The sequence below is a fragment of the Lipophrys pholis genome (genome assembly GCF_963383615.2).
Source record: "Lipophrys pholis genome assembly, chromosome: 20".
In the NCBI taxonomy this organism is placed as follows: domain Eukaryota; kingdom Metazoa; phylum Chordata; class Actinopteri; order Blenniiformes; family Blenniidae; genus Lipophrys; species Lipophrys pholis.
Window position 1 is genome coordinate 11,952,134 of NC_137648.1, and position 121,896 is coordinate 12,074,029.

The 121,896-nt window shown below is 41.0% G+C and overlaps 5 protein-coding genes across 11 annotated transcripts; 3 read left to right on the top strand and 2 right to left on the bottom strand.

The window, feature by feature from the left end:
- Nucleotides 1–24,525: 24,525 nt before the first annotated feature.
- insig1 (insulin induced gene 1) lies at nt 24,526–32,937 on the top strand. Its single transcript, XM_080489312.1, has 7 exons — nt 24,526–24,623; nt 24,821–25,169; nt 25,248–25,601; nt 26,794–26,918; nt 27,708–27,874; nt 28,676–28,775; nt 30,698–32,937. Exons 2-7 carry the CDS (start codon nt 25,118–25,120, stop codon nt 30,725–30,727), a joined length of 828 nt encoding a protein of 275 aa, XP_080345438.1. The 5' UTR covers nt 24,526–24,623; nt 24,821–25,117; the 3' UTR covers nt 30,728–32,937.
- Nucleotides 32,938–40,684: 7,747 nt separating this feature from the next.
- Nucleotides 40,685–72,140, bottom strand: LOC308125500 (uncharacterized protein). 5 transcript variants are annotated; one of them, XM_080489317.1, is made up of 7 exons: nt 71,869–72,140; nt 71,202–71,265; nt 69,276–69,333; nt 68,582–68,650; nt 54,607–54,679; nt 54,327–54,500; nt 40,685–41,225 (listed from the first exon to the last, which is right to left on the bottom strand). In XM_080489317.1, exons 1-4 carry the CDS (start codon nt 72,056–72,058, stop codon nt 68,612–68,614), a joined length of 351 nt encoding a protein of 116 aa, XP_080345443.1. In that variant the 5' UTR covers nt 72,059–72,140; the 3' UTR covers nt 40,685–41,225; nt 54,327–54,500; nt 54,607–54,679; nt 68,582–68,611. The 5 variants fall into 5 exon arrangements, with proteins under 5 accessions (XP_080345443.1, XP_080345441.1, XP_080345440.1 ...); XM_080489315.1 differs by lacking the exon at nt 69,276–69,333 and adding an exon at nt 43,955–44,041 and having other exon boundaries at nt 40,690–41,225; XM_080489318.1 differs by lacking the exon at nt 40,685–41,225 and adding an exon at nt 50,643–51,083.
- On the top strand, nt 45,736–48,488 carry en2a (engrailed homeobox 2a; the record flags this gene model as incomplete). The annotated part of the gene is made up of 2 exons (XM_080489313.1): nt 45,736–46,222; nt 48,169–48,488. The coding sequence occupies 2 exons, from the start codon at nt 45,736–45,738 to the stop codon at nt 48,486–48,488; spliced, it is 807 nt and encodes a 268-aa protein (XP_080345439.1).
- Nucleotides 72,141–79,493: 7,353 nt separating the features above from the next.
- rbm33a (RNA binding motif protein 33a) lies at nt 79,494–107,202 on the top strand. 3 transcript variants are annotated; one of them, XM_080489302.1, is made up of 19 exons: nt 79,494–79,677; nt 83,714–83,789; nt 85,427–85,475; nt 85,840–85,913; nt 86,049–86,346; nt 88,173–88,313; nt 88,515–88,680; nt 88,788–89,017; nt 90,249–90,567; nt 92,041–92,102; nt 95,577–95,706; nt 96,213–96,583; nt 96,946–97,209; nt 97,409–97,714; nt 97,976–98,770; nt 100,456–100,632; nt 101,484–101,669; nt 101,972–102,060; nt 106,987–107,202. In XM_080489302.1, the coding sequence occupies exons 1-19, from the start codon at nt 79,659–79,661 to the stop codon at nt 107,048–107,050; spliced, it is 3,816 nt and encodes a 1,271-aa protein (XP_080345428.1). In that variant the 5' UTR covers nt 79,494–79,658; the 3' UTR covers nt 107,051–107,202. The 3 variants fall into 3 exon arrangements, with proteins under 3 accessions (XP_080345428.1, XP_080345429.1, XP_080345430.1); XM_080489303.1 differs by having other exon boundaries at nt 96,213–96,571; XM_080489304.1 differs by lacking the exon at nt 106,987–107,202 and adding an exon at nt 102,225–104,279.
- A 3,920-nt stretch (nt 107,203–111,122) lies between these two features.
- On the bottom strand, nt 111,123–118,711 carry shha (sonic hedgehog signaling molecule a). Its single transcript, XM_080489308.1, has 3 exons — nt 118,142–118,711; nt 113,964–114,225; nt 111,123–111,864 (listed from the first exon to the last, which is right to left on the bottom strand). Exons 1-3 carry the CDS (start codon nt 118,439–118,441, stop codon nt 111,179–111,181), a joined length of 1,248 nt encoding a protein of 415 aa, XP_080345434.1. The 5' UTR covers nt 118,442–118,711; the 3' UTR covers nt 111,123–111,178.
- Between the last annotated feature and the right edge of the window lie 3,185 nt (nt 118,712–121,896).

The following is a 121,896-nucleotide window of genomic DNA, read 5'->3' on the forward strand; positions in this document are numbered from 1 at the left end:
GGGTAAACTTCAGGAATTTTTCAATACAAATGACAGGAGTGTATGTGCGTGTGTGTGTGTTCAGTGTGTGTGTTCAGTTGTTCGCGTGTGTGTGCGCGCACACACACACACACGAACAACTGTCCGGCTGTGATTGTGAGTCATCTGTCATCATCAAGACAGAAAAGAGGTGCCAGACAGAGGCCAATCAAACCTTCATCACAGCCCTGTGATTCACAGGAAATGTATGCACAAGGCAACAAAGCGTACACAAGCACACGGTAATCTTCAAAGCGGAGTAATCATCATCAGTCACCTTGCTTTGTGTGTATTAACAAAGGTGTGTGAGACCAGATCCTGCCATGTGCAGGGACTCGAGAGAACCATATGCAGAACCTCTAAGTACACGTACCTCATTACTTTACCACAATATCTGCATCTGGTACTTGTGAATATATGATATAAGCAACATAAAGAGGACACTCATTATTCACCAGATATATAGTACTGATTCGTTGAACATTGGTTTCTTGCACCAAAATTAATTATGTTTATATAAAGAAGATATCTGAAAGAAAGAAATAGTTAGCTTCCTGTGCATTTTTGCCTCCGTCTGATTGGCTGTGGTGAAATCCAACCAGTAAACCCTCATTTTCCATGTTTTTGCTACTCCTTAACAAGCTGCTCAGTATGTAGACATATGAAAGCCATTCCTAGATGTCTGCCCTTGGTGTATAGGTGATAATTTAGCTATCCTCATGAGACCATCAACATAAAAGCAAGAATCTTCAAACGCTTGTTCCCCTACCATGCTGCCATGTTCCGATAGCCTCCACTGGGAAAGAGTGCACCTCGCTGACCAAGTTGCTTTTAATCTGTTGCTGCGAAAAGTATACATTTCAGAGGCCACATGCAACCACCCACACTAATGTCATACCCTGAGAGGTTCAAAAAGTGTAACAGGATGAGCTGCTTGACTAAAAACCCCCTCCTGTGTCGCTTAATTGAGATTCACGATGCAATTTAGGGCACCATATGTGGATTCATATGTACGTCCCCAGAGTCTGCAGCACGATCAGTCAAAGTCATCTATCTGCGTGTGCCTATGCCTGTGTATCAGCATGTCATCGTCATTATTATAGATAGATAGATAGATAGATAGATAGATAGATAGATAGATAGATAGATAGATAGATAGATAGATAGATAGATAGATAGATAGATAGATAGATAGATAGATAGATAGATAGATAGATAGATAGATAGATAGATAGATAGATAGATAGATACTCTGAAGAAAATTGTCATGTCTCTTAGGCCATATTCTGGGTTGATCCACCTCACTTCACTAACAAATAATGGTTCCCTCATTGCCGCCGCCTCTGTACCCAGCTATCTTAATTAGCATCCTAGCGCTTCCTGTCTAAGCCAATAAATTCCGCTTAAACCCAGCTCTCTATCTCATCTGTTACCATGCTGCTTGCTGCCATGTGAAAATGAATTAGAAAATGAGTTTTGATTGTTGGTGCCAATTCATTTTATGGAGTATATGGAATACAAATGTATTAAGGTGAAATACTGGCCATATGGAATCAGCTATATCACTATTGAGCCATAAGATGATCAGTGTTATAAATGACACGGTAAGAAGTAGTGCCACTACTTTTAACACTAATGGTCAAGTAACTGATTGCAATCATTTTGCACTTCTAATCAGCATGACTTCCATACAACAGCTGCACTCATGCTAGTTATTGGTCCTTAGTGATAATAAAAAAAAACTCAAAAATCAAAACTATTTATTTCATCATCAGTTTTATCTCCACAAATCCAAACAGTGCCACGTCTTGATTGTTGGTACCCACATATACTGTATGTATATGTTATTGCTCCTTTAAATCATGCACCTTTATTTGTTTTGGAGGTTGTTGTTTTTTAACGCCTTTGCAAACAGAGAATAAAACTCAAGGCGAGGACTTCCACGCAAAGGGAGAACATGCAAAGTCAGGACATCGAGAATTTTAAATTTGTAAATATATCTTGTTTTCCCTGTTTTTCAAGGATTAAGCACATAATACTATGGTTCTTTGTTGCAAGTGACGAAATGCCCAAGAGACAATTTTTGTGTGGCTCTATTACACTCACAAAGATAGCAGACATCAAAGCAGAATTGTTTTTAATCCACCCTAATTTTTGGTTGTTTCCATCTATTATATTGAGAAAATAACAGTTAAATATTTTGTTGCTCAATTAAAAAAAAAAAAAAAAGAATGAAATTATTCAGGCATTTCTTTTAATATTTCTTATTGTAAATTGCCCAGTACTACTTTAAGAAGAAAGTGATGATTTTATTACTATGTTTTGATTTTCTATACAAAAGAGGCTTTATTTTCATTTCATTCCAGAGTTATTAGAAGCTAAAATGTGACGAAAGACGTGGACATTAATCAGATGAACCACGACACGGCAAGTAAACAGACAGACCTTCTGCATCTATCCAGGCAGACGAGTCATACTTCAAGAAATCTTTAAACATACATCTTGAGCCTGTGTCTTCCTCTTTGGGATTCAGAATGTAGTCACAGCAATAGTAGGTCTCTTGTACAATCAAATTCTTCTGTTGGGAACGTTAAATAACTAATGTTAGAATTTCCGTGAGCTTGGCACATTTGTTGTACAAGAAAACAAATGTGAAGCTGCTATTTCTCTCTGTCCTGCTCCTGGCCGTTAGCTTTAGCATTAATCAAACTTTTTGCCTTTACATTTCCCAGAATGCATTGAGAGCAATGAATGAGGGACCGTCAGGAGAAAAATAAAGTTGTGGTAAGTCGACAAGAAATGTCCTCTCTATACATGAGCAGAAGTATTTAACCGCAGAGAGAGGATGTTGGAGGTCCTACAGTTGGACGTTACTAAAAATAATTTAAAACACAATGGACTATTGTGTAGTACCAGTTGGCAACAGCTAAATTGAGCTGATAAGCAATTAGTGACGGTGGTGGAGCAGAGCTGCTGAGCTGCTGAGAGTTTGTGTGTGGGAAGGCATGAGCCCGTTTCCTTGAAATAAGACAGGGAGACAAAGAAACCTTAAGCAATCAAAGAGAAAAGGAAATAAACTAAATGATTGACAATTGAATCTGAAAACTTAGATTCTTAAGATTGTTCTTATTGGCCTAACTGGATGAGAAAATGTGAAAGGTTCAGGATTGTTGTTGGACTGAATGAAAGAACGACACCAACTAAAGTCATTATTTTACACAATGGGAGATAAAGTAGACATTTTTTGAGCGCACTGGGCTTGGATGAACAAGACAAAAAGAAGCACAGTAAAGAATGCATTTTAGAAATTCTTCATCTGCGAGCACAATTTGATTTACAAATTGTTTTTTGTTTTATTAAACGGGATGTCAAGAGTCAGGCGGAATCCATCTCAGCAGTGTATATGTTTACTCTAGCAGTATGGCGTCTTGCAAGCAGAGATGATAAGAAACAGGTTGGTTTTAGGTAGACAACATATACAAGATATAAAGGTTTGCTGAAAAAGAATTGCAAAACAACATTTAAAAAAAAACAAAAAAACAGCAACACACTGCATAAAGCAACTAGTACAGACCCAAAAGAAGAAAATGTGGACATGATAAAATTGAAGAAAAAACAATTCATGGACATAATCAGCCAGGAAAAAGGGGCTCAAAGTAAAGGTCAAAGGGCACTGCCTTAACAACTGTGCTCCATGTGACGCTGAGTGCAGACAATGCTGTAAAAGAGGCCATTTTGCAGCCCTCTGCAGATGTTTAGACAATCCGGGAACAAGATGTACTAGCAGATTTCCTTTTAGACATGTCCACTGCCTAAGTCTCAAATGTACAGTAAAAAAATAAATAAATAAATAAAATACTGATGTTGAATGAATTACATTTAAATATGAAGCAGGAACAGAAGCGACAGTCTAGCTGCTTCCTATTCAGAAACAAAATGCCTTTTACGGGGCAGTTTGTTGGAGTCATCCAATACAAAAATCAACCAACAATGCAAGTAGTGTTTGCTATACAAAGGTAGGAACTCCCCTGCTTCGCCTACCTGCACTCAACGCTTTGTCATTTCTTTACCCAGCTACACACAGATACAAACAAAGCTGTTTGTTGCAGACCTGGAATCGCTTTGAGAAGTGAGGAAGAGAACAAAATGAAGCAAAAGGAGGAAGCCAAGCCAAATATCACTGCCATAGTGTCATATATTGACAAAGTTAAAGAGGAACTCAAGCGACCTGAGGAAATTGCTCTCATCCAAAAGAGCAGAATGATATGTGGGATAGTTGTGGCACCAGTACGATGGGGCCAAATCTGAAATTGTGGGAAAAGATGGCAGGCCCTCACCATGTAGGGGAGGATCACCTGAGCCAGGTGGAGGAGTTTAAGCATCTTGGGTCTTATTCACGAATCTCGGAGGAGGGATCATGAGATCGGCCTCATGTTTGGACAGGTGGTGGCAGTAATGTGGCCACTGTACCGGACCGTGGTGGTGGAGAGCGAGCTGAGCAGTAAAGCAAAGCTCTCTTACTGGTCAGTCGGCGTCTCCACTCTCACCTCTGACCATGAACTCTGGGTCACGAACCGAAAGAATGAGATCAACAATACAAGCAGCTCAAATGAGTTTTCTCTGCAGGGTGGCGAGCGTCACCCTTTGTTATAAAGTGAGGAGCTCAGCGAAGTCCCGGTAGGTACTCCTCCACATTGAGTGGAGCCAGTTGAGGTGATTCAGGTATCTGATTGGGATGCCCCCTGGTTGCGTCGCAAATGAAGTTCAACAGGCACATTGAACTGGGAGGAGGCCCCAAGGTCGGCTCAGGACTTGCTGGAGAGAATTTATTTCTGGTTTGGTGTGGGAGTGGCTTGAGTTCCCCAGGAGATCAGAAAGAAGTTATGGTGGACAGAGATATCTGGGCTCCTTTGCTCTCGATACTACCACTGCCACCGAAGACTAACTAAGCAGGAAAGAAGATGCATGAGATGTATTTTCTTGTTTTTTTTTTCTTTTTTTGTCATTTCTAAATACAGCTTTAATAAATCCACTATGCCTCACCCATGAGACACTAAAAAAAACTAAAAGATAGCTTCCTAATGAGTATTTTGCTGCCTTATTCTGTGCTTGTGACTTGGTGGTGAGGAGACTGAATTATTAGTGTTGTTTGTCCTACTTGTATTGGGTGGGTTAATGGTAACCTTCCTGCTGTCAGTCAACTCAGTAGACTATTTAGTCAAATGTACACATTATAGAGATTCCAGACTATCTTCATGATCATAATACAGTTTGAAACTGAATTCTACGTAAGTCAACTGCAAAGAGGATATTAATGACTGCACTACTCGTTATATTTATTGTGCCCATCAGATGAAAGATAAAAGCAATATATACCGTGCATATGTTATTAATATCAAACCACATAACTTTGGAAATCAATCACAATTTCATGTTTTATTCTTTGTGTAAAATGCAACGCTTGGCAGCAGGGATCTATTATAGCTTTTTTTCCCAAGCTAATAGTCTCCAACTCGCTGTAACCAAATGTGATTTATTGAAAGGGGATCTGTGTGTGATAACAATATCTTTTATACAATACTCAAGTCAGAGTTGTCAGATGTGTGGAGCAGCTTCTGATGCCACACAATTATTTTCCTGGTACAGGTTTTGTAACCCTCTGCTGAAGCGCCACAGATTTGTTCAGTCAGAGTACATGGCTTATGCATTGTCCTTTCTAGATTTCCTTTCCCAGCTAATGTCCTTTTGGACAAATAGAACAAATATCAAAGTAACTTTTTATTTAAATCAAAATATACTGTTAATGGCAATAATGAGTGAACGGGTTTCCTGTGTGACAGTAAATGTACCAAATGTTCTTCTGTATCAGAACAGGGAGAGGAGAAGCCGTTTTGCCTCAAACCCTGGAGCTTTTTAGGACGAGTATATTCACAGAGGATAGAATGGGTCATAAAGGGACTTTACAGGGATGGAAGAACAGCAGATACACCCTTTCAACAGAGAGAAGCAACCTCTCTGTGAAGAAATTGAATTTCCCTTTCTTCTTGTTCATTTCATTTATATAAATAATAATCTGTTGAATGTTTTATAATGCAATCTGAAACACTATCACGGTGCTCTGGTTAACATCTGCCATTGTCTGGCTGTTTCATTCCAAATTGTGTAAACACAGAAAGAAGAAATCACAGATCCTGAACGTAACCCCAGACATATCTTTGTTCTGCACTTTCAGAAACAAAGATAGGAACTGAAAAAAATTCATGCTGATGGGTTTTTTTTTTCTGTCTCTGTTCACGGAGCAAGGTCTTTTATGTGGCTCCACGAAGGGGCTTTTTCCTTCGCTGCATATGGTCTGAGAATAGTAAGCAGAAAAGATAGAAAGACTGCAATGTTTTGACCACTTAAACAATTGGATATGCAAGTAAATAGTTAAAATTATACACGCCGACTTTCTTTCAGTATACCAAAACATGCAGTGACATATTGATGGTACCATAAAAAAGATCTGGATCCGGAGAGATTAAAGATGCAAGAAACTCCCTCCAAAGCAAAGCCAATATCTGTGCCAGCCTTAATGAGGTTGTTTGATGTGATTAACTGCAGGGCAATTATTGATCTTGACTGGAAACTGGAAATGATAATGATATGGCAACTTCATGTCTGTGATGACGAGCCACTCTGCTATACATTTCCATAAAGGCCCTTTTGGAGGCTAACTCACAACAGCACATCACATAAAGATAACCTGTTGTTACAAAACTAATTTTACAGATTGAATCATATCAAAGCTTGAACATGCTGTGTTTGAAATTGTTATGCGGCATTCAATAGTGTAGGATTGTGAACATTCTGCAGGCAGTGAGGATTAAAATAAAAATCCCAGCTATTGTACTGTAACTTCTGGGCTGATGCTCTGACTCGGGGGCAATACACAAAAACATGCATACTGGCATCCTTCCCCGCTGCCATCAGCGCAAACTCACGCAGACACAAACGATAAAGCAGAGACCAAGTCACTACCCTCTGTGCATGTTTGGCCCTCCTCCGTTCTGGCTGCTCCTGTACATTCGAAGAAGAAATTTCAGAAAAGACATTATTCAAAAGTTGAGTTACTGTGTCCTGGTCTCAATTGACAGAAAAGACCCAAATCTAACGAGCATATTGAAACTGAATTTTAAAAATTAGTACTAGAGGTCACTTACATTCTGGATTGATCTCAACACATCCACCAAAAGCCAATATTCCTTCACTGAACCTTAAATTCTGTGCACAGTGGCATCGTGAAGCAATGGTGAGCAGCATCATCCCACCCGTGACAAGGAGTTTACATGTTCTTCCTGTGTTGAATGAATTTACTCTGGGTGCTTTGGTGCTGAATTTGCTATAGGTGAGCGCATGCATGCGTGCTTGATGGATTTCCCATCTGAAGAGGCTATACCATGCCTTTGTGCCTTGTGTTGCCCTTTGTGACACTATTTTGACTGCGTAGCTGAACTGCAATGGTGGATGACTGGGTATATTCTGTGTTTGAAACAAATGACAAAAGTTGTTTGTAAGCAAACGTAAAAATATTCAAACCAGGAAGTTACAATTGTATCCTAATAGCCTGAAAGAGCAACGTTTTTTTTTAACATTAATGTGTTGAATCATGCTGGCCGTGTCCAGCTGTTCGCTTATTAAAAGAAGCAATTTCTTGGAATGTTTACGACCCTTTCATTTTCACACTCTGGTGCAGCTTTGCTTAGAAATACCTACACAAACAGCTATTTTTAATTCTCACAAAGCATTTCTTTGTACGAGCGGGTGTGGGTGTACCCTGCTTGGTACAATAATGCCGCGGCTGTCTGCTCTCCACCACAAAAACCTGAAAATACAATAAAAAAAACCATGCAATGGATGAGCTTAAATAGAGGGATTCCACAGTGAAACAGCAAATGAATCAAAGGCAAAGAGCCTGAGATATAGAAAAGCTCTCAGTGGAGAGATCAAAAGTGGAGCGTTTCTGCACCTGCCGGTGACTGTGTGATGCGTGTCGGGGCTGCATGGCTCTCCAAGGGAAAAAGGACCACATATCTCCTCTTATGAAGGCGACCAAACACAAACACAGCAAGACTGACGACTCTGTGCACACACACAAGGTTGACTTGTCAGGATTTTGTTTGTAAGCATCTTGTTTTCTGGTTCGAGAGGCGGCACGGCATGGGAAGGACAACTTGTTTTATTTGGCGAGGTGATGCGTGGACGTGTTTCATTCAAAGAGTGTGATGTCTGCCATCCTCAGCACACAATCATGGGAGTGCAAATAAAAAGTGTCATTTCTCGTGAACTCTGATGCGACACCCGAACCTGTTGGTGGCCGGAGATCGCAGGTACAAATGTCAAAATTCTGATGCGTACTGTGGAAACTTATTGACACTTGAATGAATTATTAAAGAAACGACGCCTGCATACTAACAAACTTCTGGATGTCTCGTTAAAATTCCTCTGGGATATTTCCTGTATGTCTTTAATAAATGTGAAGATGAACCTGGGTTGTTTATCTTGATAATAATTTAAAATGCTTTACACTGCGCGGATCAAATGAGCCTTAATTGAAAGTTCTGCACACGTTGAAACAGCCGTACAGTGGTTTTCACTTTGGCTTGATTGGACAGAGACTCTGCAAGACATACTCAATTTCCATTTGGTTAGTGGAACACTCTGAGGGACTGAGACATCATTAATGTTATTAATTAACTCTTCTCCTCCCCAACACACAAGTCAAAATGTCTATTGTCCGTGAGAGATGTCTCTTGAGGTATAATTGCTGCTTAAAATAGGTGTAAAACCTTAAAATAACTGAAATTGCACTGTCAATCAAGGCATTAGTTTACAGCAGGGCGATCAAACATATGGTCCACAGGCCAAAAGCAGGCCACCAGGATCTGGCCAGTGGAATGACCTCATGGAGAGTAAAGTTTTAAAGAAATTACATTCAAAAAAGAAAATAAATCATTTCCACAGTGTTCCTGTAGGAACACATCCCCTATAGTAATGCAGCAGTGAGAGCTTGCTGCCTTATTGCAAGATTAATGCCATTAGCACAGAAGTCATACTGTGAAGGTGAGTACACAAAAGTACGTCGACTGAAGTCTGCAGAAACTGTGTGACCAAGAAGGCATGAGGCTGCTATTTACATCAGTCTGGATGGAAACAAACTATTTGTTGTTTTCCGATTTTCTTTAAAAAAATCATATTGTTCATTTTCGAACAATCTAGGAAAAATCTGAGTTTTCACTATTTCACTATAATATAGATATTCTACTGTCTTTCTGGCTGCACAGAGTTGTAGTAGTATCCTCAGTTCCAGCCCAGGCTTGAGAGGCTTAGTTTTCACTGTGTGTGGGATGTACAGGTACTCCAGCTTCCTCCCACAGTCCAAAAATACATGTATCCTGACCTTTCTTTTCCCATAGTCACCTGGGGATGGCTCCAGTAGTATACAAGATCAATAGATGGACAAATATTGTTTTATTTTAGAGTTCTGGCCCACATGACCTCAGAAATACGAGGCTGTGAGACTGATCACGGTTGACATACCTGGGCCATAGCAGTACATTGAGGGAAGCATCCATACACATCAGTATTATAGGATTCCATGAATGACACAAAGCTGCTGAATTAATTTTTTTTTTTTAAATGTGTTTATTTTTAAGTTTTTAAGTCAATCCAAACACACAATATCACAAAGTAAGCTTGTGCAGTGATGACACAAGCAGGCCTACAGAGGGTACATGTGCAAACACTCATTACTCAGGGTCTTTGTGTTCCTCCCACTCTGCCAACAAGAACTGCACCTATTTATATCATACTGCAAATACAACTATGAGCTAACAACAATGAATATTATATCCAATCTTATTTGTACCAGAAGCAGCACAATTGTTTTTAAAAAAAAAAAAAAATCTGACATATCTGTGTCTTCACACAGAGATTAGGGTCAATTAGGGATCATCAGTGAATAAACACGTGTGGGGGGTAGATTACTACATGGGGGCTTTTATATAGAATTCCGGTCTTGCAGCTCTCAGCACCCTGGTGTTGTACATACTTGCTCACTGCCATGCCTTACTGGACCACTTAAATGGAACAAAGCCTTTGTCAGTGTCATTAGTTACACCTGTGCTTTCCTTCCCCGGGATGCAGCTGCCGATGTTTCCTCCTGAGCTCAGTGCAGCGAACAGCTGTCATGCAGAGAGGAGCCTGCGAAGATTTTTACCGCATTCTATGAATGCATTCATACAAAAAAAAAATTGAAATGCTCGTGTCAAAATAACACACATGCACAGCCTCCAACCTTCGACTGCATGCAACAAATTATACATGGCAGGTGAGAGAGAGAAGGAACGCAGTAGGTATGTGAATGGGAAGGAGGTTGATGAAACAGTGTGGAAATGGGGGAGTCAAGGTAGAAACGAGGCGGCAGTTTAAATACTTAAGGTCAACTGTGCAAAGCAGAGAAAAGAGTGGAAGAGAGGTGAAGGACGGAGTGCAGGCAGCATGGACTGGATGGAGATGAGTGTCTACAATACTGTGGTGAGAACAGCTATGAGATTGTGAAACAGTCCAAAATACAACAGGATGAACTGGAGGCAGTGGAGTTGAGGATGTGTGGGTCTTTTCATAGGGATTGAACAGACCGGGTAAAGAATGGGTATATTAGATGGAGAGCTCATCTTGGTCAGTCTGGTGGTGGAAGTGAGAGAGATGTATCGTGGAGATGGTTTGGTCATGCAGGTAGGAGAAATGATGTATCGTAGGGGGAAAGGGTGCTGAGGAAAGAGCTGCCAGAGAAGAAGGAAGGCCAGTGAGGAGATTGATGGATCCAGGGATTGAGGACGTGCGTGAGATTGGTGTGAGGAAGGAGAAGACAGGGTGTTAGAAGATGATTTACTATGGTAAGCCCCAAAGGGAAGATATTAAGAAGATTTAATCACGAATGCTGTGATTGTCTTTAAACCACTCATTGTTAGTTTTGAAGTAACAGAGAAAATGTTGAGGTGACCAGTTATTGTCATTTTCCCGGTGAAGGGTTCAAATATTGCATCTCATTGAGTAAGAGCATCAGACTGTGCTCGTCAAACTTTAGCGAAGGAGGTCTATCTACATCCTGCAGGAACTGACCTCCTTGGCACTGATAGACACACTCCGGCTGCGAAACAACACCACGCACTTCTTTGAGGCGAGACAATTGAAATGTGGAAGCAATACAGCAGCTCGCCAAACCTTTGACTGAAAGACTCCACTTTTAATTAGCAGGGAATGAGATTCTCACAGGACTTCATTTTCAATTTTCCAATGACTGTTCTTAGCACGCGTAATCTCCTTCGATCTGTTAATAACCTCTGAGTTGATTAAAGAACATAATCATCTTCATTCTGTTTTAATCTATTGCTATCACTTTCTGTTTTTTTCTTCAACTTTCCTCAGTCTCAAGGACTTTGGCATGTGTTCTTATTTGTGGCGCCACTGATATTTCTCAGCTCAGTCTTTCTTTCTTTCTTTTTTTTACAGGGTGTAGATGATTAATGACAGACTCCTCACATTCATAATGTAACGACCCCTGTGAGCCCGGGCTTGTGCATGTCTCCTCGTGTACATCCTGACGCTTCAAGTTGGCGTTAAGCGTAACACATCTGAGCCACTATTTGACTTTATGGATGCGGTTCTACCTTCAGGGCCGTACAGAGCAAAAACAGATCCTCCTCGGCTCGACTCACAGGCACTTGGGCGTTGATGAAAGTCGGGCCCCTCGCAGCGTCTCCGCCGCATGTGTGGCTGCAAGAGGCTGAGCTGGCTTATCAATGGAATATAAAGAAAAATGTGGTGCTCACGGGTATCAAATGCTTCACTTTTTTCCCTGCATGAAGATGTAAATGAGTTATTTGTAGCAGTTTGAAGGCTCACCAGACATCAATCTTACAGCCTTCGGTCAGTGAGAGCGTGGTGACGTCAAGCAGACCCACTTGACAGTCAGAGTAGGCTTTTTGATATGTATATTCACTGAAATTATCCCCCTTGTATCACTATCTCGCCATCTCATTATCTGCAATTAAAGGACGAGAACTTTTCTAGTAATTGCCTGCGATTACAGGAGAGGCGGCTTCCATTAGCATTGAGCTTGTTTCATGATTTCAATTACCCCGTAAACCTTCAACCGTGAGGCACGATCAGTTTGAAAGGATGGATGACAATGATGGACTAAAGTAGAAAACAATTGTGCCTCTGTATCCTGAAGAGCATGGATCTAATTTTGTCAATATGATGCAGCACAGATTCATGTAGGAGGGGGAACATAAAGGGAAATTACCTTGGAAAAGCTGATGATTTGGTCCTTTTTCCTCCAACATTTCATTGTGTCCCGTCGAAAAACGTGTAAAGGAAAATATTTATGTTTTCACAATAAGCATCCACCTGAAAACATGTTGTTCCTTTTGAGTGAGGTTCAATCACAGGTAATATACAGTCAGTAGCCAGGACGGCAAGAGAGTCTCCTTTTCTCTGACCCCATTGGTCCCCAGATGATCTGTTATCGACAAACATGTCAGTCACCTCAGTGGACCCGGCTGGAATCTATAAAATGAGCCTGGAACAAGGCTTGGCTCCAAACTTACACTTCCACTTACTGTGAAGTTAAAAAGGCAACTTTGGGACAATGTGTGTCCTCAAGTGACTGTCTTAGCTTTGTATTTCACAGCGGGAGCGCTTTACAACTGAAGCAAGCGTGCCATTTTTAATTAGCTTATGTAGTAGATGCCCGTGAGTCTCAGGAACATCCTAAGGAAAGTTTACCATATTTTATATTTCCTCCATTAAACCTAAAGCAAACTAAGGTTGAATGGACATTTTGTCCTGCTGTTGTGGTAACGTGTGTATTGTGGAAATGTCTGACGATTGAGTAAAAGTGAAGAAAATCATGAAGTAAAAGTCGTTTTAAATGTCAAATTGGACACGTTTTCTTTGAGACACAGTCTTGTGAAAGAGCACATGTGTGATATTACAGCTTAAAACGATAAAAACACTGAAGCCACAACATAAACAAGCGAGTGAAAGGTTGTTTAATTATTATCTGTTATATGGGTGCCATCTGCTGGTTACTTGTATACCGAAAAATACTGTGTTAAACCCTGATCTACCACTAGGAGGACACTGCCTCCACTCTGGAGCTCCTCCTGCCAGCAAAACTTCATGAAACGGCTCATTCTGCAGGGAGGGGACGTCTCATTTCTTGATGAAGGCTTGTGTTTTGTCTCTGCTATCTGACAGATAATATAAATCATGCTTTAGCACCACCAGAGTCCAGAATTATGTAAGCTGTCTGCCTCTGATCCAAAGTAATCCCGCAATGAGTGCAGCTCTCTATCAGTGATACAGACTATAAAACATCATGCAGGAATGGATAAGAGCAGGGCATATTCGTCAAAGTGTAATACAAAGTCCACCATGAATAGTTTGCTTGTTGTGCGTTAATAAATCAACTCCTGAGAATGAGATTGAAGCCACGTGTCAGTCTTCTGGTATAAACAAAGCAGGGTTGGTCTTTCACCAAGTTGGTATAATGCCAGATTTCCTCATGTTCTTTTTTGTTGCTGTTGTTTGTTTTGTTTTATTCATTCTGTAATTCTTGATCATTTCTGTTTGGATCTACAGACAATTCAAAAAAAAAAAAAAACATTACTTTTTCTTCTGCTAGATGCACTGAATTCGAAATATGTGGTAAATCACATCAATAATATAATCATTTCTGTAAATGTGCATTTTAATGGAGTAATAACTGGCTGTATCATCAATTTATTTCTTCTAATTATGATTCCATATTGAAAAAACAAGGGGTAAATAATATTGTTTTGAAAAGGCTTCTCCCTGACCCCCAGATGTTTCCTGCTGCTGTACCCAGCTGGAGTTTTCAGGAACGTCAGGAAAACAGTTTGGATTTCCCCAAGTAGAAGGAGATTGAGGGTGCACAGTGTTGCAGTGTTTAATCCTCTAATGGTAAGAATTCCCCAGTTGGACTGGGGTTTTTTTTTTCAGGTTTTCTACGTGGATTTTGCATGTTCTTCACGTGCATGCGAGGGTTTCCTCCGACAAAAACATGCATTTGAGGCTAATGCATGGTTAAATAATTGCTTGTTGGTTTGAATGTGATGCCAGCTTCTCTGTTTGCCTTGTGATGGACTGGTGACCTGTGCAGGGTGTACACTGCCTTCACGCATAGTCACCTGGGAGGGATGTAGAAAATGTTCCCCCATTCACATTTTCTGTCATTCATCCAGCTATACATCCTTGATACTGCTGTGGGCAGGTGATTAGTCATTTCAGAGACGACAGTCAATCACCAATGCAAGTATTTATATCTACAACCACAGAAGACTTACAAGCAGCCCTTCAGACAAGACAAGAAAAGGAATTGGTGCAATCCTGCGGTCTATGCAGTCACAGAGGGAACTTCAAACAAAAAGGCCCAAAATTTAGCCTTTTATGCCAAAGGTCACAAATTGCAACCAGAACACTACAATACCATCCCACCTCCACATATTATTTTGGACAGACATGGAATATGTTGTGAATATTCTTGAGATGTATTTAAGGAATAAAAATAAATAGACAAGCTTAATTTATGACCGAATAAAAACCTGTTTGTTGGGAACGTATACTTGTAATGCAGTGCTGCTCAAAGTTTCTTCCGTGACAAACTGTCAACAAGGAGGTGGAAGCAGAAGCGTCTGAGACACGCTGTTCAAATCATTTCCCAATCCTGTGACTCTCATGATCACATGATGCCAGTGAGAGGCAGGAGTTGTCATAAGTTGGTTAATCAGACAGGGACGTCAAGGTTTTGACCCATGAAACATCAGGAGACCAGATATCAGACACTCATTGCCTGAGCTCATCATTCATATTTATTTCTGACTTAATCCAGTTTGTATTTCAATAAATCTTTTATTTACCATTTAATTTGACCTGATAAACCGGTTTTGATATTTTTTTTTTTATTCATGCTTACATTGGTTATAATTTAGTCTACCTAATTACCATCACATTTTTGTCAAAACACCAACATGAGAACTCCCACCTTTTCAGAAGTAGGTCACGTCTCCGCTGAATAATTGTGAAAGGCATTTTTTTCCCCCCTTTATTGCTGAGAGTCATGTGCAAACTGCTTGAGAACAGTAAACAAGGTGGGTTTACTTTTTAACCTTTCCGTGTTTTTCATATTACTTTTCGCACACGAATCCTCTTTGGCAACAAGTTGTTCAGCTCTTCCCCTGGTAATGAGGCCACGACAGACGGTTAAACATTAAACTGCAGCCAAACAGCTCACAGAAAGGTTGCTTCGGGTTAGGAGTGGCACATCTGACAATGAGGAGGTTGTTGTTTTTTTCCAGCCGGCAAATCAACTTCATCAGAAGGCTCTCGACTATAGATATAACAAAAGAGATTAACTAAAGCTTTATGTAGAAGTTAAACAGATCAGGATCTGGTGGTTTTAGACTCACCAGTCGTAAGGTTAACATGCAGACACAGAATAGCATTTTACTTATTGATAGTAATTAGATACTCAAATATATTTGGAATGTATTTACAGGTGTATTCATGTGATATTTGTTGTGTTTTCGATCGATTAACCACTTGGATATTATCATATATTATCTCATGTAGAGTAAACCCATCTCGATGAGCATTTTGTGGTGTATTCTGAATTACTTTTTTGATCAATCATACTGTTTTAATTCACCCCAGATTGGAATGTAGCTCAAAATGATGCAAGTTGTATGCAAATAAGTCCTTTCATTAAATGTTTTAAAAAACTGGTTGATTTTGGATCATTGCCATTTGTAAATATTGAAACTTAGAATTAAGAAGAATGATGAGTACTTTAAGATTCATTACATAACTCTTGTTTACTAAAAGCTGCGTCTAATCTCGTGGTATCTTTGCAATACTGGTGTTGCTTAAGTCAGCAGGTCATTACTTTAGCTTTTAAATTAAATTGTATTTTATCTTATTCTTTATGTCATGGCCGACAATAATTCAGTTTAATGTCTATTTGCACCGTCAAATGAATTTAAAAAAACAAACTATTAATTAATTAAACATGGAATCAATTCATAAGCCAAAATACAAACATAACAGCTGAACACATTCATGACATTCTTTCTTCATTGGAAACCAAATATTCTTCAGAAAGTTCTCCCCAACTGTTGCAGAAGATTCCATAAATGTCTGCCACTTTCAGGCTGCTTTGGTTTCTCTCTTCTGTCTGGTTCATCCCAAACCAGCTCGATGGGGTTAAAGTCTGGAGACTGTGCTGGACTCTCCATGTTGTTCCTTCTTCCTGATGTAGTACTGGCAGAGCCACGACTGATGTTTTGGGTCATTATCTTGCAGGAGGAAGAACTCCTGACCAACTGGGCACATACCAGAGGGTACTACATTGCGCCGCAGAACGCGGTAGTAGTGGTTCATGGTGCCTCTCACTCACCGACCCTGGATCCATTAAAACAGCCTCAGACAATCACAGTTCCTCCTCCATGTTGGACAGTTGATGTCTCACATAGGGACCATCCGTTCGCCTTCTCAATGGCGTACAAAGGTCCTGCATGATGACACAAAGAGTTTAAATTGAGATTCATCAGTCCATAATACCTTCTTCCAGTCTTTAGTCCAATGGCGGTGTTTCATGGCCCCAGCAAGCCTCTTTGTCCTAATCTGACATCTTAGCAATGACTTTCTCGTCCTGTCAAAACCTGAAACTCCAAGTCTTCTCTTCACAAAACAAGACTTTCTTACTACTACCACTATTTAGCTGTGCTTGACGCTGCTGTAAACTCTCAGAAACTTCTGATTCTGTTGTTGCTGCCAGATGTTGAAGGAAACTGGAATCACTGACACCTTGATTTTCTTATCAATTTATCTGCTGGAAAGACTGACATTTTTAATTGTTATGATGGTCCTTCTCTACCCCATGGTTTATTGTCCTTTTTCTCACCATTTTTTGTAAAGAAAAATTATTTCTTTATATTAAATCATACATTGTCATTTAATAATCAAAGTTGAACATTCAAAGGCTTATGCAGCCTCGCCCAGCACTTTTGCCTAAAACGATGGCAAACATAGTGAAGGGCAAGCTATTGTGGGTTTGGATGGATTGATCGCTTGCTGTCATCAGGCCTTGACGTAAAACTAATATCAATTTTCTTATCCCTTGCAGGTTTCCTCTTACGAGCATACGATAAGCATGTTTGATTTGTCGCTAATCTTGGATCAGATGTCCGTGTCCTGACACGACCTGCGAGTCACCCACAGTGGTGACCCTTTGTCGATTGAATCCAAGCCAGTAAACTTCTGGTTACAGGCTTGCTTCCGCCATGTCATCACATTTTCAAAAATTTGTCAATTCATCAAAATCAAAGAGAATATGTGTAAACTGTGGACATTGGTCATTATGAGAAATGTCAATATTATCGCTGTTGAGTAATTTCAGTTTGCTGATACAATATACAGTATTTCTGGGTATCTGGAGGTGTTGAGAGTTTACAGTATACACTGAAATTAAGTTTAGGATCTTGGGGAAGGTTGTGTGGGCGGATGTGAAACAGCATCTTCACACCAATGCTTAATATTGTTAGACTTAGCACCAGTTGGGAAACATAACACTCGTTAGGCAAAAAAAAAAATAAAGATTATGAATTTATGTATTTTTTAAGAGCACCATAAATGTTAACTGCACACAGAAAAACATGGCTGAAAAGTCTCATGAACAAAGATGAAAGACTAAATTAGTGTTTTTGGATGTAAGTCCACTTCCTCGTAAAACATTCTGAGTTAATGTGTTATTCACTCCTCCATAATTTGCCTTTTGTTAAAATCACCACTTAATGCTCTCGCTTTGCTGTTTAGCTTGTAAGGAAACTATTTATTCAAAGTAACATTTAAACCCTTTTAAAGGCACTCTTTCAAATGCTTGAAAGTCAACATAATCAACACCAGGGTGGTATGTAAGGATATTCTCAGACTTTTACCTTTTAAACTCTCATTTAATTTATTGATAATAAAAGTTGAAAAACATACACGACTTGGAGCTTTAACATATCTAACTGAAATGCATTTTTCTGTGTTTCTGTCACATGTTCTGAAATGATATTATATTATTTTAAATCCTTTTTAGAACTACTAATCAACATTATTTATACAGTATAGTGTGTTTTAGAAAGGGAAACAGAGTACCCAAACAACAGTTAGGCCTGCTAAATGTTTCTGTCTTGCATTCATTTTGTGTACAAAGTGCTTATTCAAGCATTGTGTCACAGGTTTCCTTTGTTTTTCAATTCAAAAACATTAATCAGCTGCACTAATGAATTAATTGTATATAAGAGATGCAAAGACAGGAGGAAAAAAAATCAACATTATACTAGTTATTATGAAAATTGTAAAGCAGGGTGCTTGTACATTTCTTTATTATCATTAAATCTATGAATGCCACACAAAAAACACATTTGACACTGGGTACAACAATATTATATAATTACAAACAATTTGACCAAAGCTATACTAAAAATCATGACTTGGTCTATGGATGGTTAAAATCAAGGTGAATACCCTCATTTTCTATCTCTTACTCTCTCTCAAATACACATGAATGCACTTACTCGAGTGTATCTGTGATTGGTGGAAAATGACACCTGAGTGGACAGCTGGGGAAAATCCCGGATGCTTATTGGCTGTTGGGTCTGTGCCGCGAGTGGGCACGTCCTCGGTCGCTGGCTTGAATAGAGCTTTTGTGTAAACATGCCACATGTGCAGAAATGGAGGGGTATCACAAATACCTGTATTATAGTCTGAAGCACGTCGAAGAGCCCAGCTGCTACAAAAAGAATTAAACTGTATTTATAGTGACACAGGTGTCAGTTTACTGAACTGTACTTGGGGTGTGTGGACCTTTGGGGGAAAAGCTCCAGCGTGGTTCCCGTCCCAAAACCCACACACCCCAAAGAGCTGAACCACTTCAGTCCAGTAGTCTTGACACCTCACCTGATGAAGACAACAGAGAGGATTATCCTGAAACACCTCAGACGCCTGGTGAGCCCGGTAATGGACCCCCTGCAGTTTGTCTGGAGAGCAAGCTTCTTATTTTTCACATCAGTGTGCAATGGGAGCTCCTGTGATGACTGAGTATCCCCGTGTGGGATGAATAAAGTGCTATCTTATCTTATGCGTTTTGAGACTTGACGGTTGAGCCATCTGTTTACTGCACAAGTATAAAGGATTTCCGCGCTGCAGTAGATATGACTCTTATCACTTTTTGTGCAATTTCTTTGAAAGAAACGTAGCAAACGGAGGAGTTTCGTTATGAAGCTGAAAGGGGTCTAAAAGGTCAACGACAGCACTGGGCGGTTTGTCATAACACAGTTAGGAAATATCATAAAGAGCAATGCAAAAGTTTTATGACCAATAATTCAAGTGCAGATTCTCTCCTCTTCTATAACACAATCATACAACTTGGTAAAACTTGTGCGGACCAGCTCGGAAAACCGCCAACACATCTGTCCATTAAATATGGAACGTAGCCAGCAGCAGCTCAATTTATCTTAGCATGAAAAGAGAAGTGAGGAAGACAGCTCGCTCTTTTCTTGGGTACCAAATTACGCCTACCCTCACCTGCACACTCTGTCTTTTTTTTTTTTTTTAATCCCTTAAAAAATAGCAAACCAACAGAGACACACTTGCTGTTTTCTTCATGTTTCCAGTGTTTATCCTTACCTAAACTACGGCTGCCAGCTACATATTCATTGCACAAACATGACAGTGGCATCACTTCCTTCAACTCTTGGCAAGAAAACCAAATAAACGCGTTTCCTGTAATGTCAACCTGCTTGTTTTGGTTGTTTTTTTTAAGCAGTGCAGATGCAAGTCACTGTCTCAAAACTCCCCCCTGAATAACAGAGTTGGTTGGAATGAGGATGTTTTTATAAACCAAACATACCCCCTCTGTTTTTGGCATAATACGAAAAAAAAAAAAATGAAAAAAAAAATGCACTGTACAGGAAAGTGTGGAGGATTTGGCTATGAGCCGCTCCGAAACGATTTCAGAGCTGAGCACTGAAGAACAAAGGGGCAAGGAGATGGGATCCTGGTGCCACGCCCTCGGGCTGTAGAGTCGGGGCCTTTATGGCAACCTTTGTTAAGCTGGCTGATACACTCTGTATCCCAGAATCCCCTTTCATCTTCCATGACACAGTGAGAGAGAAAGAGAGCTGCTGAAAAGGTTGGATATCCTGAAGAGTGCTCAGAATGCACGGGAGCAAAGGAAGATCTGGTTGGAGGATCCAAGGAAAGTGTGGATTATTAATCTCGTGATGAAAATGGATGGCCGTTTCAAATAGCAACGATGCATTCATATGAGAATTTCTTTGAAAATCTTGATCGACTGCTGAAAGGTTTTAAATGCTGTCTGCTGTGTGTACCAGCTTTTTTTGTGGCCAAATATATGCGATGTTTTTTTTTGATACCTGAACTAAGAAATAAACAGGATAACAGTGGAACCAGTTTTCGTCTTAATCAGCCATCCAAGAAGCCGGATTAGGATGTTTCCCTGCGTAATTCCACACAGGATGGAGAGAGAAAAAAAAAGTGTCAAACCTGAGGTTGATAGATCAATTTGCCAGCTGTTCCAGCAGGCTTTTCCTTTAGCTATAATAAAAAAAAATAAAAAAAATCCCTCTCAGTCTAACAGCATAATCTATGACACGCTTGATCTGTTATTCATTTGAAGTGTTGTGGCATCCTGCTTTATCTCCTCACGTGGTGGAGAACTCCTCGGCAGCACCGATACCATTGGATGCTGGGGGTTATTTGCTATACACAAAGTCATTTTTATGGTTATTATGGCTTCATATTAGCGAACGTGATTGATTTCAGCCTGCACATTAATGTGCACGTTACAGTCACTAAAAGCACTCAAAGCAATTTATACTCCCACAGTGTCTTTCTGATCAAACTTGCTCCCTTTTTTGAATATTACAACATTTTTATATCTTCTAGTGTGTAAAAGTCATCTCAGGTCACACATATCCAGAACTTTTTTTTTTTTTTTTTCTTTTTCCTATTAGATGACACACACATACCTACTCAGAAGAAAACTCCGATTCACACACTGACGCCCACGCACACTCACTCTCTCACTGCTGTAGGCTTTTATCCTCAGGCACCTGGATGGCTGAGAAATACACACAGAAAAAGTAATAATTTGGGGGAAGGTACATATTCCCCTTCTCTAAGACAGACAAGGCTTTTGTCTGGAGGCAGTGAGGAGTACTATTGTTGGAATACCGAGGTGGTGTGGTAGTTTCGAGTCCTTGGGGAGTCCTCTGTTGGTGCGCCCTCTCTCTCTTTTCCCCCCTTACCACCCTCCATTTGTGAAACCATGAGGCGCTGGTGATTTATCAGCGTTAGCCACATGGGCCAGTGAAATTAGAATAGAGAAAATTGTCTGATGTCATTATCTGTGGAGCGCGGCAGAGTGAATGTCTCTAAATGTCATTTTAGAACTGCGACAGCGTGTTTGTAGAGAGGTCATGAGCGATGATCTATGACATTATGACCAAGCGTCTTTTAAGAAGGCTATAAAATAAGTGGGAAAGAAAAAATAAACTCTCTCTGGTTGGGGGGAAAAAAACGGAAGAATTATAATGTCTAACAGCCTTTTCATCCTGTAGGACATGCTGTGTGTGTCAATGCCCTCTGCATACACCAACACAGACCCAAGCATCCAGAAATAAAACCAGGGAGACAAATGCAAACTTTTCAACCCTCAATATACTTTCATGCTTGATTTATTTGGCTACAAATAGTGAAACAGCTCCAGTGCGGCGCATCTGTGACATTTATATTTAAGCATTCGCTTATCGCTGCCACTTTAGAAATGGCTTTTCTCATTCTATTCAAGAGAAACTGAGTTAAACTCGACCCGTTTGAATGTTCAGTCTGGACACGGAAACGTCTGCAATAATGACTCATACATATGTAATACTACTATTTAAAATCCTCATTCTGAGGTGGCTTCAGTGGGAGTGAAAAGGCTCGGTTATCTCTTGAATGGCATGATGACATGGTTAACAGACACAGTAAGTAGCTTCTTCTTCACTGCATTTGTCATCATTTCAGGCACAAGTGTAACTGTGGCCATGTGAGGCTGGACTTAGACACATTCAGACTTTAAACGTTAGGCCTAGAATAAGTTGTTGATCTTGCAACCTGGACTCTTTCAACCAGACCAAGAGTGAGCCTTCCATCCATCCTTCCATCCATCCATCCATCCTTCCATCCATCCATCCATCCATCCATCCATCCGTGAAGGCTGAAGCTGGAGGTGAATATGGACGAATCCAGGGTTTTCCCTGGACAGGTCACCAGTGAGAATCAAGGTAAATAAAGAGAAACAAACATGCACAAGCACATTCACACATACGGGCAATTCAGAGGCACCAACTAGCCTCCAAAGCATGTCCTCTGGACTGTGGGAAGACACCGGAGTGGAAAACCCATGCAAACTCTGCACTGAAAGCCCCATAAGCCCAAACTCACACTGGGGATATTCTTGCCATGAGGTAAGCTTGCTAACCAAGACTCCGCCGAGTGGCTCAAAAGACCACTCATATTGAGACTATTTAGACCAGACTTGGACACTGAGGCAACAAACTTGGAGTGATTTCTGTTGGGGAGTTTGTGTGGTATGAGAGAGTTTATGTTAGAAAAGATCTTTTCTGACATTGCACATCATTGTTGTATGATGACCTATATGTATACCCTAGCTCTAGGAATGCATGAACTGTTTATATAAGTGTGTGTATATGTACATCTGTTAAAACAAACTGCTATGATCTACATATCTGAAATGGATTTTCATCATATTCAACCCTGAACTCTAAGTGGGAATATTTTTGCAGTGAGATAGGAGCGCGAACCACTCCACCTCCACGCCGCCCTTGATTTTTAAGGTCATCGTCATAATCATTTTTGGCTTATTTTTTAATTCTTGTGTTTAAATTGCAGTGTTGTTTATTGTGAGAATGCTATGCTCACATGCACAAGTGATAAAGTGGGTACAAAAGGAAGTGTCGGGGGGGACCATGACAGTCTCTCCACTTATCTATTTCTTCCATGGATTGTATAAACACAAACTGTGTGCCAGATTATTAAAATGATGCTAATACACATTTAACTGGATAAGAGAACAATTTTGACCTACTTGTGATGATAGAGTAAAAGTCATTATGACTTGCCCTACTTTGGAGACAATGAATGCTTTCACAAAATTTCATGCCAATCCATCCAAAGCGGTGGACAAACCCATCCCCTCAAACCAAATCTTTGGAATGGCTTAAGAGTCAGTTGTGTGCCTGCAGAGTCTCCACGTCTTAGAAAAAAAAAGTTGTTTTTTTTTTTTAACAAAAATAATTAAAAAAAAAAAAACTGAGAAATGGGGCATTGTTTTCATTCACATGGCACCTCAAATCAGCCTTAACCAGAAGAGATAAATTTAGCAGTTGGGTCAAAACTTTGAAGCTGAACAATGGGTGACAACCATAAACCAGGCCTCACGTCACACCCTCATTTTTTTGGGAGCAAATCTCATTTTCAGTTTTGCATTTAAGCTGGGTGTAATTGCCAAAAAAAAAACAAATGACTATAATACCCTGGGACATCAATAGCACAGTTAATTACACCAAATGAGAATCTTAATTAAAGCTAATTGAAAAGAAATGCTATCTGATTGATACGCTTTCAGTTTCTGTTTGCCAAATGTGCTGTAGGTCATGAAGCATCACTAAATTTTCCAAGGGAATTTGCATGTTTGGAAAAGATTAATCCATGGTACTGCTTTCTACAAAATGCCAGAGGCTGATATGAGGTTGTTGTTTTTTATGTTTGTTGTGTTTTTGGTTTTTTTTTTGGTTTTTTTACAGTTAATGTGAAAATGACTGTCTCCTTGGATAAACAACTCAGAATCACTTGATGACTGACTTTGCATTTACATGTGGGTTTGCAGGTGTGGTTGAGTTATGTTCCACGTACCCTCGGGCACAGACAGCACCAAACCATGCAGGGCCTTTTTGTTTTTGTGCTGCACTTATGCAATGGCCCAGCCAGGAGCTTACGATCAGGCTGTCCTCTGGCCGGCCTGGTGGCTGGGTCAAACGCATTCTTGCAAAACATGTTTCCATGTTGTTGTCAGTCCATGAAAGACTGTGTCATCGGAGCATTGAACCTTTCTTCATTGACATTATCGCTGGCTGACGTGCAGTGACTGTACATGCCTTCCAGAGCCTCCTTCCTAACCACACCTCCACCAAACTGTGGCAAGAGTTCAAATTCTGCAAAAACATCAGGTGGGGAAAAAAAAGGTTGTGCCACTAACCCCATTTCTCAGCTGTCTATATAAGAGCACCGGCGCAGGTGGAAAGAGTTGGCTCGTGAATGTGTGACCTGCAGGTGTATATTGAAAGAGAAAAACTGTGGAGTTTAACTTCCAAGAGAGAACCAGTCTGGTGAATAACATTTTTAAGGTAAGCAACTATCTGCCTGAGAGTTTAAAGTGACTTTGTGCCCATGCTTGCTCCTCTACCAGCCCACCCCTGCCTGAGTCTTATAACATCCTGCATGAATGCAGGTTTAATTTTAGCCTTCCAGAAGCTCCTCGTACTAAAACTTGCATATGTTTCCTGCCATTTAAAGCAGTTCTCTGTTTCCACTTTCACTTCAGCTCCTCTACAGCCTCCTGGTTGGCGCGTCAGTCCCGGACGAGGGGGCGGTCGCGTGGCCGTCACGTCATATCGGCCGCCGCGCTCTCATTGGCTGCTGAGCCTCACCCGACACAGCTGTGATTGTTTTCCGCAGAGGAAGCCGCGGACCTGGCTGATATGAGCCCTGCGCGCGCGGTGCAAGCAGTGTGTGTGTGTGTGTGTGTGAGTGTGTCAAACCATGAGGTGAACCAACAACGTGATCGCGGCGCGTGTGTTACAGAGAAAGAAAAAGAAAACAAGGAGGTGGGATCACTTGGATGAGGAGAGCTTTCTGTCTGCACCAGACACCGAAGACGTCTGGAGATCAAGGTGAGGATTAGGATTTACAACCTCCTCGCTCATTCAGACCCGCTGCATGTGTGTAAATGGCTCGTTTCCTCCCTCCAGCCACAAAGTGCCAAATGTCTCGGCTAGACGACCACTGCTGGAGCTGCTCCTGTTCATCATCCCAGGCTGAGACCAAGCACTCTTCCTCCGGAGCGACCTGGCTGGCGTCCAAAGCCGAGGAGATGATGTCCATCCTCGCCTCGGTGCTCGGCAATGCCTACGGCTCGCTGCACGACGTCCGGACGGCCAACCTGATCCGCCGGGGTCTGGTCCTCTTCGCGGTGGGGGTCTTCCTCGCCCTGGTGCTCAACCTGCTGCAGATCCAGAGACACGTCACCCTGTTTCCAGAGGAGGTCATGACTACTTTGTTTTCGTCCGCCTGGTGGATCCCGCCGTGTTGTGGAACCGGGGCCGGTGAGTGGTCGATCGACCTCAGTGAAACGCGGTGTTGTGGGGAGTTTTGTTTTTGTGCAGTTTGATGCAGGTTTTCACGAGTTTGCGGGTCATGTTTTGGGGACAAAGGCATGCAGAGTGGGGAGGGGTTAAACCGCTGCAGCAGCCTTCTTTCTTATAAAGTGATCCTGTCAAATAAAGCTGTTAAAATAAGAAATCTGACATTGATAGACCCACAGATACAAAGTCAGCACCAAAATAATGCAGTTTCAGAGCAGCATTGAAACTTTTTTTTATAAATGCTAATTTGTATGATCAACAGGCCATAGATCATCACTTGACTTTCTTTTTGTAGCTCTTATGTAAGCTTTCCTCTCAGGATAAACAAGTCCTGATGGTTTTGTCTGGTTATTAAAGAAAAACAAACTCATTTGATATGGCTGGTAATGTTTCTCGCGCTCTGATTGGCCGCAACAGCCGGATTCGAGTTTAGCTGTGCTCTGATTGGCTGATGTCATAACGGGTGAGCTGAGGGGGCGGTGCCATTAAGGCCAAGAACCCGGAAGTGAGTAAGAGGCGAGGAAAGGGGGGGGCTGCATTAGGATTCGCCCTCATGGACTGCAGGGCAGGAAAACAAAACAGAAACCGAACAGAAACGTCTTTATTTCACTCAAGACCGCTCAATGCCAGCACTATGTTACTAGTTTACTTTGTGATCATGGAAACTGCATGCATTTATTACCTAGAACAATTTAATTAACTGAAATGTGCAGAACACACTTTTTGATTGACAGGTCTTTATGAGACACGTTTTTTCTTGTCAGAACTTTTATTTTTTAAATATAGATTGAAATACTAGTGTATCATGACTTTACAAACTAATCTGAACTCTTCTCATCACACAAAAGACCGGCTGTAGCCAAAAGCAACTGATGAAAAAGAAGGAAAAGTGATGAATATTTAGTTTATGAAAACCAGACATTAAAACCAAAACCCAATGGTTCAACGGCTCAACACACTCTGGACATATTGGTATCAATTATGTTGTTTTACCAAGAGATTTGAGCATGTTGTAAGTGTATAAATGAGTCACTACCGCTGGAAATGCATTTTCAGCAAAAAGTTTGTCAGAGCAGCTGTATGACCGGAGCTTTTTCCCACTGTGTGTCTGCTTATCTTGTATAATTGAGTCCCGTTTGTTTCTCTTTTGCAGCGGTGGTCGGTTTGCTGTATCCTTGCCTCGACAGCCATTTGGGAGAGCCGCACAAATTCAAGAGGGAGTGGGCCAGCGTCATGAGGTGTATCGCAGTGTTCGTCGGCATCAACCACGCCAGTGCTGTATCCTTTCACAAACGAGATGCAATTGTTGATTCAGAAATCTTTTTGGGGGGGGAACTAGTAAATGTACTTGTGTGCTCACTCACTCACTCACACACACTAATGGCAATCATTACCATAAGCGGAGCAACTACACTGTCTTCGCCAGAAACACTTCATCACATGGTTATGTTGCCATGGGGAATCAAACTTCCAACCTTGATATCGGAAGACGGCCTTCTCCACCAAATAAGCCGCAACAGTCTGATAATAATTGGCCTGTGGTTTTATTATTTACAGAATATCCAAAGTTACTTTGACATGAAGCAGGAATAGAAAGTAACAAATTAAAAATACTTTTTTCATGGTTAAATGCTCTTTTATTGGGTACTTGCAATTTTTTCAGTATAAGTAATTTTACTCTGACTTAAGCATAATTTCTACTGTGTAACTGCGTACAACCTTTTTAAGCTGCAGTATACTTATCGTTTTAACAGAAAATTCCTTTTTGTTTTGTATGCACCTTACTGTTTTTCAGAGAAATGTAGTTTGAATGTGGCTATTTAACACCGGTAAAGTGAATCACATTCCTGCTGTTAACAATTCAGCCAGTTGCAGTTAAAAGTAACACAGTAAAGACATTTTTCCAACAGTCCTGTTACCTGCGAGAGTTCAACTTCAGTACGGTCACAATAGTCGTACGTGACTGCAACTTTTCGTAACGTTATCCACTTCTGTTGGCAAATATTTGAGAAAGAACCTGCCGCGCGTCAATGTCATACACTTTGTCCTCAACGTCATGTAACCCAGAAACTAGACTTCGACAACAATGTGCAGCTGTCCCTCACGCTGGCAGCCCTGTCCCTGGGACTGTGGTGGACCTTCGACCGGTCCAGGAGCGGCTTTGGCCTGGGCATCACCACCGCCGTCTTAGCCACGGTGTTCACGCAGCTGCTGGTATACAACGGCGTTTACCAGTGAGTTTTTCTACGGAGACGCTTTTCACAATTGTGTTTGTCTTTGGAAGAAAGTAAACTGAGATGAAAGGTGTGGTGGTTGTTCTAATGTGGCACCGACGAAAACACTGCTGCCTTGTGTGAGTGTTTAGTCCTGCAACTACTGGTATAAACGCAATTTCTGACTTCAAGGAAGTAGAAGAAGCTGGAAATACCTGTCCTGCCTGCTATCAAAAACAAAAGTGACATATGACAGGAAGCCCTGAAGTGTTGTGATAGAGCCAATGTCCCCACCCGCCCACATCACTGGAGTACCATCAGAAACTGCAGCTCAGATGAGCTACCGGTGCCCACCAGAGATAATTACTGTGACTTTATAGGTCATTTACAGAGTGTCTGAATATGTATTATTGGCATCTCAACAAAAGGAATGACAGCAGAGGTGGTATCATGACAAAAGGATGCATGGGATGAAAACAACACACACTGTGGACAAAAAAAAGAGTAAAAGTAGGCATGGAATACTTAGTAAAGGTATTATTAAGTACTGTTTAGTAGCTCTAATGGTGAAGAGTATACTAGTTCAGTCTGTAAACACAAAGACTAAAACTGTACCTGGAATTTGTGCGCGCATTAAAATGAAGTTCAACTGGGAAAGCTGTAACTAGTTACATGATGTCTGTTGGGAATTTTTGTTGTCATTCTGCCTCCGAGGCCAGAAGATGTACAGGAAGCTTCTTCTCTGTCTTAACCTTGTGAGCAACTCAAAACTATTTTAAATTTAAAAAAAAATTTTTTTGTCTTGTTCTCTTTCCTTTTCAGGTATACGTCTCCAGACTTCTTGTATGTGCGCTCCTGGCTCCCGTGCATATTCTTCTCGGGCGGTGTTACTGTGGGTAACATAGGACGCCAGCTGGCTATGGTAAAGTCTGCTACTATTTATAATCTGTTCCAGTCTAACCCAGCGTTTGTCTGTGCCTGGTCCTGAAGTACCACTGACCCGCGTGTTTCAGATGCCTGTGTGCAACAACACACCCTAATTTTAGATTAAAGCTTGTTATTTGGCGAAGCTCTGTGATTGAAACGAGGTGCGTTGAAGCAGAGTGTCGACTAAAACATGCAAGACGGAGATCTTTTTTTTTTTTTTTTTTTTTTTTTTTAATTAAGGGATCAGACTCGTATATGGATGTTTCTATATGTTGAATCATATGACCACATGCTGTTTTATCAGTGCATATCCAGTCTGTACCAACCAATTAACCCCGCCAAGAATGACAGGGTTTGTCTTTAAACACAGAACTTATTTCCTTGATCTGCATTGTTTGTACTTTGCTCAAGTTTATGTGCCAATTTTGTAAGCGTCTTCATTTATTTTACCGACAAAATGGCAACAAAGTTGTGATGTCCCAAGAAATAGCTTTACAAAAACTTCAGCAACTGTTTTTGTTTCTGTGATTTAAAAAAACAAACAAAAAAAACAAATCCTGTTTGTTATTGGACATCTTGTCGGATAACGTGGATCATGACACAAAGTTTAGATTCTTACTGGTTTAAAATATAATTCAAAAACATTCACTCGCTTTTTAATCTTTGGGTTTATTGCTACTGTTTTCACTTTCTGTTTTACGACAAACTATTCCCTTAACTAGTAACAGGATCACTCCTGTAGTACTGTGTTTCAGTAGAAACTTGGTAAACGTCACATGTTCACCGTGAATCTCTTGCTTTATTTGCTCAGAGTACCAAACCACAGTAGATCAGTGTCACGGTCGCTGCACTTTGCCTAAACTTAAACATGAAACAATGACTTTAAAACTACTCCCTTGCTCCACACATTCTGTATTTGTTGCTGCTTAGCTAAACATGGCAGTAGAGAACGTTGTCAGACGGTTTAACTCTGTGCAAAGAGCATTGAAACGCCCCCGTCCTTCATAATTATCCCATCACGTCAGCATTGATGTCTCCATTAAGCTTCTGCCCAGAAGCCTCACCTCATTCTGTCTGTAAAGTAACAGTCCCGTCACTCCCTCAGTTTGACTCAGTGAAAGCGTGAAAGCAGATTAAGAGCTGTTGTTTTTCACAGTCGTGCCGAGACACAGAGCCAGTCAGGACTCGGCTGACCAGAGGGTCATTTGCTACTCGTTGTTTTTGTTTGTGATGAAGCCCGAGGAATGTTGGCACAAGTCTCAACTCGTGGGTTTATTTGAGCATTTTCCCCCCGCATAAGGTCATATTTAAAATGGACAGGAAGGAATCTTCTTTGTGCGATAGGACTTTGTTTTTTTTTTCTGCACTGAACAAGTTACAGTGGAGCAATCTGTTCAGGAGAAACTCAGAGAATATATGAAGATCCAATCTTTGTCAAACTTTTATCCGTAAAGTGAATTGCCTGATCATTTTTACGACGTTACAATCGGATGTGGTCTTTCGGAGTCGGTGACTGAACAGTGTAAACTGTCGACACGAACAACCCTGCATATACTGAAACTGTTTCTTGATGACTACAAGCTTTATCTTGCTGAGCAAGCAAAACATACTGTACAAAATGTTCACATGATGGGGGGGAAAAAAACATTAAAAAAGGAACCGAGAAAGATTAAATTTGCTTCAATGACAAAGTCATTGGAAAAAAAACAAAAAACTTTAATTTGTCTTTAAATGGTTGATTTTAGCTGGAACTTTGAGTTTGTGTAAAACTGAAACTAATGTGTGATTCATGTGTCGACTGTAAAAGTCAAAGCTGTTCAGTCATAAACTGTCTACCTGGAAACGATTCTGGAACAATCTCTCTTTATTGTACCAACTTGATGTATTACTAACTCGAGACATCTTTTCTCTCATCAGGGTGGTGTTGAGAAACCTCATATGGACTGATGGCTGAACTCCAGACCAGCAGAGAGAAACACTAGCGAGTAACTGGATGAACGCTGATCAGTTATGTGTCGAATGAAGAGAAAAAGGACTCTTGTTTTTTGTTGTTTTTTTTGGCTCCATCCTTTGTTGTCATGACAAAGTGCAGATCAGAAAAGCCCCTCCTCTACGCGTGCCACGTCCTCCGCACCTCCTTGTGGCCAAACCACCTCTCCCTCCCGCCCTCGGTTGTACTCCGTCAGCATTAAGACTCTCTTCTCTTCGCGGCAGGCGGGAGGACAGTTTGCCTTTTCTGTGGTCTTCTTTTGAAGTGAACAGTCAACGGGTTTGTTTTTACGGAGTGGATGTGTGCTTTAGTGTGAATGTCTCCAGGTCATAGAAGAGAGGACATGACGGGGCTGGTGTGTCTGTTTTTGTCTTTTGTTTTTTTGTTTTTTCTACGTAGCATGAATATAGTATGGTCAAAAAAGGGAAATGCTGTTTTGAGAGGATTCATTCTCATACAGAAATGTATTCAGTGACACGGGGAGAGATGTATGTTCCCAATCAAACCAAATTGAAGTATTTATTCAGCAAGTGTTCAAAGACCCCCCCCCCCCCCAAAAACCAAATGTATACATTGCTTGATATCGAATGATTCTTCCCATCCTGAAATGAATATCTTGATGTTCTTTGGAGAAAGTGTTTACTTTCTTGTTAAGACCGAAGACGGTCAAATTCAGTGTGAAAAGCTACACACGCCTCCAATTGGCAGTAAAACAAATTTAGTTGATGAAAATAAGTTCTGATTATATGTAGATCTCAGAGGAAAGAAAAAAACATTTCCCAAAGTCTTTTTTTTTATTAAATTTTTTATGAATGACAGTTGAATGAAGAGAGGAAATATGTAAGATGTGCCAATCAGTTTATTCCCAATCGGCTTCTGCTTGTTACTTGTGAACCAGTTTTTCTAAGACTCTCGGTATATCTAAAGATAACTGAGGCTCACAATGCACACCGCTATATTTCCTCAGTGACGATAAGTCACATTTACCAGCGGACACCCAGAATCGCCAGATCCTGGTTTTTGCTTTTGAGGAAGCACTCTTGAGACATTTTTAGTTTTTGTCAGTTTCACATCAGTTCCAGGCAAACGATGAGAATGTTTCTTTTAAAATGAGGAAGAAAGTTCTCAAAGCATTCGTTTGGACTGAGAAAAATGCCGGCAATGTGGGTATGGAGGGCAGAAAGGAGCCACCCAGAAGGAGCGCGCTGCGACGGAATGTACTAGAGGTGTGCTACAACCAGTAGATACTCCCGCCCCCCCCCCCCCCCCCCCCCCCAAGTGTGTTTTTACCTTTTGTAACCGGGGCTCCTCGTGTTGAAGTGTTCAACGGGCCACTTGTTTTCCATAGAAACGGACCTCCGTCTTTAATGATCGGACACATTTTCCACTTCATAGTTGTATCCTCAAACTAGCGGTGGTAGTTTGGGAACATACACCTGTTAATGGAGAGGGTAGGACGTTATTACTTAAGATTTGCAATCTGTGATTGCCTGTGTATTATAGAATGTAGTGCTTTTGTCACTATAACAGTTTAGTTTTATCATTTGTATAATGACATTACTGCTTGTATGTATAATGGCTTGTGTATGTAATCAGACTGGTATTATTACCATACTAGACCTACAGTTTGTTAGTGTTTCGGGGGTCTAGAGGATTAAGTGCAATCAGACAATACATGAGCCGATTATTCCTTTTTTTTTCTTTCTATTTATTATTTCTGACAAAGGCTAAAAAAAAAAACAGATAACATGTAAGTATATGCAGTGTGGATCATTGGAAAAAAAAAAAAAACAGCAATAACATCTTTGTTTTCTGTAGACTTTTGTCAGATCACATGCCTTCAGAGTCAAAACCAATGACTCTCACCAGAGAGACGACATGAAAAAGATGTATTGTGTCAAAGTTTTAAGGAGAAAAACAAACAAACTCATTTAGTAGCATTACTGAAGGAAACCTGATTTATTTTTTTAAATACTTTGTTGTGGCAGGTCATTTCAGATGGACTCTGTTCACATTCAGGTGTGCTCAACTGAAGAGGAAGCTTTATTTTTTGAGGTGGTGAAGCACCTTCTGTTTTGTTTTAGAGTTTCGTTGTGTGTTTGATATTTCAGCTGTGTATCGTTTTTGCTATCTTGGATTTAAGTGAAAAATAAAACACTTTGAAAGTACCGGTTTTGTGTCAACACTACTCTTAAATTGGTCCGGACTAAGAAATTAGGAGGTTTTTTTGAACAAGAGTTAAGAATAATGTCTTTGGCACTGTGTTGAAGCTAATGAGGAGGAAAGAAATGGGGAACTATTGAAACTGGGTTTACATCCGGTATGAAGTGATTATTACACACTAATTATACGTCTTTCTAGCTTTTGGTAAAACAACAGCCCTCGGACTTTATTTGGGTGTCAAGTGGAGCCGCAGCTCAATTGCACTGAGGCTTTCTGGGGCGCTGATGATGGCGTTTGTTGTGTCTGCTGTCACGGCTAAGTTGAATAAATGAGGAGGCTCTTTTGTCCCGGGTCTCCGTCAGTCTCCGAACCCATTATAACATCTTTGGCCAGCGTCTTCTCTCTTCTCTGTAGGAGCCCCTCACCCCTACGCACCCAAAAACCCTGTAAACACCCCCTCCTCCGCCCCCCCCATGTGTCACAGGGATCATGAGGAACTGCCCCCCCTCCCCTGCTTCCTCTGTCTACCCCCTCTCTGAACACGCCTTTCTGGAGGGCAGACTTCTATTTATACCTAGCGGGGGACTGACAGTTAACCTTTTGCACTGGGGGAAATTTCTGGGAGTGGGGCCAATATCTGAGGGCTATTCTGAATCAGCCCCTCATTCTGAGAGCCTCTCTATACATCTATGTATCTGTTCTACTTATCTATCTATCTAACCATCTCCTTTTTCCCCTCATGCCTCTCGGGGCAGCGGTCCAGCGCCACACGCCACATCTTCGTTCTCCCTCTGCTTTCAGTGTCTCACTCTTGCCGGGCAGAATAATTGGCCAGGCTTCAACCTCCTTTCATTTCCAGCCACAGCAAACTGAAAGACTCCATTAGAGCGCCTCCTCATTGCCAAAAGCGCCCCCTCTCTCCCTTCTCCCATCATTGTCTTCCCATCCTTCCTCCAAGGCAAGGAGACAAGCCGGGGCCCATCTGATCTATTGATTTGTGCCATCTATACATAGGTTTGTGCCGGCAGACTGCTTTTCGTCTGTTCGCTGCACCTTTTGTGAGGTTTAAAATTCTCTCATTTGGCCTCTAATTTGTTACAGTCACTCAACTGCCAGTTAACACGAATACAACAAAAGTTAAACAACTTTTTACACACAAATATGCAATTTTGGGGGTTATTTTGTTCCCTTTATTTATTTTTTTACTTCACAGCCTTTAGAACCTGTCCTGTTCTTAAATGAGTTAGAAATTGCTTCTGTCATGTTGAGTCGCCCCAGAACTTCTAGACATGTTTGGCTTTGGGAGATTTCCTAAGAAGCAATAGAAGACTAAATTACTTTTTCAGACTTTTGCACACTAATTGTATTTTACCTTACAACGTCTCAGCTGTTTCCAGCAGTAGGAAGTAACCTGAGGAATATTTTTATATTTCTGTGGTGTTCAGAAGCTTTTGCCACCTCTGCACAGATCAAATATTGGGGTTTCTACTGCACTACATTTCATGTACCGTTTACGTTTACTTTTCAGTTCTCTGAAATCCTTGCATACCCAATAAAGACTGACGTAGCGGCATTGGGCAATAGCTTGGAAATTAGTAAAGGTTCCATACACTGATCACTGTGATAGACTGGAGGTCTGTCCATTATATACACTGCCTCACCAAATCAGCTGGGATTGGCTCCAGGCAATCACAGCGAATCTGGACAAATTATTTTCTAATTCCTTTTATGTCAATCCTCCTTGTGAGGTTTCATAATAATAGGAATTGTTAGCAGAACCACCAGAGACACATTTCAGCCTTAAAGGACATAAAAAGGTGAGTCCTTTTCACCACTGAATGCAAATTCTGAGAGCAGAACTAAGCCTTTGGATCTATCTTGTAACATCTTGGCGGGAGCAAGCAGACTTTTAGATTGGTGCAACTTGCTCTATAAGTCCATTCTTGGCATGATACCCCACAACTTACACTTTTAGGATGTCGTCGTTCATAACAGGGAAAAACAGCTTTCTCTCATTCTGCACCATCAGCCCCAACAGGGCCTGAAACATATGATAATTGAATATGCCAAACATGAGACACCTGCTTCAGTCACTGAATGTAAAGTTTTGTTTTAACGAGTCTCTCCTGACAATGACAACTTAACCGGTATCAATAAAGATCACGTTAAAAAAATAAAAAAATAAATCATCTACACACTGGAGCATGTGAATTAACAATGTCATGTTACAATTCAACAGTGTCATTCACTTTGACAACAGAAGCTTTGCATGCTGTACATCTTGGCTTCCCCTGCAGAAGCTCACTGACTGACTGACTGACTGACTGACTGTCCTCCTCCCTGAATGCTGGTGGCCTGACTCCCTCTGAACGCCTCTCTGTGCTGCACTTCCTGTCTGAAGGAGCTCCTGTCAACTTAGGCTGCCTGTCAGACGCGTTTAAAATCAAACCCAGTCAGCCTCTGCTTTGATTCATGCTGTGTCTCCGCTGCTAAACTGCTGCTTGGTGTTTCTGGACTGCAGTGAGTCACATCTACGTAACGTATCTTTAAGGGTGAGAAACAAGGGGTGTGTGTTAAACTCCTTTGTGGCAGTGCAAGTTGATGAAAAGAACACAACAGATTACACTACATCAACACAGTCAAGCTGCTACAACACAATGCTGTGTTCAGTAGTGATGGCTTTTGTTACCACCAGATGACAGTATTTATCCTCTCAGCTTGTCTGGACATGCCATCTATGGACCCCTAGTGGAGAGACAGGGAACAGGAGTGTCTTGCTAAGCAGCAGGTTTAACCTTTTTCTCCCAACTGGTTTTACCCAAATTAACAAGGGTTGTCTTCTTTATAGAGCAAAACAGTGAGAATGATTTAACTGGTCTGGGGTAATAAGCTCTATATGTTTGAAACTTTGTATGTTCAGAACAAATCATATCAGTAATTATTTTTCATTTATTTATTGACGCTTATTAAGATGAAAAATAAACACATGACTTTGGGTTTGGAAAGATAAATTATTAAACAGTGGCAGGGGTAATATTTTTGGAATATTTATCTCACAGTGCAGTGAGCCGGGCAGAGTCACATGCATGATAGAAAAGGTCACTGAAATGGATTGAGTGCGGAGAAAATCATTGCACACTCTTATTTCTCTGCCAAAAGGTCTTCAGTGGCATTAATGTCCTGCTCTCTGTGATATATAATGAAAGATTTGTGTGTGTGTGTGTGTGTGTGTGTGTGTGTGTGTGTGTGTGTGTGTGTGTGTGTGTGTGTGTGTGTGTGTGTGTGTGTGTGTGTGTGTGTGTGTGTGTGTGTGTGTGTGTGTGTGTGTGTGTGTGTGTGTGTGTGTGTGTGTGTGTGTGTAAGCCGTTTAGGTCTACTGAGTCTTCATTACACCAGAGCAGGGTCCACTCTTGTCCTCTGCCCTCACTCATTGCCTCTCTCAGTGCTGGCCAGGAATAATGAATTACAGTGGATGCCATGGGGGGGCCGAGAGAGTGGCTCAGAAGTGGACTCCATTTTAGCTCAAATTACCTCTCAGATCCCATTCAAATGGCAGTCTCTGGCTGCTCACTGCCTTCTCGGCCTATCCCTGTCTGAGGGTGAAATGATCCGGTCACGCCTTTGCCCCCATTTACTCATTTTGGAAGCTGTAATTCACACTTTTTGGTTGGTCATCCCTCCGGTGCTCTGGTTAAAAAAATAAATAAATAAAAAATCACAACAAACTGAAACCACCTCCATAAAAAGCCACAGAACAGACTAATACAGAATCATCTTTAAAAGTGTAAACAACAGATCATGTCATGTGGGATTTATCAGTTCAGTCAGCATGCTCAGCCTCATGTGCCTTTCGTGTTGATTCCTCTCCTTCCTCCGCAGGACAATAATAAAATGACAGCATAAACCTCAGGTGATGACACATTATGCATGCCATCCAAACAAATCTGTCCCAGTGTAAATTAAACACACCCAGTGCATCTTACACCTCAGATCAGACTCTGTAAATCGACCAGGGTAATAATAATAATAATAACAACAGCTGAATAAATGCTGATGGAATAAATCAAGGTGAGCATTTCCATTGCAAGATAGATCCTGAGAGGCAGACAGCACGAAAAAAAAAAACTCCACAAACACAGTCTAAGGCTAAAAAGAAAAATCACACTGTGGGTCAATATCTACCCGGCAAACACTGCTCAGGCTAAAGCAGGTATCGAAGATGAATGGATGGATCAATATCTGTGTCTATTTCTTATTTGTTTGATCCACTGCAATAGAAGAATTAGATATGACAGGATACTCTTCAAGATCAGAAAACAATTGCCTTCCTTAGATTGTGTAAATGAAGCACATGAATAACCTTAACAATATTTGGAAACTTTTTAGAAAGGTTATGCCTGGGGAATTCTTTTTAAATGAATAATAGTGAATATCATTATTATTCTTTTGTGTATTCAAATCTGTTTTGAACTGAACAAAATTACACAGATTTCACAAAGCATGCTGAAAAACATTTCCAAAAGTTTGAAATCCTCACATAATTTATCTACATAAAAGGTCCTACAAATGGTGTTTAGACATATCTTTAAACATATGTTCAGGTTCAATCAATGAGTGGAAGTAAAAGAGGTTTTCTGTGAAGTTGCTGTTGCAAAATTCGTCCGGAGATCGCGCCTTTCCCATATTAACGTAAAGGGTTGCTGTATAAGAAATTATGACTGACGTTTTTTAAGAGTCCTATAAATCCAACCCCCCTTGTCGTGTGGCTCTTCATGTTTATTATCACACCAGATTTGATCAGCCTCGAGGACACGCATGGAAGGAATTATGTGCCACGTCACCTACTGGATGCAGTCAAAGTGGGGGTTTAATTAGCACAATGTAACTCACGCTTGCAGTCCTGCTTACGATGCACTAAAGGTCGATGTTTGTCATGTTTTAATTAGTCCTTCATTAGTAGGCGCAGGCATATTTCGAGCAACAGGCGCGCTGGCGATTCACTCCGCTGCTGAGAGACGCACAAAGTTGGCAGGCTGGAAACCATCTGGGAAAGTTATTGCGCCTAAAAATGCCCTTTGACAAACCCCGTTGCCCCCGATAAGTGACAAATTCACAACATATCCGCCTCCTTGGGGGGTAAAAACAACTCAGGTGCACGGGGGGTGAAAGGGACTGTGTGGCACATGGCGCGTTCAGGGGAGTCCGGCACTATTTTGGCGAGTTTAACGGCGCAGGGCGCGATGCCACACAGGGAGAAGGGGTCGGATCACCGCTTATGACTGACCTCTTCACACTATAATTAAAGTTGCAAGCTGGACCCTGAGACATAACACGAATTGTTTCTTGCACTTAGAAGAAAGTTCGACATGAAACGAGACATAAGAAATTAGAAAAACTTCATTCAAAGTAAAACTTGTGAATCGGTGATGACGACGACGATTAGAAAACCTTGAACACACTGAACGGCACTGTACCTGTTTTGCGCACACTTGCTCTGAAGATGACAGGCTCTTCTGTAACAAGTGCTTTTCACCTGTTCCTCCACTTGTCCCGCCTTCCCCACGCGGGACAGGTGCACGAGGCACGCCGACAATCCAAACCCCGCAAAGCCTTCCGAGTGACCCGCACCAGGTGACCAAAAACGTTTGGGGCCCACCGAGCAGAACCGGGTATGGGGTCACTGGGGATCAGGTGGATCAGATCTCTCTCTTATTTATTTTTTTTTCCACCCTGCTTTTTTACATTACACTGGCTTTTCTATTGAGGACACTTTCATTCTTAAATGCCCCCTGCGGTCCCTCTCAAACTAACCTGCCCCCCCCCCCCCCCCCCCTTCCCCCATGCAGTAGCTTATTTGTTCTGTATGACTGAGAATGTAAACCCATTAACGCAGCAGAAATAGCCACCACGTGCACTTCATTCTTTACTGTCACAAGTAAGACGTAGGGACTTTGTGAGAATCCCTGCAGGCCAGCTGCAAACTCCAGTGCGTCAGGGAGGCTGCAGGCCAAACACCAGTTGGGTGTCAGGAGTTTTCAGACGGTTTCTGTAGGAAACACGAGAGAAACACGATATTTTCATGACTTACACACGGTGTTGTTGTTGTTGTTGTTTTTACATGAGAATAACAAGTGCCACTCCCACGATAAAACGCAAAGAAGTGGAAGAGGAAATCCTGCTCACACATACAATTTAGTGAATTCCTCGTTTTCCGTCTACAAACTCTATTTTGTTTCCAAACCTTTTCATGTCAGCACAGCGACAATTAATAGCCTCTGAACCAACGTGGTCTGGTGAAAGACGTTCTTTTCACGCAGTTATTCCTACAGACCTTCGATATCTCTTGTAAGAATCTTTGCATATTTATATCATTTAATTTCTATCTAAAATTCAGCTGTTGTCTTTACCCACTGCTAAAAGGAAAATCTCCATATTCATTAATGCGGTGATCTCTCCCCAAAAGTAACTTTCGAGTTATGTTAAGTTAAATAATTAAAGATTATTTCACCAGTTAACCCCAGATGAACTGGATTTCAATTTTAGGACTTTGAGGGTGTATACGCGTCCAAATGTGTGCAATAAGTGGCTGCTTCTGCTTCAAGATAACAGAAACGTTATGAATGTCGTACTTGTTTAATATTATTGTGCGTTCTTTCTACAAGAGTTCATTAACATGGTGAATCTTGTCTGTCGATTGGGCGTTAGCCCCCATCATTTATCTACTTTATATGTTTGTTTTTTTAAACTAGATTTTATAATTGGGTCTCCAAGTGTCGGTGAGAAGTGCACACGTCAAATAATCATCTGCCACAAAATAGCACAATGCACATTGTCTAAAGTTGATTTTGCAAGAAATGTTGTAAGCTGTCTTCATTTATGAGCCAAAATGTTTTCCGTGTATTCTGGGTCTCATCAGTAACCGAAAAACTTCTTTGAAAATAGTTTTTCTAAGAAAAAAAGAAAAGAAAAAAGAAAAAGATGCAGATAAATCCCGGAGTGTTTCGAGTGCCCTTACTTTTTTGACATTAAAAGAAAAAAAAAACTATTAAAAACCCAGGAAAAAAATAATTATCAGGGACTCATCAACTGGGCTTTTTGCTCATATTAGTGAAGTGTTGAGGAGTTTGCTGATGGGAACTCAGCTGCATTCAATTAGCGCGCATCTAATTTATCCGAGGCCTTAATTGCGCGCAGGGTGGTGCGGCTGTTTGTGCTAAGCTCTGTTTGAGACTTCTGTGGAGGAATACGAGCCGCTCCTTAAGAACAATCCCAATTCAAATGAGACTTATCTACGCCAGACCGATCAGACGGATTAAGAGTTATTAAAACCTATAAAGGGTTGAAACCCGCAACGTGCAGCCGCCCTGTATTCCGCCATGGCCACAGAGGATTCCTCTGTAAACACATTCAAACGAGGAGAAATGATATAGACATCATTTACATTGAATGATGGGCGATGAGTAAAATTGAGAAATTGGAGCAGGTTTGGAGAGGCAACGCCTCAGTTTATTTAAGTTTTAGATATTTGTAGCTTTGTATTGCAAATATTCCGCATATGGATATAAATGAAGAAGTATGAGTCTAACCAGAAAAGGTTATATAGTGAGCTTAGACAAGATCCACCTCTTGATGCACCATACACGAAACACGTATATTTGTTTTGGATACAAATGTACTTTTTGGTCCAGTTTGATCCATTCCCTCGAAACAGTCGTTTCAGGAAAGCGCCAGAAAACAACGAAGCACCACTCAGAGGTCACTCCAAATTATCTGGAATTTATTTTGAATGAATGTTTTTTTTGCTCAACTGATTTGGCTTTTAATTTGAATTTTAGGTTACATGCAATTAGGGCCGCATCTAATCTTTCTTAATTCTGCTGACACGGGATGAAAAAAAAAAAAAAAAAAGAGGCCAGCGAGCTTCCAGGTCCACAAAAGCACAACAAAACAAAAATGGTACAGGATCATCAAATAGGAGAGACGCGCTTTCAGGTTTTGAAAGGCACAGGAAGCTGGAGGATTTTCCCCCGACCCCTGCGACGGTGACAGAGCCGATATCTTATAGAGACCCCCATTCATCTGGAGGGAGGGATGGTGACCGGGAGGGAGGGAGGGGGCTGGGGCGGGATGGGGCCGGTAGTGGTGGGGGCTCAGGGTGCATCTGCAGAGGTCCCACCGCCCTCTGATCTGTGAGCTGGCACACATCACGGCGTCCATTCACAAATCCTCCTTCTGCGCGTCACCTTTTGTAGTACTTCATAGTAGTGAGGGCTGGTGACGTATCAGACAATCCTTAAAAAAAAAAAAAACAGAAAAAAATAGGTTATAGGAACTCAAGGACAGGGCACATGCGCACAGAGCGTGCAATTGATTATAGTACCAGGAGGGGGTGTGTGTATATAGGCTATGCGTGTGCGCGTGCGAGTGTAAGGAGGAAGGAGGGGCTGTGGAGCTATAAGTGCATATGAAACAGACCCAGTTGCAGTATATACATACGCTGCATGGATTAGAGAGAGAGGGAGAGAGAGGGAGAGAGGGAGAGAGAGAGAGAGAGAGAGAGAGAGAGAGAGAGAGAGACCCACGTTCAAACATGTGCATTCAAAAACAGGCGTTTTTAACCCTTTGCTGCAAATCAGGGGATGCTCCAGTGCTTTCTCCAACAAACACAAGAAAAGAGAGGCGAAAACGGAAACATTCACTTATTTAGTAGAAGCTGACAGACATGACATGTACAATAATCAATATTCCCTGCTTCCGTGAACAAGAACAGAATATAATCATAAGAAATAACAATTTCATCCAGCCAATGTTTTAAGCATCCTCTTTAGATGCCCATCTTTAAAATAGTAAAAATAACAAGATAAATTAATAAGTTGGCGACTCTACAATGGATAAAGTAGACATGTTTGTGAATTAAAGAAACGTCACATTCCTGGCCAATACATTTGACGTGACGGTGTTTTTTCTTTTTAGGTTTGGTGTTTTAAAGCTATATTGTAAATTATAGCAAATTAAACATTGATGCATTTATCTGATATGGTTAAAATTAATTCATCAGACAGTTTTTTTTTTTTTTATGTTTTTTTTTTATGTTAGTGCAAACACTGCTTTCTATAGGTGCATGGCTGTCTGGACACTGGACCGTGCGTAAAAACGTGAAAATGCAAACACACAGATCTAAAGCCATATTTTACCTGCTTTATATTCTAAATGACCGCGATCTGCCTCTCGCTGCACGTGATCACGATTTTATTAATAAAGTGTCAGATAATTACTCAAATAATTACAAAAACAAATGGCATCGCTGCTTCCGATTTCTATCTGGGCAGCTCATTGTCATAAAGCACGCGGATGGAGTATTGTATTTATTTTTCTAAAAACATTTAAAATTAAATGTTCTGTGTGTATGACAACTTGAACATAAACATCCCACATAATGCGTAATGGCCACATCAAATAATTCAAAGCCACCAAATAGCTCGTATGGAGCAAAACGAGATAATATAGCTTATGGATGCCAAACAACCCATCACAGAAAAAGGCCATCCCCACTCAATAAACTATTAGCCTCAAGTGTCATGTGTTGCCCGGTTTAATTGAAAATAAACACACGCCTAATGTTCATATGCAAATCATTAGAATACTACAGCACCATTTAACCCTTAATCAACCAAGGCATTCAGAACTAGGAGATATTTTCAAGCAACAAATGTCGAGTAGAAAAGTCTCCCTAACCTGCCATGACGCAGGAATTAGCCATAAGTAAAGGAGTAATTGTGAAAAGGGAGGTGTTTTTTTTTTTTTGTCTTTTCATCAGTGTGAACTAACAACATGCCTTCAAGCAAAAGAGACCCTTACAATAGTAGGGATCTCACGCACACAGCAAAGAATCGGCATATGAGATATGCATTAGATTCTCCAAAAGCTTGTTTTGTAGAGAAAAACTACAATGAGTAGACATAATACTGCTTTAAATATCATTTTTCTAAAAGCATTATCCAAATCAACTTTCAAATAAGGCTCGTTATATATATTTTTTTTATTTCTATTGTAATCTGTTGACATTGTTAGGAAATTGAGTCTATGACTAGAAAAAGAAAAACAGTTTATATTGACGTGCTAAACGGAACTTTTCCCTGCGCACAATGGCTCGGATTATAATTCAGAGTCTGAAATGGTGTCATTTCCTCCAGACATCCATGTTTTGCTGCGAGGTTAGAGGCCAAGCCCAGGCGGTAACGGCCTGTCTGTGAATCCATTGTCTGCTGCTTATTTAGCGCTCAACATTAATCTGCGCTTCCCCTCACAAGTGAGAAACAATCGCAGCATGATAGTGGCCTGTCTAATTACATCTTTCACTCCCAACTTTCACTGTTTGCACTGGGCCTTTTGTGCAGATGATATGTGAGACAGGAGGACTGGGTGTTGTTCAGGTAGGATAGAAATTAAGATAAAAAAAAAATAATCCAATTACAATGCAAGGGTAAACATAATAAGAAGAAACATGCCATGTTGCACTTGGTGAATTTGTTGGGAATATGCTTGCCAAGGCAATTTTAACACAAAGGCACATTAAGTCCAATAACTGCAAAAATTAGGTAATAACCATTCCCCATAATTACTTTGCATCCACACAAAGCCTGTATTTAATAAGTGAAAAGTTAAGAATGTGATGTTTCTGCACGCCGGACAAAACCTGGCTTCGACGAGCGCGTTGAAATTCCAGGCTTTGACGTGCCAAAAATACAAATTAACACTATTTTGGATGATGCCTCAAAGCCACCTTTCACTCGGTCCAAAACCACGGTTCAAACTAAAGGAATACAGTCATATCATAATAAATGTTTGGCTCGTTCGGGCCAAAATATCACATTATACAACTAAATAGGTTGTACATTTTAAGTTCATTTGAGAAAAGCGCTATACTCGAAAGGTATGGAACAGAAAAAGACAAAGAAGGTTTCTAGCAATAAAAAGAAAATCAGGTGATGTGCTATGAATGGTTAAAAAATGCTCCTCACTCAGTCTCCTCGGGTCCTCCTCGGTTCCCCCCTGTCTTTACGCACAGCTCCGGTTCAGACAGCAGAGGAGAACCGGCCACCGGCGTCCTGGGAGGAGAAACTCAAACTTAGCGCCGGTCAGCAAAGTTCCTCAAAGTTTTGTCTTTGGCGCGACTCTGTATCCCGAGCACAGCTCACAAAACAGTTTGTTTGCATCACTGATTTCTTTTAAAGGGATATGGACCCAGTTCTTGGTCGACCGCAGCGTCACAGGAGGGAATCTAAATACTTCACACGCATTCCCGTGTGTCTGAAATGAGGCAGAAAAGGGCTTTTCCCACTGTCATGTTTTTAGTTTTGATGCGTTTTTGTGGTCATTTATGAGGCGGCTGAAGGAAGCATGACACATCAGGCCATCAGCGAATCAGAGTGGTTAAAATCCACACTATAGTGAAGCCACATGTGCTGTTACTATGGGCCAAACCGATAAATGTCTGCAGATTGAAATTCATTTTTAAACAAAAACACTGCTTCTCCCCTCTTGGGTCAGAGTGTGAGCATGTAGACATCCAGCAATATTGTTTTTCGCATTTAACCTTGGCCAGGGCGCAGTGATTTTAAGTTGCTCTGTCCGGTTGACCTTACAGGTGTTCTAACGACGTGGAAAGAAGACAAATTGCGTGTTATATCAACTAACAGTGTTTCAGTGTTGTATAAAAGGGCAGGTTTGGATCACATATTTAAACTCGATGATTCATATGTCTCGGGTCCTCAATTAGATTTGCTGAAGGCCACTGGCCGTATTTATGATGAATTTTGGTCTCATATGCCTTCATGGTTTCACAGGTTTCCACTCGTTTTGGTGATAAAATTGAACTATACTCAGCTTTAGTGTCCATGTGAGAGAGTCAGGAATTCAACATTTTCATATATGAGCCATTCACATACAGAAAAAACGTACTCGTCATAATGTTATTGGGAATCCCTGCCTGCTCTGGGACCGAGGGGGTCCCCGCAGCCCACTTTGACAACCAACGCTCCAATCTCCCATTGTTTAAATAAACACAAACAAACTCATGTGTGCAGTGTTTCCACTCCGACCCAAAACTCCACAGAAATGAAATAAATAAGTCACAGATTCATAAACACAGATGAGATATTGGGGGAGTATGAGGGAGCATGCAGTGGATTTAAATTAGGCTCTTCTCCCGTTAGTCCAGGACTCTTTCTCTTTACAGAGGAGAGGATGGGCGTTTGTAGACTGCTCTGGAGTCCGCGTCACGTGGCCTGGTTTCTGCCATCCGATTGGTCCAAGGCACGTGTCTGGGAGGACGGTGGGAAAACGTCACTCGGGGGGCTCGTATTGAAAATAAGAACAAAACTCCAGAGTGAGAGTATTAGAGCATCAGTTTAGGAGCCTCTTTATTTACCCTTAGTTTAGTTTAGGTGTAGGCATTGCTGAGCAAACTGAAATCGGATAACACTAAATTGGACGGTGCGCAAATGGCAAATGTTTTAGCAACACGGTGTCATTTGTAACCCGAGATTGAGGGAATATATGTCAAAAAAGTATGCTTTTCTCAGAGGACACTACCGCAAGGCTTTGCATGGTGTCCGAGGCACTCACTAGAATTTGAGTTTTCTTTTTTTAATTTATTTACACGCGTGAGTTTTTTTTTTGTTTTTTTTTTTGGTTTTTTTTTACAATCCTATTTCCCTCAGAAGTTCTTTGCTTATTATATCGCAGCGGAGAGAGCGACAAAGGGGTTAAAGAGAGAGCAAAGCGGGGAAAGTGAATCAGTATGGAAGAAAATGATCACGGCAACAGAGATGCGGTGGAGCGGCAGGAGTCGGCGGATGAATCCAACAGAGCCATCCTTCCCCTGTTACAGGCGCCGGGGAACCTGCAGATCCCTCACCGGGTCACCAATTTTTTCATCGACAACATCTTGCGGCCGGATTTCGGCCGGAAAAAGGACGGGAGCGCAAACCGCGAGGAGAGCAGCCGTGCGTCGCGGGATAGCCATAGCAGCCCCGCCGCTCCTCAGACCGAGCCGGTGGGGAGCACGGTGCCGGCAGAGGGGACCTCCACTCCGCACACGGTCACCGGGGCCAAGAAGCCCGCTATAGCCGCCGAGGAGCCCCTCAAACCCCGAGGAGAGAATGGAGACCAGTGCCTAAGCTCAGACTCTGACAGTTCCCAAGCCAGCTCAACCCCAGCTTCGTCTCAGCCCATGCTGTGGCCAGCCTGGGTCTACTGCACCCGATACTCGGACAGGCCTTCTTCAGGTTAGTGGCACCGTGTGCGCGTTTTACTCCACCGTATTCCCGGTAACCTGAAATACCCCGTAACACTGACCCCGGATGCCTTGACCGACTTCTCGCATGTGGAGTGGAGCATGCCGCGCTGTGGAGCGCACACTGAAATCACCTAAATCCTGTGGAGAAATGTTTTTTTTTTTTTTAAACTATATAAAAATTGCTTCACGCAGGACGTGAAATTAGAGGCGGAAAGTGCAAGCAACGAGTCCGTGCACGATGTAGAAATATAACAGGAAAATTAACTAAACTAACCTTAACCCATTTCGAGGAGAGGATAGACATATTTTAATTAGGAATTTAATAGCATTTTCTTTTTCTTTTTCCCCCTATTTTTTAAAGCAAAACTTGACATGTTATGAGCTCAACAAAAAAAAAAAGAAGGAAAATAACGGGGGATTGTTGGAGCTTTCACACACAGAATTCTCCTCCCATTCAAGGCAGTCTTCGAGCAAATTTCCTCGGGTTATGAATATGATAATACCTACATATAGTAAAACGTAAGCGCTCTGATAGGCTGCTTCTCTTCCAGTAAATCTGCAGGTCTGCAAAAATACTATTTTGCGCTCTCGTAGTTGTTTTGCTGCGTAAAAGCGTCATAAAACTAATGTTGGCAATTTGGAAAAGCATTTGTTTACACAGCGGTCGCCACATCAAGCAATCACTATTGTGCTTTTAGGTTTATTCTAAACTATCCTTTAAAAAAAAAATAGAAAATAAGCTTGTTTGCCCGTACGAAGTTTGAAATAGTGTTGTTTTTTTTCGTAGTGTCTATCAAAAGTGGAGTACAACTTGTTCTCATGCATTATGTAACGCTATATAGAGTAGCGTAGGCGACTTACTACGAGTTGTAGAGCTGCATGCAGTTTTACATGCGGTGCTTGGAGAGAGAAAAAAAAAAGCATACTCGCTGATTCATGAGTCAAGCTTCAACCCGGACTTTGTCATTTCTTTTATGTTTTTCTGCACTTTTTTGGAAAGAAAGGGCCAAAAACACTCAGTCCCCATGGCTCCACCAAACAGGCCTCCATCCAGATGGAAAATTAATGTGTATCTAATGCGAGCTGCTCAGATTCTGTTCACGTTTGTCCATTGAGGAGCTTTTCAATCGGGCCCCCAAAAAACTCAAATGCAAAGTAGCTGCACTGAAATTTTTCCTGTTTTTTCCCCCCCAACTGACCCACAAAACAGTGGCTGAGTGGTGGGAGTGATGATTTTGCAGTGTTATTTGATAATTATCGCTTATTACTATGAGCAGTGCCAACGTGTGTGTGTGTGTGTGTGTGTGTGTGTGTGTGTGTGTGTGTGTGTGTGTGTGTGTGTGTGTGTGTGTGTGTGTGTGTGTGTGTGTGTGTGTGTGTGTGTGTGTGTGTGTGTGTGTGTGTGTGTGTGTGTGTTTTGGACACAGATGGACGGACACAGAGAGGCAAGGAGACGTTTTGCTTGTTTCTTTGAAGACGTATCTATATTTTACCATCATTTCTTTTCTCTTTTAAGTTCCCACAACACTACTTTATGGATACAGTTAAACATAAAATCCTATTTTTTTTTTATGACAAATAAGACAGCGACTCGAACAATCATGTAAACACACACTGATTACGATTTGAAATAAGTCAAACAAAAATGTACTTTCTGTAAACATGCACTTTTACGCACTTGTTTTGGATACATATGAATGCGCCACCTTGACAGCGAAGTATCACAATAATGTATTCACGTGTTTGGTGGAATATTATCACGCAGAATGAATTAGTTTACACACTTATTCCGTTATCATTCATGTTTTTGGTTTTTTTTAAATGACATTTTAAATGTTTTTTTTCTCTGCTCGTGGCCATGTTTTGATACTGACAAACCATTGTGTTTGTGTTTGTGTCTGTGAACCCCCAACACCCACCTATCCACCCCCACAGGGCCGAGATCTCGCAAACCAAAGAAGAAAACGACCAGCAAAGAGGATAAGCGACCACGGACGGCCTTCACAGCAGAACAGCTGCAAAGACTAAAATCGGAGTTTCAGACAAATCGGTACCTGACGGAGCAGAGGCGACAGAACCTGGCGCAGGAACTGGGTCTGAACGAATCCCAGATCAAGATCTGGTTTCAGAACAAGAGGGCCAAAATCAAGAAGGCCACCGGCACTAAAAACAGTCTGGCCTTGCATCTGATGGCACAGGGACTGTACAATCACGCCACCGTCACGTCGAAAGACGAAAAATCAGACAGCGATTGATTTCCAGAGAAGTAACATCCCCTAGACGAAAAAGAACCTATAGTAATCCTTCCATAGATTTTTATAGAGATATCACATAAAAAAAAACTACTTACAGGAATATTTAATGTTACCACAGCAGATAAAATACCACAAATTACTATTACTATCACTATTACTCACTACAGATGAACAATGGGTCCAAGACACCATAAAACGAAATACTACAAATAGGTGACCGTTACTAAGAATCCACAAAGGATTTTTTTTTTAAGATACCATAGGTCTCTATAGGCTCCTATGGGAATATTATAGTGATTTTTCGTTATATGGGAGGTTTAATCAAGCCTACAATGCAATAATTTCATCAAATAAAGGGCCAGTGTATAGAGTATACCAGCATAAATTGTTTAAAAAAAATAATAGAGATATTTCTGCAATATCACGTCTAAAAAGATGTTGTATAAAGGTATGTTTTCATTGTTTGTCGTTTCCGTCCCCCCAGGAGGTACAGATGCTCACACCCTTCATTTTTATATACTGTAGGATCACTGCTATATCCATGATTGTCATCATTTCACATTTTACTAAATGGCACTTGACGTTTCCATCTGTCAGTGAAGTGAACAAACTTAAATCCAAAGAATATTTTTCTGCTGCATCCAGGCTACTGTGAATTTAAATAAATGCTAACACCAGTTTATTTCCATGCTTGTTGGTTTTCTTGGTTTTGTTTGATGTATAAAATGGGTTTAGGAAGGTGTCTCGTGTCAGTTGCAGAGCTTAATTGGGCACATGATGAATTTTGATACGATTTTTTTTATTTTTAATTGACAAGAAAAGTTTGTACTAAATGACCCGAGAGTTGATAGGGACTTTTTTTTTTCTCCCTAAACGCGCCACTTAACTAAAAGGTAGGCCTTGCTTATATGTCTGTGGTCGTCTCATAGCCTTTAAAGGAATATTCTGTGCGTACTCCCTTCGTTATACCAATGCACCAGTGCAGCTATTATAGTTTTAAATAGCAATATAAATCACATTTGTAGCTAAATAAAGGCTATAATGCTGCCTGTAAAGTCACAGAAACAACTCTGTAGCATAAAGACAATGATGACAACCATTTTGCGCACTCTGAGTATAGACTATGAATGCAGGTTATTGGATGTTCTTGTTAAATCTTTCTCTATATACATTTTTATTACATATCCATATATCATAAAAGAAGGCAAATCCGTCAGTGACTGTATTACAAATGTTGGAAATCTCTTATCGTCGTTGAAAGGACTTCATATGTGTATTTATATAGATTATATTGAGAAAAAAAAAATCTATTCAATGACCAGTGTTGCTTTAGAGTAGATATCTGAGGTGTTTACACTGCTTGTTTATCTTGCAATAACTTCCTTTTGTTTTTCTTTTTTGTGAATGAAAATTTGTTTATGGGGCCTTTGCATGAAAGCTGCAATTTGTTGTACTTGGGCAAATAACTGTGTTTATAAACTTTGGTCCTTATCAACAGAAGTATGATCGAGCTAAGTTTTAGACTGTATCCATACCAAATTGTGGACTTTTTGCCTTTCAAAGTGTTTTTGTTGTGTATCTGCAAAAAGTGTGTGTGAATTAAAATCCACCAAACAGAAACACACTTTGCCTTAAAGTTCAAGTGTGAACTTTTTATGAAACAGAACTGTGCCGAATCAGAGAAGCAGTATTACTTCAAATGCAGACTACTCAAGTTTAATGCCTTTATGAAAACTGCTGGTACGACATTATGAATTTACTCATCAGCGTATATCTATCTATATATGAACATGTTTAAATGAAATTACAACACAGAGTTGTAGAATACAATGCTATTTTTATTTTATGTTGGGAGTATTCTTTGGTATAAATGTACATAATTTGTATCATGTAATAATTGTGTAATTAACTGCCACCAGACAACTGCAAAAGAAGAAATAAACCTTGAAGATTATACACAAATGAGTTTCTTAAATCTTTATGGGAAGAAAGTGGTTGGTTTCTTGCACCAAAACACATGAGCGCTAATTGAAGCTTGGCTAAAGCTGTAAATGGGACCTTCAGTTGTTGCTCAGCTTCTGCAGGCGTTGCAACCTAAATAAAACAAATGTATTGTCATCGTGCAGAAAAAGAAACACACACAGTATTACTTTTAAAGAAATGTTGCCAGGAAGCACCCATGGAAATATTTAATGACAGACAACAATAGTTTGCATAGCAACAGTGGTTTCAATGCAAACGCGCACACTCTGTGTCAGGTTCACAATTACACTCATGGAGAATCAAAGTCATGCGTTTTGAGATTAAAATATTCGAAAAGGCATCCCAACATTATGCAAGGGAAAGCCTTGAACAATTCCCAGGCATGTTTCCTCAACAATGCCTTATCTGCATTTCCATACTTGCACCACTAGTCTTTGAACGCCATGTCTAACGGCCAGTGACTAGCATTAGAGCAGATAGGGCTGCTCCCAGCACTGTCTTCGAGACGGTCAGTCCTCCTCGCCGCTGCTGAAAAGAGTCCGCGCTTCTATCACAAGGCAGAAATGAGAGTCGAAAGGAGAAAGTGAGGGAGACAGAGAGAGGGAGGGAGGGCTGAGAGAGAGAGAGCGATAGAGAGAGAGAGAGCAATGAAGGTCAAAGCCTGTCATGGCTGCAGGTGGCTGGTTCCCCCCTCCCACCCCTCAGTAACTCATTCTCCACACAGCGTTCTCACTCACTAACTCATACTCTCTTTTCGTCTCATACGCACACACACACACACACACACACACACACACACACACACACACACACACACACACACACACACACACACACACAGAACCATCACTCACATTTATTATATTCTTGCCTGGCACACACAAATCCTCATACTCCATTCATTTTTGTCTTTACACACACACACACACACACACACACACACACACACACACACACACACACACACACACACACACACACACACACACACACACACACACACACACACACACACACACACACACACACACACACACACATCGTTGTTTTGATCCTCCATCAAAAAAATTCACATGCACAGAAACTCCCTGAAGTTCAGCTCAGGACACAATCAAGGAAAAGTAAAGCTATGAGGCTGCACGGACAAATTATTTTTTATAAGAGAATTATTTGTTCCACTTGTGAAAGTGATACTCAGGTGGTCAAGAAGCCCTGATGTGGTCTTTCTTCAAGGGTCACAGTTGCTTCAGGCTGCAGAGAAGACTTCCATTGTTTAGACTAGACAAACTTTGGAAATCATCAGTAAACTAGTGCTGAGAGATTAAAAAATAAAAAAAATCTGAACAAAAATGCAGAAACTATAATAAAAAAAAAAATGGAATAAGAGTTATTTTCTTGAGTGCCGCTGACAATTTCAGAGAGTTCTCATCCTATAAAAATGGAAGTGAGGGCAAGATACTTGAGGAAAGTATCCATGTCTACCTCTACACACAAAAGGGCCCCATCCTGCTATGACCTCTCCTACCATCCTCCCCCTCCCCTACTGTGTCATTTACCCACAGTTTCTAAATGCTTCCTACGGCCAGAGTGGAATCTGCTCAGAGGTGCCTGGGCTTTGTGGCGGAAACATAATTAAAGTGGTGAAAGATGTAAAAGGTGAAGAATGGGGATGACATCAGGCCAATTTCACACTTGGCACTCGAATGGCTAGGTCCAAGCCAGGACTCTTGCCTCGCAACACAGATCAAAGCCCACTGTCACCGCACCAGTGCAGGGAAAAAAAGAGGCAAAAGGACACCTAACTATGCTAATCCCCAGGACGAATATATTTTAATCTTGTTAGAATACAAGTTAATGCCGTGGCTCAGTGGCTGAACTTTTTTGGCAAGAATGAGAGGTGGACAGAACTACTTTTACCTTTTCTACATGAGGTGCCTCTGTCTGGCACCGGATAAACACCCAGAGTCTGAACAAACTTTCTTTTGGGCAAAATCGGTGTATTATTAAGCCGCATACTGTACAGGCACCAGATAGCCAAGCAAGTGAAAAGGCAGGCAACCGTTTTCATTAAGAATGATGGGGGAAGAAGAAGAAGGAAAAAAAAAATAAAAAATCAGCCCCAGTAGCTGTGTCAGTGACCCCGTCTGAATCCCCACTAGGGCACCTAACATGCAAAGGAAATGAGTATTTTGTGGACTGGTTTGTCCCCTCTCACATTGAGCCCTTCTTTCTCAAAAGCACCTTGGTAACCCTTGATCTCTCATGTATGGAAGTCAGGGCACTGGGGCCTGCAGAAGTTGACTAGGCAGACAATAGCAAGCGGATGCTTTCTGGAAAAGTCACACCCAGGCAACTCTCATTTCACACACCGTGTTTGAGTGACCCTTGAAAAAAAGATTCTCGACTTTTAAGAAAAGCAATCTTTTTGTTCACTTTAGAAAAAAAAAAAACGAAACATCTTTGCACCTTTTCCCATGTAGCGACACACAGTGGACTCCCAAGAGTCAATTTTTGGGTCAGTGTCACCAAAATAGTTTATTAAAAACAATTAACTTTAATTTGAAAAAGTCATTCAAAACATGGATTGACCTTTATTGTTTTTGCTCCACACCAACTAATCTATGGACGTGTTCCCAAGATGAATCTTTCTATACAAAAACTAAAACACATTTTAAAAAGACTTTAAATAAATGTGGCTTCTTCAGTTGAACAATTTGTGCACATTACATTTAGATCATTTTCCTGATTCCACTAGTTGCTTCAGTTACACTTCAATTCAAACCGGGACTTTTAGAATGACGTATCTGCTACAGAATTGTCTCTGCCTCTGATGATAATGACGGCTTTTGGGCTGATCCAGCTAATACTTGAGACAATAGAAGACAACTAGAATTAACACAAACCTTTAAAGACACTTTGATGTAAAGATAATCTTGTTGTAGGGTGTCAACCATTCACTGACTAACAAAACTATTTTTAATACTTTTAAAAGGCTGTGGGATTCCTGATTATATAAGAAAAGCCTATTAACTGTTCATCCAAGAAATGCAACAACTTTATTTTCAGAGTAACTTTTTGTCCAACATGGAGTTTAATATTTTCATCTTTCGTCAGTCATTTTGAAATGTATGAAAACAGCTTAATATGTGTAAGAGATAAAAAAAAATGTAGGATTACATTTTCACGATGTAATGTTTACGCAGTTATAGTCAAACACAAGTTTCATTCAAACAACAAATGCCAGATGAGTCCTTTTTTTTCAACCTTTCTCCTTCTAAGTAGGCAATGGATCAAATTAAAGGGGCCGGGACACAACGCGTTGTAGTTGATTTATAGTTGAACACCACTGACCCTGCAAACAAGTTATTCTAATATTGTTTTTTTGGGGGGGGTTTTTTGCAAAATGGTTTAATACATGTTTGGATGGCACACATATGCAACTATTCTCTGATATTTTTGTCGAAGTCCTAATGTGGAATTCTGTGCAAGTAATGTAATGAAGAAAGTAATGTTGTATATCTTCTGGAAATATCAGAGTTTATGTTTCGGAGAGTTCATAAAAACTATCAGAAAAGTCAAAAGTACAATCCGTACAATGGTCGGAAACAAATGTATGTTAAGGTGTGAGGCTGTGATGCCATACGCTGCTGTTTCATTTTATAATTGATGTCGAGGGTCTCCTGAACGTAAACAGTCAAGTTTCTTGACATTTCTAAAAATGCCTCTTACATTCTCTCTCTACATACTAAATAAAGATGTACAATGTACAGTCAAGCCAGCTCTGGCCTTTTTTTACTAAGTTAGTGTTGCCTGCTGCCACACAGCAAGACAGGGTCAAGGATACATCTGACTCACCTCAGGCCCCCTGCTTTCCCGGGGGACTGGCCCGTCACTCACTCGGTGGTTACGGATCATAGCTGACAGAGGCACAAAGTGAGAGCTCGATGCTGCATCAACAGCAGCACCATCATCACCAAAACCCATCCTTAGCATGACATCTTCCTCCTAGTCCACCACCGGCTCTCTGCACTGTGGAAAGAGGAATAAAAAACACAATCACGCCAAGAGTGAGTAATAAAATGTCATCGACTGTGAGCAGGAAGAGGTAAAAAAAAAATAAAATTGGGACGTTTACCTTAAAATTCTCCACACTGCAGCTTGGATGTGGAGTGCCTTGCAATAGAGCTGTTAAGAAGTGGAAGCCAGTCCTGCAATGGTATAACACTTCATTTCAGCTAGTTTACTGCAACTAGATATACACATTAATGCCCCGTGAGCCATTTTGAAAGGGTCTCAGGCTCAACGAAACAGCACTGGGATGGTGCAGTGTAAAGCCTTTAATTGGTATTAGTTAGACGACATAATAAGCACATTCATGGAGCTGTTTGACAAAGAGCAAAAGGTTTTAATAATCTCTGATGATTATACTTTGTTCTTTCGCCATTAAAAATGAATATAGTCACAGAAATACCATATTGTATCACTTCAGAAGACAAATGATGCTGTGGTCAGTCCAGATCAGCCAAACTAAGGCATCTTACATCGAAGAAACAGAGATTAAATTAAATATACAAGCTTTATTTGCTTTTAACTTTTTTATTTAAGACAGAGGAGAAAACTCTGTGATTACCAGCTTAATCTTGTGAATCCATCACACCAATGAGAAGCCGATAACGGCAAAAATAAAATGGCAGTTCGCCAACAGATCTTAGTGGGGAGTTCAAAACACACCTTCTATTGTAGAGTAACAAGGTTAAGACTGAATACCAAAATGCATATTTTCTTGAATACATGTGCTGTGTTGCACAAATGAAATAGTGAAGCCACGGGTTTTGTTGTCATTAACAAAAATTCGCATTTTATGAAACTTAACTATAACATAGAAAATTGGGTTTATATATATGAACAGAAATTGTTTGGAAATAGAACAATTCACAAACTACTGTTAGATAAGTCTGTGAAAAGTCCCCGATTACCGATTTCAACGACGCATACCTGTCTACAATTCCAAAGCATTCAACACTGAACTTAAAAGAGGCGAAAACACCTAAAATGATTATCTCTGTCTTAAGTTGGCATACGAGGCGAGCCTCAGCTCAGTCGACCGTGCCTTAGCTCACAGTAGTGGGCGTTTCCCTCTTTCTCCCTCTCACTCATTTTGCTGCATGCTGCCATTTTAACTGTTCCTGAGTGGCAGGCGAGAGGGCGGGGTTGGTAGTGGCGGCCATGATGGTGGATTCACTAAAACCACTCCCGAGACACAGCCTCAACATAAAAGCCAAGGCACACATTGGGCTAGGCTGTCGTTCCAGCCAAAACCAAAAGTGGCTACGGGTTGAAGAGTGACGTGTGATTAATATTATGAGTAACATTCAACCGTGTACACGAGCAAAACTGATTAGGCTTATTTATTTTTCAATCTTGTTTATTCAAAAACAGAGAAAATACACAGTGAATCAATCCTTCCGTGCAGACTAAAGACAATACGGTTGGATTTATCTGATTTGCAGCCTTAAAAATCAAATCTAAATACTGTATCAGGAGGTTGAAGCTTGACCTTCAAACCTTTCATGAAGTCGTGTATGCCTATGTATGCATATATTCTGTAAAAGCAGGGAAAGAAAAGTTCAGGCATACAAGCATGAACATTATCTTGTATATTATTCTCATTTGCTGCGATATCAAATCAAACGATACAATAAAAAGATGTGAGTCAACAGGAGAACACAGAAAGTCTCAGAAAACAAGTATTCCTCCACATTTGTCGAATAAAATTGGGATAAAATAGAAATGTTTGCTGGTCACAAGTAACGTTAGAATTAAGAGACATCAAAAATGAAGATTACTTACAGTACCTGAATAAAAATATCCCAAAGTATCCAATTCAAAACACGATAGCACGACAGTCTTGATGTCCGTGAACTGAGGCGATCACACAGTACCGTTAATCGTAAGTTTTACCACTAAATTCATGCCTGTGCTTTCTCAGAGCAGATTGTGCACATAGTAGGTCACGTCCACACCCCGCTTCGATTCTCCACCTCTGAAAAACCCTCAAAATTTGAAAAGTGGGGAAAAAAAATATCTCCTAACCAACTACATTTGAGGTCAAAGTTCATTGTGTCCCCTTGGTAACGCCAAGGCAACAACGGTGTCTAGACAGGTCGCGGTATCCCCCCCCCATGCCCAAACCGAGCCACCCACCCCCTGCCACCTTCCGGAAGGAGGTGTCAGCAGCAGCCAAGTGCAGGATAAACAGGGTGGGGTGAAGGGGGGGGGGGTGGCCTTTTGCCCTCGTGAGGTCGGATCAGCACCTCCACCCTCCAATGATCAAAGTTGAGTATCCTCCATGCCAGAGCCTTGGTCAAAGGGGGCAGGGCCGGGAGATGAACTCTGCGTTTCTGTAATCTAGACGTGTCCAGACCCAATTGTCTTCTTTCACGGCCCAAAATGGACCCTTCCGGTGTTGCTGATTACATTAAGGAGGACAACCTCCTTTCACAGGGGCACCCAGACAAAAGAGGCGCTTCCGTGCCCCTCGCCATCTGGTCCCAAAATAACAGAAAAGGTCCCAGGGAAAGGGAAAAAAAAAAAAGAAAATAGAAGCCGAGCTCACACACAGCCTTAAATGAAAGGAACGCTGTTTGAATAGATGGGATGGCTGGACAGATAAACAAACATACAGTAAAGCCTCCCATTTACGCCGAGATTTGAAGCCAATCTCCATCAGTAAATAAAGTAGTGTACATGAGCTCTGATGAGGAGGCCTGCAAATGCAAGTCGGCTGTGCACCAATTAGAAAACTGTGCCACACATGCATCATTATTATTGCAAGCCATTAATGCCCAGAGGCTCTTCATCAGTTTAAACTAATCTGTTGTACCACTGTGGACCACGTGGATAGATTTGTGATGGAAATTAGATTAAAAGCACTAAAATATGTGATTGTTCTTTGTTTTTAACACAATAGAGTCGATAGAAATCGAGCTGAATAATTCAAGACGTAGTACATTAGGTGTAGCTGTGATTAAAAAGCCAATGTATGGGGCAGCCAAAAGGATTTCTAACACATTAGGTTGATTAGCAATTGATTTGTAATCTCACATACAGCACACTGCAGGTCTGTCATATCGACCATGCCTGGATTTCACTCAGGACTTCCTCAGAGAACTCTTTGTTTTGTGAACATATCATCATGAGTTTTGACGAGTCACGTATAAATAATTTATCTAATCCTGATGCAGCTGCTGTTGCCACTATTGACATGGCCTCTTTGCAGCTCAAGTTGCCCTCAACATCCTGTTAAATTCAAGCGCTGAACAGAGAAACGCTACTAAGTGACTCATACAGTTTGGTTCCTTCGTAGTTCAGATGTTTTTTCATGTAATTCCCTGAATGTGCAAAATAAATCAAGAAATGAGACTACATGATGACAAGCCATGATATGGAGAATCAAGGGAATCACTTGAGCTTCAAGAGAGCCGACAGTGTTTAAGTTACCAATCGCTTGGGCATCTCTAGTGTCAAACAGTTGTAGTTTGTCGACATGATCATTGGAGTTTTTATAAACCTGAAAGGAGCAACCGCCCAGCGTGAAATAAAGACGTCAGAATTGCTCATCTAAAAAAAAAGAATGACTAAACCCTCTTCACTGCCGCCTTTTGGAGAGTATGTCCAATTTAAAATCCCGTACATCTTTGTTCTGGGTGTAATAATGTGGTCTGTTCACTCCAGCGGCCTCTGTGAAAGCTCCACACGTTCAACATGCAAACACTTCAGGTAAGCTACATGCTGTTAAACCGTCACACAAAAGCGAGGACTTTTGGAGCTGCGTCTTGCTAATGCTGATTATGTGCTCTGCTATGCATGGCTCGTTTTTCTCTCAGTTTAAGTCCACAAGGAAATTTGGTAAATAAACCAGCTCATTAGTAGCGAAGGTGATGGCGTCCTTGATCCGAAATGGTCTTTGCCAGGAGAAAGGTGAACGTGCAGCACAAGGGAGCGAAGTGAAATTGAGTAGCCTGCTCCATACAGGACTGCATCGCCTTTGTAATGAAAACTGATATCAAATCTCAAAATCTCAATTCAAATCCTTCAGTTTTCACGTCTCCCCTCCAATCAAAATGTGTTTTGCAATCTGGTCTTGGGTATGTGAGCTTCACTGCACAGAAGAATCTAGGAGTCCTGGTATCACACTCATCAGCTGAAGAGGAACGTTTCCCCGTGTTCACTGAAAAGCTGCTATATAGACGCAGGCTCTATTAACACTGTATCAGACATCATGAATGGTCTGGAAGCCAAACCTGGTCCCATCTTCATTTAACGCAGGCTTCGATCTACCAGTACAAACACACCGAGAGTCGACCAGTGGTGGCATAAGGGTCGGGTTTGGTCCAGCAATTACGTGTGAGATATAGAACTATTTGCATAGTCGTAAATATTTAAGCATTTACGTCTTGAATATGGTTACTGATTTTTTTTGGCAGTATAACAATCGCAGACAAACTGTTATTCAAAGTAAATGGCGTCATATGCATCCGACAGATAATCTGGACAGGTCTTTAATTTAAGTTATTGTGTCAGACATCTGGAAAATGAATTAGGAAATCTGATTGATTTATCAGTATGACCACAGCAAGCTTTAACCATAGAACAATAAGGTTTTATTATTATTGGCAGAGCTCGGATTCACACTCAAACCCATGCAGAGGTGAGTTATTGATCAAGTTATTCTTTAGTATTATTCGGCATCAAGATTCATTTTCATTTTCTGTAACTTTGTTTGCATTACAAATGTACAGAAAATAGTCAGAGCCTACATTTGAAATACTGTTTGTCAAAGTCTTTCCTGCATTTGTTTTACGCTATTCGTTTCACAGAACCTCACTAATAAATCACATTCAGAAAGAAATCCTCACTCCTATTATGTCTTTAATCAAGCAAATTCTACAGTAAAAAGATCAGGGCAAAACACTTGGTTACATACTGAACGATGCATGTTTATGTAGCCAGATATGGTCGGACTGTGCAGCTGCACGAGCCAATTCATAAAAATGAGCTGATCGTGAATGACAGTCTGCTGGTAGGATGTGTGACAGCTAAATCCTCAGTAGAACAGAAATTACCGTAGACTTCAATGTCGTAACAGGCCTACTTCACACATGACAACAAGCTCCTCTCATCCCTGCTGTGATGCAGCAACATCCTGCAAGTACTTTACATCAGATATTTTCATCTGTCAGTTTTATTGGAAATTGTTTACAACAAAATGATATAGACAGAATAAATCGAAGTAGCTGAAGTTGCTCCGGAAAGCTGAAGGGTGAAATAAATAGTTTGGGTTTTCCAGGTGATGGCACAGTCTCTCATGGACGTGACTTGCAGAATTAACTGCTAAATAATGCTTCGGTCCAGCGGCACTGACGTTCAGTAAGATCATGGTTTGATAGGCATAAACATGACTTGGGGAAGTGTTTGCCAGTAATGGAAAAGTCAAATGGTAGTGCTCTGGTGCTTTCCACTTGCCTTGGCTGAAGTGTTAAAGCCAAATCTTTTGGATGAACATATATTCAAGCCCTAATATCAAACTAATCACCGTTTTTACGTCATAAGCATATCAAAAATGTAATTTGGCCATTGGTCCTAATGCAGCTTAATGGTTCCCTACATGGTGGTTATTCGTATCAGAAATTGGTCCAAGAAACATAAAAAAAAACTACTACGCATTCACAAAAACTCCCGTGGCTTCTATTATTTTTCTCTGGTCTTTGTTTTCTCACAAGAAGTACTTTTTGGGTCTCGCAATTATTGATAAAATCGGGCAGAAAAAGAAAAAAAAAGATCTACTATAAGAGAATACAAAATTACAGCAAGGTTACAGCCAGAAGGTTTGTTTGCTTTTTAGGAAAGCCTGCTGCGAGATCACAATTATCACAATTGTACAAAGACACAATATTACATTAAATGTGTAGGAGTTGGATGCTCGGAGTGGGTGTTAGCCAATTAACATTCACACAGCATGACAATTTCAGTAAATCGTACCTGGACCTTTTGTAAAACAGCAATGGTGGTATTAATGCTAAACCTGCCTTCATTTCTATAAGCCTAAACAATATTAATGTCCTAATATTCAGAAACTCCTCTGCATCCTGTTTTTTTTTTTTTTTTTTAGGAAAAACAAAAAATAGAGATAACATATTTGCTCACAATGTTGCTTCCTGTACATGCAGCAGCTATTTGTCGACTCCAAACATTCAAAATTAAAATATATATATATAGATTTGGAACGAAAGAGAAGAAAATCAAAGTTTTACAAACAAATATACCTGCCCAATACGTTTTCATAATCTTTACTAAAGTATTTCTAGAAATTCCTCTTGAATGCTTGGACTTTCTGAACTTTCCCACTGTCTCACTGACGAGGACAACACAGTAGAGAGATCTCACACTGTTGCTGTCACTGAACCATGTTTTCCAAAAAATAATAACTCTAGCAAACAGGTACTGACACACCAGTTTCATTACTTTATCTATAAAGCACTTTCCCACAGCACACAATGAGCTACGTGCTGGACAACTTCAGACAAATTGAAACAGAGACTAAATGATTTTTTTTTAAATGGAGTCAATAATATGACAATACCAGTCAAAAGCAATCATTAACTGTCAAACCAACAGAAACTGACATTTGCAGATGTTGCGACGTGTTTATGGGGAATGTGAATCTAAATAACACCAGCATCTAAAAGTCCAACCCACCAGTGATTCACAGCACATGGGTCTGCTGGGGGTTTGCACGTAACACCAGCTCGGTTTCACAACACTGGGAAAGGCGAAGAAGTGGATGTGACATATAGAGGGCAGGTGGTGCCAGTCAAGTGAAGAACCCGAGTGTTGTCCCAATCTGGAGAGTCCTCGCTCCGTAATTAGGCATTTTCCTTAAGCAATCTTCAAATTATGTCATCAGGCCTTACAGAGAACTCATTATTCACTGCAACAAACAAGCTGGAAATAACACTCAATCCTATGGAGACATGAGAAATACGTTCCAGGGAGAGTCTTGAGTCAGTGTGTGAAACCAACAAGAACCAACATGACACCTGGCATTTTGCAGCTAAAGTGGGTTGTTGCACACTGCTGAGCACAATGATGAGATGTGTTTCTTAATTGTGCAGGTTCGAGTGTGTTGTGAAAAGAAACAAAAAAAGAAAAAAGAAAAATCACACATATGGTTGTTCATAAAAAAGCTTCGAAACATAAAGCTGTTTGAGAAAAATCTATATTTACAAAGCTTAACCAGAAAATGTAACCCTTTACAGCCTTAACCAGGCAAGTCCATGATGTTTAGTATGTTGTGCATCTTTGTGCTCTTTTCATCAGGAATTTCTTGCTTTTGCCACACATCTCCTTTCCCCAGTTGGTGCACATTATCGATGCATTCATCTCCAAATATGAGAAAATGTGCAAAAAATAAAATAATGGACAGGAGCATGAACTCACCACATAAAACTACGGTAAGTGATAGCATTCACTTTAAAATATACCCCCATTAAGTCGGTCATATACTGCACTGTCTTTGTGAATAATGCATTTTGAATTATAATACACAACAATGTATATGCAATCTTTAAGGGAGACTGAAAACTTGATTTTTTTCAATTTAATTATTTATTTTTATATCGGGGATAATAAAATATGAGCGATTTTGTATTATTGGATTGTGGTCAGTTTTTAGCCTCTTGGCAAGAGATCTGAATATATTATATTTACATGTAATGGTGTATTTTTAAACTGGTTTTAAAGTTGTTGGGTTAGAATTGAACTCAAAAACATTTCATTGTGTGCCATACAATGAGTTTAAAAAAAAAATCCAAAAAATCCAGATATAGTAAAAAAGAAAATTATCAAGCTTTTAATTAGCTCAAGGAAAAAAAAAACACACATACACACTCATTAAGAAGCCTCACTAAAAATGTAAAAGGTGAAGAAAAAAATAATCTCACCTGAATTGCAAAACACATTTCTTATTGAGAATAGAATGTAGTCATAGCATAAGTGTTTAAATTTAAAAAAAAAAAAGGCATTTGGGGTAATTTTTGTACAAAACTTGTAGTGCAAAGAAGATCATAAAAGAGTTCATAAAATCATAAGACAACAGATCATAAAACATTTTAAACCATTAGCACAAGTCACAGAACTGTCCGTGGTGTGACAAAGTTGCTTAGTATTAACCAATGTCTAACTGGCCCCCCCCCCCTTTTTTTTTTTTAAATAAAGTTTAATCTGACCATAAAACATCTCATTTATGTGTTACCCGTTGACGTCTGTTCTTAAATAATATTCTAAAATATGAAATGAATGAAAAATGAATTGAAAAGTCAGGCTAAACAAGAAGAAAATATCCCACCCTGCAGTGGCAAAGCTTCTTATCCTCTCAACCAGAGCATGTGGTCAATACAGTTCTCATAAGGAAAAGAAAAATATATTTTTTTAAATATTAATTAAATTAATAAAAAAAAATAATAATAAAATAAATAAATAAATATATATATATATATATATATATAAACGTGCTATGTGCAAACATACACCCAAAGCTGCTAATTAGTCACATCTACTGAAAACATAAAGAGTAAAACAAATTAGTTAGAAGCAATGAAAAATGTCCAGAATGTGGAAGTTTTTCCAATTTAGGGAACTTTTAAAATAAAAATATAGTCAGTTCAATGTTGCTCAACAGAATGTATTACCCTAAAATGACACATAAAAGTATTAAAAAAACAAAAAGTCTAAAAATAACCTTTAATCACCCTGTGGGGTAGAAATGTTCAGGTCTTTCGATGAATGTCATAGAAAGAATTAGGCTTAACACAGGAACATTTTTAAAATGTTCAGTTTTAAAAAAATTTCAATGTTAGTGAAAATCTCATTAAAGGTCAAATTGAAACTCTAAAAGACAAACATGTGAAAGTCTTATTTCCATCCAACTAAAATATACAATTAGAATGATAATATCGAACTAGTGGAATAAGTCGAACAAATTACATAATGTTGGAGTAATAAAACAAACAATCTGAGGAGAAACATTTAATTTCTCCTGAAACGGAAGTTAAAAGTTAGTGAGTTCAAAGCCCTTGGGAGCTGATATGACACCTGCACTTTAGAAATCATAAAAGTGACATGTCTTGAAGTATGTGCAAACATTTTAAAGAGGGTCATTAGTTAACCGTTAAAGGCAATGATTAGTCAGTGATGAGAATAAAAGGACTCAAAGGAAAACAAAGTGCAAAGGGCTGGTACCAGTCACCTCACAAACGGATTCCAGAGGTTATATGCTAAGTCCTGTTAAGAGCCTCAAAGGGCAAAAGCTGAACATCGAGCACTTCTGCATCAGTGTCTAGAAACACAGCCAGAGTTTAAGCACACAAACATGAAAAATATCAATTTCACATTTGGTTTAACGCTTTCACACTTTGTGTCACTGACACCCAGAGAGAAGGGCTGTGGAAGACAAAACACAGCTCCTGGATAAGGATCATGTTAATGCCTATCAATTAGGATCAAAAAGGGATTAACCGGCATGGTTGCAGCGGTAGGATGGGAGCCCATGCAAAGTCACTGAATACTAGGGGTCACACCCCCGACTTCATTAGGCCTGACCTTTCCACGCCATTGTGTGAGGAGAGACCCTGCAGTCTGTGGGTGCCGTCTCACCCATCTTAGGAGGCTTGTGGAGAGCCAAATATGACACATGCAGAAAAGCTGTTAGAGATCAGTGGAATATGAAATATTCACCTTCAAAGTCCAGGGAGACTTATTAGGTTACTGCAACTTAGTGCAGGTGGGCATTTACTCATCAATCCCCACAGTCCCTGCAAAGAAAAAATCTTTTCTCTTTTTGTTTTTTGTTCTTCACCTCAGAGAAGTGAGATTTACTAATTAGTCATGGCGCAACCTCTCTTTACAATGATGTACTGCGCGGTTGACGAGCTCAAACTCTGCCTTGCTGTCTTAATTCACAAAAGGTCAAAAGGCAAAGGGGAAGCAGGTATTCCAGGTGTGGTAAAATAAGCCCCAATTAGGGAAAAATGCAAGCACACCCCCAAGTCTCACATAGCTGACTTTGAGAGAAACTTTGAGTAAAGCCCCTGAATGGGAGAAATGTTAATGCTGTTGGAAGTTTGAAGTTCTTAAAGTCTAAATATTCATTCGCTACTGTACATATTCAATAAATTTGACAATTTGAAATAACGTACCAACCAACTTGTGTTATAATGACATTAAATACAGAATTCTATGGAAACGTTCACTGCGATTCCTGGTACATAATGTTGTAATTGATGCACATACAAGGTAACCGGGCAAGGGTTTACCCAAAAACATACAACTTCATAATTTGTCTCTGGCAATATTTATACGATACAATAAACTAACTTTACCCTAGAATCACTGTGAGGGAAATTAAAACACTTACAGCAGAGATGTTAAGTTGCTTAACTGGGTGGAGGTCAGCCGATTGGCCACCATGGACTCGTGTTTGTACGCAGTCAAAAATTCTTACTTTTTGCATGAATCTGCAACGTACCTTTGATTTTAGATGGATCAATGATCATACAGGTGCAAAATGAGTAGAAATGTCAGCAAACATAGTTTTAAAAAAAAAAAACACGTTTATTTTCCTGCATGTAAATATCAGCTTTTAAAATCTAACACACCTCCAGCTCTATAGAGTGTATGGGATGACTGGGGCACTGTGCACTTCACATATAACCTTTCATACCAAAGCTGAACGATGCCCAGCATGTGGATAATCCCTGGCAGGGAACGAAGCAGGCCTGGTTTAAATAACTGAAAGTGACCCACACTCACCAAGAGCAATACAGTCTTCAAGCAGCGCTGCACAGTGTGTTCAATACATATGGAAAATGTGAGACTCGACTGCTTTTTCTTTCATTTGCACATACTCAAACCTGCATTTGCTTGCCCTGTGCCGAGAACTTGGTGTGACTTAAGAGTTGAGTAAATCAGCAGAAGTTAAGTTAAGGCCAAAAGTTTTTTTTTTTTTTTTTTACCCAGAAGGTAAGTACTTGTTCAGGCTGCTGTACAGTTTAAGCAGGCGTGTAACCTTGTATTGCAGTCAAACAGTGGTCACCCAGGCCTAGAGCCTTCTTTGTATCGCTCATGAGGGTGTTATAGATGAGCACACTCCATTTAAAAGTCAGTGGTGGATTTGCAGTCAAATGAAAACAGGAAGTATTGCTGAAGCTGTCAATGCTGTGCAGCTGACTGGGAATGGACATGCTGCGTGTGAACACTGTGTGGATCACAAACTGTGGCAGCAAATGCAGGCAAACAGCTCTGATACCGAACACAGCAGTCAACCAAAGCATGTTTTTTTTTTTTTTTTTTTAACTTGCTTACCTTTCAAAAATAAGCATGTTAACAACTGTCATTTAAATTAAAGTCGCTGTGCAATTTCAGGCAGGCATGCCTTGCTTTAACGATGATCTGATTTCAACGTGACGTTATTACAGATGCTGTGGCTGCAGAGCTTAAATTCAAAGCCTCTGCTGAACTCAGACACGTGTGTATCGACTGTTTTAATGATAAACAAAGGTCTGCAAACATTTCACTGTTGACCAGAGACCGATTTTAGATCCCTGACATTTAAAACTATTTTATTTAATGAGGCTTCATGATATAGAGTAAACATAGTTAACACTATCTAATCAACGGGAAGCCGATATCAGATCAAAACGAAGCTTTTTAATTTCAAAATATCTTCCTTATTGCATAATCTGAATTGAAAATGGGCGAGTCAACTTCTAGAAAAGCCAAGAGGCTTCGAGTGACAGAAAAAGAAAAAAAAAAAAAAGAAGTAAACACTCAGTGTGACATTAATCTATAGATCTGGTAGTTCTGAGCTGCCTCCTTTCCCACTTGCCACCACAACACATGCATAAACCCAAAAGTGCCTTTTCTCTCTCCATTTTCATGGCAACAGAGCAGAGGCCCAGCTTAATGTTACTGACAGCCACTGTTGTGTTACGTGGCATCAGAACACAGTCTGGCTTTCACATGAGGTCTTAACACTGGAGGAAAACAAGTATTCAAGGGGGTAAAGGTCACCTAAACCTTTCCGTGACACAAACTCACAGCTCTACATCACAATATAAAGTACGTTTAAATGCATGTTGAGATGGGTGGACTGCTTGTGGACTAATTTGAAGAGCATTTACTGGCTAGGCAACTTCATTAAAAAAAGACCCATCACCTTTCAGTCCTTAATTTTCAATTAATTTAAAATAAGATGGTAATTATACACCGTTATAATTGCTATAATTGATCTGATTCAAGAGAAGCATATTGTACAGCAAAAATATTCCAGTTAATAATTCTAACAAATGCTAGGGCTTTTTATCGCATACAAACTGTGTTGTGCACAATTAAACAATACGTTAAAACTAAGTTTAAAAATATACACACACATGCAAATTAGAACCAAACACATGAATCGAAAAATTACCAAACATTTACAAGCCATTTATTGCCGTGATGAAACACTCTGCAAAAGCAGAAAAGATTTCTGATCCGAGTTTCTGAAAGAAATCTACATCTCATTTATTATGAAAGCCACTTGTTTAAATGTCAGTTTTTAAATGCCATTTCTAAAAATGCAAACGCAAATTATCGTTTGAACAGTCATTTAGTAAAAAATGCAAAACAAGAACAGAAAGTCGAAGACCAGAGAAAAACAACTGTTGATTTCTTTTGAACTTTAAAATTCTTTTTCTTTAATTCGGTTTACCGATATTTTGTGGAAATGATGTGTGATAAACTCGAATTTTGGATTTTCATAATAAACAGGTAAATCTGTAACATGATTAAACACAGAACATTGTGTCTTGTGTTTCAAAGGAAATAATAATGTGTTAATAGTAATATGTTATACTGGTGGATTTAATTACACCATCAGCAGTTTTCATAACTACATTGATTTGGATTTTAAGTATTTGCAAGATCGTTACAAATAACAAAAGAGGACATTTTTAATCAAATATAAATACAAATGAATAAATCTCATGTGTGAATCTTGAACAAACAACGAAAAGCTATTTCTCATAAACCTCAGTTTTTTATTATTTTCAGTTCGCGTTAACGGAAAGGTTTCTCTCAAAACTGGTGCCATTTTATAACCATTTCTTTTTCTTTTTTTTCCACTGAAACTTCATTCTTTTTTTCCCTTTACCAGCTGCATTACAGTTCCTTGCTTTTGCCAGCGCCTGAACCTAAAATGGACGCTGATGGCGTTGAGTTATCGATAGCTAGGACCGGCGAAGGGCCACAGCTGTGCAGTTGTGCTCTTAGCCGAGAACAGTCAAATGGATCCATGTTTTTGGCAGCCAGCCAGGAGACTTCTTAAAATACAGCGAAGGCCTTGATTTAAAATATGCCCCACCAATGTCAAAGGAAGCTGCGTCATTACGCAGCAACGGCTGGAGAGATAAATGGGCTGCCATTTTCAGCAGACAGAGGCAGGTGCTGCTGTTGGACAGAGCAATGCTTTGAAATATGCTCAGATTTGACTCTGTTCGTGCACAAAAAATAACTCTCAGACGTCGTTTCATTATCGCTCAGGAAGCATTAGAGTCTAGATGAAAGCCTGTTTTCTCCAGACATCATCATGATGTTAGACCTCGTGACTCCACTGTGGGTGGAGACAATGAGCCAATAGAAAAGCAGGGATGAGGACTCAGAGCTGTACTTGCATCAGCATTTTCCGGCTAAGCCTCAAGTGAAAGTTAGTAGATCCATATCCATGATTATCTTATGAAGAGATCAAAAATCAGCGTTAATAAAAAATGATTGCTGCTCAAAAGTGAATGACAGCAGAGATTTTGATTAGCCAACTCTAAGCAACATGTCATGTTGAGCTGGCATTGCAGACCAGAGCTCAGGCTCAGTAAACACTGCTGTGTGCAGTGGACTGATATCTCCCTCGGGCAATCGCATTCACTCACCGAGGCACCTTAAAGCATTCCTCGAATTGCTTTTCTCAACTTTAAACGCGCCCAAATGTGCTTTAATGAACAGGTCAACACAGATCTTACCATTTGGGCGGGTAGACTTTGGTGTCGTGGTCATGAGGGTCCGACAGGCTGTGAGAGCACACGGGTCTCCTGTGAAAAATGGGAGAGAGGAGCATCAGCAAACAACTGAGTGTCCGAACTATTACGAGTCGATGTTATCTCATTGAAGACAGAAAGTATCTAAACTACCCGAATTCAGTTAACAATCTAAATTAAACACACTAGGACTGGCTTTTAATTGTTGGTTATCAGAAAGTTAAAATTCAGACCTAAATGCAGTGCTGTGTAATCTGAAAGTGCTACTTCCACAATGTGGAAGTGAATAAAGAAAAGTACCGATTTTTGAAGAAACTACCTTTAATATTAATTTAAAGAAGCCGATTTGTAATTTGAGATGCGTAAATTAGGAACGTTTGATTTCTCCAACTGCAGCACAGTAAATTAATTCACATTTTGTTCACATGAGGCATTTTTAATCCATTATTGTGGTCACTAGAACAATTAAAAGTTAACGATCAATTTTATTAAAATAACTACCCGCATAATTTGGAATTGATTTGCAATAAAAAAATAACCGTTTTGTATTTTCTCAAGCAGAACAAAAAAACAATAATAGTTAGCCATTCTGTGCCAGTTTATCAATATTAATACCGAGTTATGACAAGCGAAAACTGCAATACTACAACCTTGTTTTTTTCCCCCACATATTTCTCACCTTTCTAACTGCAATTCCCTTCATAGCCGTCACGAAGTAGGCCAGGCATCGGACGGGCCTGTAAAAATGCTGCATGTTTTCAGTGTGGTTGTGCACTTCAGTGAAAACATAATCAACACACACTCAGCCCCCATTAGGCGGTAGCACGAGATGAGAGTAAAGGAGCTGTCTGACAGCAGGCAAGTATGCACTAAGTAGGTAATAATGAAGAGATCTGTCCAAACTGGTCACTGATATGGCAAACAGATAAACATCACAGACTTGGTGAGTGGAAGTAAGTTCTCATGTCAGAGGAAAGCTCGGAGCACTTTGGAAAGGGAGAGCTAATATTACCTGTAGCTTGGCTCACTGGGGAAAGGGAAGCACACGATAGCCGGCGTGATTTCTTTTTAATACATTTGTCATTACTTGGTGAGACGTATTACTCTTTGTAGCTGATACAAGTATATTTATGTGTCGAGTCAACTTATGTTTAAATAAATATTGTGAAAAGATCATTTTTATCTTCCATCAAACTATTACTGGGCAGTAAATACTCAGTTCAAACTTCAGCACAGTATTGGGTCTAAAGCAACACAACTAGAAAACATTAGGAACCCTGGTACTTTATTTCCCAGTAACAACATTTATGAGATTTGGTAGAGTGTTAAATTTACATTTAATGACACTCAGTTGGAACATATGCAGCTAAAAGGATAAATTGAATTTGCACTATTTTATATTTCTTCTTTAACAATGCTGAAACGTAACAAGTTCCTCAAATTTCACTCATATCCAAACCGCTATCCACTCGAAGGTGCTTTATCACATGCCTAAACAACGCTGATTAGTTATCAAGCATAGTTTAACGTCTCCCCAATAACCTCAGTTAGTCCTAACCTAGTAAGTCTGTTTAGCACATTCAGGACAAACGGCTGCAGTTATCTGTTTATACTCTATCAGAGATACTCCATGAAAAAATTACATTCATGAAGGTTTTAAAAGTTCTACAGCATTTGGTGGCAGTTAAAAGACATCGCACTTTTTCACAACAAAATATGGGATGCCCTGCTAGCTTTTGGCGGTGAGGAATCAGACAAAATGGCTACCTAGAATCTCAGTACCAGATGAGATGAACAAGCGGCGAGAGAAAGAAACAGGAAAAAAACATGCCCCAGGACCTAAGAATCACCTAAAATATTGTAACTTTCCAGTTAATAGGCTGCGTTAACCCACAAATAGTGAGTCAGGATTTAACATCTAACTTTAAAAAAGTACTTAAAACACTTCCTTTGATGTGTGCGCTCCATGCTCGGGCTTCTGATGTCGTGTCCTTTAATTCAAGCAACCCACTATTCTGCTCGCATTTCTTTTTTTCTTTTTTTTTTTTTAAACTCCCCATGTATTTTCATATACGTCATGGGGAACAACAATGCTTTAGCAGCCATCTTGCCCCAAAATAGCAGACAGTGGTAGGAGGGAGTAAGGCTCCCCAAGTCATATGACTGCACCGTCTGCAGACAACTGCAGTGAAGAGCAGAAGTGTCTAGACGAGTCTGTGGCAGGTACACAGACAGTGTCACACATAACTTGCATTCATCCACACCCTGGCATGCAAACTATCTGCATTTTGGGAGTGGGGAATTGTTCCCATGAATAACCTCCGAATCCAGAATTGTTCAAATCAAATTATTTAACGCATTGTGTCAAATATTCCAAGTAGGAATAAAAAGAGAATATGTCCAAAAAATGATGATGTAGATGCAATGAAATGTGCAATTTGAATATATGTGGAATATAATATGGATGCTATTACATAAATGGATACCCAAAATGTGAATACTTGAAATTTAAAGAAAGGAAATACTCAAATCAGCTGCTTCTTGAAAGTTGGGAGAAGTGAAATCACAATTTTGTCTCGACCTACATTGTGGCACAGCAACCGACCTTTGGGTGAGCTGCATTTTGGATGGTGCACTCCTCTTGAACTCCATGGCTGAGAGCGGATCCCCTGCAGAGCACAGACAGTGAGAGAAAGAGAGAATAAAAACTTTCATATGGGGATCATATCACACCCACCACCGGGGCCACGTGCGACAGTTTATCTTTGTTTACCAACATGCGCACAATGGACATTATTGTTTGGTGTTTGGTGTTTATAAACAGTGGTAGTATTGCTGCGGTTGTTAAAACGTAAACAATTATTCCATTTAATTGGATATTTTTCTCCCCTCGGGTGTGTAACAGGAAGCCCGGCTCATGAGCGCGTGGAGTTAAATCAACAACCTCACGTCAGCAAAGGTGCGTCACCTGCGCATCATCCGGTGTGAATGAGGTCAAGTTCCCACAACAAAAACACACAGAAACCCTTTATGCAGTTACATACAGGCCATTCGCACGCATTGTTTTGGACCAAACGTTGCATTTTACAGGCAAAAACCACACAAATTTTAAATAAGGGTGATGAATAATTTTGTTCATTTTCTTTACACGGCTAACCTTCTCTAAATAGCCCCCTTTATTATCTTTTTTTTTAACCCTCCCTGATGTAGCTTGGTGCTGCAGTGCTCTCCACACACTGGATAACTTGCACTCTGGCGCTTTCCTCACCTACCTGGGCATAAAGAGCTGTCTGCCGCTGACAGGCTGCGGGAGAAAAAAACTTTCACAGCGTTTATCTCCCAAATATTTCTTGGCTGAGCGTGGCGACCCGTGGGCGAAGGCGTCTGAGGAGGAGAGTCAAATATTCCATTTTCCAGCAGGCGGCCTCCTTGTAAGCGACCAAAGAGATGTAAAAACTCCATTTCCAATTTTATCAATTTCAGACAGACTCCAGACAGTCTCCTAACGGTTACGTGCCTGCTTCGCCTGCGCGTGCACGCCGAATGGCGCGGAAAGCGGCGATAACAGAACCGGAGTGACGGGCTCGGCAGCCAATCAGAAGGCGAGGATGAGTCCAGCGGCCAATCGGAATGGGCTGTGAGCGTGTGCGGCCGGGCTCTCCTCCTCCTACCCCCTCACCGTCTGTTGACAGAGCACTGAATAAAACAACAGTCTGAGTTAAGCAGTTCATTGCATTGAGATGTGGGTCACTGACTGCAACCTATTCACTCTGGGAAAATGGCAGAGATGCCTGGTATCATGTATTACAGAATAATAGTACCATACATGATGACTACAGACCTGAACATTTCATTAACTGTACATTTGCTCGCGTGTTTGGTTGAGTTTTTGCTATTTAAAATGCTTTTTGAAAACAGATAGATAGATAGATAGATAGATAGATAGATAGATAGATAGATAGATAGATAGATAGATAGATAGATAGATAGATAGATAGATAGATAGATAGATAGATAGATAGATAGATAGATAGATGGATAGATGGATAGATGGATGGATGGATGGATGGATGGATGGATGGATAGATAGATAGATTTATTCCCACCCAATTGTGAGTGAGCACATCTAACCACAAGAATCTAGGTGAAAAATAGCAGCTACTCTAATAAAAAGGAGTACTCTTGTGTCTCTGACTTCAATCAACATGCATGCATTTTACATTGTTAATAAACTGAGCAATACAATCATTTAGAATAATTTAAATTTATAGGTTAGATCTGCTTAAAATCGTCATCCTAATTCTGTCATTACCTGGATAAGTAATTTTGTTAAAAAAAAAAAAAAAAAGATAGGCTAATGTGTCACAAACTATGGAGAAAGATACCACTTATGACGCACTACTGCCACTTGCCCTAGTTCGACCTTTTATATCCATTGGGAAAAAATTATCTAGGTTTTCGCTACTTTCAATTATATTCCTTATTGGTTCACAGCTAAAAATATGTGTACTGTATATCTACTTGAATTATGCTTATCTGTGTCCAACAAAAGGCATATGAGATATTCCCAAAAAGCTGACCGAGCTGTTTGAAGAGATGATACACTTCAACAAAATGCTGAGTCAAAGAAACTTTATTTTGGAGTTTCAACAGCTTCTGGTATCATTGTTGTTGTTAGTATTATTATTTTTATCCATGTTTTATTGTGGAAAAACTATACATTAGGTAGAAAGTTCATCAGGCTACGTTGTTTAATCGTATCACTCAGCATTTAAAAAACTTGAATATCTGTCCTAAATTCTATTAGTTTATCTTGATCAATTTTTTGAGGCAGCCATATTACACAACATTTTCACTTTAAGCTGTTGGTTGGCAGGTGAGGAGCAAACGCCTCAAACTAGAAACTCAAATAAGCACTGATGGAGGAAATAAGTGAACCAGACATTCACAAATCTGTGAAATTCAAACAATGCTGATTGAGTACATCAAGCAATGCTTCTCATGCATGGCAACACTGGTAACAGATTCTTTTGACTTCCCATAGTGTAGCAAAACTGTTCAGACTTCGACTCAAAATCAGTGTCAGCAGGTCTCAGACAGAGTTGGCTGTTAACAATACATATTTATTTAAAAAAAAAAAAAAAAAAAGCCTTTTACAAAAGAATCTCTTAAAGACTATTAGACTCCCATTCCACAGCTCCAGTATCACTTTCCCAACACAGCTGCTGATCCTCACGAACTGACATCAAAAACTTATTGTCCCACAACAAAACAACTTCCAAGTTGGCATTTAAATTCTGTCAAAGTCTACACAAGGCATACAGACAAGTTTGTTGTAAAGAACCGCTGTCCTTTGGATGGAAACTAACAAGTCTTGTCTCCTTCAGCTTTGCACCCTTTAATTTGCATTGTTATGGAAAACCGCTGGATTTGGACAGACCACAGAATCATTGAGGTCACCATAATAGAGAGTGACAGCTCCCCTTTTCAAATCTATTTGGAAGTAAAATCAAAATTCCTGGGAAAGTGAATCCAGGCTGCAGAGAAATATCTGACACAGCTTTGGAAACAGATGTTTTGAGTGAACTGTTAATAAGGGGTGGAATATACTGTAACTTCACATGACTTGCACCTGCAGAGTTAGGAAGGCAGAAAAAAGTGGCTTTTATAGAGATTAGAAAGCATATTATTGTCGAACAAAATAGCAACACTTGGTACTTGTCTTACAATTGTCTTACTGTTATAGAGATCGGTCTGATAAGTATAACCTTGATGATACTGAACGTTATGCAACTTTAGATCTATAATGTTTCACTATTGTTGATAGATAAACTTTATGTCACTTTAAAAAACAGAAAAAAGACAGAGAACACATTTGCGCACCCAACATTTTGTCTCTTTGCTCCCAACAGTCCATTAGAATTCACAGTCTGTCTTTCAAAGTCCCTTTACACTTTCTCAAATTAAAAATCTCACGGCTGATCCCCTCCATCGCCCTGGCTTTCAGATATTGACCTTGTGGTGCTACAAAATAGCTTCTTCCTCACTGCGGGACCCCATAATGAGCCAATACAATGAGGCTTCAGTTCACTGCTCACCTCTCTTTGGTGTCTCTCCGGGTCTTTGTTGACGTTTGTCAGCCCAGGAGGAATTTCGGGGGTTAGAATTTGGCTGTAGTCTAACGGTAGTCTCAGACAACAACTTCTACTCCCAGACTCAAACACAAAAGAATATCAAAAAAATGTTCAGAGATAAACAGGCTTAAACCTTGCAAGGAGGAAAAATCAAAGCAGGGAATTGAATAAAGATTAGATCGCATTTTGAATTCCAGCCAAAGTAACCAAAATGGTTATGAGGTCTGTCTTGTAGCATTTGAATTAACAATAATATTTCCCAAGATTTTGAAGTTTTACTGAGGTTTTTTGGGGTTATTTCTTTTAGGTTTTTATACATAACAAAGTCATGTTCCCTTCAGGCAGAACACCTCTAACTTTGGTTGTGGGGCAAATCAGAAATTCCACTTCAAAGAATAACCCATGAACTCTGCAAGAAGATAACCACAGGTTAAAGCTAATCCATATATATATATATATATATAAACACCAGTATATATGAACAATTGCTTTATAATCATTAAACAATTTACAATGTCACTCCAAATTGTGTGGTCAATGCAAATAGTTTAAAATGTAAATTCATGTATTCATATTCAAGGACTCATTTGTTGTACTGACAACATGAAAGCAAAAGGAGGGTATAGACCCAAGCTTTTGATGGGCACATTTGGGCGAGCTTGATACTCTTGAGTTATCTGACAACGTTTCAAAGAACTTCCTGTGATGTCAGGAATGTTTGTCTTTCTCAGGATTCAAATAATCCCATAATGTTCAGTGGGGTTGAAGTCACGAAACTGTTAGGAAGAATCTACAACTGTCTGCCCCCTCCGCTCTCCTTTGGTCTTGAAGAAGTTTGAACTTTCGAGGTGTAATTGGTCTCATTACCATGGAACAGTATGAGTCCTACACCAGACAGTATGGCCAGTTTCTGAAAAGCAGAGAGCTGCTCTTCATGGGTCATGGTCATGTAGCTTCGGTGCAGGATTCCATTGCCAGAACACACTCACAGATCTAAATATTCCCACCACTGTTTCTTGAAGGTTTGATTCACTCCTGATACACTGTCATAGCTCTTAGACTTGACAGGAAATAAGACATCTTCCCCTGTAATCAACAGTGTCATGTTGGTATTAGCTTAGCTTCCTCATCGTTGTCCTTGTTTTCCCTCTTGAGAAACTGTGATCTGGCCTCTGATACGACTATTAGGCGCTCCTCTTTTGACAGGACTTCAGATTAATGGAGTCTGGAGTTCTTCATTTATCAAGTTCTGTTTTTTACTTGTCAGACAAGAAAGCTTGACAAATTGAAATTCTGATGCTGTGGTTGTTTTGATCTGGTTTGGTTTGGTTTAGTTTGCACACAATCTCTTTAGACCCCTGAGAAGCCTTTGCTCTCATGACATTTTGTCTCCGAGAAAGAGCTTTTTGGGATACACATTTGACTTCTGACACTTTCTTAGCGGTAATGGCGTTTCCCCACTAATAAGATACAGCTAGAAATTTAAGGATATTAATAACAAATTTATATAAACAATGATTGTTTGTTTATATTTTTTAACAAACCTTTGATGAGTAGATATAATGCCCATGAGCATTATTTGACTTCGTGCACAGATAGAAAGAGACATCTGGTCATTTGATTGTGTGTGCACTCGGCTGTACATACATTCATTCATCCATTCATCTATCTTGCATCCTGCTTTATCCATCCCATAGCCAGGGGGCACAGCTCACTGTGGGCGAAGGCACAGCACACTCTGAACACGTCACCAGTCCATCACAGGGCAAACAGTCTCACGCACACTCATATTCACACCTCCGGGCAATTAAGAGTTGTTAATGAACTGCAAACAAAATATTGGGGGGTATGTGGAATATGCTTAGGGTGAATATGAAAATATTCTTACAGAAATATTCCTACAAGGCCAGACTCAAACTGGGAATATTCTTCAATTTAGTCAGTAGTGCTACCCTACACCACTGTGGGGCTGCTACACATACAGTACATCTAATGCGTAGATACGTATGTGTTCAGAGTCCAGTGTATTTGTGATGAACTGACTAGTGTAGTCATCTGACCAAGACATCTCATTTTCAATCCTGACTGAAAGTCTCTGTTTCATATGAAAAGTACATTTAGTGTCCTGGGAATATATTTTTGAAGCGTTCCCATCAACTAATCCATTTAAATAGCAAAAATAATCAATGAAAATGAGTTGTCGTCTTTATTTCAGTGAAAAACAGCAATGTTGCTCTGAAAGGCTATTTAATAAATCAATTAGCTTCATGTTTTGTTTGCTAATCATAAGGCTGAGGTGCTAGAGGCAGTCTCCACAGTATTCATCAGATTTTGTAGGGACTTATCTTTACTCACAAATCTGCTCTTGAGTTTGCAGAACGGAAAATAAACCAATTCATCAGCAGTATAATAAATACAGTTTTGTTCCAAAAAGCTTGGGGTTGTTTGCTTTCAAGAAACAGTAAGTGACTTGTCTTTGTACTTAGCCCGGGGAGATACAGATGGCATTATGACAAGGTCCTCAGAGCACTCGCTGACATCTTGGAGCAGGAGAGAAAGAAACTGTAGCAGACAAATAAAATATCAGCCTCAACAATTCAGTTTATTGGGGATGTAGAGAAGCTCCTGCAGGAGAAACAAATGTTGGTGGTGAAGGAGGACCTGAGACGAAAACGTCCAAAAATCTCGGAGGCCACATGTTGATTTGAAACAGTGTAAGGATCATGAGTGAAATGATGATCCTTTGGGAGGACGAGGGGCATTATACTGAGGGATAGGCGTTGGATGTTGGTTGTAAGAGTTCCCCACTACTGTCGGTCTGGTAAACAGTCGAAGCTCTAAAAATAGCAGAAACTGAGAAAAACATCTGCACATATACTGGTAAAGTAGAAGAAAAGAGTTCTTGCTAGATATGGAACAGGTTGAGCTGAAAGGCAGTAGACGGTCAGCAGTGGCTGGCCTAAGAACATCTTCTGCTGGAAGGAACAGCTACAGGCCACAGAAGATAATGAAGATGATGATCTATAGATATTAAGCAGTGGTTAGTCAAATCATGTGAGTAACCTTCTCCTAATTCATGGTGGAAAGTCAGACAAATTAAAGTGTCTGTTTGAAATCAATAGAAAGGCTAAGATGTTCCTAACTCAATGTAACTTGTTTTTTTAGAGAGCATTGTCTCCAGTGAACAGTGCATTTTGTTTTTCTCACTCACCGGAATTTTCTTCCAGTCAATTTGTCCAATTCTATCTATCTATCTATCTATCTATCTATCTATCTATCTATCTATCTATCTATCTATCTATCTATCTATCTATCTATCTATCTATCTATCCATCCATCCATCCATCCATCCATCCATCCATCCATCCATCCATCCATCCATCCATCCATCCATCCATCCATCCATCCATCCATCCACACGCACGCACGCACACACACATACACACACACACCCTTATCTAAAGAGAAGAAAAAGGAAAGTTTTTGCTGAGACATTGAATCATAATAAGAGAATTAGAAGAAGCACTAAACTTGGAAAATAAATTGAAGACAAAATTAAACGGTATCATCAACATTGTTTCCAAAAAGGATCCTCAAACTCTTATAATAACAAAGATTATTAATGATAAATACAACTCTTCATCAATACCCTTTTGTGTAAAGAGGTAAAAGTGGAAATAAAAAGATTTCCTCAACATAAAAGTTTTAAATCTTCTATTGAAAACCTTGAAAAAATAGCAAAGAGGTTAGAGGGCGAGATTAACACACCTTAAGCACGTCTTTTCCAAAATGTTGATGAAAATTGAATTAACATATTGAATATTTAAAGCTGAGGGAAAACTAAAGCACAATTGAAAACACAGATAAAGTGAAAAGCACAATAATATCTGTCTCTGGGTTTAGATCATATGCATAGTGCGGATACAAAATAAGGAATAAAGGATTAGTGGCATTTCAAATTCTATTTGGTGTCTAGTTAGCTTTTATCTTTTGCTGTGTTAGTGTGATAGAACAAAGTCAAAGGGTAGATCCTCTATGCTTAACCTATAAAGCTGTGAATAGATGATCAATAGAAGTGAAGTTACTCTGAGTTAGACATAGGTTTACTTAAAATATTGCAATGCAAATATGCACTCATCGTTCACAATATTTGCCAGGTTTGTACAACCGAAAGTGACACAGATCTGCTATAAATTGCTTCATTGCAGAGGCAGTAATGTTCAATTTTGATTTGGATCATCAGAGAAGTTACACTTTCAACTGTATGTTAAATTTTGTTCCTTGCTTGACAGCATTATATGAAAAGGAATCTAAAAAAACTACTGTGCAAATCTGCTTCCAGGCCATTGCTTGACTGTTCAAGTAACATTTGTATTTTTTGTATTTAGCCTTTATTTAGTCAGGAGAACCACATTGAGATTAATAATCTCTTTTACAAGTGTGTCCTGAGTACATGTGTGTCCTACATAAAATCACAATATTACTATAGAGATACAAGAATATACAAACTTAGGAAGAGGGAGGCTGGTTATCTATTGATACAATATACAGTAAACCAGGCTATCAATAAGGTTGTTTCTAGCAGCTGCATGCAGTAACAATTTGACAATATTGGCAATAATTTGCATGTAGTAGTAGTCTCATACTGCATCATTACAGCGACGTTTACCTTAATTAATACAGATCTCATTTGTTTTGCAGCTACCAGATGGAGGGAAGGAGCAGCTTCTCCTCCCACAATGCATCACCGCAGCGGACGCTTCTCTGCCATGTTGCTGTCCTGACTGCGGATAGCAACCTCCGCCGCGGTGAAGCTGCTCCCTTGCCCGGTTTCCCATGTTTTTGTACGGCTATTAAGCTGAAGCAGTTAGGATTAAATGCGTTCTGCAGCTCTGTAGTGCGGCTATAAGCGGGACGGGCCTTGCACCATGTCGACTAACGCTCAGGGTGAGTCCCGCCAGCGGGTTTTTAATCGACGATGCTAAGTTAGCCGCGGAGCTAACTTGAGCTAATGTAGCTCATTCGTACCAACGTCGATTCAAAACACGGCCTCGGTGGCGGCAGGCCACATGGGAGGCCTCGGTTTTGATTATTTAAGAGGGCTTCATTGAAAAATAAACTTGATTGATTCGCCAGTGTTTCCACGATAATAGCATTGTTTATGAATGTGAGTGAAGGTTAGCTTAGCAGCTAACATTATAAACGGTGACGCGTTGGGAAATTAGCGTCAAATAACGTTATGCGTGCGCAAATAACGACTTACAAAGCATCTACAATAATAGCGAGCTTCGGAAAATACAAACGTTAACGCTGGAGGACAATAATAAACTTAAATTTCCAATTTCAGTTATGTCTGCAGTTTAATAGCGTATTTGCACGTAAGCTAGCTGCTAACGTGCTGTTGAATCATTTCACGTTGTTTCTCTTCAAACTACAACCGAGAGTAACTCAAGCACACCAGTGGTGGCATCGTGTTATTGTGTACAGCTACTGTAATTGCGTAACAACGAAAGAAATTTGTTGGTTCGTGCCAGTCTGTGAGTGTGTGTGCATTGGCTTCTCAGCGCTTGTTATGTCAGATAGAAGCTCATCGTTGTAGCAGACGGAGACAGTTGCGAAACACCTGCAATGTTATTGGCTGGTTGTGCTGCTCACGCTTTTTATTTTGACATTCGTTGTTTAATTTTCTCACCTTCTCGTCACGGTTAAGGACAGAAGTTTGAACTATCACCGTGTTAACATGCATTACGGCGTGTAGAGGATTGTGCATACCAGTTCTCTGTCCAAACAAGTGATCAGAGGTGCAGATCTGAAGTGACCACTATAAGATAGACTATATGAAATCTAAATGCTCTATTTACCACCTGAATAACTCCTGATTGACAACTGAAAAGACGACGTACAATTGATCCACACCTAAGAGTATTGATAGGAAAATATGACAGCTGCTTCAACAAACTAATTGTTTAGTAGAGTCAGCACTACTTATATAAATAGATCCAGGGTCCCCTCCAGAATACAGGAAAGCTTTTAGCTGTCTTATTATATAGTTGCCTCAAGTTCGATTAGAAACCTGCCAATATTTGAGGTCCTGGCTGAGGTGTAAATTGCAATAAGTCAGATAATGTATCCTCAAATATTACATATCACAAATGAAATTTCTAAATATAATTTATATCAGTAATGGAATTGGTACCGATCCTCTAATATTTGCATTATTCTGGGGATTCTTTCTAGTTGACTAAATATGTTCAATCTACCAGAATAGCCTGCATGACATGAAAGAAAATCTTCCAGCTGAGTTGTTTTCAGTAAAGCATATGCAAGTGTACAAGATAAAATGTTTTTTACTCATGGCCATGCTGACTCACAGACCCACCCCGAAAAAATTCTGATTATGTGATCAGATTTGTGTGAGCTCAAACTTGCTGTAGTACTTACCTTCTTTCTAAACTTCATTGTAATGCATACACAATTCTCTTTTCTTAAAATTTTGACTTTTCTCTAATCTCAGGCTGCAAAATGACACAACATTTTGGAGTCTTTTAGGTGACTACTGTGGAAACAAGGCAATAGTAGTCAGTATTGGGGGGGACTCTTAAGCTGCTACGTTACATTGAGCTGTAATCTTCAGTCAGAAGGAAACAAGGTCAAGTGTTTCAGTTCCTTGCTTTTTTTCTGTAGATATAAGGAGCAGAATAGTGTGTTGGAAGAGTATTTTGGCTCCTGTGCTGAACCATTTATATAACAGCAAGTGGTCATAGCAGTGAATGTAGGGTTTCAGATATGTTTACTGGGGGATAGTTCACAGGCCTCTGTAACTTGAGATCCACTTACTATCGGAGAATACTTCAACCTGTGCTCATCCCTGACTGCTCTCAATGATACAGCACTCACTCTTATACACATGGATAAACAAATGTGCACATCACAGGAGCCAATTTACTCCACTCTTTTATTCGGCAGTGAAGTTTGAAGCGTACTTTGTTTTGCCTGATATTTACAACACACAACTTTTCAGATTTTATTTACTATTACTGTTTATACTGTAAATAGGTACTGTTTCCACAGTACCTTTAAATGAGACCAATCATGTTTTATCATTCAATTCACTGTCGAGCTGCCTCCATGAAACCAGAAGTATACTACAGTGTATTTAGGTATATGATGCTAATTAGGCTTAATAAATCCCAGCAAGTCTGTATTATCAGGGTTTTTTGCAAGATCTTGGAAAGTTTCATGTCATCTCCTGACGGTTAGTGTTCATCTCCCATGTTTTAGTTCAATCACAAATGTACAATTCTCATGAAAGCAACAATAGATATGTCTATATCGATACGTCAGGGATTTTCAAGTTATTTTATTTTATTGTGTGTTTTGTCATTGACCCTGCATCAAAATTTCGTTCTGCAGTGCATCTCTGATGTAATTGTTAGAATGACAAAGTCTATCTGTAGATCTATTGATCGATCGATTGGACACCAATATTTCGATTAGGCGATTCAAAATCTGTTTTGTGCCATTCTTTCAGAAATTGCTTTTTGTGAAAATCTGTGGGGTACAAAAAAACAAAGACGACAGAAGAATGGAAATATCTTAGTTGGCATCAAAAGTTAAACCCATTACCATTATCATGACCGTTTTTACTGTGGCAGTGGTTAGCTACATTGGTGCTCCCTTTGTTCTGTTTATTAGTCTGCATCCCTTTTGTATACATTACACAGCAGTTAAGGCGAGTGCATTGGCTCACAAACAATTGGTTTCTGAGACAAAGGAGAAAAGAAAAAGTTTTACAGGTTTATAGTACAATGCACCAGCCCACTGTCTCATAATGCAGACCTTTTGCTGTACCATCTTGAGATTTTTTTCAGTTTACTAATTATTTGCAATAGCCAAAGCGAGTGAAACTTTGTTTTAGAGAAAAAGTCACAAAAAGCTAAAGATCAATACTGATCATACAGTGACACAAATGAGGTATAGAGCCTGTGGGTTTGTATGAATATGAGTTCTTGAAAAGAATGAGTTAGAAATTGAGGGAAAATGTTTTGTAATAACTTTGAGACTGGAATGTAACTGATTAAATGAAGAAATAATATTCATCTGAGATGTATTATTATTATTATAGTGCTATTATAGAATGAATAAAAATAGTCAACTTTGCATCCCTGCTATAAAGTGCCTTTTTATTGTGTAGCACATTTCAGGCGTAGCAATCACGAAAATTCAGCCTCAATTATATTCAGGATCATTATATTGATAAATCAATGAAACATTCAGTAGTTCAGCAGCCATGACTGTTTTTTTTCCCCAATTATGAAAAGCATTCAAACTCATAATGTTACTCAAGTTACTAATTTGTATGTGAATGTGTGATAGCAGCAGATTATTGTTTAATCTCCCCCCCACCCCAAAAAAAGGATTTAATTTTTTTTAAAGAGAATTATTTAATATATTTACAAGTGATCAATGCTTTCAGAGAGCTTGTTAGGCTGTCTCTGTTTTTCAATTCTTTTTTTTTTTCCTTCTTTTTTTTAACCCCATAGATGAGGTTTATCCATTTGGGAATCAAAGGTCGCCCTTTGCCTTATCTGCTATTTACTGAGCTCCCTTGAGCAGAGCCACTGTGACGAATGTTAAGTAGTCACAAAGCAGCATACACCTGAGTGTGTATAAGCCCACGGGAGGCCAAAGGTTTGTTGTTGATCTGTATCACTCGGTCATCTAACAGGAGGTGGTATTGGAACAGATGAAAAGATGAGCGTTTTGCTTGTGGATTAAGTCCAACAGCTAAAAGACGATAAATATCTAGTTTCCAAAAATATGTGAAAATTGCAATCAAAACACCATCTGCATGGTGGCTGGCCTCCACTATTGCACAGAGTTGTGTCAAAAGAAACATGTACAGTTTGTGTTCATTTTCTTTGTACAGTACAAATTGTATTTTCTGTATAGCCGTTGTAAATAAAACCGTTTTTCGTTGCAGATTTCGACTTTGACGAATATGACAAACCTGGTGCAGAAAGGTCACGCAGGAGGAGAGGTGAAGACAATCCAGAGAGGTAAAAATATTGTCAATCTCCTATGTCTCAACAATGCTGTATTTTTTTTTATAACATACTATTGTCATCAGTATTAATTGTCCTAATTGAATATTAAATCCTTGTAAACACTGGGTAAATAATGAGGCAAAATATGCCCTTTTCGTTCTTTTCTTTTTTGACGACACTCTGAGCATGGCTTTACCATTTGGAGAAGATCAGAGCTGCTTCAGAGGTGTATCATCATAATGGAGGGTTAAAAAAAAAAAGAAAAGAAGTGGGCATGATTACGTTGCTAAATAATTAAATGTCCGCCACCTCAGTAGTGTTTCATTGATTTACAAGGTGCTGTTCAACTGTCATGCAGCTACCCACCACTAGTTGGGGCTACAGAGCCTTCAGATAGAAGTCTCTCCCTGTGGCTGTGGTTAAGTAGACTGCACTTTCAAAACAGCATGACACAAAGATGTAGGCATATCCTCTCGCGAAACCAGTGCAGTTTGCTCATACTTTATCTAGAGATTTGAGAAAAGCCACCATGTAGACCTTGTCACATTAAAAAATTGGCGTATAATCACTCCACTGGAGCTATGTGAAACTACATTCAGCTCAAGCAAGTCACTCAGCTTGACATTATTTACCGTACTTGGTCTGAAAAGATCACAAAGCGCGTCACAACATTAACCTCGCTTCCACTTAACGACAGACAAACCAGTAAACATTTGTTTAGACGACAACAGTGTTGCAAGTCTTTGAAAACAGCAATTTAAAATTAGAATTACATTTTTTTTTAATGGCTTCTACTAAGTAGGACAAACCCAACTTGAACATGTGTATTAAAATTGGCATCTAGTTTCTCAGCACACATGTTGAGTAGATCAGCAATACCAATGGTGAAATCCAGACTGCTGTTTGTGCTGCTCACTCTTACATATGCCACCATGGAGGTAAAACTCCTGACGGCCATTGACAATAATATCTTGTTTTGTGGAAAAAAATCCAGCTTTCAACTCAAGTGTGAGTTGGTTGGACTGGGAGAGCGAAATGTGTTATAAGCTTTGTGAGGTTGAGGCCTCTATCGCCTACAATATTTATCAACTAAATAAAATTTTGAATTAAGACTAGGCTTAAACAATGGAAATTCAGAGTTAAGTTTTTTAGGGAAACATCTCTATATATCTATATACTAAATTAAGCAATAAGACACAGTCATGCTCTTCTATTCGAAATCTATTGATAACCCTTGACTCATGTCAAGCTAAGAAAAAAAACTTCTTGCTTTATTTTGTGCGTTTCTCTCTGAAGATATTTAGGACAAGTAAGTTATTTGTTTTGCTTCCTGGCCAAGCTTTGAGATTGTAAATAACAGGATAACACATTATGTACCACAGTGGAAAAAGGCAGTGATATTTGGCACAGTAACATGATTACTCTACAGCAATATGATTATCTACTATGAATATGACAATTATGGAAATGTTTTCTGGCTGGTTCATGCTCACCCCCCCCCCCCCCCCCCCCCCAAAAAAAAAAAAAGATTTGACCTAACAGACTGCGCCATTGGAAGCTAAGTAAAATATAAAGAATTAAATCGATTTTTTTCTTGCTTTGCTAACCTGTTATTGGCTTCTTTTTTTTTCTTTTTTTCTCCCTGGCAGTGATTTGGAAGAGGATTTGTTAGAAGAAGACTGGCTGTCGGTTAAAAAGGTAAGAATAAACTAAACTATTTGGATTATCACTCTTGTTTTATGTGGTTTTTAAGTTTTCTGGGTGGGGGGGGGGGTCTGTTATTCCTGTATTCAAGAAGAAAAATATAAACCCCCAAATGATATGTGATGGTGTTGGTAGAACATTTAAAAAATAGCTGTGAGCAGTGGATTTGGAGCAGGTGGCTCCTCCACAGGGGGAATTGTTGATGTGAAGCCGGAGGAAGTACAGTGGACAAAAAAGCACAGTGTTGACCTGCCCAGATTGCCTTCACCACATGGGAATAGAGCATCCTCTGGGGCTGGAGGTGGTCCCCTGCCTTACACACACATACCTTTTTACAATGGTATATTTTTGTTTACAGAATCCTTCAGAAGTATCAGATGAAGAGCTCAATGACGACCTTCTTCAAAGTGATGATGAAGATTTGAATATGATGTAAGCAAATTCCCACAGCAGTGCATTTTTAAGTTATTTTTCCAAGTTAGAGCCAACTTTTTTTTTCCTACCAGTTTATACATGAGTGCTTCATCAGTATTTACTGGCACGGTTGTTGTTTTTGTTTGTTTTCAGCGGTCAGGATGTCAGCCTCAATGCCACTTACAGCTTGGGTACATCCTATGAGCAGCAGGACAAGTCGCAGGAAGCAGACTACGCAGATGACGTTGTGAACCTGGGTGCAGAGGGCTACGAAGGGGGGGGGGGATACCAGCAAGAGGGGGAAGAGGAGTTCACGGTGGAATACAGCCAGGAGGACACCGCAGAGATGCCTGAAGACCAAGTGGATTACGCTGGAGAGCTGGCTGATGACGGCTACCAGGATGAAGTGCTAGACATTGAAATCAATGAGCCCATCGATGGTGAATTTCAAGTGAGTTCTCACATTTGCTTACTCACATGTAAAAGCGCGCATGCACACACGCGCGCACATCTCACACACACCCACATATCTATTCTCCCGCTCCCTTTCCTGTCCAACCTCCATTGTACGGGAGAGATAATGTCAGTTTTCTTGTCTGGGTAAGGGGACAGTCAGGATTGAAAATCTATTCAGGAGAAGGAGATGTCGGTTGCGTTTTTTTTGGACAGGCGGGGATTAGATTCATTATCACTTCCTGCCAGTTAATTTCTCCATCTTGCTGACAAAGTTTTGTTGACAGCTTGTTTGGCGTGAGGTAATGCTCTGCTGTCGCCTCCAAATCCCTGTGCCATTGTGACCTTGGGCCCTGTATCTTTAGGGGAGTAAGAAGCTGCTTTGTGTTGAGGAGATGTGCTGCCAATCGGCAGAGGTTAATGTGGGGGGCTTTTATCTCCCGCTTTCGACTGGATCTGATAAAGTCTCATGCAGGTGAAAAGATTATTGACCTTCCCGAGGACACTCTATACAGTTTTCTAATGATTGATGTGAGTTTCTCTTTTATTCGTTTCCCTTTCCTCTTTGCCCAGGCTAAGAGGATCAAAGATAAGACTAGATCCATGTGCAAATGCCTGCTATGGTCCATTTACCATGGTGTGATTGTGTTTGGCACCTGACAGAGATATATTAGCTTACCTCCCTTCTCCAAACAAAGATAAGATGTTGACCTTCTTAGCACAAGTGGCTGCCCATTTTGGATTTTGGGTAATTTCTGCAGGTGCAAATGTTTATTTGAATCATGTGCAATAACTGTTTACAAGGTCACTAAACTGGCTGGCCTTGACTCTTCTGTCATTGTGGTATTTATTGAACATTATGTGGAACAGTTTAACGGATTAAGCTGTTGTGTTCCTTTGGGGCTACTTGTCCATTTGTGTGTTGTTTTTTTTACTAATGTTTTTTTTTTTTCTTGCATTTATATAGGCTGATGTTGACAGGCCAATAGAGCACAACATCAAACACCATTGTCTAACCTTATTTAGTTGTTTGATAAAGGCTGCTATGATGCTGATTTGTGTGGAATAACTACCAACTCCTATACCAGCAGTGTGTCGCTCTCTGCTTGGAAAATTCTTTCATGACTGAGATGAGCATTTGGGATTACACAAGCTGGCTGCATCATGGCTTGTGCTGAGATCTTGTTGTGGAGTAGGTAAACTGATTTGTCATCTCTGAAAATGTCTGCATCTCTGCCACATTTCTAACATGGAGGCATGAGCTTGCGGTGCGGCCAGTAACCGAGCGATTTGTGAGAAGTCAGTCAATGATATTTTCACCATCATTGAAGCGGGGAGGAGTGTTTTTATCTGTGCCTGCATTTCTGTATATCATGTCAAACATTTACATCTCATTGAATTTCAAATGCTGTCAGGAATAGTAATGAAGCCTTGCTCCCACTGTTATGGTAATTTGAGTCTGGAAGGGGTGGGGATGGCCTGGTGCCTCCCTAAAATCCTCACCATAATATTTTATTGTGTACACTGTCAATGATTTCGGTCTTTTATTTTATTTCAAACATTATACCCGCTTAGGTCCTATTAGCAACGTATATTATCTTTGAACTGTCCTATATTCAGGTTAGCCATTCATCTGTTGTCTTTTCTTTATTTGTTTTCATTGTAACAGCATTGCTGAGCATAAGTAGATGTTTTCATTTTCAGCAGAAACACAAAGAAATAGTTTTTTCCCGCTTTGACAGAGATGCAGTCAGCCATTGCTGAATGCTTATCAAAGAGCTCTGACTGCTATATCAATACACATTATCTGTACCGTCAATAAAGGATGAAGAATATCAAGCTTCGTATGGTGATGGAATTCTTGAGAGAAATACCGTCCAACAAGAAGAAGACCCTGAGGACATGAGAGAGGAGCAGCAGGATGAAGAACAAACAGAGGGAAGCCACGTCTATGAAACAAAGGAGGTATGCTGAGGCTCTCCATCTGTATTTATTTCACAACTGGCTTCTCAAGCTGTTGAATGAGTTCAGTAGCAATAAAAGTGCATACGATGTATATTATGTCTTTGAATAATAAGGTTTAATAAAGATAAACTCAGTTAAACAAATAAAGATGACATGGAGTGTCAAGATGATTGACTTTATGAAATAAATCCATGTCACCAGGCTGAACGTGAAGCCCTACCTGAAGAACCAAAGGAGGAATCTGATGAAGAGGATGAGGAGGATGAAGAGTCTGGCCGCTTACGATTCAAATCTGAGAGGAAGGACGGTGCTGTTGTGCGACTGGCAGACGCAGGAACTAAAAGAAGGAACATTCCAGAAACACTAGGTACAAATTATTCCACACTTGTCATGGGTGATGTGACATAAATGTGTATTTCAATTGTTTTCCAGAGTCTTTAAGATGAGGCTCACTTGTGCTGTTTTAAACATCAGAACTTTCAGAGAAAGCCAAGCGAGACTTGATGGAGTTTGAGGAACAAGAACGGCAGAAGAGGCAGAACCGTTATGGAGGCCGAGGAAGAGGAGGAAGTGGAGGAGGAGGAGGAGGGCGAGGAGGCAGAGGAAGAGGAGGCTTTCCTAGTTTTGGAATGGGAGATTTCAGAGGAAACAGAGGACGGATGATTGACCAGAGGCTCTCTCTCATGGGGAACATGGGCATGCAGGTAACCTATTATCCAGTCATCCAATTGAATGCATTTAAAAGAGAAAGTTATTTGAATGCATCATGTTTTATCACTCAGAACTAAAACACTGGTTAGTAGATAAAGAGAGAGGAAAAAACTTCATGAGATCAAAATGTTTTAAAGACTCAACTTTTCTTTAGTAGCTGCTCTCTACACTCAGGCCACCTCAGTGATTTATCTCAGTCAGAAATTCAAAACATTTGAAGCATAGTTTAAAAAAAACACCAAGGAGAACAAAAAGTGAAGAAATTTGTCTTTGGTACTTGGCATTATTTCCTTGTTGTGACAATTGCTTCTTTGCACTAAATCTTGTTTAATAGGAACGACTGATTATGTTTTAAATTATGCTACATTTGTAAGGACAATGCATTTGTGGGATGGGCAGCAGATCCGAGTATGTGCTGTACCCACACTAATCTAAGAAAGTTATATTTTTTGAGAAAAAACATGCTTTAACTGATGCTCCATAACATTACACACAGTCAAGCTATAAACCAGACCTTGAATTCATAGTTTTATTCACTTTTCAGCACATGAAAAATATTGTAAATGTGTTTGGTTTCTTTAAACTCGCAACCCAAGGCCTCAGGTAGCAATCTCTATCAATTTTCCAGTTGTTCACAGCTGGAAGGACCCAAGAGGGTTCATTGTGATTCTTCTCAAGGCTGAATGACATTCAGCTCCAGCAGTGCATTATTTTAGGTTGTATTAATTAATGATAATAGGCTGTAAAATTCACAACAAAACAATATCGTTGGGAATGAAAATTTAATGGCACATGGATGACATGCCAACACCACAAGCATTGTGCCGACTGCAGTTAATGAGTCTTTGCTTTTTACAACATACTGTCGCTGTCAGGTTTAACCATTTGACTAATTTGGTCGCTGGCATGTTTGTTTGTTTGGTAAAGGGATTGACCAATTATCAGAAACATTCACAACATCACCTAACTCTATAATTATTGCTCCAACTTTTATCTGTTGGCAGTATTCTGACGTGACCGAGGAACATATACTCTTCATCCTCTTAGGGACTAAAGTGAAGGGATTTTAGGATACAGTCTTGACTGGCCGGTGAATTAAGTTGTGGCTGTGTCTTCACATGGCTGCAACTAATAATATCGGAATCTTTCAGAAAGAAATGTGTTTTGACAAGTTGTTTTGGTTTTCCCTCCTCTCTGATCTCCCCATATTTTTCCAATTAACAGCCCCCCTCCCGAATGCATCCTCATCAGCAGCCTCACCAACAGCAACTGCAGGCACAGCAGCACCACCCCTCACGCCCGCGAGGGCCCCTTCCTTTCCAAGAGCACGGGCGTCCGCTGTCCCAGCAACCCCTTCAGCCACTCATCCCGCCCCACATGTCCCATCGATCTCCACCACTGCGACCCCAGATGGAGCAATCGCCACGAATGATCAGCTCCCCGCCACCTAACTTCCCCCAGCATCACCAGCAACAGCCTCCGCAGCCTAAAAACATCCACATTAATCCCCACTTCAGAGGACCGGCGTCGTCTCCTGTACAAGGTACAAGAATTCACCTTGAACGAAGGGCTTTTTATTTTACTGTCTGGTTTTTAAAATAGTTCTGTGAAACCATCCGTTTTAAAACTAATTTTTCAGTCATAAATGGCAACCTTTTGGTATCGATGCTTGGTCATATTGTGAAGTGGCTTCATCTAACAACTGCTGAGTAAGCGCTTGTAATGAAAAATTTGGCTTTTTATTTATTTATTTTTAAACTACTGTTCACGCCTTCAACCATCTCATTTCATTGAATTTCCTCCGCACAGCCCCATATATAGTCAAACCTGATTTCCTTTCCTGTCACTGTAATTTGAAATGCACACTTCTTATAACCATCACTTCTAGACTATTTAAGAAATATGGAAAATTCATAAACTACCAGAAAGCAGAGGAAAATTCTTTGTGCCCATATCGTAGTCATCACAGGTTAACACAGATATCGAATGTTGACATTAGCCCTCTGATTGAAATAAATCCTGGTTGCGTCAATGTATTTATAGTCAGAGGTTTATTCAATAACATATATGTATGAATCATTTTTGCCGCTGTGTCTGAAAGGGAGCAGTTTGCAAGCCTTCAGTGTAGAATTTGCATCAATGTATTTTTTTTTTAGCCTGTCTGATAGATGTTTTAAGTTTTCTCTTTACGTGGAGTCACAGAAATTCTATTTTGAGGAGCAAAACCGCAGCGCTGCTTCTTTAGGAAGCTGCTCTGTTGAAGTACAGGAGCCTGTTTTGGCTGCACGTTCTTCACACACTGTGTTCAAAGGTATCTGGATTAGAATGTCAATTTGTTGTTGGCGGCTTAGTGACAGGAGAAAAGTTCCCTTTGCAAGTAATGGATTTTCCTCAATTTTTTTTCCTTGATCTGCCAGCATCACCATTTCATTTCCTTCGATGGGTTTTTCTGTCCACACCGAGATGAAATTGCGTTAGTTAGTGTGTCAAGTTCAGGTTCTGCTCCTGAGAGAAATATGGCATCTTGAGGGTTAAGAAATGCCTGTGGTTAGGATTTTGCTGTGCATTTGTGTCCATGTGTTTGCATCAGTGTGATATATTTCAGATGTATTGCATATATTTGTATCTGTTTACCGCCTGTAGACGCTGACGGCTCTCTTACTGTAAAGCTGAGTGCCAACAACATAAACCTCCCAATTTACCGAATTGTCTTTTTTTTTTTTTCCCCGGACTGTTTTTCTCTTTGTTTATTTGTTGAATTTACTTCGTTCTTCACTTATTATCCCTGCTCTTTGCCCGACAGTGTAAAGATTTGAGTCGCAACCCTAAGCTGCATTTTAACCGAATAAGTGCCTTCAGCTTGGAGATGTCTAATGGTCTCCTTCCTTTCCACTATCACCACCCCCTTCTGCCTATTGCCTCTCATTTTCATTTTTCCTCCCCCTCCCCCGTCCACCCCCTTCTCTTGCTTTCTGTTTCTCTCTCTCTCTCTCTCTCTCTCTCTCTCTCATTGCAGTGCCCTTGATGCCTCCTGCTCAGAGCCAGCCCAGACCTGCTGTGGGTCCTCAGAGGTTCCCCGTGAGTAGCAGCTGCTCCTCTACCTCCCTTTCGCCTCACTTTCTCTCCCTCCCTCACACGGTTAGCGTCCCTCTTTGTCAGGGCAATATCATTGCTTCAATTAGACTGTCTGCCCTGGCCAAAATACTGTTAAAGTAAATCTGTAAACACTGATAGGACTCTTGACTGCACAACTGGAGAGGCGTGATAGCGGCTTTAGGCAGTAGACTTTTTGAGGCTGGGTCTGCAGTAGCGGGACTTAGCAGCTCTTCATGGATGGACCGGGGCTCAGACTAGCCATCTTGGCACATAATGGAATTGTGAAACCAGGATAAACTGCCAGTTAAAATTCACTTTCCACAAGTTTCTGTCCCAAAGGCACGGAGACCTTTTTTGAACGGTATCTGAATTAGTGAAACGTGGTGGTGGTTTGACGGGGTGAGCCTTTTGCTATTTTGAACTATGTATTTTGAATGCTGAATTTCACCGTCAGAGAAAAGGGATCTTAAGTCAGTGATTTCTTGCAAGAAAAGGTCCTTTATTTCACTCACAAAGAACCCATCCAGGGGATAACAGAAATGCCTTTAACGTAATTACTGTATTGAGGGATATGGCTCACTAGAAAGTCAGCCAAGGCACTATAAGTTACTCCATCCTTGTAGTTAATGATGCTCAGGCATCAGGTGGAGCTGGGACTGACTGGCATCTTTCTGGAAAGTGCATTTTATATGGATTTATGCAAATTAGCTGTTGGGAAATTGCTGCATCCAATTGCATTCATATGGATTTGAAGCAGTGTTGCCAAATGAGCCAGGCTTTGGCACAGCAGAGTTGATCTTTGTCAAAAAAATATTCCTTTTCATTTACTTTCTTTTTTAACTTTCAGAGCCTGTTTCATGGCATTTCTGTTTTCTTGGGTCTGTGATTGTAGTGGAGATCAATAGCACAGATGCAGTGAGGTGCTTTAGCTCTTACCAGACAGCGGAAGATGGGTGGGGAGCGTATGCTGATGAACAGCATAGTGTTGGATTCTCCAGCTGTCAATCCCATTTAAGCTGGTGTTGCCAAGGACACAATTTGAAATGCAGGTGACATACCAGCCGGCAACAATCCATTTATCAGTGGGCACCTGATTACTCATGATTATCATACATTATCATCCCATCAAATTTAATTGTTAAAAGGCCAGGCGAGTGGGGGGGGGGTCATAGCCTCTAGTATTACTGCATTACATTTCTTTACTGGCGGAGACTGGTTTTGAAATATTAATCCCAGTGCCAATTAAAGTCATTATTAGGAATCTTTATGCAGTCAATTTTTTTTAACCTCAAAGTTATTGAAACTAATGACGGTCGGAATTGAATCTCAATCAAATGATTCATCAATAAAATAAAAAATAAAAATAATGTTTTAATTATATTATTCCGCATAAACTGACAGTGAAAATTCTAATTCTAATTCTAATTCTAATCTAAGAGGGTGAATAAAGGCAACATTTTACTTGTCCAAATGTGATTTGAATGTTAGATAGCCTTCCATTTAATCAACTAATCACAAGGGTCCAAAAAACAAAAAGAAAAAAGCATAATAACCTGTAAATAACTTGCAATCTTTTCTTAGTTTACCTTTCAACAAACCACTACCTTCTGTTTCTCACCAGACTGAAATGAGCGATCGCATGCTTCTTCCAGATTTGTACTCTTCATTGTGCATGTTTTTTTTTAACTCACCTTCATAGGAAAGTACAAATGTTAATGCAGTTTAGCTTTTACTGCTTCACCATTAGAAATGATGGCACCCTCTACTGTTCATTTCTGGGTTCATATCATTGTGTTATGTTGCCCTGGTAGAGATTAAAGAATGATGGTTAATTATTATTGAAAGATTACAGTTGCACTGTACCACTGTTCTTTTTTGCAAAGATTGCCTCAGCAAGTCTTTGCAGCTGGTACCAAAGACTTGGCTAGTTTTGACACCCGATGTCCTTCCTGTAGCAAGTATCGTACAAACACTTTAGGCACGATTGAGGCTTATGGCACAAAGCAAGGATGGTTACAAAAAGTTGTGAATAGTTTTTAATGTTTTAAAAGTACAGCGTGAATACACAGAAGAACAATCAGCTGAAGACCACTCGGCGCCTTCCGAACTGCTTTATTTAATTTCTGCACATTTGTAAAGCTTTTGTAGTAACTTTGCAGGGAGGTTGTGAGAACAATGGACGACAGAACCTAACCCAATTAAAATAGACCATCTGTGTGAGCCACATTTAGGACCCTCTGTCCTTTTGTACACTGATGATACCTCTTGATGACATTGTTGGTTTGACTAACGTTATTCTCTGCTGGAAAGAATTTCAAGCCTGTCTAATGATAGAAAAATGGTACAATTTACACAAATGTATATTATATTGCAATGTGTAATAATTTTTGTTTGATTCAGCAATATCTGCTTCACAATGTGGTTTATGTGGTGAATAAGAATTATTTGAATAAAAGCCATTAGTTTGTATTGATAATGCAAAAACAGGTCTCTTTAAACTAAAATTTCCATATTTAACTAAATACTTCGACATTTGGCCTTTTTCGGTTGCATTCATCTTGGTTATCCCCCCAGAACTAGCCCGACATCAGGTACATATTGAACAGCACACAGACTGTCTATCGGGGATTAGAAGTGAGAGGATGAGCAGTCCTCTTTGAGAGGCATTATATGGACACCGGAGTCCTCATTGTGCAAACCTTCCTGCCTGACCTTTTTAGAACGGTATGATCGGTGCGTCCTTTGTGATTCTGTCTTTGTAAGCTCCTTTGATTAACTTTGTTAAGCAAGTTTTTGGGATTCTGGCCTTCTAGTTTTCTAACACCTCTCCCCTCTAAATACCTCCACACAGCAGTGGAATAAAGATGGATTAGGCCTTGATAGCATCTTAAGTAATTTACAATAGGCTCGGAGGAGGCAAGCCGCCCATTTGTGGAAGTGCCACGTGTTGAATAGCAGGTTAATTTTTCAACAGAGATGGATACTTAAAAGAATAAAGGAGACAGTTATGAGGGGGATTCGAATTCCAAGGAGGGATTAAATGCTTGTTATCTAGTTTTCCTTGGAAGACAGATTGGGAGTAGCGTGCATGCAATGAGTAGAAAGCTGTCGAACATACGAAGTGGTTGAAACAAAGATGAGGGCACTTATCCCCTCTTGAAATGCCCTTTCCTTGTTAGAGATAGGCTTTTAGAAGCTTTATCAACAAAGCTCCAAGTAGCATTAATGCAGGTTCGCTCACAAATTCACGCTGAAGGGTTTCTTTAATATTGGCATGCATATTGATGTTTACAACCTAAGATTTTGCATCTCTTTAAAGACCCTGGTACATGAATTACAAGCGCTCCCTGCCCGATGCAGTGCCTCACATATTCCCATTTTTCATTAGTTTAATTTGTTTTTGATTATTGAGTTCCCAGAATGGCCTATAATTCATGAGTTTTTGTGTCTTCACAGGGACCGGGAGACTTCGAGCAACACATGCCTGGTAATTTTGGTCAGCCCCAACGGCCCCCTCATCACATGGAGCCCTTTAGAAACCAGCCACCTCAAGGTCCTCAGGACAGAGAGCCACTCTTTATGGGAGGTGAGTCTCACATCCAGCCTTGATGAGGGTTACAAAGCTCTCTTAGCATATTTAACCCAATTCATCATTACCACTGGTGCTATACCTACAGGGTATGCTGCTGGCTTTATGGTGCTGCTCTATTAGCACCACTCATGTTAAATGCATGATGTGTGTGTGTTTGTGTTCGTATCTATGTGTGTGTACATAAGTGTTTACATATGTATGTATGTATTTATGTATATATATATATATATATATATTATTATCACCAATGGAAACAGAATTGAACAAATACTCAGTGTTGATGCAGATTTAATAACCCTTCTGGTTGTTTGTTTGCTTTTTTACCTGGATACTGTTGTTGTTTTTTCGATTTTTTTAAATTAATTTTTTTACAAACTGTGTCATAAAGTTATACATCTATAAATAGAGTTGTTTGTATTTTAACATTGACTCTTCAGGAAAAACAAAAACTGATCTTTTCTATTGTATTGTGATTGTTCCCCTTACTCGTATGCTTACAGAGCGCCCAGATTCAGGCCGGTTTCCAGGGCAGCACATGTTTGATCACCAGGGCCCCAGCCCTCTGATGAGCAGCGGCAACAACCTCCACCACCAGGCACAGCAGCTGCCTGGCCAGAGTCACATGGGCTTCGGCCCGCCAGGACCATCCTTTAACCAGCCGGGTCAGGGCCCTCTAGGACTGTTTCAGAGAGAAGCCCCAAGACCCAACCTACCTCCCCACCAAAGTCACCAGGGAATGATGAACATGAATCAACAAGGTGGCCCCCCTAACCAGCCCAGACCTTTCATGGGCCCTCGTCAGCCTTTTGGCCAGCAGGGGAACCTCTTCCCCCCTCCACAAGTTCAGTTTGGGATGCAGGTACGACTAAGAGTAAGTGATTTTTTACAACAAATAGATTTTTGTGTCTTTGTTTGCTTCCTCATTGTCATGATTATTGGATGTGCTTTCCTAATATGGTAATAAAACACAATTAATTGTATTAGCTGAAGTGTTGAGGGCAAAGGCTCATGGCAGGCGCTCTGCGTTTGGTCAGGAGGCATAGACAAGAGCGCCCTCTAGTGATTGAATTGCTATTATAGTGCCGCTATTTTGATACCTAAGGACATTACTGCGAGCTGAATTATGTGGAAATTGCTCACTATATTGTTGAATTTAATGTATATTAGTGTAATAGAAATCAATTCTGTTGAAATAAATTGAAAAACTAACTGCTTATATTTTTGTACTTTCAGGGCTTAATGCATGGGCCACCTGTGTCCCAGCTTCAACATCACAACCCACTGTCATCCCATCAGCCCATGCACCAGCCGCAGCAGCACCACAGGCAGGAGTTATCCCACCATCAGCAGCAACAGTTAAACCTCAACGAGCCTCGCCCCATGCTCCACCATGGTCAGAATCCTTTCCATCAACAGCAGGCGCATGGTAGCCCCAGGCAGATGACTCCCCACCCTCAAAACCCCCAACAGCGCAACATGTCCAACAGGCAGAGGATGGTGAGAGATTAACATATGAGCTCATCTATTTTCTGCTCTAACTGTTGCATTTTTATCGCCGTGTCAGTCTGACTCTACGTGATCCACTTCGTGTGGTCCCTCCTTAAAAAAACACCCAGCATGGAGGAAAATACAAAGCAATAATAATGATATATTAAAATATGAGTGATTTAAGCAATTTTTTTTTCTTTTTCTTCAGAATACACCGATGTCCAAGCAAATGCAGCAGCGCAACAGCAACCTACGGGAGCTCCCTGTAGCACCTGGCAACACAAACATGAACATTGCCCGCCACCCCACCACCCCCACCTCCCATGCTGCCAACATCAAACCTGTTGCCAGGACAACACAGGGGATGCGTCCTGGGCAGATCGCTCAGCGGATGTCTGATGGTGGCAGAGGAAGAGGCCAAGTCGCTGCAAGGACTGAAATGCAGCCTGGAGGAGCAGGCAGAACGGTGGTTCGCAAGGAGATCCCAAGCACTCAGTCTAACATAAAACCACAGGTCAGCCTTAAAATGAACTTCGCGCTTTGTCAAAAACCTAAAAAACAAAATGCAAATTTACTGTAATAATGATTCGGAGTGTGTTTGCTGATTACATCTTTGTCATTCAGTGAGAAAGAAGAGACCAATACAGTTTTGTCGTCTTGAGTATTGCCTGATAGCCAGCAGCAGTTTGATTCAGAAGGGACTCAGTTGCCCACAGCTCCACTTTCATTAAGTGCAAACTGGAAACTGTATTTCAGCTTGTCTTTTATGCCACAGGACCCTGATGAAGATGAGGAAACGCGGCAGTATCGTATGAAGATCGAGGAGCAAAAGCGTCTGAGGGAGGAGATCTTGAGGAGGAAAGAATTGCGCCGACAGATGCAGGCTGGTGTCAGGAAGAAGGAGTTGCTTGAAAGACTCAATCAGGGCCCGGCTCCTGCACAAATGGAGAGTACAGAGCCGCATCAGCAAGCACTGCAGCAAGTACTGCCACCACAGCAGCGACAGCAGGAACAAAAGCCACTGCTGCCACAGCAGCCACAGCAGCAACTGCAGCAACAGCAGCAACTGCAGCAACAGCAGCAACTGCAGCAACAGCAGCAGCAACAGCAGCAACTGCAGCAACAGCAGCCCAGACAATTCCCTCAGAGAGTACAACAACCATTAAATCACACTTTGAAGAACCCTAATCAAGGCAACATCAATCCGCCCGGTGGCCCTCCTCAGACTCCTCTACTACGTCCCAATGTGAAGGCGCGTCTGCAGATGGCGAAAGGCAGCGGGCAGCAGGGTCCAGGGCCTGATCAAGCTCAACAATGGAATTGGACCCAACAAAATCAGCAACAGTTCCCCCAGCAACGCAGGAACCCAAACAGACCTGTTCCTCAGATCCAGCCCATTCAAGTACCACAAAACAACATACCTATAACTCCGTCAGTGATCCCCTCTTTGGCTCCGTCTCAAGGACTTAAACCCGGGTCTAAGCGAACTGTGATGCAGCGGGCCAAGACCCCTAGCATGGATGGCCAGCAGGTGCCGCAAAAAGTCCGAGTCGTCACTCTTTGTGGAGCGGTGAGCACATGATAATTTTTTTCTTTAATAATCTTGACACCTTCTTTTAGGTTTTGGTCTGACATTTATTTGATTCTCTGAAGCAGGCTTTATACCACAGGGGAAACTGCATCATTTTTAAAGGAAATGCCACTGATTGCCCTCACTGTCTGTTTTGTAGTTGAAATGATATCTAACCTATGGGAATGACACACTGATGTCTGTGTCATTTTAGCAAAATTGATCTGTTAGGACTTTCCTCTCTTAAGCTTTGGGAACTGGTATTTAAGCCACAATGCTTTCCCGTACGTTTTACCTAAAGAGTATAGGAAAGCTGTAGGCATTCAAGAGGGCAGTGTGACATTTATCTGTTGAGTCGGGGACACCTCGTCACTGCTTTTAAAGGTTGAAATCCTTTTTGCTTTTTTAAGACGGAGGCCTTGACGGGGATGAAATAAGAGTGATAGTAACACCAATAAAGTCCCAAATTAACATGGCTGTCTATTCTATACGAGTTTGAGAAGTTACTGCCGGGGCCCTAATTGCACATTAATCTTTATTGAAAAACCACAAAGGCTCGCATGTTAAACACTTATACTTGTCACTGATGAGACGTGTTGGTGGGATGTGATCGTATTTGAAATAAGCTGCTTTCCGACTTCATCCCAAAGGATCAAGCTTCCCAGCCAAAAATCACAGGCTGGCTGCAGATGAAGATAACTGGGTGTCATTGCTTTAATGGAAACCTGCGCAGAGCTATCAGTTGTACAGCATCTTGGAGGAGGAAAAAAAAAAAGGGGAATGGGATGTGAAGTGGAGAAAGAGAAGAGAGCATGGGGAAAAAAACTAAAAAACCCCAGCTAAGGCATGCAGTGAAAGGAAGATGCTTGAGATGCTTTCACATTGTTCTGCTGTCATCAACGGGGGCTTGACAATGTTATCTCCTCTTTTCTTATTTCTCTCTCTCTCATCCTCTCTGTCAACCCTCAGTGGCGTTGTCTACCCATCTCTCAGGTGCGAGGCGACAAAAGATGCCAATCCGAAACCCTTGTAATTAATCTTTCTTGGTAGGGGAGGAGACTAACATAATACCTGTGTAAGAAAGTTGCCACTTTTGAGGATTTGGATTTGTATGGCTTAGGCACACAGATAAGAGGCAAATTATATTTTCATCAGGGATAATACAAAGCGGCGCAAGACACAAAAGCTGAGGAGGACGGGGGTGTAGGAGGGGGATGGGGTACACATCGAGCTGCTGTCGTTCCAGTGTAATGCAGCTTAGCATTTGATGGGTGCAATCAGGAGCTGTGATTTCTATAGGAGGGATTAATCCATTTACTCTCAGCTGGGGACAGGTCAGAGATATCGCCTCCTTTCTTCCCTTGTATTGATCTGTCACATCCTTCTGCCGAGTTGGGGAAGAGACGACCTTCAATTCCTTGCTGCATGTCAACAGAGTCGAGCTGTGACTTTATTTGATAATGAGACCATCACCTTGTTGGGTTGATCTTTATTCTCTGCAGCCCGTCTGATAGGAATCCTGCCCTGATGCTGACAGGCTTTTAGTTTGCTTTGTAGATGTGGCCTTGCATCTCTTTCTGCCATCCATAAAAATGTTTGAATGTGGGCATGAGCATGTATTTATTTCTTTTTTTCTGCTACTTGAGATTAAGTTGGAGATACTGTCCTTCATCATCCCCATGCAGGGTGGAAAGGAGCCCGAGGCCGCCACAGGGATAGAACCGCCACAAGGCAACTGGCCAGCACCTCCGCTCAATCAGGGCATCCAGAGGAAGGTTACAATGACAGGACAGCAGCAACAGGGACCAGGCGGCACACCGCAGGCGAACCGAGGAGGCATGAACAACCCACAGCAAAACAGGGTATGCCATAAATGAGCCCTTGGTTTCTTTGGCGTTGCGGACACTGGCAACCATTTCACCAAAACATATTTATTAATAGGGCAGACTGCATGTGCCAAAATGTCTCCTGTAAAGTTGCCCTATGCTGGTGGCATTACTTTGGCATTCAGGAGACATACCAATCGAGCAGGAGCTGTAATAAGACAGGACAATGTGCCAGGTGCGGTGATATTGACAAGCTGAAAACAGTGTAACACGGGGGGCTACACAAGGTCCCCTGGCCTCTCTGCACGCCTGTCACCACCAGGCTCCTGTCACCGTTACCGTACTCACTGACACTGACAGGGTAAGGCAGCCACCATAACGCTCGCATGGCTCCCTTTCCCTTTATGCCCCCCCCCCAACACACACACACACACACACACACACACACACACACACACACACACACACACACACACACACACACACACACACACACACACACACACACCTCCGATACACACACGCATAAACATATTCCCGCTACCTCCTCTCCTCTCTTTTTGGGGGCACTCTTCCCCCCCCTCCTCTTCCTCTGCAGCGGAGAAAGCGTATCTCTCACTCACAAGCTCATATGAAGATATGGCATGCCACCTGCATCATGTTCTGACATTGATGTTTTATGTAGAAATATGATGAGTCAATTGCGCGGAAGCCTGAAGAGTGCGAGGGAAAAGCAGCTGCCTTTTAAAATTTACCTTTGAGCTAAACATCTGAACACGTCAGCATGACTTTGAGCAGAAAAAAGGTTTTGTTTGTATTTTTGCTGCTGTTCTCTTCAAAAATTCCACCGACGTGGTCAATATTCCCCACTTGTGGTGCTGTCGCAGGTCGTCATGTCGGCCCGTGGTCGTGGTAGAGGGGGCGGTCAGCTGGGTCGAGGCCGCGGCATGCCCACCAGACAGAGCCCAAGAGTCGTGGAGAGCGAGCGGTCTGTTGTGTCGATCGAGGGCCTCTCCTCATCCACAACAGACATGCAGCTGAAAAACCTCCTCAGGTCCATCGGGCCCATCGAGGTAATGAACTCCATGTATTTCTCTGTGTGTCTGAGCGTCTTGACTGCCACCTACACAAATGTGTACAAAATCACATTCTTCTTATTATCATCCAAGATGCATGTCTGAAAACACCAACATGTACCCACTAGATTGGAAGCAATGCATTGTGTGAGTGGTGCTGCATCGCCCTCTGTTGACTTTTTTAGGTATGTTAGGCTACAGAAATAAATAATTCTCGTTCTCCCCACCTCCCTCACTCCCTCTACCGGACTAGAAAAGCATGTAGGTGTTTTCAGCGTGTCTTTTTCTCTGTGCTCCAGATGTTTAATATGATCCCCCAGCAGAGGAAAGCAGTGGCCAAATTTTCCAATCCCCAGCACGCAGCCAGTTTCCAAATGAGCTTCCATCGGTAATTAAACTTCCTTCTCTCTCTCTCGCCTATGTAAACACGATAGTTTGATAGTTTACATTCATCCAGTGTGGTGGAGAAAGATTTGAGCTGCTGTGCAGTGCTGTAAGCGTTGTTCTCTCAGGCCTCAGTGTTTCAAACATTATTATCACAATCACACGCAGGCACATGATTGATTTATCCCACATCGACGTGTCGCTGATTGACGGATGAGGAGCACACTAGAGCCAGGGAGGGTCGTTGCAAGACGCCGCTCCGTTCCGACGTGGGATCCTCCCGTTCGCAGCGCCTCCCCGGGTCTAGGACAATGCCTCCCATCGCTCTGCGGGCTCACTGAAACCTGTCGGCTGCACAGAAGCTTCGTTCGTCATCTATCTGCTTTCGTCTAGGAACAGCGAACACAAAGACATTAGCTCCCAGCATGCCTTTGTTTTGACGTTGCCCGCCACATGACTGTAGTTGTAAAACAGCACTGGAAAGACACTGGACCCTCAATCCTACACGGATGTAGTTTGTGGAACTTTTTTTTTTTTTTTTTTTTGGTGGTAATTTTTGCATCTTATGCGGACGCTTTGGAGAAGCTATCATGGGATAATGGTTGCTCCCCTCGTTGCTTCATGAAAAAAACATCAAATTAGTTTCCATACAGAGGCTTCATGATCTGTTCCTGTTATTTGTGTACCGTGCTGAGGTTCCATGCAGAGGATGGTTGAGGCAGCGTCTCTTTCCTCTCAGAGAACGTGTGACTGCGCCCTCTCTATAGATGGCAGCATTTTATCAGGATTGTTGTTTCATTGGTTTCAGTCCAGGCAGCCTGCAGTCAGCTTTTTTGGGCCAATGGCGCTATCTTGTGGATATCGTGCACATAGGCAGAGTAGCGATACGTTTCCATTGTTCTTCATCATTTCCCCAGTGTTTGAGGAAGGGTCGATGTGGTGACAGGTGTAGATTTTCTGATGCCGAGTCTTTAAATCGTCCCTGGCAGCTTGTTGTTTTGGCTCATTCTCCTGACTGTCATTCGTTCTTTTAAAACTTGTTGAACGTGTCTTATTTTTTTTGGGACAAAATATTTGCTGCGTTTTGGTATTTGATATTTTAATTGTGAGTCTGACTATGAAGTGGTTTGTTTTCAATCACTGCTGCGTGTGCTGTGACAGAGTGCAGAGGTATGGGCTTTTTCTTTTTAAAGTACACCTTGATGTTGAGTTTGTTGCGTTTGGGAGAATTAATGTTTTGGTGTTTTTGTTGGATGAACATGTTTCTCCATAGGTCGGCGAGGATACTCTTGACTTGGAGTAATTGTTGTGTTATAGTGAGACTGTCAGGCTTAGTGCGTCATCGCTTGGCTGCAATGACACTGAGAGAAACTTCCTTTAATATCAAGCGTGTGGTATCAGTTAGAATAAGGTGGAATTAAACTAATACTTTTCTTAACACACACACACACACACACACACACACACACACACACACACACACACACACACACACACACACACACACACACACACACACACACACACACACACACACACACACACACACACACACACACAACATTCTGGAGACTCCACGTGCCGCTCACATGCTCCTTGACTTTTTCTCTTTAATTTGGCCTCTCGTCTCCAAAATGCTTCTTCATCAGTTGGAAACTCTTCACTTCTCTTAACACTAAAGGTTTTCTTTGTCTGGCTTCCAGTTGATTTTCATAAAACACAATCGTCACCGACATACAGTTTAAAGCTTGAGGCTCCTTCTATGTCAGCCTGTGAGATTAATACACGACATTTTGATGTTAAACAGTCGATCCACTTTTTCTGTACAAGAGCTAAGAATTAATTCATTAAAAGGAAGGTGACCGATAAAATCGAGGGGGCAACCATTATCTATGTAGTCATTATGTACATAAATATACCTGAACTTTCTCCCAGTATTTATGTTAATTTTTGTTTTGTTTTGTTTTTTAGTTCTTTATTCAAGTTGTATCCAAGCTAAACCTCTTTTTATATGTAAAACTTTGCTGATGTGTCCAGACAAAAATCATTTTTATAAGTGGTTTGTTTCTACTTCAGAGCCAAAAAGAGACTTGGCTGGACCACATTTCTGTTCATAAGACAAAGAGTTTAAGGGGAAAACGAGGAGAGGAAAAAAAAAATAATAAAAACGTGGCCAATATACCGTCAACGTGCAGGTATGTGAAGCCGGTTGAACTTTAGCCCAAAGACGTGTGGTTTTCTGTGATGTCCATGTGTCTGGTGCCTCCACGATGAAGTATTTTTATGGTATGTGACTCTTAAAACTCCTTTGTACCTTACATGTTGTGTAAGTTCAACTTGCATCATATTATAGAACTTTTAAACACTAATTGAAATTACATCGTTGCAATCTGCAGGTCGATCGATATTTTTTTGCAGTTTTTAAACACTAAATCTGACCAATATAAATGCTCTTATTTCTTAACATTTAAGGGAAATATCACTTAATTTAAGTGCTGAATTGATTTGCTTTAGAATTCACAACATGGGAATTTGGCCTGCAAGTGAAACCAGGATGTCATACTAATGTGCAAGATTAAACCTAAAGAAGTATATTTTTGGAATCTCGAGATAAATGTGAGTTGGAAGTCATTTGTTTCGTCATTTCTTTATTGTCACTAATTCTCGCCGTTGTGCATCTGGATGACATCAGGTTGAAATCCCTGACTCTTGAGAAGTGTTAGTTCATCTTCACAAGTCCTTATTGGCTCCTGTCCCTTTTTTGCATGTGTGGATCGCGTTCACAAATTCTGTGGTATTTCCCTTAAATATCACTCAAGATAAGTCAGAACTCACCAAATTGAAGGAGAAAGGGAAAAAAAACAAAAACAAAAGATGCAAGTGTGGGGTTGTCACCACTGGGGGCAGTAGAGGGTTGGCTGGACATGCCCCATAAAGCTCCCTTCTTGTTTTGTCAATCTTGAGTGGTTTCAAGTCTTTTTTGTATGTTTGGCCGTTCACTGACCCTTTGTGTTTTTTATTCCTTTTATTATTGTTTTGTTTTGTTTTTCTGTTGTGGAGGTTTTTGTCCTCTCGCTCCGATGTACTCACCGTCCCTCAATCTGTGGGTCGCACTTGTAAAGTGTGCTGGTAAATCCTGTGGATTGAAAAGCGTATGGGCAATGCCGCCCATAGTGATATCGATATAAGACGCTGTGTCTTGTAATGCAAGAACAGATTCACATTGGATCCATTATGTATCTCAATTTTTCAGAGATTCTCACGTTTAGATGAAACTCACAGATTTAACAGATGACCATGTCAGATGTTAACGTGATTCACTTTGTTGTAAAATCAGAATATACAGTAGTGTTGAGATCGATCCATCAAACCAGCTGGGACAATTCTGTAACCTGTTGTTCTCCTACAGGTCCACATGACGAGTCGCGAGGCTGAAATGGTGCGTGTGTGTCCTGGAATAATCCTCCTTTCTGTTTTTTTCCCCAGGTCAGATCTACCTCGCCGTTAAAATGTCTTAACGTCTCCTGGAAATGCAAGTTGGTGACCACACCGGAGGCTTGGCATGTTTTAGTGGCTTTACACTGAGCGTGTTGATGTGGCTCAGCGCCTCCACGTTGCCCTGGCAGTGCTTTTCAAACTGCGGGGTGAAAGGTCCGGGAATAATCCCGGGGTTGGTGGGACTGAATTTATTTTCCGTGTGATTGAAAGTAAATAAAAATAATACCATCTTCAGTTGCTTGAGTTTATCAAAAAGTAGATTTAAATCCCCGACAAGTTTGTTTTAATGACCTCGACACTAAAGATTTCAGAGCGTCTAACGAGGAGTTAAGAGTTTCTGACTGGATCCCAACGGACTTTTAACGTTAATATCTGACGTGAAAAGTATCAGGAAGTCGGAGGTTTCAACTAAAAAGGACCAATTTTAAAGAGAGACGGTATTTCATGGTAGTTTTCTCCTGGAGGTTGACGCTGATCTCGACCAGAGGGCCTCGTGGGCCACAGTCCTGCATGTTTTAGGTTCCTCCCAGTTGCAACACACCTGAATGCAATAATTCAATCCGATTCAACTTTATTTATATAGCGCAGAATACAATGAAGTCATTTCAGGGCACTCATACAAGGAAAACCCAACAAATTCATCTGAGCAAACATAAGTGACTGTGGAAAGGAAAGAGTCTTGTTTTTATATGAAGAAACGTGCACAGCCAGGCTCAGAGGTGGTGGGAGGACACAAGGAGGGAAGTGGATAGGACAGGCTGGTGAGACAGATCCACTCGGTGAAGACTGATCAAGGAGCTCGTTGTTGGTTGGTTGGTTGGTTTGTTTGTTTGTTTTCAAGCCTGACGATGACATCATCCTTAGATTGAGGCGCTCTACAGCAGACCGTTCAAACACGCAGGACGAAGGCCCACGAGGCCCAGAGGTGATTTTAGTTGAAGATGCATTTCTGGGGGTGCTCATCAGAACGTCAGCAGGTCATTTGACATCACGTGTTTCTGGTTTGAACTGAACGAGTTCAAGACTTTTCCCACACCAATGATCTGATCCACAAAACAAAAAAAGAAGATCCAGTCTCCTGTAGAGCTCCGCAGCACCGCTCTCAAATGACCTGCTCCGTGTGCAGTTTGTCAAAGCATGTTAAGCCTCCGGTGCGGTCCCAGACGTCGCCATGTGGATGTTGGTGTATTTGTGTGTTAACACACACACACACCTCATGTGACCTGACGTCACCTCAGGTGTCGCTGCGCCGCGGCAGAACGACCTCTGGGATTAACGCTTTGGGTTGCATTTTTGAACAGCTTACCGCCGGGAGGAGCCGAGGGTCAGCCGTGATGCCGTCACATCACCGCTGCCTCAACCTGTTCACGTAACACTCCAGGTTATTTTTGTGTGTGTGTGTGTGTGTGTGTGTGTGTGTCTGTCTTTACAGCCTTCAGCCCCCGAGCGAAGATCTCACTCCAACTCTCTCCCCTCAGTTTTACCAGCTGCTCTGAACCCAGGCTGTGATTCACCCCGTATTTCTCTCCCATCTCTGCTTTTCCTCCCGACCGACCTTTCACGAAAGTTGCTCATGGTGTCCTGCTGTTGTTGATTGAACCTGAAATTTCTGTATCAAGCAGGGCGGCCTGCCTGGATTCTCGTTGTTTGTTAGCCCGGGTGGATGGAGGTTTCCACCTCTGTGACGAGAGCCGGGTTCACAGAGCAGACACTAACTCTAAAGCAAGCCGCCTTACGGCTTTCACTGCACCAAGGGTCATCCCGGCTTCGTGACACTGATTGTTTGGTTGGATTTTGAAGGAAAAAAAACAAACAAACAAACAAACAAAACAAGGACGCGTGCGTGGTCCTTCAACTTGAACAGTGTGACGTACCAGAACCAATGAGTGAACGTCCAACCTCTTGAAGTTGTTCCTCTTCACCCTCTGATGTTTTCATGTGACGTCATCATGTGTTGTGTTGGAATAAACCTTTGTGCACTTTGTTGTCATGCTGAAAAGATGTTGGAGAGTTTTAAAAACGCACTGAAAGAAGAAATCTGTTAAACTGGTGGAAAATAAACTTTTTTTTATGCACAATGTCCCAGTTTCTTTGGATTTTTATTTTATGATTAAGAGTGTCTAGTTTTTCAGACATGTTTATACTGAAGCACCTGTAGTCGGATTAAAATGACTGAACTGGAGGGATTTCCGTGTGAAATGATGCATTAAAGAACTAAAACCCACCATAATGAAGCGTTCGATCCTCACTGATTCTCATTCGAAGCCTGAACTGGTCAAACTTCATGAAGGAGTCAAAACATTTGGAAAATTGTCCAAATCAGATTACGACCGATGTTTTCTTGCAGGGTTGTAACCTCTCAATGAACTAATCTGTGGAATTAGTATGAAAATGAACCAGTTGCGAGTGCGGGGGTGCAGAAAGAGTAAAACTGATGCGTTAAACCATTTTATCCTAAAAACAGCTGTTAAATCCCAATTGAATAAAATCATCCACTTGCAGTGATCTAGATACGTCATTTTAAGATTAGTTTTTTCCCCAAGACAGTCTGCTTGATATTAGTTAAAGATTGCATAATAAAGGTGCATCCGCGTGTCCAGATGCGTCCAGACTTCCCATTCCCCTCCAGCCTCGCCTGCCCGCCTGCAGGAGGAGCGCGCGCAGCCGTTTTTTTGCAGAAGTTCTCTTGGAAACGCCGAGTTTTGTTTTCCAGAATGCCAGACTGTTCGTGTTTGCAAATGTCAACATTTGTGAAAGCCGTTGTTGAGCTCCGGCAGACTGAGGGCCCCCAGAGGGATTAGAGGAGGCTCTGTTTACCTGCTCCGAGGAATGCGGCCCTGCGCGCACGCTTTTGTATCTGACAGGGACCCAAGGTCACACAGCGCCGGGAGAGATGGGCCGCTTTGTCCCTCCCTGAAGTTTCCACCTCACAATATCAACAACAAAACACAATGTGGGAGAGCGAAATGGAATTCCTGCTCGTGTTGCAACAGTGTTCCGAAAACTCGGGTTCAATGGGCCCTTTCTACCTGTGATAAGTCCGAGTGAGGGATGGCTTTTATAGAATCCATTTCACAACTCCCTTCGCCAAATCTGCGTGTGCACTGGCCTGTATAACGAGCCAAACATGTTAGTTAATGCTCTGAATAAAGCTCTCATCGTTGAAGCCGTGCAGCATAGCCGTGCAGTGGTTAGCGCTCACTGATTGGATGAATAAATTGATTGATTTATTTCATAACTCGCTGTAAACTGTGTTGAACTTGCTTTTATGTGACGAAAACCATTTAAAATATTAAGACATAACTGTTTCATAGTTTCTAACGCTTCTTCTTACTTCGCTTATCGTAATTATGAGCTCAGATTTAAAGAATAGGAACAAAAAATACATCTGATCTTATGAAAAAACATTGTGAAATGCTTTAATTTTTTAATATATTTTAAGGCTAAAATTAAAAAGAAAACTTCAAAAAAGGCTTGAAATGTATCATTTGACCCGTAAGAAATCTTTTTTTATGTATATTTCTCTGTTTGAATCCAGTCCTGTGAAACACGAACTGGGTGTTTTGCGATGCACCTGTAAAGTCCAGACTGCAGTACGAGCGTGTCGCCACACGGTGGAGCACGCGCACCGTGCCGAGAAGCTGATGGCGCAATCAACGCGACAAAGACGTTTGAAGCCCAGTAATACCGCAGCTCTCCTCCAACAAGCCGGAGGAGGAAGCTCGGCATTAGGTGCTACATGCGGAGAATAAGTCTCTATGAAAATACTGGAGGATTATGGTGATTTGTCGGGGCTGAGGAGGCTGTGATTCGGCCTGCTGGGACCACAAAGTCTGCCTTTATCTGAGGACGAGGCCTGTCAGTCACTGATGGAGCAATCTGACCTCCACACAGAGAGAGGGAGAGAGAGAGAGAGAGAGGGAGAGAGAGAGAGGCCAACAAACACACTCCTGTTTAATTTGTCTGCAGGTTAGGAGTTATTTGCGGAGGGCAGACCTCGTTAAATCTGACATGGGCTCTCAACATTTCGCAAGCATGCAAAAGGTTAGTTCAAAGCGCAATATTCCCCAAATAGGAGGCAAATAGGAGGCATATTGTTTACTCGCTCGCCCACCTCCCCTCAGCGGGATCTGTTAATTCAATTACCGCGTAAAAAAAAAAAAAGTTGTTAGATGTTAATTTCCTTCCGCAACGTGATCCAGAGGATCAGATTGATCTCGTGTTGAAGTGAACATGTACCACAAGAAGTAAGGAAAAGCTTCTCCTTTCACTTCAGCCGCACTGCTCATCCCACAAATGCATGCTCAATGACATATTTCCCCCATCTCTTGTGCTATGTTTAATCTGAATTTATTTGGACAGTGTCTATAACATGGCTCCATCTTTTCTTTTTTCTTTTTTGGAGGGGGGGTGGGGGGTTCCGTTCAGCTCGTTTAACAAAGACATGTAACAACTGCAAGTTTGAAGAGTTTTCTTTATCTCATTTTGTAATAAACATATAAATAATAAACTCTAGACATTTTTGACACATCGCCCTGTTATGAAAGTTAACTGGTATGGTCTGGCTATAGAGACTATCCAAACTGTGCATGTGCCGCAGGTCATTTCTATAAAACTATTTCCCTATTACAAAATATGAAAAGAAAAATAACATTTTAGTACATTTACAGGAGTTACTTATTAATTTATTTAACGAAAACTGTTTCAGTACTACTTTACTGTTACTGAATTGTCAGGATCTGCATTTAATGTTTTTTTCTCAAAAGAAAACAGGAAAAAAAAATAGAAACACAAAGACACAAAAAAATAAAAATAAAAAATAAGCAGAGAATGCAGACACGAGGCAGAATATCTGTCCCTCTCCGACAACTTAAAACAACAGTTTACAAAATAATAATATTCTTAATAAACCAAAGCAGTACAAGATTTTTCCAATACTTTCCCAACTACTGTATTTAAATTAAAATATATTCTCATATCTTACACTATTTCAAATAACGAAATGTGATTCGGTAGCGATCTGTCAAAATCTAATTTACAATTCTGTGTATAAAAATATAATTTATGGAACCCCACGAAGTTTGTTCTCCCCAAAATATAACAGTCAGTTGCACATTTATGCACATATGAACATTACAACCTGTCAAAGTTAGCTCCGTTCTACATGATCTTCTTTCTCTTTGCGATATTATTATTTTTTTTTTTATCTTTTTTCTTTTTTTACACTTTTTTCTTCGTTGTTTCTTTTTTTTTTCTTCTTTTTTTGCATTTGAGATATACAAAAATAGATTATGCACAATTTGCTGCTCACACCGTTTCATAATCCATTAATGTGACAGCAATAAGAGTTCACATGAGAATAAATTATTCAAAAAGAAACTTTTTTTTAAGGCTCCATTCATTCTTTGAAAAGGGGGGGACACATCATGGAAAAAGTCACTCAAATAAATATCCCAACTCCGCTGCGGGCCTTTGTCAAGTTTGTCTTTCTGTTCGTTTTTTTTTTTTTCTTTTTTTCTTTTAATTATTATTATTATTATTATTATTTAATCTTTTTTTATTTTTTTTATCTACTGAATAGTTCATGTGTCCTACATTTCAGTTCTGTTCCCGGAGCAGAGCTTTCAACTCGGGGATACTGACATCCCCAGTGGATGCATCGAGTGGCTGTCCAAGAGCCATGTCCCCAGTTGATACAGGATTTGGGAATACCAGTGCACGCCGTCGTTTTGCGCACCGACGTGACGCTGGGACCGGAACAACAACGAGGACACCCAGTGGGCGAGCCTGACGGGTGCCAGGGCCCAGTGCGCCAGGTCGTGGTCCTCGATCACTGCGTAACAGGACGCAAGGACCTGGTCCACCACCACGGTCCCCTGCACCGTCACCGGCGCAAAGGAGCCCTCGCGCGTCTGCGTGTAAATCCGTTTTACGCTGACGGGAAAGAGTCGACTTCTCTCGGGATCGAACACGAAGACTTTCTGGCCGGCTCGCACTTGACTGGCGAACACGGCGGACATCCTCTCCTCCGCCTGCGTGGAGTTCCCGTGGCCCACGAAGAGCAGATGCGCCGCGGTGAGGCGGATCTTCTGGCCCGAGTCGGTCTCGATCACGTAGAAGAGCCTCTTGGTGGTCGAGTCCTGGTCCAGGAACATGATGAACTCGGTGTACGTCGGGTTTCCCTTGTCGTCCGCCGCCAGGACCATGTCCCCGGTCCGGAGGTCCCTCACCGCCTTCCTGGATCCGTCCCGGAGGGTGACCGTGGAGGAACCCGGGAAGCAGCCGCCGGACTTTGCTGCCACTGAATTTTCTGTTAAAAATAAAACATTTTTTTTTAACAACAAAACGTGATCATCTACCACAGCTATGCTTTTACATCCCTTCCTGAAACAGACCTATGAAACATTCCAGCCTTTTGAACTTTCTTTCAGCACTTTTTGTGGACTTTTCAAACAATATCACAGGTTCTTTGAGACAATCGATTCATTCACATTCCCTCCCCTGTTTGTATGTTTTCCTGCCTCCACACATCTTGGTGGGCCATATGCATTTTGCATAACGATGCCTTGTCGGGCTCCTTCATGCCAGATGCGTATTGGCTCGGCCCACGTTGTCTGAGACGGCAGAAGAAGAAAAAAAAAAAACCCTGAAAGCCTTGGCTCATCTATTCTTAATTAAAAAACCCAATAAAGAGGCAGGCATTGTTATTCTAAATCAGCTTGTGGATCGAGCTACTCTCGGTAAAGAACACTTACGCCTTTCCCAGCTACTCTTCCCCATATTTACTCAGGTGCAGAAACCTCTATGTGACAATTCACACAAATAGGCGACTCACAACTACTATTTACCCAGTGGAGCCACTTTTCCAAGCCTCTCGAGTTGTAGATTTGAATTTAAATGAGGGCCCGGACTCTTAAATGCTTTCTGTTGTGCAACATCAATGTGCCCCCCTGTCTACCACCTCTCCCTGCTTTGTTGTCAGTCTTGATGACAATAATTTTGGCCTTGGTGGAGCTCTTCACATACCAGTCTCTAGGATCACACTGTCCTGCACACACACACACACACACACACACACACACACACACACACACACACACACACACACACACACACACACACACACACACACACACACACACACACACATACACACAGAGAGAGAGGGAGGGGGTTTCCAACACAGAATTTGGGGGCTTTTAATCTTCTTTTAAGATTCCCGAGCATGAAATAAGGTGACAACTGAAAACCAGATTTACCCCGACCAATTCAACATTGTTCCGCCAAATCCTTTTGGTAAAGTCGCATGACCCCCAATGACACGTCGGCCAGGACCATACTGTGATCTCAAAACGTGTGTGTTGAATGATAAATAAGGGATTTATCAATAAAGTCTGTGAGCTGAGGGGGGAAAAAGCGCCATGGTTCATCTATCAGTGCGAGAAAAAAAAAACAACAAACAAATTCTAAGCGCAAAAAGGTGTCCTGCAGTGAAGGCCTGGGCGGGTTGTTTTAGCCCGACAGAGGGTCTTATTCAGTCTTAATGCTGGGACTAATTAAGTGAAGAAACATAAAGGTCTCAAACGAAACCTTTTATTTCGTTTCCTCACATAAAGGTGATATAAAGAAACGCCCTCTAATTCCTGACGATAAATTCCACCGAAGTGCCATTATTTTCATTTCCGCGACGGAAAAAGCCAGAAAATTAAACGATTTCTGCTTTTCTAGGTCACTCCGAGCAGCAGCCTTGTGATTGTGGTCGTGGTTCCCACCAGGAGACAGTGTGGGGCGATGTAAGATCAAGAAATACGCTGCATGGGAAATGTTCATAACGCCACAGGCTGAGAGGCGCCCATACATCATTCATACAAATATCTATTCCCAACTTTCCAGCACAGTTTAGTCCAAATAAATGGTTGTACTGGAACACGTGGCTTGGTTTAGTATTGCAGATGAATTTGTATGATTAATCAGAATCGTTTTGATTAAGTTTATGATCAAACTGCGCAATAAGATATATGAATATGCTCATTAAATGACAATTTATTTCTATTTTGGTGCCACGTGTCTTCTGTGAGCCTTTGCTGCGTCTGATTGGCTGTTGCTCAGGTTGCCTTGGACACACGTGTCAACGAATGGAAAGCAGACCCATGTATGCGTCTTGGGATCAATAATAACTTGAGTTGACATTAAATATTAATTTATTCCTTTCACACACAGCTGATGGTTTCATTGTGTTTGTTGAAACTTTTTCTTTCTTTCTTTCTTTCTTTCTTTCAGATGACAAACTCCCTCCTCTGGGCTGCCACTGCAGTTAGAAACGAATCTCCCTGATGGGAAAATGCGCTTTTTCCTCCAGTGCGCATGGCAGATAAGAAGTGGGTGACAGTGGACATGTGGGAGCCATACCTGCTTTCACAGAGCAATGGATGTGGGCTTTGGATTCGTAATAAACCCAGTCGAATCCGGCTTCCACCGCCAGCCTGGACAGGGTGCCGTATTTGCTCTTGTCTCGATCCGAGGTGGTGATGTCCACCGCTCTGCCCTCATAATGAAGCGACTCCTCGAAGTGGTGTCCGTCCTCGTCCCAGCCCTCAGTGACCCGCAGCTTAACCCCGGGCCACTGGTTCATCACCGAGATGGCCAGCGAGTTCAGCTTGTCTTTACATCTCTGCAGGGAGAAGAAACAGATCAATGAAACACCTGAGTCGTGTCAGATTGGATCACAGCGCGTAAAATAGAGGATGGGGGGGGGGGGGGGGGGGTGTGCAGCAGATACTGTCCAACAGCGTTAGATCACATGCATCTGTTTTCCCCCCATAAACACATCACAGCAGATCCCTTGTGCGCATCCATGCCTACTGCAATTATATAATAATAATAGTTGATTAATGGATTCAGTGAGGCCTCACCCACACCTCCACTTCCCCCTGATTCCTCCCAGCTGAGGTGAAACCCTGAAAGTGAACTGCAGCACTGATTCTCAATGTGAGCTTGCATTTCTCAGTGTGAGCAGCAGCGTCAGAGGGCACATCTCGGATAAGAAAGATGCTGATGAAATATTGATAAGGCACTGCATTCGCTTCACTGGCCTATAACATATGGGTCTTTGGTCTTGGAAAGGTGCGAGCAGCGTCCCTTTCTATCGAAAAGTGTCGCGCTGAAACGACATTAATACATTATAAATTCATGAGCTTTTATATATTAGGCGGCGAAATGAGCGCGCCATTTGTTGGCTGGCAACTTGTCTGTTTTCTTTAAATAAATAATTGATATGCAGATGATATGAAGATGATCTTCAAGAGCAGCTGCCTTCCTTAAGATATCTGGAGTTTGTCCCACAAATGAGTCGTCGCACCCCAACCTCTGCGCTCTCAAAGAAGATGCTTGGCCTTCTCCACGACAACTATTCTCGACAGCGAACCAATATGTCAAATAAAACATCACAAAGAGTCTTTTCACCCCAACGGCAGAGGGAAACTTTCATTATTCTTCTCCTGCAAAGTCCTGGAAACGTGACATGCCTCCTTAAGTGGAGGTGTTTTTGGCTGCTGACTGACAGACTTGTGAAATATTCCGTGGACTGTTCGGGGGGCACAGAGGAGCGTCTATGTGTGACCCACTGTCCTTTTCCCTTCTGGACAGCCAGGGGTCTTAAAGGAAGAATGTTCACACAGACCCACAGAAAGTTTCACATATATCAGCCTCTGTTTTATGAGGATATCACACTTGTAGAATGTGTTGAATGAAAAACCCGGCTGGAAAAAAAAAGGCCTTCACCATACTGAGTGGGATTGTCAGAGTCAAGAGCCGTAAAGCTTAACCTATTTATTAATTCATTAGGTCGTGTGCCGCAAATCAAGCCAAATTCTGCTCAGCCACCATGAAGCCCAGCAGGGCGCCTTGGACCGGGCGCTTTGTGCTCGGGGTAAAGTTGTTCAACAGCCTGCCTCTTAATCTTTTCACAAATGATTTGGTTAGAGGAAACACTTATCAGCTACCTGTCAGTGCAAACAAGCCGCCAGCGCATGTCTTTTCCGACTCGTTTGCAGTGTGGGAAGAGACTGCACGCTCTTAACACGACTACACTGCAAAAAAAAAGAAAAGAAAAGAAAAAAATCCACTTTGAAATCACTTTAATCTGACACTACATCTGAAGTTTCTTTTTCTTTCAGCCAAAAAACAGCGTTTGACAGCGCGCCTGGCACAGTTCCAATTGCGTATGAGAAAAGGTAACTAAGTATTTTTCTAATGAACTAATGATGATCTTGTCTAAAAAAAAACCCCTAAGTGACACCCTATTCTGCTTCATTACTCTGTTGAAATTTCCTAAAACAAGTCAAAGTTCATTCAATCCAAATAGGATTTGTGAGAGTTACTAATCCCATTGCTTCACTGGAACCTATATTTTCAGGCTAATCACATTTTATGACTCAACATCAAGCTAGAATTTGTGAATTAGATGGTGAAAGTGATGCTCCCGTTGAACTCAGGCCCCATTACTCTAGGACACTAACCGTAAATGTCTGTAAAACGCATCTGCTGGCAACTTTCCTGGGAGTGAGCTGTGACTTAATAGTAAGGAAATGGGTGCTTGCTCAAGCGCTCTTCCGAATATACATGCTTGGCTGGACTTCAGGGAATTGATTGGAGAATTGATTTATTGCACATAGCTGACAAATTTGCTTCAGACACGTGCATTGTTTCATGTATGATGACAGCATTAGTTTTTAAAAACACAAGATAACGGGGGGAGTCCAATTAGCTCGTGCGTAAAAGTCCATGCGTAAAAACCACCTGGCACAAAGTTACTGATTCTCCGCCAGGACTATTGGAAAAGCGTAAAGACCATGTGATAAGCCTTATGTCTCCTGCAGCTACACTCTTTCTCCTCTTCCAGCTTTATTCTGATTGAGTTATAGTGCCGTGCATACTTATATGGCCTCTTGCTGACCAGAGTTCAAATTGTGTTTCAGACGCCATGAACGGTGTCTAAAAGCTTTTTCGTGTGCATTTCATACTACAGTTTGGTTGAAGCCGTTCCTGTAAACGCTGCTGAATGAAAACCGCATTATGCACCATCAACAAAAAGATTTGTTGTTAAATCCAATACATCCCCGACAGTGCCAAAACCAGACCACCAAGTTGGACAACCACGGACAAACCGCCCAATCACATTTTGTCAAAATATCTCATATTTCGTTTGTATGTGTGGATTAAAAACTACAAGCACGTGCGTTTATCAAGCAGGTGAGACATTTTAGTCAGGATAAAATCTTTCATTAAGTCCTCCTTTCTCTCCCTCTCTCTCTCCCTGAAAACTATTAGAAGCTGAATTAATCCATTTCCTTCTTAATGGGTGATTGGAACGTCCTCGAGCGTCCAGGGGAGTTCCCTGAACCCACACCTTGGGAATCACACCCGCACACAGCTGTAATCTCATGATCCTAGCGTATGAGAACCTATAGGTGTGTGACAGATGAGATGTGGGGAGGGCTGAGAGGGGACGCCGAGACCGCACGCACAGTGAATATTTCATCGGAGCTCGTGCTCCTGCATGGTGCGAGGCACGGGTTCAGGGACTCCGGCGCGCGCCTGGCTTCATCGCCGCCAGCACCACCACCACCGACATTTTATTATTACTGAGCCAATATCACCCAAGCGTTTTCAATAATTCACAAGCATCTGAGTGCTAAAAGTCATGCTGAAGAGACGCGGCATGCTGCAGCCTGGAGAGAAATCAAGGCATCTCACCGATGTATGCGAGCCTCATCTTATCTGCACAGACTGAGCTGCAAGACTTCACAACTGGCGGGCTTCGGGAGGATGGAGTATTTTAAGAAAGATGTCATCCTTATTCCAAGAGCCCTTAAAAGGCACAATAAGCACCCAGTGCGTCTCTTTCCCCTCACTGACCGTGTCTCACCCAATGTATGAAGTCCTGATAGTGTTGGAAACACTCCTAAAGAAATGTTGCTGCGTTCACGCACAGATGCACACCACGCGAAAGGGCTAAATTACAGCAGCCTGTGCAGGAAAATGTCTGAATGAGCCACGCCATGCTTGACTAAGCCCGGCTGTTTGAAGCGGTGCGCATCTCCAGCTTCCAGTGAGGGCTGGAATAAAGAAATGCGCTTAAACAAGCTGCGATGTAAAGCTCAAATAGGCAACAAATGCTGCAAGTCTTTACAAAATGCAATATTTTAAGAATGTGCGCTCTTAAGACAACAAATACGACCGCGTACAGATACAAATATAGATATGAGGAGAGGGGCACATTAATATTTTAAATATACTGTCACAATCATGAAGGCCGAGTGTCCTGACTGTCCGCCTGCACATCACTTCTCCAGCTGGATTTCTATATTCGCCTCGAGACTGCAGCCTTTGGAAACTCCCATGCCGGTGCATAAAACGCATCTGCTTTTACAGTGAAGTTAAAAGGCTCGGTGTGAAGAGTTCAGCAGCGGGTAAAAGAGACTTCACTTAAGGTGCGCAATCAGTCTGACAAGGAGGTTGTTGCAGTGCGCAGTGATGGTGCGTTAGGAGGAGGGGAAAAAAAGAAAAAGGTTATTCTATCTCCTTACCTGAGTCATTAACCTGTCGGCACCGGTGTTCTCCTCATCCTTGAATATGATGTCTGTGTTATAATTGGGAGTCAGTTCTTTAAATCGCTCAGAGTTTCTTGTGATCTTGCCTTCGTATCTGCCGCTTGCCCCGAGGGTCTTCTCCGCCACGTTGGGGATGAACTGCTTGTACGCAAGAGGTGTCAGCTTCTTCGGGTGTCTTCTCCTGCCGTAGCCCCTGCCCGGTCCGCATCCCATCACAGAGGACACCAAGCACAAGCAGATGAGACCGACAAAAACGATTTTGGTCCAGAGCAGCATTTTCTTTTTTCTTGTCCTTTAAGATCTCAAAACGAGTCACCGCTGCTATCTCAGCCGTCTGCCTCTCCCGGCTCTCGCAATGTCCTTGTCTCCTCTTCCACTTCGCCTTCGCTTGGTCTCTATACCGTGGCAGGTGCGGAAACGAACGCCTCAGACAAACGGTAATAACGGGGCACACCAAAGGAGGGTGTCCCCCCCCCTCCAAAAAAAAAAAAGTAGTGAGGGAATTAAAAGCCACGGGATCTCTAGTCGAGCTGCAGCCGCTTGTGTGAGGCGACCGCTTTTACTGCTTTGTATTATAGCACCGATCTATAGCAGGGGAGGGACTTGATTGGCTCGCCCAGACAAACCCTCCTGATGTTATCCCACAAAAAAATCTTAAAAGATTTCTTCCACCTGAGGGTCAGGCCGTGCTGCGAGGAGGAGGGGCTGTTCCATGGGAAAACATCAATTATAAACCGTCTTTTTCACCCTCCCGTTTGCCTGCTTTCACAGGAAAGGAAGCGCAGACAGCGCAACTTACACAGTGCTGAGAGGCCGTGTAGTCAGGTGAAGTGATTTCACCGTGCGTTCGTGTGCGTGTGTGTGTGTGTGTGTGTGTGTGTGTGTGTGTGTGTGTGTGTGTGTGTGTGTGTGTGTGTGTGTGTGTGTGTGTGTGTGTGTGTGTGTGTGTGTGTGTGTGGTAATTGAAGTAAGTCTGCCACAACTTTCCGCACATGAAGCGTCTCCCAAGAGAATCAGGCTGTGTCTGGACGCACACTGCGCACATCTGGATTGGATGATTTTTTTTTTTTTTGCTGTGATATCAGCTCAACTAAAACAAAGAAATACACTTAGTGAATAAAGTGTTGGTTGTTGGGGGAAAATTAACAGGCTACTTCACTGACTGACATCATATCCCGACTTTTCAACACAAGAAAACTCATTTGGAGACGTTTTGTGCCATTTAGATGCCCCATAAGGTAAGCTCATTGAGTTTCAACACATTCAAGCAAAATCAGATCTTTCCATTTTGTTTACATTTTCTACAACCAAATGATCAAATTAATCAATCAATCAATGAAAAAAACAAACAAACATGACCATCGTTGCGTTGCGCGCAGCTAATTTCTATGCGTAAAAATACGCACCTCGTTCCGGAAACGATTTGGTTGTTTAATTTGTCATACATTCCCATTATTGCTGCAATATGACTCAGGGTTGATTCATTAAGCAGGAGTGTGGGCACAGACATGCAGTACACTGGTACTATCGACTCACCCAAAACCTTCATTCTATTTGAAATGGCATTATTATTGCGTACAAATGTGGTGGTCAAGACTATAGTGGGCCAGGAATAAACTATATGACCTCCCATAGTTTACCAAAGCCTATACAGATTGATGATATCTAGAATGAGACCAATCCAACAGTGGCTTTGTGTTATAGTTTCAATTGAAATACAGATGATGAGAGATGCAAGGAAATGGACCAAACTGCCTTTATTCACCACCGGTGTTACAACTGTGATAGTTATTAAACATTTGTTAATAATATCTTTGCATCTAGTGAAATGTTTGTGTTGAAGCTGCATATCAAAATTTAAAAAAATTCAACATGTTTACAATTGGATATTGTCTTAGCTTCAGAGAGAATCTTTTTGTGCAATGAGAAAGAGTAATTACAGGAAGAGGGGTTGTTTTGGGGCAAGTTAAGCTCTCATCACACCAACAGCATGGCACAGGTGCTCTGAAGTGAGGACAGATATGCCAGCCTTTGGTGTGGCTTCAGTCTCATTAAACCCCACTCTGGCTGACCTCCAGTGTGGTGTTGTTCACTTTGTGCCAAGCATCCAGAGCAGGTGAGGCTACCTGCCGCTCACTGAGACTGTGAGCGTCAACCCACAGCCAAAAGATGACTTGTGCGCTTGGCATGCTGCAGTAAAGCAAGACAGTCATCTTCCACACGATGGCTTCAGGTCTACAAATCAATGATATCTCTGGGTTGTTTTACCCGTGGACATTTTTGAGATGTCTTCTTCGGGCAAATTTCAGCAGCTGCTGCCACAAAGTTGCTGTTCAAACCCTGAGCTGACAGCAGTTGTGGCACCTTGAGGGACACCAGAGGCAGAGTTTGGTCTCAAGTCAGAGTGTTTGGTTCAGGTGTCACTGCTCTGAGTTAAAGGCTGGCATGCCACACCGACGCTTCAAACCCACAAAGAAAGGAAAGGGAGGCAGAAAGTGTCCTTGGAGCTTCTCAGTCTTCATGATGGAAATAGGAAGAAGCAGTTGTAATAGTAGTAGTTATAATGATAATGATAATGATGAAAATAATAATAATAATAATTGAGTGTGAGAGGTAAACTGTAAATAAATCAAGTGGTAAAACTAAATGCCAAGTGAAATGATTAATGCAGGGTTTGCAGTGAACTATGCAGACCGGAGAGCAAGGTGTGCTGATGGGTATGAACATGAGTTTCCTTCTCAGAGTTAATCAAACAATTTCTCAGCCAAACCTGGGGCAAATATTATATGCAAACACTCCACACTGTTTGGTCTGGGCCTATTTCAGTGCCAGATGGGTGGAGATTGTAACTAAAATTGAACTAAATCACAACACACTGTTTATACAATTCAAGTATATCAGATCATTTTGGTGTGAGCGTTTAACTGGTCAATTATCTTAATGTGCATAAAGAAAAACGATTCCACAAATTCAAACAAAGAAAAATTCTACTACTGTTTTTCCAATGGAGGTGACACAGCAAAACGGAGGCTACATTTATGAAATAATTCTGAAGGGATTGGGGGCATTACACAATTCATATTAAGAAGCCTGTTGCATGTGATGGCTAATCCAGCATAAGGCGTGAAAACGGCCAGTGATTCATCATTTTCCGGCTCTTTATGAGGTCCCGACAAATCCCGTGCCCCCTCACCCTCCGACAAAATGCACAGACCTCACAGGCACTTGTGTAGCCTTTCAATCGCTCTTGTACGCCTTCACCTGCTTTCTTGAAAATGCCCGCTCTTCCTCTTGACATTCAAAGGAATTAGGAGTTATGCTTGGAATCAGACTCAACCCACACCCATGTTTGATTTCTTGTGCCACAGTCTCGATCGAGCACAAGCGAGATGCAACTAGAAGTGGTTGAGTGGAGTTTAACCAGCGTAAGTCCCCCCAATTACTGCTTTAAAGCCTCCTCCTGTCTGAATGTTTTGTAACATTGTTAGACGGATTAGGACTACAGAATAATCACGCACAAACATATAAGTAGTGTCAGGCTTTCCGTGTTGTTTTCCTTTGCTGCAACTAGGGTTTCCTTTCAAACAGCTGAACAGAAAGCCGGCCCCACCACAACTCTTTGTGGTTTCTCCTCGCAGGTGGGGTCCGCATTCAAGCCTTTATCCTGTTTTGAACTTTTGACAAACAGTTTATAGCACAGACATGTTGCCGACGATCCCACGAACATGTGG

Excerpts from the sequence above, each read along its gene's own strand:
- insig1 (XM_080489312.1), top strand. The coding sequence starts at position 25,118 with ATGAGGAGAGCTTTCTGTCTGCACCAGACACCGAAGACGTCTGGAGAT. Across the intron at positions 27,875-28,675 it reads GTATACAACGGCGTTTACCA|GTATACGTCTCCAGACTTCT; the intron begins GTGAGTTTTTCT and ends TTTCCTTTTCAG. Across the intron at positions 28,776-30,697 it reads TAGGACGCCAGCTGGCTATG|GGTGGTGTTGAGAAACCTCA; the intron begins GTAAAGTCTGCT and ends TTCTCTCATCAG.
- rbm33a (XM_080489302.1), top strand. Across the intron at positions 98,771-100,455 it reads TCGTCACTCTTTGTGGAGCG|GGTGGAAAGGAGCCCGAGGC; the intron begins GTGAGCACATGA and ends ATCCCCATGCAG. Across the intron at positions 101,670-101,971 it reads GGTCCATCGGGCCCATCGAG|ATGTTTAATATGATCCCCCA; the intron begins GTAATGAACTCC and ends TCTGTGCTCCAG.
- LOC308125500 (XM_080489315.1), bottom strand. The coding sequence starts at position 72,058 with ATGGAGTTTTTACATCTCTTTGGTCGCTTACAAGGAGGCCGCCTGCTG. Across the intron at positions 71,266-71,868 it reads AGACAGCTCTTTATGCCCAG|GGGATCCGCTCTCAGCCATG; the intron begins GTAGGTGAGGAA and ends TGTGCTCTGCAG. Across the intron at positions 54,501-54,606 it reads GCAGTGTGGAGAATTTTAAG|TGCAGAGAGCCGGTGGTGGA; the intron begins GTAAACGTCCCA and ends CTCTTTCCACAG.
- shha (XM_080489308.1), bottom strand. The coding sequence starts at position 118,441 with ATGCTGCTCTGGACCAAAATCGTTTTTGTCGGTCTCATCTGCTTGTGC. Across the intron at positions 114,226-118,141 it reads CCGACAGGTTAATGACTCAG|AGATGTAAAGACAAGCTGAA; the intron begins GTAAGGAGATAG and ends TTCTCCCTGCAG. Across the intron at positions 111,865-113,963 it reads CCATTGCTCTGTGAAAGCAG|AAAATTCAGTGGCAGCAAAG; the intron begins GTATGGCTCCCA and ends TATTTTTAACAG.